The 144179-nt window shown below is 43.9% G+C and overlaps 1 protein-coding gene across 1 annotated transcript; it reads right to left on the bottom strand.

The window, feature by feature from the left end:
- Positions 1 to 65831: 65831 nt before the first annotated feature.
- Positions 65832 to 136109, bottom strand: TNFRSF21 (TNF receptor superfamily member 21). Its single transcript, XM_047102459.1, has 6 exons — positions 135686 to 136109; positions 116143 to 116791; positions 113941 to 114435; positions 89502 to 89767; positions 67512 to 67740; positions 65832 to 66184 (listed from the first exon to the last, which is right to left on the bottom strand). The coding sequence occupies exons 1-6, from the start codon at positions 135770 to 135772 to the stop codon at positions 65955 to 65957; spliced, it is 1956 nt and encodes a 651-aa protein (XP_046958415.1). The 5' UTR covers positions 135773 to 136109; the 3' UTR covers positions 65832 to 65954.
- Between the last annotated feature and the right edge of the window lie 8070 nt (positions 136110 to 144179).

The raw sequence follows: 144179 nt of genomic DNA, 5'->3' as shown, positions 1-144179 counted from the left end.
TCTGGGAAGCAAGTAGATGAGAAAGTCTTCTTTATTTTTTTTTTCTTTCAGTTGAGTATGTTCTTCCAAGATCTCATGATTCCAGGAATATGGAAGGCAGTTCTGCTAACTAAACAAACAAACAAACAAAAACATTAGTGCTAATTCGCTCCAGACCTAGAATGGAAACAAAGAAATCTATTACTCCCTGTGATGAAATTCAAACAGGCAGATAGGGACCAAGAAAAGTGTGCCGACTTTAGGATCACAGTGTTGTTTTGTGTCTCCCTTCACTGGTGACGCCGTTCTCCCCCAGTGTTCTTCCACGTGACAGATACCCAACAAATTAAAGTGAAATCCACTTGGCCACCATTAAAACTTTGCCACCAGATAAAATCTGTGCCCATCGGCTGGGTTAGGGGTCAGCTGATTGGCAAATACGCGTGTCCTAAGTTCTCAGAGCTGTGCCTGGTGCTGTAGAAAATAGAGAGGTTCAAAAACGTGTCCTTTTACTGAAAGAGGTGATAGGCTTTTATGGACCAAGATGATCACAAATGACAAGAGGGAGCAAAGTCAAATGATACTAAATTACTACACTTCATGGCATGTTTTGCAAGAACTGTAAGGTTTTGGAGGGGAGGGGAATGGATTTGAAGGCTGTTGGTAGGCAGAAGCAGGCTCATTAGATTCCTTAGCCTCAACTTATCCTTCCCCGAGACCAGCTCCGAGCCCAGAGCCTTCCCTGCCAGACCGGGTAGCATCTTATTAGCCTTAAAGTCTTCAGAAACTCATTCCTTACTAGCTTCCAGTTCAAATAAACAGAAATGCATGAATACACTACCACGTGCAAAGTAATTCCTGTGTTTTGAGGACACAGCAAGCACTGAGAAACCAGTATTCTTCACTGAACCACTGAAGACCACTACCCTTCAGTCTTTGGATGTGGGCTGCTGCAGAAAGGGGGCATGTGGCCTTGGGCAAGGCAACCCTCTTGAGCCAAGGCAAATATTACAAAGGGCTGACAGTTGAGGGTATCTGCACGCGGTAATTCTCAGCAGGTGGAGGAATAAAGCCCTACAGGGCTGAAAGGAGATCTAGGCAATGCGCCACAGCCTATGCTGGTCTTTCCCTCATCCCACTTGGATCCACTACTTAAAGTTCTGGAAGCAACTCCTCTAGGCTTCTGGGGTCAGTTTGTAGGGGGGAAGCTTCTCTCAAGGAAAACTTACACAGGAAGGTTAGCCCTGGGCACTGCAGCTGGCTTCAGGGTAACTGCTTATACCCATTATCTCTTTCCTCTTCAACCATTGTAGATGCTCCCCCCCTCTTGTCTAGTACTTGGAGTCCTGGTGACTTACCTTGTGGCTTTGCCCATATCATCATCCCCAAGGAATCTCACCCCTGGTTACCCCGCCTTTATGTGATTGCTGCACGCATTTCTTATCGGACAAGGGAGTATCAAGAGGAACCAGGAGGAACCCAAGTGAATTACTTGGGTTATAAACAGGGTTCTCTTTGCCGCCATTGTGTAACAGAAGCCATACTTCCTCCTGATTATCAAGGTTAATTATCCCTGCTAGAATTGTGGCTTAAACCTGCATATATAGCCACCCCATCCTAGAATCCAGCTCAGAGTTTTGCCTCATCCACCAGCTGGTTGTTAGGGATACTCTATATGGTCAGAGGTGTGAACTAAGAGAGAGAGATTCTGTTGGATGGATGACATGGGTGTCCGGGCCACTTGCTTAGGGAACTTGCTTGTGTCCTCTGCCCTGCTCCCACCCAATTCTTCATGTGCTGCTTTCATCTTGCAATAGATGCTTGCTGGATCTGTCCAACGACATGACTTGGTGGGTCGGATAGAACCCTGCTCATGATGGACAGCTGTGACTCCGTGGTCATTAGATTTCTCATGATCAATCATTCCACCTCTTCCATGACTCAATAGCATGCCAGGAGCTTTTTTTCAAAAGGTGTATAATTGTTTATTAAAGTTTGTGTGGTCTTATTCCAGAACCCTAGGGTCTGTGTTGTGATTTGTCTTTGGAGCTTAGCATACTCTTTACACGGAGTCTTTTCCCACCACTGAAGATACTTCTTCCCCCCCACCCCCCCGCCCCGAGTACTCCTTTATTTATTTATTTATTTATTTTTAATTTACATAATATCACTCGTCTATTAGGTCATTAGGCCAAAGGCCAGTGTCAAATAATGCACAGAAGCCTTAATCTGCTGCAGGCCCTAATCAATATTGGCAACTTTCTGTTTCCCTAGGTATTTGGGCTGCAGCAATATTCCTAGATGTGGAATGTGCAGCCTCCAGAATTTCAAGAGGTCCACCAGGTGTTGAGTGCCCTTCTTTCTATTTGGAGGTGCAAGATGAAATCATTTACCCTTTTCTGCAGAGATGATCTGAACACCTAAATTTTTTACTCATATGGAACCCCCTAAATTTTTCTAGTTTTTTACTACAGCCGGAAGCACATGGGGCTTCCATGAACCAGTCACTACTTTTTCATCTAGTCTGAATAGCACGATTCTATCCATATAATGAACCAATAGATGTTGTGTAGAATGTCCAAGTGTCCGAGAGTTAACATAGCCTTAGCGTAAGACTGTAAATGCATACAGGTTTCTGTCTGAAGTGAATCTGAAGCCTTCCAGATATCTTTTTCTCTGATAGAGATAACAAAAGAATGGATTGGCCAGATCAGTGGCCGCATACCATGAATCTGAGGCTATGCTAATCTGCTCTAAAAGGGATACCTCAGGGCCAGCAGGTGCAACGGACACCAGAACTTGCCTGAGCTTGAAATATCTATAGTCATCCTACAGGATCCATCTGGTTTTTTCAGGGCTCATGCTAATAAATTAAAAAGAGATAGGGGGCGCCTGGGTGGCGCAGTCGGTTAAACGTCCGACTTCAGCCAGGTCACGATCTCGCGGTCCGTGAGTTCGAGCCCCGCGTCAGGCTCTGGGCTGATGGCTCAGAGCCTGGAGCCTGTTTCCGATTCTGTGTCTCCCTCTCTCTCTGCCCCTCCCCCGTTCATGCTCTGTCTCTCTCTGTCCCAAAAATAAATAAACGTTGAAAGAAAAAAAAAAATTTAAAAAAAAAAAAAAAGAGATAGGATGGGAAAGAATTTCAGGAGTGGTACTAACTTCTTTCATTCCTCCAGGATTTTTTTTTTTTTTACTTGCTACCTTGGCAGGAGAGTAGAGGTGCAAGTCCAGAGGCTCCCACCCAGTTTTCTCTGCTACAGTAGCACATATCCCACCAGCTAAGAGGCCAATGTCAAGATTGTGCCTGTTACCAAATATGTCTCCTCCGACTGTCCATTCAAAGACTGGTTAGGGGACCACTGGATGAGTCCACAGACCCAGAGGACACACTGCAATCCAGACATAGACCTGAGCTCCATTTTTCACCAGGTGTCCTATGCCCTACTCTAATAAAGAGCCCAAGTTGAGGCTTCGAATCTCTGTACATCAGTGTTAATTGAGACCCAGCATCCAATACTCTCAAGTGTTCACTATTCCCTTTTCCCTAACATATGGTTCCCTGAGTAAATGTGTATAGATTCACTTGGGGGAGTACTGGAGGAATAATTCTCTGTTAACGTATTATGGTGTTACGGAATCCTTCCTCCTGGGTACACAACCTACCCTTCGGTCAGTGGGTTCTGGGTTTGAAAACGGGCTTATATGTGAAACTGGGTGAGAAGTCATGACTTTGTGTTGGGGCAGCTGCCCTCAGCATCCTAATCATACACCTTTGATAGCTTTTGATCCCATAGACCGCATAGGTTCCTTGTCGTCTGACCATCTATTTTGATCCTAGTGATGCGAAGTTGTGTTAACTAATTCCATCATTCTCTTTGGGTCTGATCCCCTGGCTGTTTCTCTGTCCTTGCCTTTCATTATGATAAATTCTATCCACCTGGCTTCCTAGGGTTAAGTAACACTACCTGCAGCTATTGTTCTGGGATCCTATTATCCCTATTGCTGTCAGGCAGTCCAGCTCTGTAGTGGCATCTCTTATAACAGCTCTGCAGTACAGATCATGGTCACTACTGAGCTTCTTAATAATGCTGGTGCCCCTCTCATCAGCACCTCTCTTAATGCTACCAAGAAAACCCTTTGACTTGCAAACTTACCTTTTATTTCTTTTTTTAAAAAAATTATTTGAGAGAGTGTGTGAGTGGGGGAGAGGGGCAGAGAGAGAGAGAGAGAGAGAGAATCTCAAGCAGGATCCGTGCTCAGTGTGGAGCCCAACACAGGACCCGATCCCATGACCCTGGGATCATAACCGAGCTGAAATCAAGAGTTGGATGCTTAACTGACTGAGACACCCAGGAATCCAGAACACTTAGCCTTTACTTGTCAATTAATCCCTCACAGCCTTTCATTACCTAGTTTCCAAACTGTCCATTGTGCTTAGCAAAAGCTACCCAGTTTTACTGTTCATAGAATAACTTTTCTTTCCCCTATGTCTCAAAACTGCTAGAACATTCTCTTCTGTAAGAATACCTTTCCAGTTTACATCTGGTGTAAGTATTAGCAGGTGCACTGCTATCTCATGCCAGATGCTATCCTGTGGTTGGTGGAGGTCCTCATTGCCAAATGAGCAGCAAATGATCCGGCTCCAAAACCTCATCTTAGCAACTGATTTCTCAAACCACTCTTGGCACCAACTGTCATGGACCAAGTTCCCAGGAAGCCGACGCTGAGCCAGAGAAACACACAGGAACTGTATTACAGATAGCTCTTGATATTAATACCTGTGGAAGAAAAGGGAAAGCTTATGAAGCAGTCTTGACAAAGCCCCAGTTGACTCCTTGGATGCTCTGAATCTTGGATGACCTATAGAGTTGTGCAGAGTTGGGCCAAGAGGCCAAGCACTTGTATCTCCATATTAACTAGTCATTAGATACAGGCTGACTCAGGAAAGTGGATGACCTTTTTTAAATAATTCTGCAGAGGACTGATAGCTGAAGGCTCTGTGGACCATGTACCAAGCAGCTGGGGAAAGAGTCCTTTGTTAATGAGGGATTTGGGTGACACAATCCAACATCCACCACAGCTGCTGACTTGCTGTGTAAGGAGATGGGTAACTAACACGGGCTAAGGAGCTTTACAGGACCAACCTCAGTTGGCTCACACTGGAAGGCTGTGTGCCTAGAAAAGGACTGTTAAGTTTAGAAAAATTATGTGGACTACATCACAGGTAAGTTGCTGAGTCAGGGAGACATCAAGGTAAACTGTGAGAGAGGTACAGCATGGAGATTCAGGACACAATGATTTTGACCTTTCTGTCCTGAGCTACTAAGCGACCAGAAAACTCATTTTACTTCTCTGCCTCTCAGTTTCCTCAACTGAAAATAAAAGAAGATATTAGAAGACTTAGAAGATAATATAGGAGGAAATCTAGAGGACCTTGGCTTTGAGGATGAATTTTTAGATATAACACCAAAGGCATGATCCATGAAAGAAATCATTGATGAGAGGGAATTCATTAAAATTAGAAGCTTCTGCTCTGTGAAAGACTACATCAAGAGAATGAGAAGACAAGTCACAGACTGGGAGGAAATGTTTGCAAAAAATACATCTGATAAAGTACTGCTTTCCAAAATATACAAAGCCTTCTTAAAACTCACCAGTAGGAAAACAAACAATCCAATTTAAAAGTAGGCCAAAGGATGCCTGGTTGGCTCAGTTGGTTAAGTGGCTGACTTCAGCTCAGGTCATGATCTCACGGTTCGTGGGTTCGAGCCCCGCATCCGGCTCTGTGCTGTCAGCTCGGAGCCTGGAGTTTGCTTCAGATTCTGTGTCTCCCTCTGTCTCCGTTCCTCCCCTGCTCATGCTCTGTCTCTCTTTCTCAAAAATAAATAAACATTAAAAAATGTATTTAAATAAATAAAAGTAGTTCAAAGTTCTTCTTCTTCTTATTATTGCTATTTAAATCAAGTTAGTTGACATACAGTGTGGTCTTGGCTTCAGGAGTAGAACCCAGTGATTCATCTCTTACATATGACACCCAGGGCTCATCCCTAAAAGTGCCTTCCTTAATGCCCATTATACATTTAACCCATCCCCCAACCCACCTCCCCTCCAGCAACCCTCAGTTTGTTCTCTGTATTTAAGAGTCTCTTATGGTTTGCCTCCCTCTCTGTTTTCATCTCATGTTTCCTCCTCTTTCTCTATGTTCATCTGCTGTGTTTCTTAATTTCCACGTATGAGTGAAATCATGTTATGTGTCTTTTCTCACTGACTTATTTTGCTTAGCAAAATGCATTCTAGTTCCATCCATGTTGTTGCAAATGTCAAGATTTCATTTTTTTTTTTTGATCGTCGAGTAGTATTCCATTTTATATATACACCATGTCTTTATTCATTCATCATTCAATGGACATTTGGGCTCTTTCCATAATTTGCCTATTGTGGATAGCACTGCTATGAACATGGGCGGCATGTGCCCCTTCAAATCATCATTTTTGTGTCCTTTGGATGTATTGGGTTTGTATTTCCCTGATGATGAGCGATGTTGAGCATCTTTGCATGTGTCTGTTAGCCATCTGGATGTCTTCTTTGGAAAAGTGTCTATTCATGTCTTCTGCCCATTTCTTCACCGGGTGATTTGTTCTCTGGGTGTTGAGTTTGGTAAGTTCTTCCTAGGTTTTAGATACTAATCCTTTATCTGATATGTCATTTGCAAATATCTTTTCCCATTCCATCAGCTAAAAATACGCCAACGATCTCAACAGCCACCTCACCAAGGAAGATATACAGATGCAAAAAAAAAAAAAAAAAAAGCTTTTGAAAGCGTGCTCCACATAATAGTTATCAGAGTAAAAGGCAAATTAAAAACGACAATGAAATACCATTGCACACCTACAACAATGGTATGAATTCAGAACACTGATAACACCAAATGGTGGTTTGGAGCAGTAGGAATTCTCATTCATTGCTGGTGGAAATGCACAACAGTACAGGCACTTTGGAAAACAGTTTGGCAGTTTCTTTCTAAATTTTTTTGTTTTAACGTTTATTTATTATTGAGAGACAGAGAGACAGAGCATGAGCAGGGGAGGGGCAGAGAGAGGAGGAGACACAGAATCGGAAGCAGGCTCCAGGCTCTGAGCTGTCAGCACAGAGCCCGACATGGGGCTGGAACCCACGAACCAAGAGATCATGACCTGAGCCGAAGTCGGACGTTCAACCGACTAAGCCACCAAGGCGCCCCTAATTTGGCAGTTTCTTCTAAAACTAAACATATTCCTACCATAAGAGCCAGCAATTGAGCTCCTTGGTAATTTACCAAGAAGAGACCGAATAAGGACAGGGATTACTTATGGGGTCGAGAAAGAGGTAACTGCAAGAGGAGGAAATATTCTAGAGCCTTGAGAATGAAGGGGACAAGCAGTGGTAGTGTGCAAGGGGCTGCAAGAGAGGCTGGACAGGGAGACAGAAGCTAAATCATGCAGGGCCCCCAAGGCCATATTAAAGACTTTAGACTTTAGCTCAAGAGCAATGGGAGGACATAGAAGGGTTCTAAGAAGAGTGAAGGGTGATTGCAGCTAAATGAGCAATCTAAGGTATTTTTTAAAACTTTGTGATTACAGGAATAATTCAGCACTGGAAAAGATTATCAACAGAGCTTGGGGGAGCATTCTCCATAGATTGAGTTGGCTATGAAGGAAGATAAATAACTTTGCATGGGAGGGTTGCAGACGAGTACTCCAGGGGGTTGCACATTAGGTCAGGGTGGGGGAGTTAGACAAAGCATAGGTATCAGGCTCTTGTCCCCGAGATAGGGAGCCTTGGAAGTGGGAAAGGAAAGGCAGACATTTTCAAAATAGGCATCTGAAAATCTATTTTGAAGTCATTTAGGAACATTTTCCTTTTGCATCTTAGACTCGCCAATGTGCAGGATGAAAAGACAATATTTCAAAAGAGAAGGAATTAGTATGACAGCCGGAAGAACCACTCCCTTAAACTTTGGCAGAGACTTTTTAAGAGACTTCTCCATCCACATCAGTGCATGACTGTTTTCCTGGGGCACCACCTGACCTTAGCAGGTGGGCGACTTGGGAGGAAGAGGAATTGGAAACAAATCCTCCAGGGACTTTTTCCTAGCCACTCTTCCCAATCTCAAGACCGAATGATGTGTGACTCTTTTTGTTTTAGTATGCAATTTCTGCTACTTAAGGAGAAAAGGTTACAATGCTGGAGTGGGGAAGTTTGCAAAATCCATTGTAACAGTGGTCAGTGGTGATATTTCTAAATACAATCCCAATTGTACTTAGTAATAACATTAACACCTATTTGAGCACCTACTAAGTGCCATGCTACTATAAATTGTTGTTTTATACCTGTACTTTCTAGAAAAGATGAGTGAAAATGTTTGTTGAATACGTGATTGAACAGTAATTGGCAGTCATCATTAGGTAACCAGAATCTGACAATCAGAAACATCGTGAATGGATCAATTAGGGAATGAGTGAAAGGGAGTCCTACTAAGTTTTTGTTGTTGCTGTTGTTTTGTTTTTAACCCTCGGAGTGCCTGAGTGGCTCAGTCGGTTAAGCATCCTACTCTTGATTTGGGCTCAGGTCACGATCTCATGGTTTGTGAGATCGAGCCCAGCATTGGGCTCTGCACTGACAGCATGGAATCTGCTTGGGATTCTTTCTCCCTCTCTCTCTGCCCCTCCCCTGCTTGCATGTGCTCTCTCTCTCTCTCTCAAAATACATAAATAAATAAAAATTTTAAAAAATGAAAAAGAAAACCTTAATTGTGCACATTTATCAGAGAATAAATCTGGCTGAGGAAAAACTGAGCAATACTCCTCCAATTACCTGTATCGAGAGATCTCTAAACTAACTTGAAATCCTAAAAACTCAAGTGCATCTGGCTTTAATGGGTTATTAATTGATTTGATGAACTGTCAAGGTTAGTGGGTTATTAATTGATTTGATGAACTGTCAAGAAACATTTGAACAAAATAGAATTACCTGAGAAAGCTCAAATTTCATGAATAAGAATTATGGATCATTTTGATTGCATTTAATGGGAACTCCCAGTTAAGAATCCTTTTAGTGAGCATGACCAGAGCTAGAAATTCTGAATGTACTATGGTAACTGAAGCCTCGATGCAAATGGGGATGATATATATCATATATCATATATATATAATATTGTTGGAAATGGAAAATTTCACATCTAGTAGCATTTCAACCTAAGTGTTGAACTCTAACATCTCATTTGGTATTGTGTTTGGTATTCCTCACAATTGGTCCTTCTCAACTTCTTTTTTTCCCTTCACTGAACTCAGGAATAGAAATCAAAGGAGAAAACGCTGAGAATCTATTGCATGGTAGAGAGATCAAAACGTATGATAAATACCAACACTCAGGGTGTTGCTTGTTCTCTCAACCTGGGTCCCTGAGCAAAGACCTTCTGCTGAGCTATAGTTGAGCAAGAAACAAACCTTTGTAGCTGAAACTCACCAACAGTTTGGACACACTTGTGATTGCAGAATAAATCTAGAGCATAATTTCAGTTCCCACTAGGAGCTCAGTAAATATTCTATTTCATTGTCTTGTCAGACCCACCAAATTAAATTGTCAGACCCACCAAATTAAAACATTTGTAATCTTTGGCTCGTGAAACCATGTCAGTAATCCTCTTTCATTTTATCTGTTCCCTTGAATTTGATTATTTGGAATGTTTTTATAATGAACTTCCATGAACATCCCATCCAGGCCAAGAATTAGAATATTGTCAATAACTTCATCTCTCTATGTTCTTTCCCTATCCCATCTTCCTACCTCCCTGCATTGAGATAACCTCCATCCTGAATTTTATGTTTCTCATTTTCTTGCTTTAAAAAAATCAGTTTTCAGGACACCTGGGTGGCTCAGTCGGTTGAGTGTCTGACTTCGGCTCAGGTCATGATCTCAGTTTGTGAGTTCAAGCCCTGCAATGGGCTCTGTGCTGACAGCTCGAAGCCTGGAACCTGCTTGGGATTCTGTATCTCCCTCCCTCTTTCTGCCCCTCCCCCACTCTTGCTCTCTCTCTCTCTCTCTCTCTCAAAATTAAATAAACATTAAAAAAATTTTAAATAAAATAAAATAAAATAACTTGGCATTATTGTTAAAGCTGAGCATTGGCATACCCTATAACAAATCCCAATAAATGTTGAATGAATACATTAATGAGCAAATAACCACTCAGAGAATTAGTTAAGATACTTCCTATTTCTCTTTATTTTTGACTTTTCCATATTTCCTCTCTGCCTCATGGTCTGCTGCCATTTAAGTTTGCTTTGACTCCCAAGTGGATGATTCACCTGACATGCTAGACTTCTCTTTACATAACATTGGTTGTGAAGGCTAAATAAGCTAACAAATCCAAGGTGCTTAGAACAATGTCTAGCACAAAATGATATATAAATGTTTATTATTATTGTATGTCCTTCAGGGCTCTTAAAGAAAAATATGGCTATGGTCTGATACATAGGTGTTCTTGGTTCTTTGGCCAAATACCATATTTGTGTACTCATTTCCATTTCATTTTGATTTGGGGCCCACATATTCGTTTTCTTAACACGCTTACCCAGATTTTCCCTTGGGAGTTCCCCACCATAGTAAAAGATGAAACTTAAGTGAATCTTGTGTCTGTCCAAAGCACCCATTAGTCAAATAAGTCTCGCCTTCCCTTCCCTTCCTTTGGAAGGATGGCTCCACTCTGATGTTGTCTGTTCACAATCATTACCACACCTAGTAAAGATCTTGACTGCACCCCTTGGAGCTGTGCCTATGTCTCCTTCAGTGAGCCTTATCTCTCATTAGAGTTATGACTTCAAAAATTGTCCAGTCATTTCTACTTCTTCCCCTTCAGTCACACTGCCCCCTTGAAACTTACTAACCAATGCTCAGCAGAACCCTTGCTGATTTCTTTCTTTACCTCCTCAAACTATTCAAAATTTCTTCACCCCTTATAGCTGTCCCAGTCATCAAAGGTAGGTTCCTATATTGAATTTATTATCAATTCCCTTTCTATAGCTTTCAGAGAACTGCTAGAAACTGTCCTCTTGCATCAGGATCAAATGTGCATTAGGCATTGCTATTTTGGGATTTTGTGCATGTGCAATTGGCCCTGGGGTTTATCAACTAGAATTCCCACTAATCCAGGAAGGACCTGGAAAGTATATCTGAGATTTAGATGAGGTTGTTGCCATACTAATCATGCAAGCCATCAAGCACAGTCTTTCATTTTTATCTCCACCAGGCAGAGGTTATCAAAAGAAGTCAACTTCCAGGCTCTGTGAGAGGACTGTGTCCTGGGCAGCTCAGATATATTGTTTACAGGCTTCTGGGGAAGGGCTTAGAATGAGAGATGGGTGTCTCATAACAGCTTCAGGAGACAGCTTGCTCACTCAGGAACCATAGCATGAACTAGTCTGGGTCAAGAAGAGAACAGAAAAGAGAGGTGGATGTATAGAAAGAGTGGGATACCAGAACCAGATAACGAGCCTGTCTAATTTAACTAGCTCATTTTACAGGTAGGACAATTTATATCATAGAGGTGAAGGGACTCGTCCAAAGTCATAGAGCTGTTGCTTGGGTGGAAAATCCTTTTTACACAAAGGTAGTTGTTGTGTTTTTTTTTTTTTCTTTTTTTCTACTTTATTATAAAGAGAGGCTATGGAAGAAAATGACTAAAAAATAGAAGGGAAGGGGAAAAAAAACTTTTTGTTTATATCAACTTGTTAAAAACAACTTTTGTTTATGATAACATGCAAAAATGCTTGTTATATGCAGGGTTAAAAATAATGGGAAATGTACTATAATAAAATTTTAATAAAATAAAATTAATCAAGAGTCACTGATCCCCTGCTCAAAATACCATCATTATTATATCTTGGCTTTTAATCGCTAATGGCAGCTTTCTCTGATGCAAGGAAGTATAAATATTTCTTCCTTCTACTCTTTTGTTTTTCCATTATAATGACACATATCTTTCATAATGATTAAAAAATGTTTTACCCATTTGCTTTAGAGCGATTTGGCCCAATTAAATTGTCCAGAAGGAAACAGTAAATTGGATAGTCTAACATTTCATTTTATGATATGAGGAACTATTCTTAGCAGAGTACCGTCTTAACATTCTGTTTCACAAATATTCTCAGATGCCTTCTTCACTTTCAAAGCACTAATACAAAGCACTAATACACGGTAATTTCAAAGCACTGATACACGGTAATTTAGGAGACATCACAAATATCCATGGGAAAAAAATCCCATGGATTTATATGTGGGTCATGTTAAAAAGACAAACCGAGGAGGATTCTGGGAAGATGGGACAAGGAAGCGCCAAGAATCTATCTCCCCACCTAGACCGCAATTGCACTGGCAGAATCTACCTGCGGTAACTATTTTGGAACTCTGGAATCTATTGAAGGCTTGCAGCATCCGGGAGAAGGCTTGGAAAGTTAATTGTGGTTAGTTTCAGTCAAGTTCAACTCTTAGTCCCGTAGGAGCCAACCATCCCACAACCCCAGCTGTGCATGCGTTCCTGGAGCAACTGGCACACACTTCCTGGGAGCCAGGGTAGTCAGAAAGGACTCTGTCCTCCAAATATCAGGGATCTGGGTCCTAATCACTGACTGCTGCTTCTTATCACAAACGAAGAGGCAACAATTGCTGCACTTTCTCCCGTTGTTGCAAAAGCGCCTACCCCTCAGCTGAAGCGATTTCCAGGGGACCGAAGAGGTGCCTTTTCTCCCCCTTCTTCATTAAAAAAAAAAAAAAAAAGTTTATTTATTTATTTATTTTGAGAGAAAGAGAGAGAGAGCACAATCAGGGGAGGGGCAGAGAGAGAAGGAGAGAGAAAATCTCAAGCAGGAGAAAGAGGGAGACTCTGATTTCCAGAATTGTCACATTCTTAGATTCAAAGGTCCAGTATGCAACATCAACAAAAAAATTATAAGACACACAAAGAAACAGGGAGGTATAGTTCATTCAAAGAAAAAAATAAGTCAACAGAATCTGTCTCTAAAAAAAAGACCTGATGACAAATCTACTGGAGAAAGTCTTTAAAACAACTGTCTAAAAGATGCTCAAAAAATTAAAGATATAGAGAAAGTCAATAACATGATAAGTGAACAAAATGGAAATATAAATAAAGAGATTAAAAGTATAACTGAAATGAAAAAAATTCCTAGAGGGATTCAAAGGCAGATTTGAAAAGACAGAAGATAGAATTAGTGAATTTGAAGCTAGGGCAATGGAAATTGAGTCTGGAGAACGGAAAGAAACAGGATTGAAGAAAAGTAAGCACGGGCTAAAGGACCTGGGGACACTATCAAACAGATCAACACATGTATTGTGGGAGTTCCAGAAGGAAAAGAGTGACAGAAAAGGGCAGAGAGATTATTTGAAGAAATAATGGCTGAAAATTTCCCAAATGTGATAAAAGACATGAATATAAACACACAAGAAACCCAAAACCCCCAAATAAGATGACTCAGAGACCCATACTGAGACACTTTATAATCCAACTACCAAAGGCCAAAGACAGAGAGAGAATCCTGAAAAAGTCTACTTACTGTTTTCTACATAATTTGAGACTAATATGTTTTCTAAAAGTAACAATTATTAGTATGAAAGCTAGTATTATTGTAACTTTAGTTTGTGACTCCACATTTTGTTCCCCACATAATTTGAGAGACTAATGCATTTAAAATAGCTATTGAGGCACCTGGGTGGCTCAGTTGGTTGAGGATCTGACTCTTGATTTCAGCTCAGGTCATGATCCCAGGGTTGTGGGATTAAGCCCTGCATAGGTCTTGAGATTCTCTTCCTCTGCCCCTCTCCCCCACTCATGCTGTCTCTATAAAATAAAATAAAATAAAATAAGATAAGATAAAATAAAATAAAATACCAAAAAAAGAAAAAAAGAAAGAATTATTAATTTATATTTTTGGTCACGCAATGTATAAAAATGTAATTTTGTGGCACCAACTACCAAAAATGGTGGGAACAAAGCTATAAAGGAGCGAAATTTTTGTGTTATTCAAGTTAAGGCAGTATAAGTTTAAACAAGAGTATATTCATATTATAAGTTTGGATCTCCATGGTAACCACAAAGAAAATAGCTATAGAATATACACAAAATGGAAATGAGAAAAAATTTAAACATTTAACTACAAAAAAAAATCAATGAAACACAAAAGAAGATAGAAATGCATGATATGAGGGATAAAAACTATAAGGCCTAGGGGCGCCTGGGTGGCTCAGTCGGTTAAGCGGCCGACTTCGGCTCAGGTCATGATCTCACGGTCCGTGGGTTCGAGCCCCGTGTCGGGCTCTGTGCTGAAAGCTCAGAGCCTGGAGCCTGTTTCAGATTCTGTGTCTCCCTCTCTCTGACCCTCCCCCGTTCATGCTCTGTCTCTCTCTGTCTAAAAAATAAATAAATGTCAAAAAAAAATTAAAAAAAAAAACTATAAGGCCTATAGAAAACAAATTGCAAAATGACAGAAGGATGGCATAGCTCAGGAGTAGAGCATTTGACTACAAAATGACAGAAGTAAGTCCCTCCTCATCAGTGATTACTTAAAATGCAAATGGTTAAACTCTTCAACTGGCAAAATGGATTTAAAAAACAAAAACATGATCCAACCATATGCTGTCTACAAGAGACTCACTTTAGATCTAAAAACACATATAGATTTGAAAGTGAAATGATGGAAGAAATGTCCCATGCAAACACTAACCGAAAAAGAGCGGGGGTGGCTACACTAATATCAGACAAAATACACTCTAAATCAAAAAAAGATTACTAGACACAAACGAGATGATGTATTCATAAAAGGTTAGATGTAGCAAGAAGATGGAAGTTATAAACATCTACGAACCTAATAACAGATCATCAAAATATATGAAGTAAGAGCTAAACAAATTTGAAAGGAGAAATAGACAATTCTACCAAAGTAGTTGGAGATTTCAATGCCCCACTCTCAGTAATAAACAAAACAACCAGACAGGAGATGAGTAAGGCAAGAGAGGGCTTAACCCAACAAAGCAACTACATCTAACAGACATATACCGAACTCTCCACCCAACAACTACAGCATATGCATTCTGCTTAAGTGCACGTGTCGTTTTCCAGGAGAGACCATAAGTTAGATGACAAATTGTCCGATTACATTTTAAAAGACAGACATACCAAGTATCTTCTCCAACTGTAACACATTGATGCTAGAAATCAACGACAGAAGTAAAACTAGAAAATTCACAAAAGGTGGAGAGGAAACAAAATACCCTTAAACAACCAAGAATCAAAGAAGAATTCACAAGGGAAGTTAGAAAACAGTTAACAATGAATGAAAAAGAAAACTTGGGAAAACAAGAAAACTTATGACACCAGAGAAAGCAGTGGAAAATTTTACAAGGGGAAATTTTATAGCCGTAAATGCATACGTGAAAAAAAAAAAAAAAAAACAAGAAAGATTTCAAATTACAACCTAACTTTACATCTTAAGACAATAGAAAAAGACGAACAAACCAAACCCACAGCTGGCAGAAGGAAGGAACTAATAAAGATTAAAGCAGAAATCAATGATAGACCATAGGGCCGAGCAGCAAACCCTTTCCACATATGGTCACTGAAGTGTTGCATACACATTGGAACCAGATACTTCCAAACGTCTTGTTCGGAGAGGTCACAAAATGTTTATGGTGAAAGCAACTGCTATTTGGGGTTTCTGTTACTCGTAGTACAAAGCATTCTTAACCAATGCCACTGGCCAGGCCCCTAGTAGTGACAGTACAGCTGGGCTTGAATGCAGGTCTATGTGGCTCCAAAGACCTACCATTTCAGTTATAATGGAACATCTTCCTTCATCCCTCAATAATGAATGATTAATGTCCCCGAAATGCTTTTCAGTTTTCGAAAGAAAGAAACTTTCTTTCAAAGGAATACCACCCTGTTTCTATGAGACCAGAAATGTTACTCCGGTCTTTCTAAATATTGATCACAGTATGTCATTTTTGCACACTATGTACAAGTTTAATTAATGCCGTTGTCATTGTTTCCTGCTTATTAATAATGATGGGGCATAAGATTGTCTCCAAGTCGGTGCCAAAGAAATACCATTTGTTTGTGGGCGTCCATCCTCCCCATCCGTCCCTCCCAGGATTGAGTCGCCAACAATCTTCCCTCGGAGCTGGTTGTGAACGTGGCTTACCGTAGTAGTGATTCCTACCACCACCCTGCCACACCCACAGCGACTCAAGGGCCTGGATGCTCTCTCTTTGCTTCACAAACTCCCAAAAGCTACTCAGGCTGCAAACTGGTCCATATATTCTACTGTATCAACCAGCCGTTTAAGTTAAGAAGTTTTGGTGCTTCTGTGACCTGAATTCCTAAAGAGAAGTGATTACTAACAGCATAGGCTTTTAATATCGTGCATCACGTATTTCCCTTCCTAAGGGAATTCCAACAGACTGTTGAAGAAAGTCATTATGACGTTGCCACTTTGAAGGAAGAGAAGGCCTCCACAATGATATTCCCTCCCCCACCACGTGTCTTTGATCCCAAAAGATTAATTGATTGAGCCTGAAAACCATAAGGAAAAAAGAAGTTCCGTGTTAGGTCCTGGAGAGCTCACGGGCTAAAAAAATAAATAAATAACTGTTGAACGCCTAGAAGGATGGGACAGAAAGCAGTTCTGGGGATCTTGGTAACCAGAGCTAATGGACGGGCCCTTTGGGGAACTACCAGCAGGATCACATTCTGCCGTAAGCGTCATTGATTCCAAGCAGAGCACCTGCAACGGGGAAGGGAAATTTTCCCAAAGAAAAGTGGAAATCTTTAAAAAAATGTTTCCTTTTTTTTAATGCTTTATTTATTGTTGAGAGAGAGACAAGAGTGTGAGCAGGGGAGGGGCAGAGAGAGAGGGAGACAGAATCCGGGAAGCAGGCTCCAGGCTCTGAGCTGTCAGCACAGAGCCCGACGCGGGGCTCGAACCCACAAACCGTGAGATCACGACCTGAGCCAAAGTCGGACGCTTAAATGACTGAGCCACCCAGGTACCCCAAAGTGGAAATCTTTTAAAAAGAAAGAATGAAGAATGCGGGGCATGTAGTGTGCCCGTGTTTGTGTACGGGTGTGTTGCAAGTGGGAAGGAGAAAAATCTGTTCTCTGAAACCATCTATCCCTCTATGCCGCGGGCCATAAGGAATTACAGGAGCGGTATTTACATCTGAATAAAGGCAGCCAAGAGACTGTTTAAAGGCATCCTTTCCTAGGCTTCACTAGCGCCTGGCTTTCACCAACCACCTAAAAGACTGAACTGTGGTTTGGGAACTTATGTCATTTGTGAGGTTGGATTTCCTGGAGAAAGGGAGATGGGGTTATATGAAGTTACATCAAATGCTGGGAATACTGGCTACAACATGCTTGAGATTGTCCCCCAAGAAAGTCTGTGAGCTGTTGTAAGCTTCTCTAGGTCTGGTACTGACCTGCACGGTTTGGCCACGCCCAGCCCTAGAGCCACGCAGGCAGCCTGAGAACCTGCTTCCCAGCGCAGCTCTGACGATCCTTCCAGCAAAATGTGCTTGACTCACCATCTTAGGCCTCGGGGAAGTCATTCAGTGTAGGCGCAGAGTCTCTCTGCACAAGGGCAAGGCCTTGCCACACTATTCACCTTCTTAACTTCTCAGCCCTGGAGAAAAGGGTTTAAGTTACAAAAGGTTATGAAACTTAGCCTGAGGGCCCAGAATGAGTCCATACTCTTTCCACTGAGGACCTTCTTTAGCTTTGTGTAATAAGCTTCTTCCCTTTATATAAGCTGCTTAAAGCAGAAACTTGAGTCCCTGGCTCCTAAGGTCAGTCATGGGTGGGGGAACAATGGGGGAATTCGGGGAACATTCTCCGGCTTTTTATGTAGCAATAGTTATCTCTGTCCCTCCCCACCTCTGTCACTGACATTTCTCGGGACACAACCACACCTGTCCATTCAGGACTAGTGACGCAATTTTGGCAACATGAAAATGTGGGGCCCCGTTCAGATCTTATTAAAAATTTCAAGACTGCACCAGTAAAGCACTAGGTGTAGACCCTCCTGAGTGCAGGGTCCATGGCAAAGGCTGCGTGCCCAGTCAGGTTTTAATGGATTGAGTGAGGCCTACTCACGCTGGGGAGGACAGTCTGCTTTACTTGGTATTTATCAATTCAAATATTCACCCCATCCGGAAACAGGCTCACAGAAACACCCAGAATAATGTTTAACCACCTATCTTGGCAACTCTGGCCCAATCCCACTGACACATAAAATTAACCATCACAAGGCTCTTTCTCTCCCTTCTCTCCATCCTTTGCTAGAATGTTCGTTGTAGGTCTGGCACCTCCAACAGAAGGTGAGAGCCAGGCCCAGCTTTCAAGAGAGCCATGAAGCCTGTGAATGAAGTCGGTCTCCACACGGGCCGCAGGCCTGCTCTGCTCACTCAGGAGCTATGTTGATCCACTCTCTGTATCCCCTTGAACTCTTCCTCCAACCATGTGGTGGCCATCAGTCCCTCCAGCATCAGGGTTAGGCTCTCTTGGCTTTTTCTGAGCCTAATTACTTAGTGCATCTCTCTCAGTAGAAAATCTCAGTAGCCCATCTGTACTCTCCACTTCCAACATGTGAGTATTGTCGCAGCAACTTCCTGATAACAGAAGCTTTTTTTTTCTCTCTTTTGGTCCTTTCCTCCATTTCTTACACTGGGGGTTGAGCTAACGTGTCTGACAAAAAGAGCCATGGTGGATCACTTGAGGCATTTGGGGGCAAACTACTCTGTTTAGCAGAGTAACCCTGGACGTCAGACAGCGGCATTTAGGGGAGTCAGGGTAGCAGGGCTTAATTTTCTGCCTTTCTTCCTGTTCTTGCCAGAGGACTAAGTTTACTCCCTTCGTGTGGCCTCTTGCCTATCCCTGCTCACTAGGGAAGAAAGAGTGGAGTTTTGGAGTGAGACCTTCCAATTGGAGCCAGACCTGAATTCATCGCTAACTTGCTTTGTGGCCCTGGACACACTTCTTAATGCTTCTCTCTGGGCCTCGGCTTCCTCATCTGCAAAATGGGAAGGCTAATATTGCCTCTGTGAGATTGATGTGTAGAGCACCTGTCAGATAATAAAGGCTCAGAAGACGGTTGCTCACGGCCAGGTTCCTTTTCTACGACTGCATCTTTGCTCACGCACTCTCACAAACCAGGGGAAGATGAGCATTTATGCTAAGGGAAGCTTGGACAGGCTGGGTGTGGTGTCCATCTTCAAAGGAGAGCCCTTGGGTGTGGTGAGCTTTTTGCTTTCCTTTCCCCAAATCACTTCCCTTGCTGGCTTCCTGCAGCTCAGACCACCCTGGGGTCATCTCAAGCTTCCTGCCAGCATCCTGCCCCTCCCTCCCTCTTCCCCGGGCCAAACATGTCAGCACTTGGTGTTTAGAAACAGAGTTTTGAGGCCCATCCCAGCATACCCAATGGCCATAAAAGAGCCACTTGGCCTTGATCCACATTTGGCAATGAGAGAGCACCTAAGGATATGCAGCTTGAGATGCATGACTCAGGCGAAGAAATCCCCTTCCTCCCTTTCCTTCTTAACATGCTCTATTTACAGAATGTCGTCCATAATTGCTTAATAGTTACATACATGGACCGGTATCTTTCTACCCCAGACTTGCCCACACACATGCATTCCACTTCTGAGGCTCCGGAACAACAAAGAGTTATTTCTCCCACCCCTTACATAAAAGTGCGTTCAAGGTATACATCCAGCTACTTTTAATGGATACACAAAACTGGCCTTCTTTCTGTTTTGAAACCTAAGACTGTGTCTCACTGAGACTTCTCTGGACTCTCGCATTCCACTGCTTCCTCCTCACCACCACCCCCCAACTCCCCCACAGCGGTCAGTCTTGTCTGTGTGGCTATTCCTTGTATTGTCAACCTTAGAATGCCCCCTCAGGCTGACTGAGGGGCTTCTATGCAGGTGCCTCCATGGCAGCGATTGGCACAGCTTTCTGTAAAGGGCCGGATTGCAATTATCTTAGGCTTTATGAGCCAATAGGCAAAATCAAAGGTAACATGTGGGTACTTATACAACCCTTTAAAATGTAATTTTACAGGGGCGCCCGGGTGGCTAAGTCAGTTGAGTGTCCGACTTCGGCTCAAGTCATGATCTCGTGGTTCACAAGTTCGAGCCCCACATCAGGCTCTGAGCTGTCAGCACCAGCTCAGATCCCGTGTCTGCTAAGGATTCTGTGTCTCCCTCTCTCTCTCTGACCCCTCCCCCACTTGTTCTCTCTCTCTCTCTCTCTCTCTCAAAAATAAACATTAAAAAATAAATAAAGTGTAATTTTAGATTAAATTTAAACTAAATGTAAATTTAATTTTCACTTCTGGAGATGCTATTTGGTTGTCAGGACTGGTAACTTCAATAGCCTCTTATTTTTCACTCATCTATTTGATAACATTTTTTCTTTGTTAACCATATTAAATAAACTCAAATTTATTCCATAATCAATAGCCAAATATCTGAAGTGTTTGTCAGCCTGATCTGCTGTCTGTGGTTTTTGCTGGTTCCCTCTAACCATGCCTTGCTTCCTCAAGTGTTCTGTGATTATTATTATTTTTTTTAATCATGAGCACCAGTTCAATGGGATGTCGTATCTGGGAATCTTTAAGGCCTCTGATAAAGGTGATGACTTCAGTGAGGATTTGATTTCTTTCTAGACCAAGAGTGCTGCCCACTCTGAGCCACATTAAGACAAAGTATCAACTAGGGGTTTTCAAACCACACTGAGAGCGTCAACTTGGCTAGGTTAGCTCGTGGTTACAGATTTTCCGATTTTTCCTCCTGCTCTCCAGACCCAGGGATAAGACAGGCCAATTTCCTTTCTATGTCCTTCAGTGCGGAAATGGAGTCCCAGAAATTCCTGGCTTAACTGTCACTGAGGAGACATCCTTTGGGGCCCAACGTAATTTATTAGAGAGCCGCTGATCTGACTTCTCATGTTCCCCTACACTTGGTCTCATGCTTGCCAGGCAGACATTAAAACCAACTCTCTGGGTCACTTGAGGGTAGACAGATACCCCCAAGGTTAACTTTCAGCGTAAACACTTGTGCATCTCTCTGGATTCATGCTTTCTCATTTGCCTGTTTTTCCTCTTCCTTTCCAGTCAGCGTAGCAGTGCATTCTTGAAGATTTTTAAAGTATTTTATTAAGAATATTTAGGGGGTGCCTGGGTGGCTCAGTCGGTTAAGCGTCCGACTTCAGCTCGGGTCACAATCTCACGGTCCACGAGTTCGAGCCCAGCATCGGGCTCTGGGCTGACGGCTCAGAGCCCGGAGCCTGCTTCCGATTCTGTGTCTCCCTCTCTCTCTGCCCCTCCCCCGTTCATACTCTGTCTCTCTCTGTCTCAAAAATAAATAAAATGTTAAAAAAAAATTTTTTTTTTAAATTCTTAAACAGTACATCCACATGTATTGATTTCTTTTTTTTAAAAAAATCAAACTTAAATACAAAACTGTTGCAAGGATTATTGCCACCAAGACTTTTCAATTATTGGACATGACTACTCCCACATGTGTCATTTGCAGGAAGGTGCTTGCAACCCCTCTTACCTCATCATTAGTAAACAAAACTCAGAAGAAAAGAGAGCAGTTGATTCGCTCTTAAGTGGAAAATGCAAAAATTCAAAACACCAATTTATAAGAGCATTTATCAATTTTTGGTGCCCTAACAGTTACATTTTTCTACAAAGTAAATATAATATGCCCTTTAAAATGTATTTGTTGGTAAGTAAATATTCCTTATAAAATTAAAGTGATCTTGGGGTGCCTGGGTGGCTTGGTCGGTTAGGCGTCTGACTTCGGCTCAGGTCGTGATCTCGCGGTCTGTGAGTTCGAGCCCCGAGTCAGGCTCTGGGCTGATGGCTCAGAGCCTGGAGCCTGTTTCCGATTCTGTGTCTCCCTCTCTCTCTGCCCCTCCCCCGTTCATGCTCTGTCTTTCTCTGTCTCAAAAATAAATAAACGTTAAAAAAAAAAAAAAAGAATATTTAGGTGTTTTATGGGCTTCTGAATGGCTCAGTCGGTTAAGCACCGGACTCGATTTTTTCGGCTCAGTTTATGATCTCACGGCTTGCGAGTTCAAGCTCTGTGTTGACAGCGTGGAGCCTGCTTTGGATTCTCGGTCTCCCTCGCTCTCTGCCCCTCCCCACTCATACTTGCTCTCTCTCTCTCTCTCTCTCTCTCTCTCTGTCTTTCGCTCTCTCTCTCAAAAAATAAATAAACAAATAAACATTAAAATGTTTTTTTGAAAAAGAATACTTAAGTGTTTTACAGAAGGAAATTTTAGGATATCCAGAGCACCATATTACCGCTGGTATATGTTTTAAAAGCTCTAGTGTCCCCCAAATATGATTTCAATGGCACTGGCATTTGAGATGGTCCCGAGTGGTCCCCAACTTTATGTGTCCCCTTATATAATTCCCTGGCACGCTGTGTCCCGGAGGGTCTGCACGACCAGTAAAATATAGCAGAAGTGATGCTTCGTCAGGGGCTAGGTCATAAAAGGCACTGAGCTTCCTGTTTGCTCTTTCTTTCTTTGATCCCTCATTCCAGGGCCAGCTGTGAGACGGCTCTCTTATGGAGATGCCCGTGAGACCGAGGCCCCCCTGCCAACAGGCAGATAGGTGAGCTTACAGCCCCATCCTTCAGTTCCAGTCAAGGCTTCGGATGACACAGCCCTGGCCAAGACGGTGATTGCAACTTCATGAGAGACCCCCAGACCTCGACCTACCCAGCGAAGTGGTTCCTGCATTCCTGATCCTGAGAAACTGTATGAGATAAATGTTTGTTGCTTCAGGCTGCTAAGTTTGGGGCAGAAGGTATTGTGTAGCAAATAGGTATCAAACATAAACGTCCTCAGCCCTGCCCGCATTCCCAAAAGTTTCAGAAATGTTTTAGGGCAAGATACCCAGAAATCCCTCCTTCAAATGTCTCTCTGTTATGTGGGTGGGTTAATATATCAGCCCTTAACCCCAGATTCTCTCACATAACTAGCTACCACCCTTCAGGAAGCAGACCTGAGAGTGCTGTGGTCTGGAGTGACAGTTGCACATGAGAATGGGGAACGAGAGCAGGTGCCATGATACCAAGGGGTGACCAGGGTCACCAACATGGGGCCTGTCTCCCCACCATCACGCGCGCTGCTTTCTCCCCCTGGCAATCCTGCCCGGTCTTCTCCGGTTTTCTGAGCCCTATCTGTCCTGCCTTCCACTCAAGTCCCGCCTTGTCAGTGCAACCTTCTCCGATTGCAGAGAAAAGAGGTTATTCTCTCTTGTGAGCTCCCCTAGCTCTCACCGTCTACAGCGCTCGAGCCTGCCCTTGGAGTTGGGTTTGAGACCCCCAGGCTTCTATGCAGCCCACACCCTAGAACCTGGCAGAGTACTCTGTGTGCAGCGTGTGCTCTATACAATGGCATTGACCAAGGCCCACGTTGGAAGTGGCTTTTCTCCCAAGAAAAGTCTATTACTATCTATGTTGTAGCCTTAAATGAGGTGTTTTAGTCTCCTGGGACTTAGCTTCTTCATTGGTGAAAGGGGATCCACGTGTCGTAGAGTAGTAAACTTTTCCAGGGTCACTATATACACTTACACATCACGAAAGGACCCAGCCGAGGGGTGGATGGAGGTTGAAATCCAGCCCCCACTCCCCTCCCCAAATCTTGTGCCAGCCCAGAGGGAAAGTCACATTTTGTAACTCATCCACCCATAGGGCACCTTTTGTAACCCACACCGGGGTGTTCACTGTGCTAGCAGGGCTCACTGCCAGGGCCTTGTCAATTGCAGCCTTCCCCAAAGGACAAACCCCTGGGCTCTAAAGAGTCCTGGGACTGGGGTGCCTGGGTGGCTCAGTTGGCTAAGTGTCTGACTTCGGCTCAGGTCACGATCTCACAGCTCGTGGGTTCAGGCCCCACATCGGGCTCTCTACTGTCAGTGCGGAGTCTGCTTTAGTTCCTGTCTCCCTCTCTCTCTCTGCCCCTCCCCAGCTCGTGCTTTCTCTCGGTCTCACAAAAAAAAAAAAAAAAAAAAAAAGAGTCCTGGGATCATCAAGGAGGCATCAAAGACAGGCAGGAAGTCGGTTCTGTTTCTTGAGCAAATGGTAGAGAAGTGAGTGTTATTTGCTCTCTTCCCAGTGTGACTGACGGTAACTGGCTATGACCTTGATTTGGATATTTTTGCCCTGCCTAAGATTCTTGCGGGTTGCCACATTGCTCTCTCCTGACTCTTGTTCATTCTCTCCTTTTTGTGTGTTTTAATGCTCATTGTTTCCTTGTTAAACCAGTTTTTAGTGTTGCTATTTAATACATCTGCTTTTAGTAAACCCTGCAGGGTGTTTCCATTTATGTAAACAGAAGAAAAAGTCAAATAAATGGGCCTCACAACTGCCACTTGAATGAGCTAATGATAAAACCATGGCCCTTTTGTTCAGATGTACAATAGCATGAGCACTCCTTCCCATCTGCTTTTAAGTCTTCCTGTGCTCCATCATATACTTCCTGTGGCCAAGAGAAGATACTTGTATTTCCTTCGGCTACCAGGGTGTGTTCCTGATTATTTACATGTATATAAACCTAAAGCTTATCTTTACCCATTCTCCAAAACATTCTAACTTGTAGGAAGTTGGCATATAGTCCCAAACTTATCACATCCTTTCTTATTATGTCTCTCCACAACAAGACAAAAACTACCTTTCCAAAAACCCAACATCTTAAATACCTTTCCAAAGAAATGGCCTACATGTACCTTTGTTCATGATTCTCTATGAAATGGCCAATTATTTCTAACATTTCTTACCTACGTGGTAAGTAGCAGGCACGATAAAAAGTCTAAGAGCCAGAGATCAGAGTCTCATCGTCTCTCAGCAACCCTGGATGTCTGAGAGTCTAATAATTTAGTTGTTCCCCAAAGGGCCACAGGATAGCCTACTCCTGTCTTCCATTCGTCGTGTGCTCTTTCAGTGCTATTTTTTTAAATTTTTTAATGTTTCATTTATTTTCGAGAGAGAGAGAAAGAGAGAATCTGAAGCAGGCCCCAGACTCCAAGCTGTCAGCATAGAGCCTGACACGGGGCTCAAACTCACAAACTGCGTGATCATGATCTGAGCTGAAGTCGGACGCTTAACCGACTGAGCCACCCAGACGCCCCTTCATTGCTGTTTTTTTCAACTCAGACCTTGTTTTCTTTCATGTGGGTTAGCACTATGCATAGCAGTGTTGGAAGTTTTTTATGGGCTGTGATTAATAGAGAAGCAGGAAAGTCTTCCTAAAATATAGATATTGACAAGTACCACACGCCTGAAATCCAGCACGATGAGCCTGCCTTGGATTTAGGATTGCGTTTCTTTCTTTTTCCTCCCAAAGTTTTATTTATGTATTCATTTATGAGAAAGAGAGAGAGATAAAGAGAGAGAGAGAGAGAGAGAGAGAATCTTAAGCAGGTTCCATGCCCAGTGTGGACCCCACCACCGGGCTCCACGTCACAACCCTGAGATCATGACATAAGCTGAAATCAAGAGTCAGAAGCTTAACTGACTGAGCCCCCCCAGGCGGCCCCCCCAACAATTTATTATGAAAAATGTCAGACATACAGAAATATTGATAAAAGTGCGCAGTGAACACAGCGAACCCTTAGATTCTATAATGAGCATCTTGCTGTACAGTTGACCCTAGAACAATACAGGTTTGAATTGCATGGGTCCACTCGCGTGTGTATTTTTTACAGGACAGTACTGTAAATGTATTTTCTCACCCCTATGAGTTTCTTAATAACATTTTCTTTTCCCTGGCTTACTGTGCCGTAAGGATACAGTATGTAACGCATGTAAAATACAAATTGTGTGTTAATTGTGTCATCAGCAAGACTGCTGGTCAAAAGTAGGCTATTAGTAGTTAAGTTTTAGGGGAGTCCAAAGTTATACATGGATCTTTGGCCATGTGGGGGGGTTGCTATCCCCTAACTCCTGTGTTGTTCAAGGTTCCAGTGTATTTGCTTTATCACATATTTAGGCACCTCTCCATTCATCAACGCATCATATTTTGTAATGCATTTCAAAGTAAGTTGCAGACATCATTATACTTTACCCCTAAATCCTGCAGCGTGTGTATCATTAACTAGAGTTCAACATTTGTATGCAGTTTCTTTTTCTCATGTTTATTTATTTATTTTGAGAGAGATGGAGAGAGACAAAGAGAGTGTGAGCAGTGTAGAGGCACAGAGAGAGGGAGAGAGAGAATCCCAAACAGGCTCTGCCCTCTCAGCACAGAGCCTGACACGGGGCTCGATCTCACAAACCATGAGATCATGACCTGAGCCAAAATCAAGAGTAGGACGCTTAACCGACTGAGCCACTCAGGCGCCCCCCCCTTTTTTTTTCCAAAGTATTATTTACATACAATGAAATGCACAGGTTTTAAATGTGGCAATGAGTCCTACTTTGGGTCCTCTTTTAAAATACAATTACACATATACACACCCCCACACACACCCAGAACTCCTGACGTAATTCATATCTGAGCATAAACGGAATTTACTTCTTTTTTTTTCCTCTTCAAAGGGCGTAACACATTGCAGGATGAAAATATATAGGAAAAAGCAAGTACTCAAATTCTACTTCATTAACTTCCCTCATTGGAACTTCACAGCTATTTTTTTTTAAGTATTTTTTTCTTAAATTTGGAATATATGTCTGGTTTCCAACAATGTTATGGTGGAAGTCAGTATTTCTAGAAAACATGGTCATCTTCATTAGCAGTATGTTTTCTTTTTTTTAGAGAGAGACAGAGAGTGTGTGTGTGCGAGCAGGGAAGGAGCAGAGGAAGTGAGAGAAAGAGAATCTTAAGCAGGCTTCATTCTAAGTGTGGAGCCCGACATGGGGCTCTATCCCTGGGATCAGGAACTGAGCCGAAACCAAGAATCATCCGTTCAACTGACTGAACCACCCAGGTGTCCCTTCATTAGCACTTAACAAGGGTATTTTATGTGCCATGCACTGAACTGATTGCTTTTTCTTTAAATTTTTTTAACATTTGGGGTGCCTGGTGGCTCAGTGGGTTGAGCGTCCGACTTCAGCTCAGGTCATGATCTCGCGGTCTGTGAGTTCAAGCCCCGTGTCGGGCTCTGTGCTGACAGCTCAGAGCTGGAGCCTGCTTTGGATTCTGTGTCTCCCTCTCTCTCTGTCCCTCCCCCGCTCATGTTCTGTCTGTCTGTCTCTCTCTCTCTCTGTCAAAAATAAACATTTTTTAAAAATTTAAAATTTTTTAACATTATTTTTGAGAGACAGAGAGAGACAGAGCATTAGTGGGGGGAAAGGGCAGAGAAAGAGGGAGGCACAGAATCCAAAGCAGGCTCCAGGCTCTGAGCTGTCAGCAGGGAGCCCAACACGAGGCTTGAACTCACGGATCATGAGATCATGACCTGAGCCAAAGTCAGATGCTCAACCCACTGAGCCACCCAGGCACCCTTGAACTGATTTCTTTATTGGCACATATCACTTAATCTTCACTACAACCATATTAGGCTTATTATTATTATTATTTTACAAATGTAGAAATGAAGGTTCAGAGAAGTTAAACAACTTGCACAGGGTCACACAGCTTGTAAGTGGTGCAGCAGAAACCCAGAATGCAGCATGCCTGACTCCCAAGTCCCCTCCACAGTCCACATGCCACCAGTATTTACTGAGCATCTACTAAACCCACCACAACTCAAGGCACCAGACATATAATGGCAATCAAAACAGACTTGGTTCCTAGAAGGTCTTATAGTAGAGGAGATGCATTAGACAAATAAACACATCAATTTTGTTTGGTAAATGAATTTTCATGGAAATCATGGAAGGTAGGTTTTTGAATTTTTTTTTTTTAGTTTTTTTTAATTTATTTTGAAAGAGAGAAAGAGCACGAGCAGGGGAAGGGGCAGAGAGAGGGGGGAGAGAGAGGGAATCCCAAGCAGGCTCCACACTGTCAGCACAGAGCCTGACGTGGGCTCGAACTCATGAACCATGAGATCATGACCTGAGCCGAAACCAAGAGTCAGACGCTTAACAGACTGAGCCACCCAGGCACCCCGTGAGTGGTAGGTTTTTATTAATCCATTTAGCGATGGATAAAACTGAGAATCCCCAAAATGAAACTGGTCCCAGATTACAGCCCTAGTAAGTAGGCCAATGGTATTGAAACAAAGGGCAACTTCAAATGTAGATCATAAATAGCACATGACAGCTTTCTTTGTGGGGGAGACTTTCTAAGGTACCCTGAAGGCAAAAGAAAAGGGAAAAATGAATACAATCAGAAAAATCCTTAGAGTGAAATAAAAAGAAGACAAATTCGACGGAGCACAGAAAACAAATCATACAGCCTTAGCCTGCTCCCATCCCGGCCTGAAGAAAGATGAGCTAGTCCATGGAGTACACTGTCCAAGAAGAAATGAGTCTCTGGAAATTGGGTAAATTGCAACAAAGTTCTCCCCCAAGAGCAATATAAAATGAACTTGGAAAAGATCACCAGAATACTTTTTTAAGGATTCTTTTCACATAATGGAAGAACAGCATGGGCTATTGCTTCTACTTTGGCACTTGCGTTATACTCACATTTCTCCAGTTATACAGAGCACATACATACCTGGGACCAATCTACAGCAATTGAGACAAATAATCTTTGAATACAAAGCATAGGGAAGTTTCAGGACCCAAGATCTATAAATGATGATCATGGAGAGTTGTACTAGATTGTGTTGGATCCTTTTAATTCATGTCCTCGCATATGGGATGATGGCAGACCAATATCCTTGCAATGATCCTCAAAAATGATTAAATCAGAATTTCTGGGGAGGTGGTCCAGACATCGGTACGTTGGAAAGGCTCCCTGGGTTAATTCTAATGAGCAGCCGGGGTGAAGAGCCAATGGCATTCGAAAGAGCTTGAGGGTTGGAGTCAGGGAGCTGGGTTTGATTGCAGCTAGAAGTTACCTGCATGGCGGCCTTAAAGCAAGTTACTAATCTTTTTTTTTTTTAATTTTGTTTTAATCTTTATTTTTGAGAGAGAGAGAGACAGAGTGAGAGCAGGGGAGGAACAGAGAAAGAGGGAGACGCAGAAGCCAAAGCAGGCTCCAGGCTCCAAGCTGTCAGCACAGAGCCCAACGCGGGGCTCAAACCCACGAACCGTGAGATCATGACCTGAGCCGAAGTCGGACGCCCAACCGACTGAGCCACCCAGGCGCCCTGCAAGTTACTAATCTTTTACATTTTGTTTCTGCATTCACAAAACTGAGGTGAGAACATCTACCTCACAGAGTTGTCCTGATTATTCAGTGGGACAATGTAAGCAAAGTATCTGACGTAGTGCCGGGTAGAGCATAGAGGCCCCATTAAAGTCACTGAAGGTGTTCCCTGCACATAGCCTGGTAGGAATAAATACATGTCAGATTTAAGTGATTTTGCTAATGGCCACCCACCCAACTGTGCCTGGATGATTAGGAGATACCAAAACGGCCGTTTACTTTCCCCATTATACACATATATATGCACACACACACACATACACACACATCCAACAATGCCATCCAAAGGAAGCGGCAAATCATTCTGCTTGGGGAACTATGCACCCAGGACCGGGGGGAAAGGGGAAGATGCATACTGGAGAAGACAGCCTTAGAACGAGCGATGAACGGACATCTCAAAAGGGCAGACAAGAGCCTCAGCCTGAGAAAAGAACATGCCCTTGGCCTAGGAAACTGAAGAGAAAAACCGGATGAGTTAAGAACTCTCTCTAGGGGCGCCTGGGTGGCTCAGTCGGTTAAGCGCCCGACTTCAGCTCAGATCACAATCTCTCGGTCCGTGAGTTCGAGCCCCGTGTCGGGCTCTGGGCTGATGGCTCAGAGCCTGGAGCCTGCTTCGGATTCTGTGTCTCCCTCTCTCTCTGCCCCTCCCCCGTTCATGCTCTGTCTCTCTCTGTCCCAAAAATAAATAAACGTTAAAAAAAAAAATTAAAAAAAAAAAAAAGAACTCTCTCTAAAGGAAGACCAAGGTCCATCTTGCATTTTATATTTCCAAACTACATAAAGTTCGTTCCTTTACGTAGTCTTGACTGCCGGCAGCAAAGTAGTTGCCGCTGAAGCCACACTGTCTGGTCTGAATGCGTTTCATCATTTCCCATAGTAATAGCTAACGATTACTAGGCATTTTCTATGGACCAGGCTTTGTGCTAAGCCCTTTAGATGTGTATTAAGAACTGAAGGTTGGTAATCCCTGCAGAATAGGTGCACTCTTCTTCCCACTGCACAGATGAGCATGTCTGAGAACGGGGTAACTTGTTAAGGCCACGTAGTTGGTCTAGTGGTGGGAACATGACACACTCTGGTCCATATGACTCCAAAGCTGAGCTTCTCAGAAACTGTGCTGAATGCTCATACCGGCTGGCGGGACAATCCCTGTACTCATCAATGAAGATTTACTAAGCAACTGCTTGGAGGAAGAAACCCTGGGTGTTGCAAAAGATGGATGAGACAAGATGGCCACTGTCACATAATGTGCAACCCAGCGAAGAAGCCAGAGAAGCACACAACTATCCGCTTCAAAGAGTCGGGTGTGACGGGCGGCCAGATGCAGTGCGTGTGCAATAAAGGGTGCGCAGTTAAATTTTACTTTCAGATAAATGACAGAAATCTTTTAATAGAAATATTTCCCATGCAATGCTGGGACCATACCTACACCAAACGAATTTACTCGTGGTTTATCCGAAATTCAGACTTCACCGGGTGTCTCTCTTTTATCTGCAACCCTACTGGACAACAGGTTTTATGACTTTGAGAGTCAAGGTAGAAATGCAGAAGAGAGAGAGCTCTAGTAACAATAAAAATCAAGCGCTGAAAAATGGCAAACAGATGGGGCTGAGATAACTCAGAAGAAGAGATCACACCTATTTGTTAGGAAGGGCTAAAGGTGGTATTTGCACTTGACCTTAGAAAGTGAATAGGGTTTGCCTCTATGTGAAGGAGCAGAGATTGCATCTCAGGCCAAGATAATGGTATAAGCAAGGGTGTGGGGATGGGGAAGCATAGTTATAGCTCAGTACAGCTAAGAATAATGAATAGAGGGGGGTGCGTGGGTGGCTCATTCGGTTAAGGTCTGACTTCAGCTCAGGTCACGATCTCATGGTTCATGGGTTTGAGCCTTGCATTGGGCACTCTGCCGACAGCTCAGAGCCTGGAACCTGCTTCAGATTCTATGTCTCCCTCTATCTTTGCCCCTCCCCCACTTGCCCTCTATCTCTCTCTGTCTCTGTCTCTGTCTCTCTCTCTCTCTCTTAAAAATAGACAAAACATTAAAAAAAATTTTTTTTTTTAAAAAAGAAGAATGAATAGAGGTGGATTAGAACCCAGGTTTTTCTCCAGAGTCCAGGCCTATCACATTCTACCAGTAAGAGAAAAATGCGGTCTGCTCGGGGTAGAATCCAGTGACAACAGTTGGTTGGGAACAGGCTGTCCAGGGACTAGAACACCAGGCTGAGTCCTGTGGGCTTAATTAAGAATAATTCAGTGTGAGGAAAGATACAACCTTCCAAGGACACTGCATGCCCAAACCATAGCTAACAAAGGGATTCCAGAAACTCTGGGGACTGCGGATGAGGAGAGCCACAGGGGTCACACAGCTGTTCAGTTGGCCCACCCCCAGACCCACAGCGTGTGTGGAAATCCCCAGCACGTATAACTTGGTGTGGCTGCGAACAAAACAGGCCCTTGGCGTTTTATTGGCCAAAGATGCATTTGGCTTCAGCTAGGTATCAGTGTTCCAGGCACGGCATCCATTTTGTACTGGCTTTTACCAAACAAAGCTACAAAAGAGTGCATCTCCATTGTAAGTCAGGGCAAAAGAGAAGTGCGGTGTGACAAGCTCACCCATGATTGTGCTGACTCCGAAAGTGCTTTCCTGATGAATAGCTGGGTCACAGCAACTGTCACTCTAGCCTTATCTTGGTTGCAAAAATGTGTCTTCCCACCCAGCTGTTCCACCTGCTGAGGGTGGAGTCCGGGGAGATGTCGGAGTAGCCGGGAGGGCCCGGGGCAGGGCGAGTGGACAAACCGCGCCTTCTGTCTCATCTGCTTGTTACCGATGACTCATCGAAGGCACCCGTTCTCTCAGGGCTGCGTGTTCACAGAGTTTGTCGTCCTGAAGAACCAACTTGCCTGCCACGCAGGCTTTGCCTGGTTAATCATCCATATGAGGCTGTGGAGGGAGTTAGGAAATTGTCCCATTAATAATCACGCCCCTGATCTCAATATTAAAGAGCTTTGTGCATGAGGTTCCCTGGAGGGGAGGAGAGTCCTTTAGGAAATTGACTCCTTGCAGGCAGGGTGTTGAATGAAACCTTTCCCGGTCAGAGAAAGGACAACATTGATTAGCAACGCAACTAAAGCAACTGCTGTTTGCCAATATCTGCCATGTGCCACGTACTGTGTATCTTTGAAAAGCGGGCAAATTTCTCCTTTAATTCTTGTTCACCTCCCTTAAAATGTTTTTACCCTGACCACTCCGAAAGTGGCTCAAAGACACCTGTTTGGCAAAACTAATTTATGGGGATACAGGTCAGAATGTTGGTATATCTGGGCAGAGGAAAGGTTGACTAGGGAGGGCACAAGGTGGTTTTCTGGGGTGATGAAAATAGGCAGGTCATGATTGGGGTATTGGTTTCACAAGGTACACAATTTGTTAAAACTGGACAAATGGCATATTTAAGATCTATGCAATTCAATGTATATAATTATACCTCGATTAAAAAAAATGGTCCATTAAGGACATGATTATACAGATATTTCTTAAATGAGAATCACAAGGTGATGGCTATTTCCATTTGCCTAGACTATCTCATCTTCTTTATTCATAGAACCCAAGTTTTGTTCAGGTAGCAATATTCCCAGTTTAAAAACAGCCATCTCGCCAGACTCTCTCTTGCAGCTGCAGGTAGTGTGTAACCAAGTTCTGGCCAATGAGATGCAAACAAAAGTCTACTGAATAAGAATTTAAGGGAAACTATCATTTTCCTGATAAAGAGGGTCAGACAGTTGACAGATGTCTTTTCTGTCCACTTCTCTTGGAGCCCCCATATCTCTGGCCTGGAAGGCAGGTGAAATGGCTGGACAAGGTATTGCTACATTGGACCAGGAAACTGCTAAGCATGGGAGAGAAGGAAGAGACAAAGAGGCTGTTTCACTGACCTCGTCTTCGACTTTCTAACTGTAGTCTCTTTACTACATGAAAAACAATCCCCTTTTTTGGTTAAGCCACTGTGGTTAGGTTTCTTTTATATCCAGCCAAATCCAATTCTGTACCTTATATTTAAATTTTTCAACTTGAAAATATGAGTGTAAGTATAGATGATCCATGATTAATGCAAAAAACGTAAGCATGAGATCCAAGTGATGACTTCTAACTGTGATGATGTCATAAATATGAGACCCAGGAGATGACATCTACGTGAGACCTGCATGATGATTATACTAGACTTGTGAGCTCCTTGAGGACAGGGACCATGTCTAATTATCGTTACACCTTTAACACAGCACAAGTCTAATTTATATTTGCTGGATGGAACCTCCCTACAACTCCAAGCAAGGAGTCACATTTCAAGAGTACCCATCGAGGTCCCCAAATTTGTTTTCTCTATAGGAACCTGACCTGGTAGGGTTCATAATACAAGACTTTTCCTTCAACTAAATTTTAATTCTTCCTGAGGCTGTGTAAAGATTCTATTCACTCTTTTCCCCCAGATTTTTTGAGATATAATTGACATATAACATTGTATTAGTCGAAGGTATGCAATATAACGATTTGATAAATGTATGTATTGCAAAAGGACCACCACCATAAGTTTAGTTAACATCCATCACCTCACGGAGTTACAATTTTTTTCTTATGATGAGAATTTTTAAGATCTACTCTCTTAGCAAGTTTCAGTAGACTGGACCACAGTATTGCCAACTGCAGTCACCTTGTTGTACGTGACATCCCCAGAACTTACTTATCTTATAACTAGCAGTTTCTGTCTTTTGATCACATTCCCTCTCCATCTTCCCTTATTCAAGGCAGAGATACTCCAATTGAGAAAATCACAAAGTGCAGATTCTCAAAGAAGGTTATTTCCCTGATGGTATCACTGAGCTCACTGTCATGTTATGGCCTTCCTGTGAGGATTACCTTGACCACCCACCAGAATGAGCATTTTCCATGCAATTTTTTTGTGGTGGGGGCAGAATTTGAGCTCTAATGCTGAGAATGACAGGGCCTTCTATAGACATCCCCACACTTTTCAAAAGTTTGCATGAGGCCACTTTGCTTTTACAGAAGACCTACATTATTACCTGGTGTTGCTAACTGAAAGAAATCCACAGAGGATTTTTGCATTGACCAAAAAAGAAGAAAAGCAAAAATAGCGCTCAGCATTTGTTTTTGCAGCAAAGCTGTTATGGAGACAGCATACCCCACGCAGGAAGAGGGGCCTTGCCAAGCCTCTTCTGCATCCAGCCAACGTAACTTTGAACTGTGTCTGGGAGCATCTGTGCTTTATCTCAATTTACACTGTCCATGCATTACAGATTGTCTTGGGGGTCTAGGAACCCTCAAACAAACCTTCAAAAAAAAAAAGTTTGCACATAAATTAATGATGATCGCTTCTTCCCTGTATGCCATTTTGCATTATGAAAGTTTTCATAGGAACGTTCCAGTTTTGGGTAACGGGGATAGCTATTTTTGGACGGTGGGTTACAGTATTTAAAGTGGCATCACATAAATGATTTCTTTTGGATGTCACGGCAATCCTATGAGGTAGATAAAGAAAGCATTATCTGTCCCTGTATTAGTTTCCTACTGCTACTATAAGAAATTATCACAGGGGTGCTTGGGTGGCTCCATCGGTTAAGCGTCCGACGTCAGCTCAGGTCATGATCTCGTGGTCCGTGGGTTCGAGCCCCGCGTCGGGCTCTGTGCTGACAGCTCAGAGCCCGGAGCCTGCTTCAGATTCTGTGTCTCCCTCTCTCTCTGCCCCTCCCCTGCTCACGCTCTGTCTCTGTCTCTCAAAACTAAAATACACATTAAAAAATTAAAAAAAAAAAAGAAATTATCACAGCCATAGTGGCTTAAAACAAAAGTATGTATTATCTTACAGTATCCGTAGGTCAGAAGTCTGAAATGGGTGCTGAGGAGCTAAAATCAAGGTGTCAGCAGGACTATGCTCCTTCTGCAGGCTTGAAGGGGAAAATCAGATTCTTCCCTCTTCCAGTTTGTATTCCCAGGCTGCCTACATTCCCAGGCTAGTGGTCCCCTTCCGTCGTCAAAGTCAGCACGCCTATCACTCCAACCTCAGCTTCTGTGGTCACATCTCTTGTAGCTCTGTTTCCTCTGCCTCTCACTTATAAGGACCCTTGTGATCATGCTGGGTTCACCTAGATAATATAGGACAATCTACCCATGTCAAGACCCTTAATCACATCTGAAGATCTCCCTTTGCTATTTACAGTAGCGTATTTACAGGTTCCAGGAATTATGACGTGGACATTGGAGGAAGTCATTTACTTTGTTTACTACACACCCTTTTACAGAAGAGGAAGCCAGCTCTGAAAGATAACCGTCCCGCTCAAGTTCACGAAGGTGTCTGCAGCAAGGAGGGACTTGGGCCGAGGCCGGTGCCCTGTCCACTGCAGTGTGCTGCCTCTCTTTGTAAATATTTGTCCAACAGCTGGCCCAGGAGAGGGCATGCTCGGGGACAATGGGTACAGCACAGCTGAGGGTAGAGCCTCTGAGGGACTGATTTTTGGATCTTATGAGTCCTCCCGGGCCCAATCTTCCACTAACCAAACACTCTTAATTTTCCTTCCCAGCATCCCTGGGAGACTTGGAGGTCGAGGTACGGTGACCTAAAGTCCCTAAGAGCTGGATTTTCTTAGTGTTGGTTGGGACATAACTGAGGACGTGCCCGGACACATGGAGACATTTCCTTCCACCCACTCTATCTATTTGCCAATCTGGTTAACCCCTTTCCTTTCTGGGGCTTTGTTTGCAGCTTCAGGACTTAACCATTGCCCCCCACTCTCTCTTCCAGGGTAAACGCCACCTCCCTCAGTCAGATGAAATAGTGGGTAAGTGGGGGAAAATGATTAGAATATCAGAACATCATAAGGCCGTCTATGCCAATTAGAAGGTGTCCACCTTGGGGATCCAAACTGGAAGAGAGCAAGTAGAGCCCTTGCTCGCTCCTAGGGTTCTATGTCAAAAGAAAGTAGCCTAAAAAGATGTTGGATTAGGACACTTGTGTCCTCATTCACACTCACGTTCCAATTCATTGCATGACTCTGGGCAAGTCACTTCTTGTGAGCCTTTATTTCCTCATGTGGACAGGTGCAAGGAGCAGTTCACTCTGTGAGGTCCTATGCCATAGAGTGACTGATAGTGCCAGACTTAGCATCTGACGGCCCAAGTTCAAAACCCTGCTCCCAACACTTGTTGGAAGGGTTACGTTGAGCAAAAGACTTAACTTCTCTGTGTTTCATTGTTCTTATAAATGCAATGGGGATCCTAATAACATCACCATCCTTAGACTTAACGGTGAGGATTAAATGACATGAGGAAAGTAATGCACTTAGCATAGTGCCTGGCACATAATAAGCCCTTGATATATGTTGTTGTTGTAGCAGATTAGTGATTCTCAAAGTGTGCCCCCCGAACCAGCAACATCAGCCCCATCTGGGAACTTGTTAGAAATGCACATTTTCATTGTTAAAATGTCAACACCACCCAAAGCAATCTACACAGTCAATGCAATCCCAATCAAAATTGCACCAGCATTCTTCTTGAAGCTAGAACAAGCAATCCTAAAATTGGTATGGGACCACAAAAGACCCCGAATAGCCAAAGTAATATTGAAGAAGAAGACCAAAGCGGGAGGCATCACAATCCCAAACTTTAGCCTCTACTACAAAGCTGTCATCATCAAGACAGCATGGTATTGGCACAAAAACAGACACATAGACCAATGGAATAGAATAGAGACTCCAGAATTGGACCCACAAAAGTATGGCCAAATAATCTTTGACAAAGCAGGAAAGAATAGCCAATGGAAAAAAGAGTTTCTCTAACAAATGGTGCTGGGAGAACTGGACAGCAACATGCAGAAGAATGAAACTAGACCACTTTGCTACACCATTCACAAAAATAAACTCAAAATGGATGAAGGACCTGAATGTGAGACAGGAAACCATCAAAACCCTAGAGAAGAAAGAAGAAAAAAACCTCTCTGACCTCAGCCGCAACAATTTCTAACTTGACACACCTCCAAAGGCAAGGGAATTAAAAGCAAAAATGAACTATTGGGACCTCATCAAGAGTGCAGTGTTTCTGCACTGCAAAGGAAACAATCAACAAAACTCAAAGGCAACTGACAGAACGGGAAAAGATATTTGCAAATGACATATCAGACAAAGGGCTAGTATCCAAAATCTATAAAGAACTCACCAAACTCCGCACCTGAAAAACAAATAATCCAGTGAAGAAATGGGCAGAAAACATGAATAGACACTTCTCTGAAGAAGACATCCGGATGGCCAACAGGCACATGAAAAGATGCTCAATGTCGCTCCTCATCAGGGAAATACAAATCAAAACCACACTCAGATATCACCTCACGCCAGTCAGAGTGGCTAAAATGAACAAATCAGGAGACTATAGATGCTGGAGAGGATGTGGAGAAACGGGAACCCTCTTGCACTGTTGGTGGGAATGCAAACTGGTGCAGCTGCTCTGGAAAACAGTGTGGAGGTTCCTCAAAACATTAAAAATAGATCTACCCTATGACCCAGCAATAGCACTGCTAGGAATTTATCCAAGGGATACAGGAGTACTGATGCATAGGGGCACTTTTATCCCAATGTTTACAGCAGCACTCTCAACAATAGCCAAATTATGGAAAGAGCCTAAATGTCCATCAACTGATGAATGGATGAAGAAATTGTGGTTTATATACACAATGGAGTACTACGTGGCAATGGGAAAGAATGAAATCTGGCCTTTTGTAGCAACGTGGATGGAACTGGAGAGTGTTATGTTAAGTGAAATAAGTCATACAGAGAAAGACAGATACCATATGTTTTCACTCTTATGTGGATCCTGAGAAACTTACAGAAGACCATGGGGGAGGGGAAGGGAGAAAAAAAAGTTAGAGAGGGAGGGAGGCAAACCATAAGAGACTCTTAAAAACTGAGAATGAACTGAGGGTTGATGGGGGGTGGGAAGGAGGGGAGGGTGGGTGATGGGCATTGAGAAGGGCACCTGTTGGGATGAGCACTGGGTGTTGTATGGAAACCAATTTGACAATAAATTTCATATTTAAAAAAATAAAGAAAAGAAAAGAAGTCTTGAAAAAAAAAAAAAGAAATGCACATTTTCAGTCCCATTCCAGACCTTGCGAACCAGAAATTCTGGAGGGGCTGGGGCACAGCAATCTGTGTTTGAACAAACCCTCCAGAGGATTCTAATGCTACATGTCAAAGCTTGAGAACCCCTGGTGCAGATGGTTCTAAGATCCCTTCTAATTCTGGAATTCCTTTTTTTTCCTGCAAATGTATGCATTTATCCAAGACCCCAAGAAATCATTAGTATTTACTCACATCATTCCACAGACACTTCTCAAACATCTCTTCACAGTGGAATCTAGAGACAAAAAACCAAACAAGAAACAGCCTGTGGGCTCAAGAAGTTGACCGTTCATCTCCCTAACCTTAATTTACCGCTACAAACATATAATTTGGTAAATGTTTCTGCATCCGTTCGGGATACCTGAGTTTCACTACATGAAAATGGTATCTTTAAAAAAAAGAAAGAGGGGCGCCTGGGTGGCGCAGTCGGTTAAGCGTCCGACTTCAGCCAGGTCACGATCTCGCGGTCCGGGAGTTCGAGCCCCGCGTCAGGCTCTGGGCTGATGGCTCAGAGCCTGGAGCCTGTTTCCGATTCTGTGTCTCCCTCTCTCTCTGCCCCTTGCCCGTTCACGTTCTGTCTCTCTCTGTCCCAAAAATAAATAAACGTTGAAAAAAAAAATTAAAAAAAAAATTAAAAAAAGAAAGAAAGAAAGAAAGAAAGAAAGAAAGAAAGAAAGAAAGAAAAAAGATTTTCTTCAGATCACAGTTAGAGCAAGATGTTAGCTAAGTGACCTTGAGTCTCAGCATCTTCATTTCCAGAGCAGGATTCATAATGCCTGTCTCACTATTTTGTGGTGAAGATTAACCTGATTAAATGTGATGACATATATGAAATAACAGTTTGTTCTAGATGTCCAGGAATGCTTGGTCAGGTCGCAGCTTAAAGCCAGCTCATAATTAAGTATTGTTGACTAGTATTGATTTGGCTTTATGGCATACAGTGCTGATATGCAAAATTAAAAAAAAAATCAATCCATGACATGCAGAAATCCTGAATGCTATAAGGTCTGTTCATCACTTTTGCATTCTCTTCTGCAGAATTCAGGCAACGAAGCCCCTCGACAGGCTCTTTGTACTTTGGGGATAAATCTGGTGTTTATTCAAAGACAACCCCGAGTGCCAGGAGTCAAAGCGAAAACCTTGATACCACCTCGGAAACTTCCATTTTAATTCTATCTCGGAAGATTCTATCTGATTAACCAGACAGTCTACAGATTCCAGAAGAGTTTTACCCCTCTTTGTGTAAAAGCCAGTAGCTGCCCCGAGCTTGTCCTGGAAATGGGGCTTCTTGTGGTTCCCCAAATTTAATTCAACAAATATTGAATTTCTGACAGACCACAGGGGGCTGTTCTCAACGTTTGTGGCTTCTTCAAGCAAAAGGGCTTGCTCGGGGCTCAAAAGTCTTTTACACATGGGGAGAAGGAGAGTAGCAGTCCAGTCTGGTGACGTGAAGCATTGTGTCTGCTTTTTCTTTATCCACTAGAGCTAAGGAGAGAGTGCTTTTCTTGAAACTCTTTGGGCTGAGATTTGAAATGGGAGCCAAGAGTTCAGGGGTCTGACAAGTCCCAACCAGAAAGGAAGGCCAACCTGTCACTGTGAGCCTTGTCTACAGGTAGAGACATTCCTTCTATTTAGTGAATCATCAATCCTCAGGCCCTAACGCTTCTCTACTTCTCCTCACCCCTCTCCAATCTCCCTTTGCCCAAGTCTAAGTGGCTTCTCACTTACCAATGAATTCACGTAAGCCTTGGAGGTCTAACACCACAATGACAATCCCAGGTCCTGCAAAGTGAGGTAAATCAAAGTGAGAAGGGTCATGAGTCTTCTATGTTGAAAGTATAGCTTTTGATAAGTGCAGTAAGCGACAGTCTAAGGATGCCTTTTGTTTATTTGGGGAGATGTTCTGTCCACAAAGATAAGCCTCAGGGGCCTGGGATTCAGCATCTTCAAACCCTAAACCACCAACAGCACGGGACTCCATTGAATGTCTGCCATGTGTGGGTGGGACACTAGGAGAGGCACATTTCTCACTTGACCTCATTTCAAGCCTCACGACTCTGCAAGGTTCATTTCATCAACCCCATTTTCTAGAAGGAGACATCAAACCTCAGTATGGCTGCATCACTTAGCCGAGGTTTCATGATCATTCAATAAAAGAGAGACTCCTGGGGCACCCAGGTGGCTCAGTCGGTTAAGCATCTGACTTTGGCCCAGATCATGATCTCACGGTTCGTGAGTTCCAGCACTGGGTCAGGCTCTGTATGGACAACTCAGAGCCTGGAGCCTGCTTTGGATTCTATCTCTGTCTCTCTCTCTACCTCTCCCCCACTTGCACTTGTCTCTATTTCTCTCAAAAATAAATAAACATTAAAAAAAAATTTTTGTTAAAGGAAGACTCCCCCAACCCTCCCAGGTTCACCTGACTCCAAAACCCAGGCTTCCCCCTATTTTGGTTAGTGGCATAAATAGAAATACAAGTGTTCATAACAGAACCCTGAGTATTAACTCCTCATTCTCCTTCACCCTCACACTTCCCATCTAATGGGCCATCAAATCTTTTAATGCTTCCTTCATTTATTTTATATCTGCTCCCTCCTTCATCTGATTCTTCACTGCTAAATTACTACAATTTCCTCCTTTTCTTTTCCTGACTCCAGTTTTCTACATTCCTCTTAGAGTCATCTTTTCTTTTTATTTATTTTTTGAAAAAATTGCAGTTCATTTATTTATTTTGAGAGAGGGAGAGCACAAGCTGGGGAGGAACAGAGAGGGAGAGAAAGAGAATCCCAAGCAGGCTCCACACTGTCAGCGCACAGTCCCATGTCGGGGGTCAAACTCACAAACCTTTGAGATCATGACCTGAACCAAAATCAAGAGTCAGATGCTTAACCAAATGGAGCCACCCAGGCGCCCCGCTCCTATTTTTAATGTTTATTTATTTATTTCGAGATAAAGAAGGGCAGAGAAAGAGGGAGAGAGAATCCCAAGCAGGCTCCACATTCAGTGCAGAGCCCAAAACAGGGCTCGATCCCACCACCGTGGGATCATGACCTGAGCCAAAATCAATGGCCAGGCGCTCAACCAACTGAGCCACCCAGGCATCCCTTAAAGTTGTCTTTCTAAGACTCAAACCTGACCATGTCTCCCCCCTCATTTGGGTTCTTTAGTGATCCTTTCATAACTAATAATAATCATTTTGTAGCAGTTACCATGTGTTAAACATTGTTTTAAGCACTTTACGTATAGTAAGTGGTATGGGATAAATGTATAATTACCGATATTATTCCCATTTTAACGGTAAAACTCAAATCTAGAAATTCTGTTCCTTACCCAATGATACCAGCTACTAAGTAGCTTAAGTAGGATTTCAACTCTGTAAATATGGTTCTAGAATCTGTGCTTTTAACTTCATCTTGTTTGTAAAGTCTGGGCATTTCATATAGTTTATAAAACTCTTCATGGTCTAACCCTGCTCTATGCTCTAGCCTTGATAACCACTTAGAAAAGTTTTCTGAATGCAGTGAGGCCACAAACCTTAGTGCCTTCCAGTCTCATAATCCGTTCCTTCTGCCTAAATCCTACCCTCTGTGCCTATGCAGTTGATTCCTGTTCATTCTCTGAGCCTGAATTCAAGCCTCACCACTCTGGTAGGACTTCCATGATCACAGTGATTCTCTGAGATTTATGCCAAAGGTCTTATCTATACTGTAGTGGTCAGTCTGCCAGCGTGTCTCTACCTTCTAAAGTAAGCTATGGGCTCCTTGAGAGAGGCCTGGGTCTTTATCATTTTGGACCCCCAGTGACTGGCACATAGTAAGTGCTCAGTAATTTTCTTTGAATGAAAAAGAGTGAAGGCAGTATATGACAAGGGTGTTAAAAATAAGACCACAGACCCAAAATGGTGTCCTTAGGCCAACTGACCAGATTAGGGCGCAATATTTAACCTAGTTGCACTTTCAACCTTCCCAGACATATAATCTTAACTGGGCAGTCAGGAATTTTCTGATCAGCACCAAGGGTCATCTGTCATATGGGCCCTCTCCATCTCCCAAAGAAAGAAAGATGAGGTAATCTGCCTAATTAGATCCCTTTCTTTTCCCCCTAAAAGGAGGTGACCTTGCCTGGAACATCCTTTCATTCTTTTTTTTTTTTTTTCCTGCTGATAATTTCTTTGCCCCAACTTTGTACCTATAAAAACCTTCCAGTTTGTACAACTCCTAGGAGCTTCCTCTACTTGCTGCCTGACTCATAAATCACCTAATAAAGCCAATTAGATCAAGTTTACTTTGTTGAATTTTTGTTCTTTAATAAGTGACAAATAAGTTGTGCAGAAAACAAGATAGAAAGAGCCACTAAAAAGTTTGAAAGAAGGAGGAGATCATAGTAGGCTGGAGCACCCAGCATTCTTACTTTGTGTGAGAGAAAACTGAGGCACAGAAAGGGTGAGTGAGGTACCCAAGGTAACACAGCTAGTCGATAAGATTTAGCTCAAGTTGTCAGGCGCCAGATCCTGTGCTCTACCTGTATAAACATTTTGTACTTTAAGTGAGATATTTAAGTTATGCACTTAAGTCATATATTACAGTGTATAAAAATGTACGTATGAACGAGCGATTTCGTGGATAGTATTTTTTAGAATAAGTATAAGAAAACAACGGGTCCTTTTAAAGAAAAATAACAGGAGGATGGTTCTCCGAAAGAACAAAAATCAGGAAGGCGGAATGCTAATGACCAAAGAATCATCTTTATGAAACACGTAATTAACTATGTTAAAAGTTAACAGACCCATTATTTACATAGCTGGGCAGATCGCTGATGAGATGAACTACCATGTCAGGTTGACTTGACTCAATGGAAATTTGACTGGTTAAACCTTGCTACTATAACCTTAAGAGCTCTCATTCCATTGTCAATAAATTCCTTTACACTTTGGACCTTTGCCCTGAACACTTTCATCATTTCCTCCTTCCACTTCCTACCCTTACTGAAAACCTCACTTTCTCTTTCACCTGGCTTTTTACCCTCTCGAGTGGAATTTACTTTCTTCCTCATTCCTCCTTTATCTCAAAGTCAAGAAGGGGCACATTCTCATTGCCCTCTACCCTCCTGTTGCCTCTGGATCATCTTTGCTGTTCACGTTCTAAACTTAACTCTCTCTCCTCTGTTGAAATCCACATCAGATTATCACCTCCTCTCCATCATTGTTCTGCTATCTGCCAACTTTCAAGTTATTTTTCTACGTTTTGAAGATTCTGATCGCAACAATATTTGAGTGTGACTACCTTCTCCTTTTTGAAAAACTCTTCCTTTGTTCTTTGCTGGTTTTGTGTCCCTCCACCAAAAGGGTGGATTTTCTTCAAGGTCCCACCCATAGCCCTTAACTCTTTTCCTTTTGTCCTCTCTCTCTGGTAAACTTCACAGCTTCAACCATGACCTCTTTTTAAATGTCTCTCCAATACAGATCTCTTGCTTAAAACTTCTCTGAACTACAGGCTGGAATTTCTAAATGTCTCTGCACTATCTCCATAATATACCGCCAGGTTCAACAAACTATCAACAAATGAACTCACTCTTCCTTCTCCTGGCTCTCCCTCTGCACGCCTTCTCTCAGTGAAAGGTGGTCATGTAGAAGAGAATGCTCAGAGTTACTTCTAATGGCTTTCTCTCTTTCATCATCCCAATATACCTTTGGTCACCATGCCTCATCAATAAGTCACTTTCTGTCTGTTCTTACAGTTGCTCAACCAGAATCTCCTGTATGCCTCACCTCATGGGTCACACTACACCAGCAAACAAAACAGACTACTAGGCTTATGCTAGAACATGTCACTTTCAGGCTCCAGAACCTTGCAAATGTCAATTTCGTCTATCGAATGGAGTTTAAACGTTTTAGTTTAAAGTCCAAGACTCTCTCCCAACCTATTTTTTCCCTCATCTTTTCCTATATACATCCTATTTTAACCAACCCAGATTTCTTGATGGCCCCTGAGTAAACCTATTATTCACTTGAGAAGTATTTATTAAGCACTTTGTATTAGCCCAACACTGTCCTGAGTGTTGGAAATATAATGGGGGACAGGACTTCTGTGTTTAGACTTAGATGATACAATCAATGGAAACACAACGTGGTAAGTACTAATCTAGGATCACAGCTCGGTACTATGAGCAATCATCTGGAGGTTCCTAACTGTATTGGGCAAGATCTAGGGAATGCAGAAATAGGAAAGGTTTTCTGCAGTAGGTAATAACTGAGCTGAGAACTGAAGCTAAATAAGAATTGTTCAGATATAATATGGGGAGAGGGCTGTTTTAATATAGAAGGAAATGTATGCATAAAGACTTGGGGCAGGAAAGGATGGCCAGACAAAAGAGAAATGAGAATAGAGATCAGAGGGAAAAGAAGGAAAACAAAGTGTTGCAGATGCCAAGGGATGAATGAGAAAGCCAGAGCGGACCACAGGGTCCATGCTGCCAAGAGGTCAAATAAGATGGAGACTAGAGTGTCCACCGGATTTAGAATAGAAAAATCACTAATGACCTGGCCAGGAGTCCTTCAAGCAATTGATGCAGGCAAAGCTAGATTACAATAGAGAGAGAGATATATGGAGGGTAAGACACTGACGACTAGAATTCTAAAAAATCGTTATGGAAATTCAAAACTCACTACATCTTTGTTCCATTTGCTCATTCTGTACCAGTTTCCTCCTGTCCCACTTCTTTCCCTATTTTACCTATTCTTTTCCCACTGAAATGGTGGCTATTTATCAAGACCCAAATCAATTACCATATCTTGAGCTTCCCTGCACTCCTGGCAGTTAGAATGGATTACTCAGAACTTGCCACATAAATCTTTGCTGAATTAGCAAAGTGTGTTAACTGATCACACGGAATTTCCCTTGTACATCTGTCATAGCACTTGCTTCTTCTTAACTTGTGGTTTGTTTAGTTGCACACACCTGTTTCCCTGACTACATAACTTGATGACAAGCTACCTGTGTGTTAGTCATCTTTGAACTTCTCAGAGTTCCCAACTAAGTGCATTGGGCATTGCTGTCACCTAAATTATCTCAACTGACTGCTCTCTCTCTTGCATTGATGTAAACACATGCTATATGTATGACATGCTCTTTGTCCTTGGAGACAGTGATTTTTTAATAGTACCTATAATGAGAATGGAAAACCTTAGGATTTGCTAGGGTTATCTTTGATCTCTCCAAATATTTCCACTATTACTCACATGTTTTTCATATTTCAAATGCTATAAATCATTATCAGATTGGCTCTCTCCATGAATGAATACAAACCAACTTTCTGATTCAAGTGAAATAAGTCTAGGCCTCTCCAACCTTTAAGCTCATGGTACTCATTAACGAGGTTGAGTTAATAGTCACACATATGTCTCTTTTCAAAGAACAACCTAGGAAATTGTTAAACGAAGCCAAAAGAGAGAAGTGACATTGAACTTTTGGGTTTCCAAGAACTGAAATCAAATGAATAAGTCATGTTCTTAAATTCCAAGTGCCTGATGATTATTCAGACATGCTAATTTGAGGAAGGCAAGGACAATAATTAGAATCATAGATGAATTTATTTATTATGCTGTAGACAGAAAGACTTTCAAAATCTTTCCAAAATTTTAGTGGTTAGGGAAATTAAGATCCACTTAAACCCTGTTTAATGAATACAATTGATAAACCACATTGAAAAATACTTTAGAATTTCCATTAAGTATATTTTATAATTCTTCTGCAACGGAATCTGGAACTTTAGTCCCCTCCCCTCTCTCAAAGCCCAACCTTTTGCTACATTTTTAAAACAGCACAGAGATAACCAACCCATTCCTAGGTCGCATCACAGAATTGGGATTAAGTACAAAGCTTCATTTCTTTGAAAACCAACGATGGCAAAATGTTAGTAACCTCACAGAACTGGATAGTGGCTATCCGGGTTACTGCAATGTTACTCTCCATTTTTCTCTGTTGGTGTGAAATATTCCATACCATTAAGATAAGAGAACAGAGATCTATGCAGTCCAAAATCACTGGCGAATTCAATCATGAAAGAATTTCTTGTACTGATTCATAAATATCCCATTTCTCTACTGCCCCATGGATACTTAGGTCAGAGATATTTCTTTGGTTTCCAGAGGAAGGAAAAAAAATTAATTAAAAGAAACCAAGTGATTCTGGAGCAAGGGCAGGTCCAAGCTCAAGCCAGAGTTAGAAGTTCTGAGGTGTCAAAGGCCAGGAGGCTGCCTCCAGATACTGACTGGCATAATAGACATTCAAGTAGTGCTTATTAGATTAATTGATTGCTTGTTTAATGGGAGCAAGAGCTCAGCTCCTTGGGAAAGATGGCATATGTCACCTACCATTCATCACGGATCACGGCCGTGCTGGCCCACCCTCAGGAGACGCTCGCGGGACTTCAGTAGCAGTGACAGTTTAATGCGGAGACAATCACAGTCTCAAGGGTCCCTGCAGGTATAAGGTGGTTGGCCCGGGGTTGTGGGTACTAGTAATAGCCTTGGTGTGAAGCAAAGTTAATAAATCCAAGACTGGGGAGAACTATAGAATCTAAGGGCAAGAAAGAGCAAAGCTATCTCCAAAGACATTGGCTTCCAAGATGCTCCCTCCTTTTGCCAGAGTTTCTGTTGCCATGGGCGTTGCCATGCCACGGCAGTTGCGTGGTGCTGACTTGGTAGGTGAAAGAGTCCAGCAAACAGGAAAGGGAATGTATGGTGGTCCCAGTACAGATCACTAATGGTGCTGTGTTCTGGAGCTCAACACAGTGGCATTTATTAAGCACTAACTTTTACTGAGCATCAACAGTAAGACACCACATTGTCTTTTCTCTCCTCCCTGCTCAACCTCAATGTGTTACCTCTCCATGTCTCTCTCTGTCTCTCATTCTTTCGCTCTCGCACACACACCCACGCATGCACACACGCCTGAGATTCCTAGCAATTTGTCCTGCCCGCATCAAACCCACGTTCAAAGTCTGTGAGGCAGCACTGTAAGCAACTATAGGGAGTGGAATGGACAGAGGATGGCCAATCTCACTGCAAGGAAAGAGACTGGCTGCAGAAACGAACGGACCTCTTGTCAATGTTCATTTCCTCAAAGCCGTCTTACGATTTCTTAGCAGTGCGAACTCATAGCCAAGTCTTTACGATAGACCTACTATCCCGTGAGAACCTTAGTAGCTGCACACTCTTCTGATTGCAGGCTGGCTGTTCGGCTCATCCCCAGTGTCCTTGACAGATGCCTCCTCTCTCCCCAACGTCATCTCCCACTACCCATGAAACTGCTTCAAATAGCAAGTCCAGGCTTGTCATGGAGCTCCTCTTTCTTTTCTTTTTTTTTTTTTAATTTTTTTTTAATGTTATTCATTTTCGAGAGGGAGAGACAGAGACAGAGCGATAATGGGGAGGAGCAGAGAGAGAAGGAGACCCAGATCAGAAGCAGGCTCCAGGCTCCGAGCTGCCAACACAGAGCCCGACGCAGGGCTCGAACCCACAAACCTGACATCATGACCAGAGCCAAAGCCAGATGCTTAACCGACTAAGCCTCCCAGGCGCCCCCAAGGCTCCTCTTTCTGACATGAGCACTGGCTCACGTTCTTCTGGGAAACCTCCTTGTGAATACCCCACTTACCAAATCTTCCCAATCCGTCCTATCTTCACCGCAGTTACATCCTCGGGAAACCTTCCTGGTGCCGATCAGTTCCTCAGCTGAAGGGAGGACTCCTGTGGCCCCTTTCCTTCCTGGGGATTTACCACATAAACCTCTGCAGGGTTGAGGGTTGGTACCGATCTCCCTTAACCAGACTGAAATCTTCCTTCCAGCCGAAACCCCGTCCTGCGCACATCCAAGGCAGCGCCGTGGGCATCCATCGCCTGTGGACTAATGTTGCTGTGGGGTCAGCGCAGCAGAGAAGTGAGTCTGGCAACTCAAGGGAATGGGGCAGAGCGGTGGGACCAGGCGGTGGTCTGACTTAGGGAGCACACAGGCATCTTCAACATAGAATTTTCCTCGGCTTTGTCTCAGCCGAGGACCTTAACGCATGAGGATGAGTGACAAGGGCCAGGAAGTTTGTTCACTAAAGCTTCTCTCGGGGAAAACGGAATTCAAATTCATCCCTCCTGGCGAGAGAGAGAGGTGTCAGAGTCACCGGAAGCAAAGCTGGTATGTGTGTCTGGGAGGGTAAGCCCTTACGTGACTGTTGCTTGTAGGAGTGGTTTCTACATGGTGGTCACTTGCACGTGCCCACACTGGGCAGCCACAGCCCCAGCGGCCAACACGCTGAGACTGGGAAGACGCTCAGTGACTCCTGAAGGCTGGGTATCCTGAGGCCTGCCATCGTACCAGTGGACAAGTGGGACCTGGAGATAGTGGCGGGCTTGGGCCAGGCTATGGCGGAGCAAGAGGTGTAACTCAGGCCCACCCTCGACCTCTCTAGGGGTGGGCCACCCATGCCTGCGGGGAGCCTTCTTTGTCACCCATAAAACACTGCCAGTAGGGAGAGTAGGAGAAATGAGGCTCACCTCTCATTAAGTCCCCATCCTTGGCTTGGCAGTGCATGGTGTCTTCCCAAAGCTTGCTGCTGGAGCTGGCAGCAGAATTTCCCCTCAGGACCTCCACTCCCAGAAGCCAGCGGAGTTAGAGAAGGGTTCAACAAGCGCAATGAGTGAAGAGGTGGGAGAAAGGGCCACCCGAGAGGAGACGGGGATACGAGGTAAGCCCAAGAGAATCCCAGGTCAGCTGTGAACACGTGATTGCCAAGGCCCTGGTCAAGTTGAGCAATGTGTTCTCTCCTCTCTGCAGGGGAGGAAAGCCAGACCAGGCAAGTTTGGGGAGTTGCCTCTGAAAACCCCAGCCTGCTGAGAGGATAACAGAGGTGAGAGGCTAACAGAGAAGCAAAGCTGGTGGTGGGATGGGTCCCAGAGACACACTGGGAGGTCCCCTAGATAATTGCAGCCTTCGTACAAAGACTGCCATTACCACAACTGGGAGACCGAAGCCGGGCCAAACCTCAGGATATGGCAGTTCCTTCGGGACTTCTTGTCAACCCTCGGTCTGAACCTGCCTAAGACCAAGTCATCTTGTGCCTTGGCCAACCTAATCCTCTCGAAAATGCTTTCATCTCACCCCTCCCTGGATCAGAACACTCCCCTGGCTCCATACTGCCTCCTGCTTCAAGTCTAAACTGCTCTGCCCCCAGCCCAGCCCAGCCTCCCTCCCCATGCTCAGCAACCCTCTCGCCCGCACTCCCACTCTAGTCAGAACCGCCCCTTATTCCTCCCTGTGCTCTCTGTGCTCACTTCTCTCTTGTCTTTTCCCCTCCTGTCTTACCTGGGAAATCTTGTCTTCACCCCTGTCTAAAACTGATCTGCCTATCCATCAAAGTATGTCTTAGGCTCACTTCATTCATGAATGCCTCTTCTCTACCAATCCACATTGACCTCCCCCTTTTCAAAGTGTCATCGTAAAGTCCATTGGACCCCATGGAATGTTGAATCTGTCCTCTGTAGGACGTTCAGACTTAGTCCCAGGGGAATCGAGACTCAAAGCTCCGAATCCCAAGTCGGCTAGGCCCGGGTTCACACAGGGCCCTCACTAATCTGCATGGCACCTATGTGCCCATCAGAAAGACCTGCACAAAGGTACCCAGCAGCCCTGGTATAAATCCCTCCCCTGGTGCCCACTAGCTGCTTGACCTGCAGGAAGCCCTTAACTTCTGTCAGCTTCAGTCCCTCATCTATAAAATGGAGCCCATTGTGCCTATCCTACTGGGTTGTTCTAAGAGCTGAGTAGGAAACTAATACAAAGTGCTGGGCATTAGAATCCATTGAGTGGCCACTAAATGTTTGCTGTTACTGTCATTAGCCTTCTCTACCTCTTCAATGAACTGTCTCTAGAAAGAGGAAGGAGCGTCAGTTATTTCTTAAGACAACAACTGACATCTCCTTCCTTCTGCTCTTTGTCTTTGGCCATCATAGCACATCTTAAAACTGAAAGTTTCAAAGACCCCAGTACCAAAAATAATTTAGCCAAGCGGGAAAATTATACCTGAGGGCTAGAGTAGACATATTTAGCCTAAGGCAATCCAGGCATCAGGTGAGGGGCAGGGGGGTGGGGGGTAGTTATCCTCTAAAATGAGGAAAAGGGAGTGAGAAAGTTTTCCTTAAAGCCAGTATTTGAGAGTGGGACGGTATGAGACCAAATGAAGTTGATATGGAAACCAGTGCATAGAAGCTGACTTGGGCATTTCTTAACGATTAAATGAATTGGCTTTGGGGTCTGACACCCTAAAGTTCAAATCTTCTATCTGTCCCTTACTTGCTGTGTGAAATTGGACAAGTTACTTAACCTCTCCCTGCCTTAGTTTCCTTATCTAAGGATAGTGGATGAATGAAACCACATAAGAGACATAGCATGGCTAGTGCTAAATGTCCCCATATTTTGTGGATATTTACCATGTAAGAGGCCCTCAGTGGCATCCAATGACAAGAGAAAGCTATTCCCATTACTCAGCCATGAGACGATTGATAACCCTTACCATCTCCCCCAAAATATATCATCCCTGAACTGAGGGTCCAGGAAAACCAGGATTCAGGTTGAGGAGGAAGCAGGAAACATAAGGATATTTGCATGTATCACAGTAAATATCTTATACCTCACAAATAACTGACACATTTCGTGTGTGCATTAAATTTTGTTGAAGGCATGTAAAAACATCCAATTAGTATTTCATTTAGCCTGGTAAATTATTCAACTAGGGCAGAACTCACAGTTCCTGAGGAGAATTTATTTTGTATTTTTTATTATGAATAATTTACAGGAAAGTAGAAAAGTTTAATAGGTCCCAGTGTACCCATCACCCAGCTTCAAGAATAGTCAACTCATAGCCAGGCATTTTCATATATCCCACTCTCTCCCTGCCCAAACCCAAATTATTTTGAAGGAAATCCCAAACACCGTATCATTTAATAAAATGAGGATATTTTAAAATTTTTTTTAAATGTTTATTTATTTTTGAGAGAGAGAGACAGAGCACGAGCAGGGGAGGGGCAGAGAGAGAGGGAGACACAGAATCCGAAGCAGGCTCCAGGCTCTGAGCTGTCAGCACAGAGCCCGACGCGGGGCCTGAACTCACAGACCATGAGATCGTGACCTGAGCCGAAGTCGGACGCTTAACCGACTGAGCCACCCAGGCGCCCCGAAATGAGGATATTTTTAAAAGAAAGGAAAGAGAGAAGGGACACATATGTTTTACATACCTTTTACTTTTCTGAGACATCCAGCTGCCAGGATGGGCAGCAAGTGACTAATTCTACACCATTTTAATTGCTTCTCCACTATGTATTTATTCCATCTATTCTTTCTCATCGTAGTTCTATATGTTTCCCTGTAATTTGTAATTTAATAGTCTTACGTGGCTTTGCCTCACCAGCTGCAATTGGATTGGAAACACCTGGGAAGCAAGAGCCACGTTTTCTTCTCCGTGAACTTAACATTCTATGTTCTAGTGCTCCACCTGACATCTGGCCTGCCTTCCTCCTCTTCTTCTTAATGTTCTCTCTTCCTCCCTAACCAACCTCCTAACCTTCTCATGACTCTAAAGCTTCCTTTTATTAATTCTGTCAACATTTACATGGCAGGGCTCCTGCCATACAGCTGACAAAAGTAAGCTGGGAGCACCTAGCAGACCACGGGAGGCCAAGAGGTAGTGGGAAGCTGGTGAGTTCAGCTGAGTCTTGCCGGGTAGGGATGCATTCGCCAACAGAGGAGGAGGTGGGAGGGCGCCTGAGTGGCTCCGTGGGTTGATTTCAGCTCAGGTCATGATCTCGCAGTAGCCCCTGTGGAGTCTCTCGCTGGGCGTGGAAACTGCCTAGGATTCTCCTCTCTCCCTGTCCTTATGTCCCCACCTCTTCACACTCTTTCTCTCTCAAAACAAGAAAAAGATTTAAAAAGTAAATTAAACAAAGGTAGAGGTGGGAGGCCGTTGAGGGTGCAGGAAGGGCATTCTAGGCAGAGGAAGCAGACCCTGACAAGGGTCTATGAAGGAAATTTGGGTCTTGTGGGAGGGGGACTGCAAAATACATCTTTTGGCTGGACCAATCAATCTGAGTGGATAAAGAGGGAAGAATAATGAGAGGTGAAAACATAAAGTTAAACAATGTCCAGTCGTTGGAGGACAGTGCCGATTGGATTGGCATGGGAGCTGGTTGGAGGAGGGCTGGTAGGAGAGAGGAGTCCTGAATGCTGAACACACAGCTATGAAGCATTTTATGCCCTTGGACTCACCAAGGCACTTTTCACCTTCTGCAGTATCTCCTGTGAGAACATGGCCTTATCAGGGGCGCCTGGGTGGTTCAGTTGGTTAAGCGTCTGACTATTGATTTCAGCTCAGGTCATGATCTCATGGTTCCTGGAATCTAGCCCCCCACCAAGCTCTGCACTGAGAGTGCAGAGCTTACTTGGGATTCTCTCTTTCCCTCTCTCTGTCTGCCCCTGCCCCGCTCTTGCCCAGGCGCACATCTGCACGTGCTCTCTCTCTCGCAAAATAAATAAACATTAAAAAAAAAAAAAACTTCAAAGAACATGCCCTCCTGGGACTAGCATATCTCTTGGATAGTTTACTAAAGACTGATGCCTCCCTCAAAGAGGTTTCCTTGATATAGAACCTACCTGCCGAACTAGGCATATTATTCAAGCACGCGCGTTCATTTAGTGTGCAAATATTTGTTTTTCTCTCAAAATGTTTTCAAAACAGAAAGCGGCCCAGACCTCATTATTTTTCTCAATTTGTTTCACTTGCCGCAACAAAACAAATGCTAATTGGAATGAAAGGATGATAATGTACATAAATTGTTTTTATTGGGCTTGGTATTAGGTTCACGGTATCTGCAATTGCACCTGTGCAAATATATTTGGAAATATTCACTTCATAGCGCAAGAGCCGTTTAATCACGTAGCTGAGACTTTGAGCTAGATTTGCAGAACTCAAAATGCAATCCAGAGTTGCCATTTGGCAGCTGAATTGGAGTGTGTAGACAATCATTGCCATGGAATTATCTACTCAGGCTATCGTCACTGCCCCAATTTGCTTGGCAGTTGAAAATCCCACACTTTGCACTTAAGCGGTTGCACTTGACTGGTTTCAGAGCTCAAAGACTGGAGGGATGTTTGTAGGTTCCAGGGGTCATGCATTTGAATTGCAATGAAGTATGCAAGAGAGAGTTTGGGAGTGAGAAGGGTGATTAAGTGACCTCTAATGTTCCTTGCATTTACATAACTCCCCCATCCTTGGAACACGGATATCTGGAGCTACTACATTGATAATCATTTTATTGTAAAATTAAGTTGACCAGACTTTGGAAAGATGACTCAGTGACCAGTTTGAATGGTGGAGGGGAGAGTTTGACCATGTTGAGATCTAGTTTCACGTTTTATGAGATTTAGAACCTTGTTCCACGTGATGCCAGGTCCCCTGCGTCCAGACGTGACTTCCCTACCACTCATTTCTTCACCATTTGAATCAGGGGCTCACTCGCCTATTTTCCTCATTTGTGGCCCATGATTTTCTATGCCCTGACTGGATTATCTTGCTTGCCTTCCACTCACCTGCCTCTCACCCTCCTCTATAAGCTCAATTGCACCCTCGACCTCCAGGAATACATCTAGTCTTGGAGGTGAAGGGCTATTTGGGGGGTACTTGGAGACTAAAATCCTCCTCAATCACCACCAGACCATCACTAGGTGTGGATTTTACCCTTATTTCCAATCTTTGGAGAGCTGCTGACCTGACACATGTTGCTAGCCTTCTAGAAACCTGCTCTCTGGGCCTTGGCTGATCTCCCACCCTACTCCCTCCCGCTCAAAGCCATCGGTGGATTTTAAACCGTGAGGGCTTTAAAATTGTCCCTGTGACCTACAAATTTTAGATCCCTGGGACACATCCTACCTAGAACCATGCCGCCTTACATCTCCCAGCTGGGCTCCCATGGGGACCTTCAGGCCTGACTTGACATTTCAGCTCAGGCTCATCACCCCACATAGTTCCCATGTCTGTCCCAGCCCCTGTCAGGCCAGAGGCCCCACTTATGATCCCAGACTCGGCTTCTGACCAAAAAGAAAGTAAAAGTAAAATCTCTGGTTCTACCAAAGCTTTGCCTCAGTTATCAGCACCACAGTATCACTTTCTAACTGGCTTCGCCTCATATGAATTTTCTCATTTATATGTCCTAACGCTGGTCTTGGACCCAGAGCTTGACCTGACCATGGTAACAGTGGCCGTTTTATGCCTCTTGCTTCCCTAGAAGTCTCAGGGCCTCTTTAGCCATGGGGTTATTACCTTATTCCAACAGCTGGCTCAGATGTGCTCAGATATTTCCAGCATTAACCAACAGCAGCAATGGGCACAGATCTTCTGTTCCTAAATCCGTGTCCTTTCCAGGTGCCACAATGTTCTGATCTATCTCAGCATTTCCTACACTCTGTTCCGCAGAAAATTTGTATTCTGTGAGACAATAAGCATTTGTAAGACAAGCAGACAAATTCACTATACGAGCATATCTATGTATATTTCATAATCATGTGAATTTGGAAAATGCTGTGTTAAACAATGCTAAGTGTGTTACTTCATTGCAAGACTTTCAGGCCCTTTAATATGCTACTAACGACCATTGTAATATTAATTCAGGGAGTGGGAGGGAGAAAAATGGAGTATGTAGCTTTGTCAAATTTATTGGCCTATAGTTTTTTTTCTGTGGAACACTCTAAACATGTCACCAGAAGTTCCTCAGAACATCATGTGGGAAATGCTAAGTGACTTAAGCTCCATTCTTTGACACTGACCTGAAGTCACCTGAACAAAATTCTCCCTGACAGAATGTAAAAGGAGCAAGGAAGTCAAGACTTGCCTAAAAATTAGACTAAAACTCGACCCTTATCATACACCATTCACAAAACCCAACTCAAAATGGAGTTAAGACTTAAATACATGACCTGAAACTATAAACTCCCAGAAGAAAACACAGGGGACAGCTTGACATTGGTCTTGGCAATGATTCCATGGGTATGACAACAAAATCACAGATAACAAAAAGATAGACAAGTGGAACTGTATCAAACTAAAAACCTTCTGCACAGCAAAGGAAACAGCCAATGGAGTGAAAAGACAATCAATGTGACGGGAGAAAATATTTGCAAACCATGTTTTGAAAATATATAAAGAATTCCTGCAACTCAATAGCAAAACAAAACAAAACAAAAACAATAAAAAACACCCTAAAATGGGCTAAAGACATGAATAGACATTTCTCCAAAGGAGACATACAAATGGCTAAGAGGTACATAAAAGGTGTTCAATGTCACCAATCATCAGGGAAATGCAAACCAAAATCACAGTGAGATAACACCTCATACCTGTTAGGATGGTTATTATCAAAAAGTCAAAAAAGATAAATGTTAACTAGATTTATTGTGGTGATCAGTTTGCAATATATACACAAATATCAAATCATTATGTTGTATATCCGAAACTAACATAATGTTGTATGTCAATTACACCTCAATAAAAAAAAAAACAGTCAAGAGATAACATGTTGTGCAGAAGAATGAAACTAGACCACTTTCTTACACCATTCACAAAAATAAACTCAAAATGGATGAAGGGCTTGAATGTGAGACAGGAAACCAACAAAACCTTAGAGGAGAAAGAAGGTAAAAACCTCTCTGACCTCAGCCGCAGCAATTTCTTACTTGACACACCTCCAAAGGCAAGGGAATTAAAAGCAAAAATGAACTATTGGACTTCATCAAGATAAAAAGCTTCTGCACTGCAAAGGAAACAATCAACAAAACTCAAAGGCAACCGACAGAAAGGGAAAAGATATTTGCAAATGACATATCAGACAAAGGGCTAGTATCCAAAATCTATAAAGAACTCACCAAACTCCACACCCAAAAAACAATCCAGTGAAGAAATGGGCAGAAGACATGAATAGACCTTTCTCTAAAGAAGACATCCAGATGGCCAACAGACACATGAAAAGATGCTCAATGTCACGGCTCATCAGGGAAATACAAATCAAACCACCCTGAGATATCACCTCACGCCAGTCAGAGTGGCTAAAATGAACAAATCAGGAGACTATAGATGTTGAAGACGATGTGGAGAAACGGGAACCCTCTTGTACTGTTGGTGGGAATGCAAACTGGTGCAGCTGCTCTGGAAAACAGTGTGGAAGTTCCTCAAAACATTAAAAATAGATCTACCCTATGACCCAGCAGTAGCACTGCTAGGAATTTACCCACGGGACACAGGAGTGCTGATGCATAGGGGCACTTGTACCCCAGTGTTTATAGCAACACTTTCAACAATAGCCAAATTATGGGAAGACCCTAAATGTTCATCAACTGATGAATGGATAAAGAAGTTGTGGTTTATATACACAATGGAATACTACGTGGCAATGAGAAAGAATGAAATCTGGCCTTTTGTGGCAACGTGGATGGAACTGGAGAGTGTTATGTTAAGTGAAATAAGTCATACAGAGAAAGACAGATACCATATGTTTTCACTCTTATGTGGATCCTGAGAAACTTACAGAAGACCACGGGGGAGGGGAAGGGGGAAAAAAAAAGTTAGAGAGGCAGGGAGGCAAACCATAAAAGACTCTTAAAAACTGAGAATGAACTGAGAGTTAATGGGGGGTAGGAGGGAAGGGAAAGTGGGTGATGGGCACTGAGGAGGGCACCTGTTGGGATGAGCACTGGGTGTTGTATGGAAACCAATTTGACAATAAATTTCATATTAAAAAAAAAATTCCTTGCTGGAAAAAAAAAAAGATAACATGTGGGTGAGGATGTGGAGAAAAGGGAATTCTGGTACAGTATTACTAAGAATGTAAATTGGTTACAGCCCTTATGGAAAACAGTATTGATATTTCTCAAAAAATAAAAAATAGAAAACTTTATGATCCAGCAATCCCACTTCTAGGAATCTATCCAAAATAATTGAAATCAGGATCTCAAAAAGATATTAGCACCTTCATGCTTACAACAGCCCTATTCACAATAGCCAAAATAGGGAAACAGACTAAATTTCCATTGAGATATGAATGGATAAGGAAAATCTGATATATACACACAACGGAATATTATTTAGACTTTAAAAAAGAAGGAAATTCTGCAATGCATGACAACATGGATGAACCTTGAAGACATGATGCTAAATTAAGTAAGCCGATCTCAGAAAGACAAACATTATATGATTTCACTTAGGTGAGGTATCTGAAATACTCGAATTCGTAGAATCAAAGAGTGGAATAGTGGTGGCCAGGGGTTGAGAGTAGAGAGAAAATTAGGAGTTACTAATCAAGGGGGCATAAATTTTAATTAAGCAAAATGAGTAAGTTCTAGAGGTCTACTGTATACATTGCACCTGTAAATTATACTGTACCGTATACTTAAAAATTTGTCATGAGGGTCAATCTCATATTAAATATCCTTACCCCAATAAATGAAATTTTAAAAAGAATGAAATACGGCAATTAAACAGAAACGAGCATCAGAGAGGTAGCACTTTTTAATTTTAAATTCTTACGCATTTGTATGTTTCCACGATTTTATAAATTCAGGTTTGTACTACCACATACACACTAGCATAACTAACATAAAAATACTGACAATATTGAGGACTAGCAAGGATGCAGAACAACTTGGTCTCTTATGCATAATGCTGGGAATATACAATGGTCCCACCACTATGAAAACGGTCAGTTTACTATAAAGTTGAAAAAGCACTTAGCATGTTATCTAACAATCCTATACCTGAGTATTTACCCTAAGGAAATGAAATTTATTTCCACATAAAAGTCTGTGCACAAATGGTCATAGAAGTTTTATCCGTAATAGTCAAACACTAGAAACAGCCCAAACGTATTCATGAATAGTTAACGAACTGTGGTACATCCCTACCGTGGAATACTACTCAGCAGTGAAAAAGAACGTGTTCGTATGTGCAACAATTTGGTTAGATCACAATGGAATTATGCTGAAGGAAAACAAGCCAATCTCAGGTTACATCCTGCATGGTGCCATTTATATAACACTTTCTAAATGACAAACTAGTGACAGAAAACAGTTGTCAGGGTTTAGGGTGGAGGGGAAGGTGTCACTATAAAGAGGACATGGGGGAGAGTTTCTTTGTGGTGATAAAGCAGTTATGTATTCTGATTATGGTAGTGCCTTCATGAATCTACATATGTGATAAAATTTCATAGTACTACACACACACAAACACACACACACACACACACACACACACACCAAAAAAACAGGCGCGCCTGGGTCTGGGTGGCTCAGTCAGTTCAGTGTCTGACTCTTGAGTTCGGCTCAGGTTATGATCTCCCGGTTCATGGGATCAAGCCCTGAGTCAGACTCTGTGCTGACAGCGCAGAGCCTGGTTGGGATTCTCTCTCCCTCTCTCTCCCCCCCCTCCCCTGCTCTCTCTCTCTCTCTCAAAATAAACAAACATTTTTTAAAGAAGTGCATGTAAACACTGATGTGAGCTGAGTAAGGTCTGGAGCCTTAGTTAGTAATATTATATGAATGTCAATTTCCTGGTTTTGGTAATATCATGGTTATGCAAGATGTTATCCTGGGGAAACTGGGCAAAGGGTGGATAGGAACTCTCTATACTACTTTTGAAACTTCTTGTGTATCTTAAATTATTTCAAAGTAAAAAAAAAAAAAAAATTAACAATGTGAAAGCCAAACAAAAAAGCAATTCAACTTCGGTCGATTCCAGATGAGATGCTCTAGAAGCGCAGCAATCCAGTCCACCTAATTTGTCATTTAGGACCATGCTTGGCTCACCCAGTTCTACAATGGTCTTCCTGGCTCCACCATTTACTAGCTGTGTGACTTGGGGAAGTCATTATCTGTGCACCAGTTTCCTCATCAGCAGAAGAGAAATTCTAACAGCTCCTGCATCATAAGATGCAGGTTAGGATTAGAGTGAATAATACCAAGTGCTTTGGATACTTTATAGGAGGAGGAGTTGTTCCATGAAGGGACATATACATTCTGGACTCCCAATATGTGATGTATGCAAAGCAGTCACATGACTGGGCCTCGTGTCTTATCATGATGGTTAGCCAATATTTAAACAATATCAACTCCTTGCTTGCATAATAATGTCTACAATACCTACGTTTTCCTTTTGGAAAACTTTCTCTTTACAAACTATCTCTCTCCCCAGAGATTTGGAATGTATGGAACTGTAACTGTCTGCCCTTTCTTTTAGCGCAATTTTCTTTAAAATTAGAAGGAAGAATTCCACTAAAGGATTTTGTGATATTTTTTCCTTGATTCATATTTCATTTCTAACTCTCCTAATACCCTCTTTGTATTTCTATCATTTTATTTAGATACATTTGATTATAATTTGATTTGATTATAATGTCCATGTCTGTTTCCTTTCTGAGATGTGAGCTTGAGGTCAGGGCTTGCATGCTTTCATTTACTCAACAGAGTAACTGAGCACCTACCACGTTCCAGGCATTGTTCTAGATGCTGAGGATACAGCGATGAACAGACAAATACCCTGGTGTCGACGGTTGTTACTGGCTTGTATAGAATTCTTTGTATTCTTGGCTCTTGGCTTAGTGCCTTACCCATAGTAGGTGCTCACGTGTTTCATGGATGGATGAATGGAGTGACAAAATGAATATTTCTGTTGATGGGTACCCTGTGTTTAAACAAAAGGGGCCAAAACCTCGCATGAAATTGTTCTAACTTCTAAAGAGAATGAGACACAATTGTCATAGGACTTTTGGAAACGAGCTACCTGTGTCCCTCTTCTGCCTCCTTCATGGGATTTCTAGTTTGGCATCTTGCTATGGACAAAGCACTAGGTGAGTGAAAACAAGACAATGCCAGAGCAGAACAGAAGCGCCTCCTTTGGAGAGATGAACAACTATCAAAAGGCTCTCAAGAAATCTTTGACCTTTTTCCTCCTGAAGATCTTAATTACGAGTGATTCCTGTATTGAGAAATATAAAAAAGATGGGCCAGAAAATAGCTGCTATGTTCCACCTCTCTGAATTTCTCGGTTTGAAGTCCCTCCCTCTAACTTTTGCATTAATTAAGTTTGTTGGGAGCCAAGTACAGGAAAAAAATCTAAAATCACAGAGGTTGGGGTTGGCGGTGGGCAGAATGAGACCCTGTCTCCCTTTTGCAGATTTTACAAAAACGCCCCTCACAGAACTATTAGTAACATTTTAAGCCTGGTTCATGGAACTCTTACCTTGCTCTTCACGGGTGTACATTCCCTGGATGCCTTAGAAATATTCTAAAAATAGTTTTTATTTATAATTTTTCAAATTCCACACACAATACACACACATGGTGCAAAACTCAAAAGTCTCCAAAGAACAAACCGTGGAAAGAACGTGTCCTTCCTTTCCTCTTCCTTTCCCCTGGATAGCTTGTTCCTTTCCCCAGACGTATCCATTGCCATATTTTTTATATCCTTGTGAGGTACTTTACGAAAAGCTGTTATTTTGGAAATAGTGAGGCTGTGGCATCCAACATGCTTCACATATTCGGCGACTTGAAGTCAAATAGCATAAAAACTGTTTTAGATTTCTAATGCAAGTAACTTTTGGTCAAATCGCTAACTTCATTTTCCACCTGCCTTCAAGAAAAGAGGCCAAAGAAGTATCTCGGAATAGTGGACGAGTACTGGCAGGGACTAAGGTAACTGGGGTCTGCCATGAAGTAGCAGAAATGAGCCTAGCTTCCCACCTGAAAACCGCAAGATTTCTAGACAATGTCCAAGTTTCCTTACAAAGGTAAGGGCCACAAGTCTGCTAAACAAGAGACTGATCACATCTCCTTTTCTCAAATCGAAGTGTAAGATAGGTACCCGATACATCTACAGGACCGTACATCGAAACTGACACTCCCATAGCCCAGGTGCGACCCACAGTCTGAGATTCTATGACATAGTCAGTGCAGTTATGACTCATCAGATCTTACTTTATTTTTTGAAAATTGGCAAACCTTCAATCAAATAGATATAGAAACATAAATCAGAACAACATCACATCCCAAATATTCTTGATTAATCATACCTTATACATTATGCTCAAAGTCATGAAGAACTGGTCAGTTGCATCAATTAATTGTTCAGCAGTGCAATTAAGCCTTAAGATGTTGCCCATCCTTGCTACGGAGCGTGTCAGTTCTTGACAGTTACATGTAGTTTTACAGGACGGTTATGGGTTAGGTTCTAAAGCAAGCCTGCAGAGTTGAGTGGGACGATTTATAGCAAACTCACAATTGCAGATTTCCGAGTTCGCTCCCTGTAAGATTTATCCATCAGATCTGGGGTGAGGATTGAGAAGCACTCTCCCTTCACAAACTCTTTTTTTTTTTTTTTTAATTTTTTTTTTCAACGTTTATTTTATTTTTGGGACAGAGAGAGACAGAGCATGAATGGGGGAGGGGCAGAGAGAGAGGGAGACACAGAATCGGAAACAGGCTCCAGGCTCTGAGTCATCAGCCCAGAGCCTGACGCGGGGCTCGAACTCACGGACCGCGAGATCGTGACCTAGCTAAAGTCGGACGCTTAACCGACTGCGCCACCCAGGCGCCCCCCTTCACAAACTCTTAAATCAGTGGCTGCCCAAGCTGACTGACTACACATTGGCATCTCTTGGGGAGCTTTAAAAATTTAAAAATTTAAAAATCATTTAAAAATGATTCCTGGGTTCCAGGCCCTTAGATTCTGACATCACCGGTATGCCTGGGCACTGGATTTCCCAGAGCCGCCCTGCTGATTTCGATGTGCCGCCAGGATCAAGAACCACCGCTGTAGATCTTGACCAGGACTGCCTGATTCTGGAAATCTCTTTGGATCATCGGAAATCGTTTACCTCTCTCATTTGGAAATGGTGTCATCTTCTCCCACATCAGCACTACTCTTTGCATGAAAACGAGGCCCAGTTGCAGGCTACCCAGTGTCGATCTAGAGACCAGCAGCATCCACATCACCTAGGTACCTATCCCCTCACCAACTGAAACAGAATCTGCATTTTAACAAGATCTCCAAGTGTTTCATGTGCTCATTAAAGTTTAAGGAGCACAACAAAGTGGCCTCCAAGGATGCATTCTAACAACCTCCTGGGTGCGGTGACAGCCCACAGTGGCAAGGATCTCAAGCACTGAGCCCAAGATTTTTCAGAAAAAAAAATATGGGAGACACTTGTTCTGTACTTCACGGCAAACCTTCTGAATTGCACTCTCTGGGAACCTGCCTTTAGAACAGACTGCTCATTCCCAGGTGATTATTTACATGAAAGGTTGATAACCCAGTGAAGCACATCCAACTTTTTCCCAGAGTAGGAGATGTTTTCTCCCTGGAAAAGCAGCCAGATCTAATTGTTTAAGAGCTCTTCTGCATTTCACCTAAATTGGCTTAGAGGAAACAGTATTACTCTCTAAAGAAAAATAAATTGTCTCTTCCTTAGCCCTGCAAATAGCTGAAGATAGTCTTTCCCCTACCCAGATGATCTTCGTAGTCAACTTTAGATTTCTCAACAAATGCTCCTGTTTCTGTTTCCTACTCTTCTGGTTATCCCTCCAACCCCGCACTGGAAACCTAGTTTAGCACAGCCCTCAAAGTAAGCTAGTTCACACCAGAGAAAACCTCCAAAGTGAGCCACATAATATATAAATCAGATTGTCATCAACTCTGACCAGAACATTATATATATATTTTTTAATAATGCAGCTTGGGGTTACTTTTGGGGGTAGGTGGAAAGCTATGTATTATATTAACTCAGTATTAAGCTTCTGTTTAACCCTAACTTCCATGTCCCTTCCCCTTGTATCATCAAAAGATGCTGCCCCCTTCTTACACTTCCACAATTATTCATTGAACTTAAGTATAAGGCTTTCTTTATAAGCCACATACATTTCACCACTGTGATCTGACAAAATATTTCTGGTTATCAGTCCTGAATAAACACTTTTGGATTCAGATTCAAGTCTGATCTCTACCACTCTGTTGTAGAGCCTTAAGCAAGTTCCTTAGCCTTTATAAGCCTATTCTTCATCTATAAAATGGGTACAATAATAGTACCTATCTTAAAAGGTGGTTATGAGGTTTCAATGAGATATTGTAAAAGTCACTTTGTAAAGTACAAAGCTGTAAAGGTTAAGAAAATAATGATCTCCAAGCTAGAAGTAACTTACAAACTTAATAACTGTAACACCGATTTGTTTTCAAGCCCCACAAAAAATAAGTCGCAGTCTCCAAATCCTCTGAAAAACCCATCTGTCTCCTTCCCTCCCATCACCGACCTATCCTAGTTTGTTTCCCTTTTGGAGAGTTTCTGTCTTCTGTTCACAAAAGAGGAAGGGAAACCTGGCCTGAGAACCATAAAACCAAATACCAGAATTGTTCTCTAGAAACCAGCCACATGGGAGTGGATGAAAGCAGAAGACTCCTTCAATGTCCCTGACATGGGTGTCAAAGTGTCCAGACAGGGCACCCACTTCCAGTTTCTCACCAAAAGAGGAACTCAAAATTGCTGATGTCCTGGCCACTGGAATTCTATAGAGCCAGGGTTCCCAAGCTAAGGAGATATGATAACACATAATAAAAAAATAATATATATAATATGATGTAATACATCCATCATCATGAGACTTTGCCCTATTGCTAAGAAAGCCCCTTGAAGTTACTCAGGGGCAATGACGTTTCACACAGAAGCCTGTGAACTTGTACAGACCCCCTCCACCACCCCCGCCCCCCACGAGTGATAAAATTCCTAGATGGAAATGAGTAAGAATACACTCCAGGACCTATGTCATCATTTATACCTCTCCACCTCCAAATCCTCTTTTCTTAAAATAGAGACAAAATAGGAGCCTAAGATTTACCCCCAAAAGACTAGGGAATTCTTGGTCATCTCTAACACTTGGTCATCCTTCTCTCTGAATTTCCAAATACTCTTCCAGACACAAAGCTTTGCGAATCTGCATGATTCACAGGTCAGAAATGCAGAGATTTTTAGAATACACACATTTTTTCCAAGAGGCTAACCAAAGAGTTGTAATTTGAGCACATGTACAAGGCAAGTAGTAAATACACTCAAACTACTCAAGTAACAAACACCTAATATTTATTAATAAATTAGTACACTTGAAGGCATTTTTTCTGCTATCAGTCCCTCCCCATGACCCACAAACCCCGCCCACACAAAGGGAGTCCACGCCACCTTTGCATTAGAGTCTGGCAACTGAGCGTTATTAGAGAGCATGTTTATAAACGGGAGCAGAGTTGCAAATATATCAGACAAGAGCTCTTACAGCTGCAGCCACTTTTAATTAAAGTGATTGAATGACAAAGGACACCCACCAAGACCAAGGCCTCGAGGGCAGACTGGACCTACCGACTACGTGTGTATAAAAAAAACAAGACATCTTTTAAAGCAAAACTGAGCAAATCCCCTATGGAAAAAGGTGCCACGGGCACTCAGTTGTGACTTTCCAAAGTGCAGCAATACGTTCCAGAATAGCTCAATTCCTAAAAGATGAAGTTCAAGTTCTTTGGTGGCCCAGGTGTCAAGCCACTTAAATAGCAAGGTCTGATGGCTTGAGGATTTCATGTCTCCAGCCCAGAGCATCATTAGCATAAGAGGGGCACAAATAATCAGGCATTCTACACAGTGCCCAAGTGAAAATCATACAATCAGCAACAGTGTGGTCAAGTTTCAGCCATGAATATGAACTATACAACAAGGCATATTAAAACGATAACTCAAAATCTATTGCATTACAGTAACGCAACGGGGTATTACACTTCTTTAACCCTTAAGAAAATTTGTAAATTACAAATAATAATAAAAAAAGTTACAATTAAAAAATAAAAAGCTGATGTGGATGTTGAGACATGAAGACTGCGTATAGAATTCACAAGATGCCATTACACTTTTAAGAAGTTCAGAGCCTCACAATCCAGTGTGCAGGAAAAGCCACACTGCATTTGTGGTACATTAAGTGAATTTAAAGTGCACAGAACAATTTTGAAAACACATAAGAAGTCGAAACAGAAAATATGGAACCTAGAAAACTTTAGTGGTGGGTATTTTTCAACAGTTACACCTTGAGTAAGGCTTATAAACTAACTTCCTAGAAGGGTTAAAAAAAGAAAGAAAGAACTCAAAACACTGGCCATATACTCTGTTACACACACACACACACACACACACACGCACGCACGTGCGCGTGCGCATGCACACACACGCAACTAGAAAAACAGAAACAAAACAAACAAAAAACCACCCTGCCACTAAATTGAGTAATTTCCAGAGTGCGGTATCCCTCATGGTCTACAATAGATCGGGAAGATGGCTATACACAGAGTCCAAGAGGGTCTGGCTGGCTTCCTGACTCTTGACTCCGATAATCTCAAATAGCCGGTCCAGCTTGTCCTCAGCCTGAGGAATCTCTTCAATCACCCGCAGCTCCTCAGGATTCAGAATGTGGAGCATGTCGTCAAAAATAGGCTGTAAGTCACAGGGGTCCAGGCGTACCTGCCGCAACACCGTGTCCTTCTTTTCTGCAGGGAGGACAGGGAAGGTAAGGGGCGGTCAAGGGACTGGACTGGGGAAACAGAACAGCGCTAGGAGGGGCAGTTCCCCTCTCCCAGGCCGTCCCCACCCCCACCCCAAGGTGTGTGAGTGAACCCCTGGCACATTTTAAACGATACAATAGTTTTTACTTGCAATGCGCTTAAGATAATAAGATCTGCCTAACAGAGAGCAGACAAGGAACCACTCGCGTGGGTTGTTGACTGTCCTTAGCGTGACTTTTGTCTAGACCTAAAAGACTTCGGGATTCTTCTATAACTCAGCAGAATGCTGAAATACTTTAGAGACACTTAAGGAGACAAAACAAAAAAACCACTTTTCCATCTGCAATGTGTTTACTAAACAAAGATCAGTCCGCCCTTTTCCCCTCAAAAATTCCAAGTCCATGTAATCTGCTTATCTGACTTTCAAATTACATTGCCACATTTCAAAACTAAACTACAAGGGCAAAAGCACACAAATAAGAAAATACTGCTTCTTGGATCACACCTTACAATGAGACAAGGGACTGTAACGTATTTATTCCTCCTCTAAAAAGCTTTCTCTAAAATATAATATGTAGCATAAAATACAAACTAAAATATAAATCTTTCCTATAAATATAAAATAGATAAATGTAAATAGGTAAGGTATATAAGAGAGAACATATTTTATAAACATAAACTACAACATAACATGAAATATAACCCTTTCTTTAAAATCTAACTGGAATTACCCAAACGGGGAAATTTCGAACAAAAACCCATTACAGATATAGTGTGCCTGCTAATTCCCTAGCCTGCCATGAAATATCCGAAAGTGGGAAATTATTTACCAAAAGTACCAATCCTCAATGTTTAACACCTTGTTCTCTGCAATGATTCTGAAGAGAGTGCATTTTAAGTTGAGTCACTGAAACTTACACTTCTGACCCCCAAGATAGGTTAGACTCTAAATCCTTGGATTCTGCAAACCCGGTCTGGTAAATAATTTTCAGAAAAACCTGCCAGACAACATTTTATCGGACCTTCCCCGAAACACCTTCGATAGCATCATGAGGATAAAGGGCGACCAATGCAGGCTCTCGGCCAGATCAAAAGAGCTGTAAAGACTTCCTGGGTGGGTCCCCGCTGTCTGATGCCTCAGTTCCTCTGGGGCCAGCCTCAGCTTGGGGTCTGTTATAGGTTTTCCTGGGCAGATCACTCCCATGAGGCAACTACCTGGCTGTGGGGCTGGCCAGGGAGAAACCCAGGGGGCTCCTCTGGGGGAGGCTTAAACAATGAATATGCCCTGCTGCCGTTCTGCCAACGTCTGTACCTTTGGTAATAAAGGAGCCCGTCCTGCTCAGAGCCGAGGAGCCGCTGGATGTGGAGTCACAGCGAAGAAGAGGCTCCGACTCATCCACGAAGAAGCCCTTGTTCTTGTCCAGCGGGGAAGGCTCCACCGTCAGCAGGGTGGAATTCTCAAGTTTCGTGTTGGGGCTGGGGATGGGGCTCGGGCTAAGTGGGCTGGGGCTCATCGGGAGGGCCAGTTTGTCAGTTTCCAGCTGTGAGGGGAAACAAACAAATAAAAATGTTTCTTATTATATACTTCAAAAATTGTAGAGGAAAACAATGAAATCAAAACACCTTCTCAGATGCTATTTGTGTTCCATTTACTATTTTACAGATGAATTCTGCCATTCTGACAGTCTGTAACTTACATTATTGCTAGACACACATACACACACGCTTTTTAAACCTTAGGCGCTGGCTAAGCGTTAAGCATTAACAATTAGGAAGCATGTGCACGAAGCTGTTACCTCACAGGAACGGAATTGGACAAGGGAGTGAACAGGAAGATCTCCAACTTAGAAAAACATTGATTGAGCTGGTGTAGGTCTTAGATAACATCTAGTACCTTCCCCTCTGTATGAGCTGAATTATGTCCCCCAAAATTCATGTTGAAGTTGTAACTTCCTGTACCTCAGAATATGACTGTATTTGAAGATGGGGCCAACTAAGTAAGTTTAAAAAGAGGTGATTAAGGTATAATTGGGTTCTAATCCAATATGACTGGTATCCTTAGAAGAAGCCTTTAGAAGAGGCACACAGCAGAAAGACCATGTAAGACACAGGGTGATGGTTACCATCTTCTCCAAGTCGAGAAGCCTGAGGACACCTCAAACTTCTAGCCTCCAGAACTGTGACAAGATAAGCGTCTGCTGTTGAAGCTTCCAGTCTGCGATACTTTACTACGGTAGCCCTAGCAAACGAACACATCCTCTTTTTACAAGTAAGGAAACTGAGGTCTAGAGAAATGACATGACTTTCTTAATTACGGGCTCCCAAAGAGTAAGGGGCAGAGCTAAGACTCATTCCCATTTCAAAGCAGCTCAGGAGAACACCAGAGGCCAAAGCAGCTGGAAGAGAGTGAGGACCACCCCACTGGAGCCAGTATAGAGCTCCTAAGGACTTAATGGAGACAGTGAAGCTTGCATTCTGGAGGGGAGGGTCAGAAGGACAAAAACAAGGAAGCAAACAAACAAGATGGTTTCACATGGAGATGGCGAGCTTCATGCCCATTGGCTGGTATGCAGAGAATGGATTTTGGGGGGCGCGGGGGAGGGCGGGCAGGAAACAAAAGAGAGAGCCCGGTTAGGATGCTGCTACAGTGGCCGGGTCAGGTAAAAGCATGGTTTGTACCTAGGTGTGCAGTGGGGAAATGATAGGCGATATCACCCCGTTTTACAGATGAAATGACCAAGGTCCAGACAGGGCACACAGCCCTTGGGAGAAGGCCGGTACTCAACTCAGGTCTGCTTAATACCTCTACTTAGCTTCTCATTTGACACTCTGCTTTAGAACTCTGGCAGGCATTTGTGGCATCTCTTAGTTCATGGACTTGAATCTTTTTATTGGCTCCTCTGGCGTGGATGAAAATCTGGGGGCCAGGTGGCCAGATCGCACAGGGCAGGGTTCGGGGAGTGCTAATCACCACTTATTAGAACCCTCATGACTTCACTCAGACACGACAAGCAAAACATTGTCAAGTTCCTCAATCAGGAAGACACTGACCCTCATTTCAAAGTATTGTGCTCAAGGGCTGTAAAACGCACAAGGCAAACACAGCTGCTTCTTCTACAACCTGTAAGGCCTGAGGAATTCTCGCAACTGACTGGAGATTCCAAAGACCACCGATTCCTGCACCTGCCCACTGTTCCAACAGCATTTTTCCTCCGCACAACCACCCACACCCTGCTTCTGCTTCCCAGTACAAGCTGGAGACTTGCATAACGCATTCCCAGCTGCCCCCTTCCTGATCCACAGACAAAATTTTATGTTTCTGCTTTTACACTTTTAACTCAATAGGCCTTGGCATGTGCCCCTCCTCTCCGAAATGCACATGGCCATTCATGCCAATACACATTTTTTATTCACTCAATTAGACAAAGAGCGCTTGTCTACACTCTGGTTCTCAGGGACCACATTACATTGGACGACATGGTCAGTCAATATAGTGCACTGTTCTTGCTTAAAAAAAGAAATTCCTGCCCACAAATCACATGCCAACAGACTAAGGAGTCCACCCACCTATTTCCTGAACTTAGCTCAAAACTTTAAATATTTTATTTTCCCCCCACTTTTGCCAAAGGATCCTATCAGTGGAAATTAGGTACGTGATTTCCAACACAATTCAGTGAGACAGAAAGCTGCAGTGATGCTCTCTTATAATCAACGATGAGTCCAGCGAATAAGAAAATGTCCCTAAGAGTGGTTTTAGCGTCATCACCGTAGGGCTAACAATCACAGCCAAAGCCGGAGCTCATGTGACAATCATCTTTCTAGAAAATCTATTCAGCTACTAAATATAGGTATCTCTCCCTTTATGCAGGATACACAGCAGCTGGTTGATTTCCAGATTTCTCTAAAATTATCTGCACTTTTCCTATAAGGAAAAAAAAAAAAACCCTGCTCATAGAAAGTTAACTTCTTTCCTCCCTTTCTTTACCTTACTATTTACAATATCCATCAACACTGGGTTACAACACAGCAACTCAAGCATTGTATTACCTACGATACCTATTAGATAGCTCCAAATGGAAATTAAGTCATTGGGGGTCACCTGGGTGGTTTAGTCAGTTAAGCATCTGACTTCAGCTCAGGTCATAATCTAGCGGTTCATGAGTTTGAGCCCCACATCAGGCTCTGTGCTGACAGCTCGGAGCCTGGAGCCTGCTTCAGATTCTGTGTCTCCCTCTCTCTCTTCCCCTCCCCTGCTTGTACTCACTCTCTCTCTCAAAAATAAATAAAACACTTAAAAATTTTTAAAAAAGAAAATTAAGTCATCGGGATATGTGGAATAAATTAATTCTTTATTAATTCAGAAAGTGCATGTTCATTGTTGAGTTGATAGCAAATAAAGAATAGTTATTAATAAGATTTAGATACTAAATGACAAACACTCTAAACAAGAAAGCCAGAAAAGGGTCCTCTTGTTAAATCTTTAAGCATACGCTTATCCAAATATTCACAAAATAGATTATGAGGGACTTAATTTTTTCCTTATGCATCTTTGGGCCTTCCAAATTCTCTACAGGGACATATCAACTTTTATAACTATAAAAACAATACAAGTTATTTTTAAAAGAAGTTACCACAATGGGGCGCCTGGGTGGCTCAGTTGGTTAAGCAACCGATTTTGGCTCAGGTCATGATCTCACGGTGTGTGGGTTCGAGCCCCACATTGCGCTCTGTGCTAACAGCTCAGAGACTGGAGTCTGCTTTGGATTCTGCGTCTCCCTCTCTCTCTGCCCCTCCCCCATTCTCTCTCTCTCTCTCTCTCTCTCTCAAAAATAAATAAAATACTGGGGTGCCTGGGTGGCTCAGTCGGTCGAGCGTCCAACTTAGGCTCAGGTCATGATCTCGCAGTTCATGAGTTCGAGCCCCGCATCAGGCTCTGTGCTGACAGCTCGGAGCCTGGAGCCTGCTTCGGATTCTGTGTCTCCCTCTCTCTCTGCCCCTTCCCCGCTCATGCTCTGTCTCTCTCTGTCTCTCGAAAATGAATAAACGTTAAAAATTTTTTTTTCAAATAAATAAAATATTTTTTAAAAATTTTAATAAATAAAATAAAAGCAGTCACCACTGATAAGTATATTTTCTCTTTGCTAACTTGGAAATATTATGGCTACAGTAGCTCTTATTTATTTATATTGGTAGCCGAGGAACAGGATCACCTTGGAAGATCACCTACTGGGCTGAGCACCTCGCTATACTTCCGTTAAGTGTCCACAGGCACAAAAGGGTAACATTACCCTCCAATTCACTGCAGTGAGGTAGACACTCGACTTAAAAGAAAGGCCTCTGGAGAAATCTGGCCAATGAAGGCAATACATCCACCAGATATTTGAAGTCCTTTTGCAGAAACTTTAAAAACACAATTCTTTTTGCCTTACAGCCAGGAGACAAATCATGCTAACTTAGAAGACTCACTTGAGAAATGAGGTAGAGACGGTAAGACACACGGAAGGGGGAGGCAGCAGGGATAATGAGGGGAGAGCTCCCCAAGCAGCCAAAACCAGAACGGTTCTATTGTGCCAACTTCAAGAGCGTGCAATTTACTTTCGCCAAATGAGCCCCAAATGTCCTCCTGATGAGTTTCTATGCAAGTACACTTAGTCCTGCCAGATACTGTATTTATTAGTCCCAAGTGATAGGGGAAGGGAGATAGATAAACGATTCACCTACTCAACAGCTGAGTCACACCTAAAGGTCCACTGCTGACCTGACTGCTTTCCTTTCTGATTAGCAGAGCCACCGAGTACAAGGTACCATCCAAATGGATGAGGGAACCAAGGTATTGATTGAAATTGGTGGGCTTGACCATCCCAGGGCTGTAGAGGTTTGTAGCAGTCCTTGTAAGAACAGTGATTTAACTTGTATTTGGGCTACACCGGGGTGAGCCATTCATTTCCAGCTGTGTCTTTGCGACCCTCCACTCCTACGGCATCCAAATGAGCACTCACTCTGGGTGCTCAGCTCAACTGCAACCTGAAACTGAAGCTCAGAAGTAATTCTTCTGTTTTAGCATCAAACCCCAAATCGCTTTCCTTGTTGACTAGCCTTGGGGATGGCGTGGCCAGGGATGGTAAAGGAAAATCCTTCCAAGCCCCAGTCATGGCAAGAGTGGTTTATAAATGAAATAAGGTTCCAAGACTACTCCCAAATATAGTCTGCAAACAGGAATCGGCCAGAGAACGCCAGCCTCAGAGGCTGTCTTTCCAGCATGCATTTCATGTGCCCCACAGTCCACTCCTCAACATCAAAATCATTAACATCCTGGAAATTCCACTGCAAGAGAGGAAAGGAAATCGTCTTCCAACTAGCTGTGTGGTCTTGGAGAAATCACTTCCCTCCTTAGACCTATTTCCTCATTTCTGAACAAAAAAGACTAGACTAGGTCATCTCTGTTGAAATTATGTCTTATTTATTGTTTGCCATACTATGGCTATTTCCTTCTCTCCCCTCAACCCACCCACCCCCAACTCCCTTTCTCCTTCCAAGTTACCCCTAACTGGTTCACTCAACGAAAGTTTACCACTGAGTTATTTTCAATTACTACCCAATTATAATCTCCCTGTGGTTGCACAATCTGTTTTCATAAAATGAATTCACAACTTTGATGCATCAATGACCCCCTGAAATGAAGCACTAATTACCCAGCCTAGATGCTCCTTGCCAATCTGCTAAAATGGTTCAACTTAACCCCTTGGCTCCTGGCACTAGCCAGTTGGGATTCCACAAGATTTCATATCCCACCGATATGCCCGACAGCCTCAAGAAGAGAACTCCTCACAATCAAAAGCTACCCTTTCAGCTGAACTTTCCCTCCAGGCCTCCTCCAACACTTAGAAAGATGAGAGAATCCTATGTCACATTTGCGACGTTTTCCATCACTTTAATAATGGTGTTTAAAAGCCCATTTGCTAAATTCAATGAAAACTAATTGCTATTCCATCTGAGTTGACCAGCTTGTCACTCAGATCCAGCAAACAACAGGGACTTTAAGAAATAAACCATTACCGGTACTGGGCTTAAATGATTCAGTGTGAAATACACATATTCCATTTGCTGTGAAGGTAGCTCTTAGGGGCTTCATTTTACAAATGAAAAAACTGAGGCTCTAAGAGGTTTGACGACCCTGCCCAAGGTCACGGAGCCAGGATTCAAGATCAAGTCTGTCCAGTTTCAAAGCAACCCTCTTTGCTGAGCCATGTCACTTCTCTGTCTGGACCCACTACGTTTACAGAAAAATGACAAACCCCGTAACCTCAGTATGAGCGACCACATGACCACAAGGAGGTGCCCTGGCTGCTGAGGCAGAAGGAAGAAGCAAAAGGCGGGGTCTGCAAGGATCTGTAACTCAGTGGCAGAGCTTACACTCCGGCTGGATGACGGCCCTGAGATAAAGATGAGAGAGAGATTCTGTAAATATCAGACACCTCAACGGTGGACCAATGACTTGCATTTGCATTTGAAAATATTTCCGATCCGACAGACCAGGGACTGTTTAAAAAACAAAACAAAACAAAAAAACACACGTAATTTCCACTAAAGTTTTATCTCAAAGGAATTACAGTCACAAATAAATACATAACTAAAATTATTTGAGGATTATGATATTATCTCAAGCTTGTTTCCCCTGCTCTCCCAGCTGCTCGTGTAATCAAAATCAAATTAGATTTCATGACGTCCTATAGGTCTGGTAGATATGTAAGCCGGGGCTCTGATAAAAGCAAGTGCTATCTTCCCTGCCCGTATAAGCATCTAGATATCTGAATCTTATGCAGTCCCTTTGTTTAGAGAACAGGAATCCAGATGATAAGGAAACCTTTGTCATCTAAATCTATGTGGTTCCAGGATTTCATATATAAATAAGGTTCAGACAATGATGGTTACCAGCTGTCTCTCAAAAAACTTATCTGAATCTATTCAATTCCTAAGTTCAGATACTGAAGAAAACCTGAGAAATACAACGATTTCTCTCTTTAATAAATGAAATACGGTGGTGATCCCAACAACGAAAAAGAGAAAAAACGGATGGGAGACAATGGCTTTATTCTGAGTGTGAGTTCTTATTAAATTCACTCAGAGTAAAAGGTGTTGGCAGGAATAATCCAAATTTACACCTAGTAAAATTATAAAATTTTTTTTCACAAACAAAAAGAAAAAAAAGGAAATGGGAAGATGCTGATTCCTCAGCCTTTAAAAGAAGTGTTATCAGTTGTTAAGAAATTTGGAGGGAAGTCTTAGAAATGGGAATATGACCCGGAAATATACATTCACGTATATAGATAAAGCAAAGACGTTAAAATGTGAGTTAATTGTTAAATCTAGGTGGTTAAGCTTATGGGTATTTGTTGTACTGTGTTTTCAACTTCTCTTTGTTTCATAAGCCTTATTTTCTTAATTGGGAAAATAAATTTTAAACAAGGGCTAAGAGCCAAGTAACTATAAGACAAAAATTCCCCAAACTTTTCCTAGGCTTCTGATTCTTTAGTCTGTTGTCATTCCATCTTTCTTCTCTTGCCCAGCCCCTGTCCCAGGAAAGGGAGACAAGAGGGGGCTTCCGTTGCATAAGCAGGGAACAGGGCTAACACTTAAATCTAAATCATCAGTTGGCAAGTGGGCATTGCTGGCCTCATGCTGTCTAGATCCCCCTAGGGCCACCGGAGGTCATGGGATGGAAGCAGGAACAAGAGTGCGATGCCAAAAAGCCCTGCTCGTCTTCCCTGGAAAGCCTGATGTCAGCCCACAGCAGTAGCAGAGCTCAATGGACACAGAGGTGTGCACTGTCCCCGAGAGCTGGGGACCAATAGCAGGACCTACAGTACTCATCCTCGGGAGGCTCATAGGATTAACTTGGCCCAAGAATGGCAAAGCCACCGGGAAATTATTTTAAAAGACACCTCACACCCACCCTAGATCTGTCCAAGCATAGCATCATGAAAGTATTTTGTATCGACTGCAACCTCAGTTAAGGCTATATTGAAGGTGCATCCCAGGTTAGCTGGCCATAGTGTGTTTCTCCCTTAACTACGCCAAGCCCAAGTCAAGGCAGTTGCTACAGTCTTGTGTGTATGTGTCGTTTCTAAGAGTTAATTTCAAAAGGGAATCCCAAAGGCTACAAATCCACCCACATTTAAGTGAAGGTGGCTAATCCCTGCCCTAAGCAAGAGAACTGTTCCTCTGCTGCATGCAGAGGGGAAAAGCCACAGGAAGCCACAAGCAGTGCTGTATGAAGCTGCCAGAGCTGGGAAGAACCAGCTGGCTCTGGAAGGAGAAGGAAGGGAGGGTGAGCCCCGCCCAGCTGCTGGCGCTGTGTCTGCAAGCTGTCCAGCCTGCTGACATCAACGGTAACATTGCAGCCCTGAGCTGACTCACTGACTAGCTTTCTCGAAAAAGGAAGCGACGGCAGAGAGAGTAAGTGGGTTCTCTTGGTTCCAAGCTGGAGCCCACTCACATCCAAACATACTGCTGAGCCTTACAAGAGCTCGGCCCCGTGGACACATGAGGAGGTCACGCTGCCGGGAATGACGTGGGTTTCCCTACATTTCACTCACTGAGAACCCATGAGGAAGCCTTTCCCACAAAAAAGTCTTTGACCAATTCTAACCATGAGAAGGAGGTGCATGAATCTGACAAAGCTTGCCTTAAGGCATTGTGGAAGACAGAAAGTAATTTCACAGGAAACTCATGATCTTGAGCTAAGAAGGTTCAAGCTCATCTCAGTGACTCAACTGTTTTGAACTTGCTAAGTTTGATTAAATTAGTATTATTTAATAAAATCATTAGTTGGATGCATGCCATTAGAATTGGAATATACCTGGTACATAATTCCAAAAGGAGCTAATGTGAAAAATACTTCTCCCTTATTAATCTCTGACTCACAGTTCTCATTTACTCGGTTCCCCTGCGGGTGGTGATTCTTACCCATTCCTCGAGTGTTCTTCCTCCCAGTCGATACTTACACCAATAAAGAGGTATTATATAGTCTCTACCCTTCCCCACCTCTTCTTTAGTTGTTACTATTTTTCTTATTTTACTTTTTTTTTTTTTTAACACAATACTCGCTCCTTTCGACAAATGCATGCTGTTCCACTGTCCGGGCGTTCCACAACTTCTACAACCAGTTCTCTGTTGAAGGTCATTTATGCTGCCTACACTCCTTTATTACAGATGACGTTACAAGGAATACTTTACTTGGGACATTCTACACACATGGCAGAGGCACGTGGGACTATTCGTAGGACATAGTCCTGGAGGTACCCGGTCAATCATCAACTGCCATATACTTTGGTAGATAATACCAGATGGCTTTCCATAAGGGTTGGGCTCACGTACACACACATCGGCAACAGACAGTATCCCTCTTTCTCTATACTCTCACAACACAAAAAATGGCGTCACACCTTCTCCTCCTTACCAATCTAAGAAGTTAAAATTGTATCTCTGTGCAGGTTTCCATTTTAATTTTTCTTGTTCCGAGCAAGGCTAAAAAACCTGTATACCTTTAGGAACCCTCACGATTTCCTTTTCTGTGAACTGTCTTGTTCACAGACTGCCCAATTTTCTTTTGGGTCCTTGGTCTCTTCATTAATTTGTAAAAGCTCTTGATTTTTTTTAAGGTTGCTAACCCTATGTTGCAAACAACTTCTCCCAGTTATTATTCTTTTGATTTACCTATCATGTTTTCTGGCTTATCCATTTATTGTTAAGTAGTTGAATCTTACTTGTGTGACTTCGGTGTTTTCTATCCTTCTCAAAAGAGACTGACCTACTGTTGGGATAATAAGAACAAAGAAAAACTTCCCCATGTTTTTTTCTAGTACTTTTTTGGTGACAAGTCATGTTCATGGTTGTTCACTGCAGACTGTCCCCTGACAAAGTCCAACTGTGGGTAAATCAAAAGTTTCTCTGTGAAAAAAAAAAAAAAAATCTAATGGGAAAGTCAGGAGTGAAAGCTACCTCTCCCAAAGAATATGAAGAATTAAGCATTGAAAGTGTTGAACTGAAATTAACTGGTATACAATAAAACTTACTGCTGGCCATGATGCAATTCCTCACCAGCACGTGTACCTGCGATTGGTACATGTGTTATAACAGAACAAGAGATAGTCTCATAAACATAAAATGGAGAAACTGGGCCCGAATTGGAAGCTACTAAGCTTTATCAAGATATGAGTTTTGGCTTTAAAAATAAATTAAAAATATGATATCCAGCACTGGTAATTGATGGAGAAAATAAGCTTCTTTTCACTATATTGATTCTGATTTCATTTCAGTGGATTCTTTGAGAAAGCCAGTGAAGGTGTGGATTAAGCAATGGAAAATGTCATCAACTAATAGACTGCCTTTTCTGAACATGGAGACACCGTGTCTCAGGAAACAAATAAAAGCCCACTTCAAGTCTACAGAATATCCTTTAACGTGGGGCTCAAATACCTACCCCTCCTGTAAAACTGTCAGCAACTTGAGGGAGGATTCCCAGGTTTTGTGTTTTATGTGTCTTATACGTAAATGTTTCCATCTAGTATCTCCAGTGTTGGACACAGGGCTCAAAACATAATGGGCATTCCATTAATGTTTACTAAATAAGTTGTTTAGGTTAATCCATCTATCCTCAAAAGCAATTTTAAAAAGGAAAAGAAAAAGCATGTGCAAATACATGTGTTGGGAGAGAAAATGTATCAATCTCAAGATCCCCAAGAAACTCCTTATAAACTATACACCTCAAGCTCAACTACCATACTGGATTAATCCTACGATATCTATTTTTTCACATTTTAACATCTCTCAAATAGGGATAAATCTTACAACTATAATTGGCAGTGTTTTAATTGCTACCTTGGTAGTATATACAATAATGGTGCATCATACAATGGACATGGCCTTGAACTAAATACAAAATGATGTCTTAATTCTCATACCTACCTATACCCTGCAGAACGATGAAGCTTGCTAGATAATCACAGATGTAAAGCACCCAGACAGCATTTGGGACACAACAGATACTCAGCAAATGCTGGCTCCCTTTCTCCTTAATGTGCATTTATTGAAAGTAGAGTGGTATCATTTGCTCGAGTTAAAAACGGAAGAAGGCAGAATTTAATTTCAACGTAGAGGATAGTAGCAAAACTGTATTGAGCCCCCACTCAATGGCAAGTGCAGGACTGGGTATTTACACTCCTGATCTCTAGTATACACACTCTGGTTCCAATCTTCCCCAGATCCTTAGAAGACAGCCATGAATTCACGAAGCTGAAAGTCAATTTGTTGGATCCACCAATTAGTTCTATTAATTCTTAAAGATGCAAATTTCAAACTTCAGCACTTCCATGAAGTGGGGCATTGGAAACTTATTTATGTACCTTTAATATTGTGCAACAGTGAAAGCTTTCTGAACAGCTTGCAACGGAGTAAAACAAAACAAGGTTCTCAGTAAAACAAGTGTCCTTTGCAGAGTCAAAAGCTTGAGAAGCCCTAAGTGTGATTAGGTAGGGCTTCCTCAGCAGAAACCAGACAGAAAATCTCGGGGAAGAGGACCAAAATCCAGTCTTGAAAGAAACTACAGTCTGTTTTTTTAAGAGTGCCTTTTTTGGGGGGCACCTGGGTGGCTCAGTCAGTTAAGCGTCCGACTCTTGATTTCAGCTCAGGTCATGATCTTGCAGTTGGTGGGTTTGAGCCCCATGTCAAGCTCTGTGCTGACTTCGCAGAGCCTGTTTGGGATTCTGTCTCCCTCTCTCTCTGCCCCTCCCCTGCTCATTCTGTCTCTCAAAATAAATAAACATTAAAAAAAAAAAAAGAGTACCTTTTTTTCCTTATTTATTTTGAGAGAGAAAGAGTGTGAGTGGGGGAGGGGCAGAAAGAGAAAGAAAGAGAATCCCAAGCAGGTTTCACACTGTCAGCGCAGGGCCCAACGTGGGGCTCAAACCCACAAACGATGAGATCATGACCTGAGCCAAAATCAAGAGTCAGATGCTTAACTGACGAAGCCACCCAGGTGCCCCTAAAAATGACTTTTTCAAATGGACAAATATACGTCTGCTATTGTTTTCTATATTTTGGGGTAGGTCAGTACCCCTGCCTTCTGCTACAACCTTATAATTTCCTGTGTACCCTTCTGTTATAACATTTGCTTATCACACTGAATTGCACATTATTTGCACAAGAGTCTCCCTCTCGGTGACCGAGCTGCTGAAAGGCCTAGAGACCACCTTTCTTCTTTACAGAGTACCAGACACACAGCTGGTGCTCCACAAAAGGTTGTTGACCAACTGAATGAAACCCTGGAATGTGATAATAAGTAGAATGGCCTGAAATGACATTAAAAACCTAAAAGCTTATTCACAGAGCTTGCTTCTTTATACACGATGGCCACCCTAAACACAAGCACCACGAAATGTACCTAAGCCTATCGTGTGGCAACAATCCCTTTATAAAGTCCCCTTGTCACCACACAGGGGAGTTCCCCAGAGCCCACAGTCACACCCTGCAAATTAAGTGACTTGACCTTAAATGACCCTCTATGCTGTGGTAACACGGCCGGCTGAGGGCAGGCGCGAGATACAGGCTGAGTTCAGCTAGCGTCTTAGGGCCTTGGGATAATAATCCCTATCTTCTCAGAGATGACCAACTGGTAAATTAAAGACGAAGACAAATCTGAATGGCCAAAAAGCCAACAGTTGAACATACAGCTGGTATTCGCCTTGACTCGCCCTCACTATGTTAAGTGTCTGAAAAGAGCTGGTCTCAGTCCGACCTTAGGTAAGGACAGCTGCATCCTGCAGCTGGTTAACAAAAAAAAAAAAATCAGCAACTGTAGTTCCCTCCGCCACAGAAACAGTGGCAAAATCAGAATGCCCAGTGCTGTCCCCAATGCAGAGACTGTTCCAGTTGACTATACAAAGCAAAGCCATCCAGTGTCCAAACAGCGTCGACTACAGTTGGGGGCCGGTGCGGGGGAGGACTCTGCCTCTGGGACGTAGGTCTCCTGCATGGTTTCTGGAAGGGATCGAGAATATCTCACAAAGAGTCATTCTATTACCCAGCAGTCCACAACAACGGCACTGGCTTCAAGTCCACTAGTTACATTACAGCATAGTTTTGATCGGTCTTATCTAATGGAAGGCGGGCAGGAGGGGTAAGGTACCCCACTCCCCTGCTGGATTAGCACCAGTTCTGTACATTTGAAGATCGCTGGTCAAAGCAGACAGCTGAAGTAACACTTTACATTATTTTCAATTGTTTCAGGTCTTCTTAATATTATCATTCTGGGGGCGCCTGGGTGGCGCAGTCGGTTAAGCGTCTGACTTCAGCCAGGTCACGATCTCGTGGTCCGTGAGTTCGAGCCCCGCGTCAGGCTCTGGGCTGATGGCTCGGAGCCTGGAACCTGTTTCAGATTCTGTGTCTCCCTCTTTCTCTGACCCTCCCCTGTTCATGCTCTCTCTCTCTCTCTGTCTCAAAAATAAATAAATGTTAAAAAAAATTTTAAAAATAAAAAAAAATAAACTCCAGGTGAGTTCAGTAAACAGAACTTTTAAAAACTCAAGGCAGGTTTGTCCTGCTTAGGGTTCAGTTTGCTTTCCAGGGAGAGAGGGCGGTGGCCCTTTAAGGGGCTGAGAGGACAATCCTGGAGGGGTGGGCATGGGAAGTGATAACTGTCCCCAGAGGGTCCTGGGAGATGCTGAGAGGAGAGGAGAGCCAGGTCAAGGTGTTAGATTTTCATGCTTCCTGGCAGCAGGAGTGGAAGCTGGGTGGAGGGGACCAGTCACAGACAGTCGGCATGGTTTCCCTGAGGTCCCCAGAAGATGGAATGGCATGGCTCTTAGGTACCAAAGGTGATTCTTTTCAACTTTTCATTCTGAAAAATTTGGAAGACTAGTAAAATGACTATCTGTACGCCTTTCTCCTGGCTTCACCCATTGTGAACAGGTTGCCACACTTCCGCGCATGAGCTCTGTGCTTTCTCTCCACACACACTTTTTTTTCCACTTTGCTGAAGGTGGAAACTTATGGAGATCGTGGCCCATCTCCCCCCACACACCAATACTTCAATATCCATTGCCTAAGAATAAGGACATTCTCCTAAATGACCACGATACAGTTATCACACTCGAGTATTAAAAATTTCCCAGTTATCGGGGCGCCTGGGTGGCGCAGTCGGTTAAGCGTCCGACTTCAGCCAGGTCACGATCTCGCGGTACGTGAGTTCGAGCCCCGCGTCGGGCTCTGGGCTGATGGCTCGGAGCCTGGAGCCTGTTTCCGATTCTGTGTCTCCCTCTCTCTCTGCCCCTCCCCCGTTCATGCTCTGTCTCTCTCTGTCCCAAAAATAAATAAAACGTTGAAAAAAAAATTTAAAAAATAAAAATAAAAAAAAATACCATCATTCTGTGAAAGGTGCATAAAATCCCTTTTTCTATCCTTTATCAAACTGAGACGATAAAGGAATACTGAAATTCCAATCACAATTACTGTCGAACCCAGCCAGTAAGCATTGCTTTACTATGCCACTTTCTTACATCCCGCAGTTTGAATAAACAGTACCTCATTCAATTTTGATAACCACTCGATCTTCCATTTTAAGTAGAAAAATCTGGGGCCGTGGGTGGCTCAGTCTATTAAGCGTCCGACTTTGGCTCAGGTCACGATCTCATGGTTCATGGGTTTGAGCCCCGTGTCGGGCTCTGTGCTAACAGCTCAGAGCCTGGAGCCTGCTTCGGATTCTGTGTGTGTGTGTGTGTTAGTGCGCGTGTGCACGCTCAAGTGCACGCACCCCTCCCCCACTCATGCTCTGTCTCTTAAAAGCAAATAAAAGTTAAAAAAGAAAAAAGAAAAATCTGAGAGGGGACGACAGAGAGAGAAGTTGAAGGGAGGGGAGGGGTGAGGAGGGATGAGAGTAAATCTAGAGATTCAGTTGCTCAATTTTGTTTCCCTTTTTCTGACAGCCACTGAGAAAGCAGACCGTTATCTTCACACATACCATCACCTTTGTTTCTTCGCTAGAGAAAACATCCCCAGCCTAGGAACATTCGCTCAGGCAGCAAGGAATAAATATTTACCATTAGTGGAATTTCCAGTTCTTGGGCACTGAACCCAGATGGCAACCTGATGCTCAACCGCCCACTTTAACCAGTGTTGGAATGGGAAGTACCTCCCCACCCGACACTAAGTGGATGGATTTAAAGGATCCATTATGTGTATGAGTTGGAGCTACTTAGGAACACTTTTTCCATCTCTCTTGCCTCTAGAGCCCGGGGAATAATGGCAGCCATGCACAGTAAACATTCACCAAGTGCTTACTGTGGGGACACACTCACCTAGCTCCCACAACACCTCATAGGACAGGCACTAATGGCGCTCCCGTTTCCTCAGGAACAAACTGAGGCAGAGAGGCCAGGGTTCCCTGCGACGTGCTGCCAGGGCAGGAACTTCACCTGGCACACATCTCCACACTGAGGCTCCGATCTGGAGCCTTACCGGCTGATTAGCTGTATATCCAGCAACCCCTCCTCCCACCCTTGTGGATTTATTCCCTCACACTCCCTAAGTATATGGAAGTTTCTCCCATTCAACCGTAAGCTTCCTTGACCGCACTGACTCTGTCTTAGACTGGTCTTTGCATTTGCCCCAAATGTCCGGTATAATACTGCACATCTAGTCTGTTAGGTAATAGAGATTTGAACACAAAATCACATCATCTCCTTTGCTCTTTAGCAGAGGAAACTTACATACAGATATGAGAGCACTGGAAAGAAACAACGGTCCCACTAAATTCTCTTTTCCAGCTATCCTTCAAAACCAGAGGGCAACTAATGCAATTTATTTATTGAGTTGGCATTTTCCAGACACAGAAAAACAGAATTTATTGCTGGAAACCTACCCCAAGTATTCTTGGGGTCAAAGAAAAATGATCTCAGGTAGAAGCAGAAGCTGCAGAAAGGAACAAGGAACAACAGAAAAGATCAAGATGCAGGTGTTATCCATGGGAATCCTGACGTGAAAAATCATAATAATTGTGCCTTTTGGGGGCTAAGAAATGTGTGGTGTTAAAATTCAAGACAATAAAAAAACATAATGCAAGAGAAGGATAAATAGAATTAAGGTCTCCTAAGGCCGTTATGCTGTTTAGAAATAGTAAGAAGTATGCACTTACGAAACATCTCTCATAATTTAAGTTGTGATCTCTACGGTAACCATTAAAAGTACAGTAAAACATGTGTAACTAACAAGCTAAAAAAGGAAGAGAAGTCGAATCATAAAAAATACTTGATTAATCCCAAAGAAGGCAAGAAAGAGGGGGAGAAAAAGAGACAAGACAAATACAAAACAAATAATCAGATGGCTAGATTTAAACCCAAATATATGAGTAATTACATTAGAAATGTAACCACACTAGAATTCTCTAATTAAATGACAAAAAGCTGTCGGACTAAATTTTTTGAAACCTTAAATATATGCTACTTACATAAGACTTTCTTTAAATAATGCCACAGGGGGGGAAAAATCAAAGTAAAAGGTTGGGAAAAAAGAGATAACATACAATTTGGAATGCTGTATTGGAGTTTTTAAATAGCTTTGGCAAAGTCCCAATAACTTCCAACTACGGCCCCACTGCTGTTTCTACCAAACGCTGATGCCCTGGAAGGGAAAAATAGATCCGATTCTAGAAGGCTTTAGATGTTGAACTCCAAGAAGAGAGTACTGAAAAACAACTCACACCTTAGATAAAGAAAGAGTCAGGTAGCTGAATGGATTAATAAACTGGTATAACTAAACACTGGAGTGTTATTCCGGGCTAAAAACAAATGAGCTATCGAGTCATGGAAAGACACGATGGAATCTTAACTGTATATTACTAAGTCAAAGAAGCCAATCTGAGAAGGCTACATACTGCATGATTCCAACTATATAACATTCTAGAAAAGGAAAAACCATGGAGACAGTAAAAAAAAAAAAAAAATAGTGTTGCCAGGGTGGGTAGGGTAGGAGAGAGAGATAAACGGACACAGCATAGAGGATTTTAGGGGCAGTCTAAATACTCCACATGATGGTATTGTATCATTATACACTTGTCCAAACCTGTAGAATAGACACTTAGTGAACCCTAAGGTAAGCTATGGACTTTGGCTGATTATTGTATGTCAATGTAGGTTCCTCCTTGGTAAAAAATGTGCCATTCTGGTGAGTGATATTGACAATGGGAGAGGCTATGTATATGTCGGAGGAGAAGGTATATGAGAAATCTCTGTACCTCCCTCTTGATTTTCTTTTAAACCTGCAACTGCTCTTAAACACTTAAGTCTTAAAAAAAAAAAAAAAAAAAAGAACACGCCAAAAAGTGAATTTTATTATGTAATTTTTTTAGTACATAAAAAAAATTTTTTTTAGGTCAGACTCTGGATGTGTTTAACTAAAACATGGCTAATAGGCCACCATGGTTAATAATGGCCCAGCTGTCCTTGCCAGAGGTAACTAAAAGGTACACCAGGCTAATCCTTTGAGTGGAAGCTAATGTGGGTGCTCTCAGGTTCATGAATAGGAAAAACTATTAACCGTTTTTCAACATACGCACGCATAGTCATTTTTACACATTAAGCTTCCATTAACTCCTAGGGCAAAGTCTCAAGTCCCCAGCAGTTACCACAATACAGCGAGAATACAAATCCATCATAAAGCGGGAAGAATAAGTCTCAATTATGCCCCCTGCACTCTGTGTCTTGTTTGACTCAACTAATCTCAGAGATAAGCTGCAGACAATTACATACTGTGTGATTAATAAAAGCTGGCAGCCAGAAATCCATGCTCATTGGCTCTTAAAATGAGAGTCAGAGCTGGGTCCACAGGGTTGCTAGACAATGATGGCCATTATGAAAACACGGAACAAGAAGCTTCATATTGGCTTCTCAGGCTCCATCATCACACACAGGCTACCCCAGAACTACAGAGAAAGCGAGGATGCGTGATGCCACTGTTCCTTAAAAAATAAATAACAAAATAGATATTAGAATCTTGTTGGATATAGAGGAGACAGAAGAAAAGCGCTCAAGGGTACAAGAGTCTGGCACTTTGGGACTCAGTATTTTGTTTTGTTTTCGGATTCACTGACTCAGTGATTTTTGTTACGAATCACTCTCCTTGGTACACAAACACGGTCGCCTCCACAGAAACTTTGGGGCCTACCTCTCCCAACACCTGTGACAGTGCCTGGAATAAAGTAGGTGCTCAAGAAACATTTATGGACCTCAACGGAATCATCAGAGAAACATCCAAAGGTCATTTTTTATAGTCAACACCCTACCACCATCACCACCACCCCCAAAAGAGAATTACCCTGAAGATTAGGACTGAGTTTTCTAAGTGATTGCTGAGTATGCACAGAGAAATGAGACAGATTTGCAGAAATCAAAAAGCGAAATAAGTCTCGGCAACTTTTTTGGCAAATCTGACCCAACATCACAAACCTCAAGTCAGTCCTTGTAAACATTTACAAGGAAGACTGTCACACAAATATGGTCACACTGTCTACTCTCCCTAAACTGAAACAGGATGGCGCTCCCTCTCTCAATTCAGCAGTCAAACAAAGCCCTACCTACCCTTTTGCTTGTGCCCTTTCAGCTCAGTCATTTAAAAAATATTTTAGGGGTGCCTGGGTGGCGCAGTCGGTTAAGCGTCCGACTTCAGCCAGGTCACGATCTCGCGCTCCGTGAGTTCGAGCCCCGCGTCAGGCTCTGGGCTGATGGCTCAGAGCCTAGAGGCTGTTTCCGATTCTGTGTCTCCCTCTCTCTCTGCCCCTCCCCCGTTCATGCTCTGTCTCTCTCTGTCCCAAAAATAAATAAACGTTGAAAAAAAATAAAAAAATAAAAAAATAAAAAAATAAAAAATATTTTAATGGGGAACCTGAGACCAGAGAGGTTTAGTAATTTGTCCCAGATCACACAGTGGGTAAATTGAGGATCCAGAATTTGGACTCTACACAGACTGATTCCAGAACGTACTTTCTTCAAATCTATACCAGCGACACATCTTTCAATTGTATGATTGGGGGTGAAGAGTGGGTATCACTTGATTTATGAAATCAGTATGTGAGGGTAACTTGAATATAAATAAGTCACATTTGGGGTGCCTGGGTGGCTCAGTAGGTTGAGCGTTCAACTTCAGCTCAGGTCATGATCTCACACTCGTGAGTTCAAGCCCCGCATCAGGTTCTGTACTGACAGCTCAGAGCCTGGAGCCTGCTTCAGACTCTGTGTCTCCCTCTCTCTCTGCCTCTCCCCCACTTGCACTGTCTCTCTCTCTCTCTCTCTCTCTCTCAAAATAAGTAAATATAATTTTAAAAACTTAAATAAGTCACATTCTATTTGCCATTTAAATAAATAAACTTTAAATCACAAAAGTAATGTGTTTTCATTACAGAAAAAAATAAACAAGAAAATTCACTTCTCACTGTACCACCTGGATTTAATGACATAACATTAATGCTTTCTCAATTCCCTATGTTTATATTTTCCTACGCTTGCATTTTTTTTTCTAATAAGACACCTTCTTTTCCCTTAAAAATTCATCATGATCATCTTTCTACTTTACCAAAGATTCCACTCCACCAAATGCTGACATTGCATCGATCACAATTTACATTTCTTGTAGGGATCATCGAAAAGACCTAGCGGTTTATTCTCCAACATCTAAATCCTCAAGTCTCCTGCTTGCCCTGCCAGCTCTTTCCCTGAGTCAATATTCCAAGGAAGCCCATTCATGTTTGCCTCTCAACTCCCTTACTCGAACGGCAGTCATTTCATCCAACTAGAGATTAAACATCTTCCTTTCCTTTCCCCCAGATCCAGCTAACTCGAAGCCAGCTTTAGTTGTGAGCCATACTTTTGGTATCATTCTCAGGAAGTCACAAGACACTACTGCGTGCCTTTGAATGTTTACCACTGCATCTGTTCATAATATTTTTTTCTGGGGGCACCTGGCTGGCTCAGTCAGTTAAGCATCTGACTTGACTTCAGCTCAGGTCATGATCTCATGGTTGGTTCATGGCTTCGAGTCCCGTACTGCCTCTGTGTGACAGCACAGAGCCTGCTTCGGATATTCCCTCTCTCTCCCTCTCTCTCCCCCTCCTCTGCTCACTCGCACTCTCTCTCTCAAAATAAACAAATAAATAACAATAAATAAATATATACTTTTCCTGAAATTCCACATTTCAAAGAAGGTAAAAATATACCAGGAGTTTAAAGACCACCTTCAGTACCAATTAGCACCTATAAATTTTATCCACTCGCTTAGATAAAAGAGCCACCTCTTGACTGTTTACTTCAATAGTGAAGAAAGACTACACTGTTAGTGCAAAAAAATAAAAGCACTTGGACCTCTTCGATATATAAAATTGAGTCCCTTGATACACAAAATTTGGTACAGAACAGTAGTGAGTTAGAGTTGATGGGGGGAAAAAACTCTCTCCAGCTCTTTAGGTAATGAGTTTGGAGCACTGGAAAATAACATCGACAGAATGGCCTTTTAAATTTTAAGTGGGTTTTGGGGCGCCTGGGTGGCGCAGTCGGTTAAGCGTCCGACTTCAGCCAGGTCACGATCTCACGGTCCGTGAGTTCGGGCCCCGCGTCGGGCTCTGGGCTGATGGCTCAGAGCCTGGAGCCTGTTTCCGATTCTGTGTCTCCCTCTCTCTCTGCCCCTCCCCCGTTCATGCTCTGTCTCTCTCTGTCCCAAAAATAAATAAACGTGGAAAAAAAAAAAAAATAAAATAAATTTTAAGTGGGTTTTATCAGGTCTCGGTGGCAACATTTTCTTTACTTTGGGAATACATTCAGAAACTTTAATCGAAGTTTGTGAGAAACAGAAGTCAATACTCAAGTTTGTACTTAATTCACGGCCTTTCAGGGAAGCATATTATGATTAAAGGAAAGGCTGAGTAAAATCAGGTATGTTATGATCATAACTACCATTTGTAGAACATCTTCAACATACCAGGACTTCCATATACTTTATTTCTAATCTCAATTAGCCCTATAAGGCTGGCTTACAAATGAGAAAATAGAAGTAGAGAAAGGTGAAGTAACTTGCCCTTGGTCACCCAGATAATAAGTGTCACAGCCAGGATTCAAATCCAGAGCTGCCTGGTTCCAAAGCCAGAACTCAGTGACCAGTGACTATAAATAAGTCACACTCCTGGGTCCCCTCTGTTCCCGTCTGATGTACAGATTGAACAAGCGCAAGAAGAAGGATTGATCAATCCTGTTACCTACTGCTGTCAGCACCACGTGCAACCTCAGAAGGTAAGATTGAGTCCTCCTAAACTACATCACAAAAAATATCCTGGGGGAGGGTTGGGAAAGGGGAGAATAGGGGGAAAAAAAAAAGTCCTCCTTCTTGGATTTGTTCAGGTGTGTTATGCAAAATGAGACCGTACATGGGATAATGAGATCTGGCTGCATAGTCTGAAGACAGAACATATCCCAAACACGATGATTCTCACCTCTGCGCCTCCAAATTAACACCATTTTGAGAGCTTTTTAAAATACTGATTTCTGGGGCGCCTGGGTGGCGCAGTCGGTTAAACGTCCGACTTCAGCCAGGTCACAATCTCGCGGTCCGTGAGTTCGAGCCCCGCGTCAGGCTCTGGGCTGATGGCTCAGAGCCTGGAGCCTGTTTCCGATTCTGTGTCTCCCTCTCTCTCTGCCCCTCCGCTGTTCATGCTTTGTCTCTCTCTGTCCCAAAAATAAATAAACGTTGAAAAAAAAATAAATAAATAAAATACTGATTTCTGGGACACCTGGGTAGCTCAGTCGGTTAAGCATCCAACTTCAGCTCAGGTCATGATCTCAAGGCTTGTGAGTTTAAGCCCTGCGTCAGCTCTGTGCTGATGGCTCAGAGCCCGGAGCCTGCTTCGGATTCTGTCTCCCTCTCTCTCTGCCTCTCCGCCGCTCACGCACTCTCTCCCTCTCTCTCTCAAAAAAAAAAAAAAATTAAAAAAAAATTAAAAAAAAAATTTTTTTTTAAGTACTGATCTGTGGTGCTCCACCTACAGATTCTGATCTGACTGGTCTACAGTGGAATCCAAGTACCAGAAATTTTTTAAAGTTCTCTAGATGATCATAACGGACAACCGCCAAGAACCACACTGTCCCAGAAGGGGAGTGTGTGTGATCCAAACACCCAATATCTGTATTTTTCCTTATTATATACACCTGGTAAAATCTGAACACAGGGACCCACAGGTTAGTTGGAAAGACCAACAACCCAGGGACATTACCTGGGCCGTATCTTCCATCAGTCCCCGAATCTTCTCCACGACATCGTTGCGCCGGTGCTGGCGCAGGGCACTGATGAGCTGGGCGAGGCTGGCCTCAGGCCCCCGGATGGTCCAGTGCTGCAGAGCTGCGTAGGCCCGCTCGTGGTCGGCCGTGTACCCGTTCGAGAAAGCGGCCACCTCCCGCTCACTGGCATTGCACAGAAACTGATAGATATCCTTCCACTGGCTTCCCACTTGGGCTGCTACGAGCTTCAGGATGTCAATCCCTAAACCAGAGAGAAAATAAAATGAAAAACAGAGACAGGCACACGAGGAAAGGTCTTTCTTTATATATGGCGACTGATTTAATGACCTAAAAGAAGCATGCTCTCCCCTTGTAATAACATCCAAGGGAGTGGACTGCCTTCTATAAGCACTTAACATACACAACCCCTCCTAGGGACTAGTCAGGTACCCTCCTATAAATTTCACTTCCTGAATATGGAACCAGAAGAAGGCACAATCCTGGAAGTACAATAAATAGCCCCCAAAACGATGTTTTGAAAACCAAATCCAAACAAAAGAACCAGGGACTCCTTTGTTACTGCTAAAAACAAGTGCATCCACAGCTCCTGAGTGGCTCAGCTGCTTACGCGTCTGACTCTTGATTTCGGCTCAGGTCATCACGATCTTGCATGGGTTTACGGGTTTGAGCCCCACATCAGGCTCCGTATTGAGAGTGCCAAGCCTGCCTGAGATTCTCTCTCTCTCCCCCTCCACCGCACACCTTTTTTCTCTCTCTCAAAATAAATAAATAAAACTTAAAAAAAAAAAAAAAAAGTGTAACCAGACGCCCCCAGACTAAAAAAGTGGTGAAATTAAGAAATTAAGAAATTCATGAGATTAAGAAAAAAGTAAGCCATGGATTAAAGCGCAGTGGACTTTATCCAGCACCATCTGGGTACAGTGTTCAGATTCTGGAAATAATGTCCTTTATGTCAACTGACGGTATGCCCAGCCATTCCAGCCCAATGGAGGCACTCCTTAAGAACCTCTGGCTCCTTGTGCTCTAATCCTATGCTCAGCAAGCAATTTTTTCATCTATTATTCAGTCTCCGAAGCTGACTTGCACAGTTAAAAGGGAGACAACAACCAAAGTGAGACTATAATAACAATAGCTATTATCTCCCCGGTTTTATGTCTCAGGCACTAGCTCTTGGAACATCTTCATAAAGCGTTAACATTCCAACCACACGGATAAGACCACAGCACCTAGAAAAGTTAGACAATCTGCCCAACAGCACAAAGGCAGCTGGGTCGGAACTGAACCTGACTCACTGGATCACGTATTATACGGTCACTCTGGCGGATCGGTCACTTGTAAACTCCGTCAGTGTGGGTCTACGGGACCCAGATCTGATGAACGCAGGGTGAAATGCTGAGTCAAATCCTGGCAGCTGCAAGCTCGAGGTGAGTGCCTGACATTGACCCTCTGTGAGGCGTGGCTCTCCCTTAGCAATACGCTTTGGTGTCTTCCTGTACACAGCACCTTCTCTCGGCATTTACACGTTGGCTTTGCCCAAATTGATACACGGCATTACAGAGAACCTCACAGTTGGGGACCTGGCAGGCAGTTTACCACAACAGGGGGTGAGCCCTCTCAGCCAGTACCATGTCTTCGAATGAGGCCGTGCTCCCATGCCCAGATACCGGAGGTATTATAGTTAACTGTTATGTCTTTAAAACACTAACTACTCAAAAAAAAAAAAAAAAAAAGGAGTCAAGCTCCCACGTGAAGCTTAGGAGAAAAAAAAGAAAAGAAGAAAAGAGAAGAGAGGGAAGATTCCTGGGATCAAGAACTGAATTTTTTAATTAACTAGAGGTTAACCAAGGGGAAAAAGTCTTTTTTTTTTTTTTTTTTTTTTTTGCTTCAGTCAGTTCTTGGGGAAAATAATTATAAAACTAGCTCTCAATGTTTGCTTAAGAAAAGAGCAACACTAATTCCAGAAGTTTCTTTGAAAATGGAGAGTTTTGTGTTTCCTCGATGTCAATCCTTACTCTGCCATGCAAACCTATAGAGGCAGATTTATCTGCAAGATTGCATACATATCCTGAACCAACCACCCGCAACTGGCTTTTAAAAATAAGTTCCTGGTAGAAGGCTGCTTTCTTGTCAACTCTAAGAGTAGAATGCCACAAATCAAGGCATTACTGTACTTTCCACACGATTTTCCCTGGGCAGTGTGAAATACACTTGAACTAGTTGCTTTTCAATTTTCATGGCAATGTTTAGCCAGGTACAGAGCTTTTGATTTCAAGCAACAGACACCTAAAAAAAAAAAAAAAAAAAAAGTCTATGTCCTATTTAAAACCCTGCAGGTGACTTTAAGGAGACAGCCAGCTCTTTGTGATTGATGCGGTAGGTTCTTCCAAATACCAAGAGGCTTGTTCATCCCTGAATCTTAATTTAGGTTAATTTGACTAAGGCCCACAGTGTCTTACACAAAAACATGACTGCATTTTCTTGTACATGGGACTTTTGCCTCAATCTTCATAATGCCCGTGACAGTGTGGCTTTGGGCAAACCACTAACTGTCATGTCCATTTCCTCATTTGTACAATGGAGATACTCACTAGAGTCCCTGGGGATGGGCTGATTAACATTTTCTATAGAGTTGATTTATTTTTGGAAGCGCCCCGTCGTTATAAATGCTCCATATACTAAACACTAAAACTTAAGACTAAATGCATTTCTGATGCAAATACACAGCCTTTATAGAGTAATTACAGAGTCTAAAAGGCTCAAACCTAACAACAGTTCCCTCTCCCCAAACCCAGTATTTATACTTTGTTTCAGTCACAAAATAAAGAAAAAGGAGGAAAAAAAGAAAAACACAAAGAATGGATACACTGAAACTTTCCTTCAACTAACTGACTGGAAGCTAAATTTAAGGCCCACGGATCAGGTCTCATTTTATTTCTTTCTTTATTATTTTTTTAATGTTTATTTACTTTTGAAAGAGAGAGAGAGAGAGAGCGTGAATAAGGGGAGAGAGAGAGGGAGACACAGAATCCGAAGCAGGCTCCAAGCTCCAAGATGTCAGCACAGAGCCCAACACAGGGCTCAAACTCACAAGCGGTGAGATCATGACCTGAGCCAAGTCGGACGCCTGGCGGACTGAGCCACGCAGGCGCCCCTCATTTTTTTTTTTTAATGGCAGAGAGAGCTACTGGAGAGAGCAGCCTTTCCACACCACAGGGGCTCACAACACAGCAGGAGACGGGCCAGTCTGAACTGGCCCAAGAGCCTACAGCCAAGAAAGACCTGTGGAGTATTTCAAGAATATTTCTGAGCGGCCACTGCGGCTTACTGTGTTTGTTGGACTGATGACCCCTACAGAATTTTAATGCAGAAAGAATGATATCGTCAAGAAAGTGAAGTAATGCCAATGAAATGGAAAGTGTGATGGGCTCTGGGAGTGCTCTTTACTTAGAAAGAAGTTTTAGGCAAAACTAAGCCATACAACTATAGAGAAAAGCAGTAGGATAACAAAACCACATTGAGATAGTTACGTGGGGGCTGGGGGAGCGAGGCGGAGGTTACCGGGTAACGAAACAGAAGGGACTTGAGAGGTAGTCACAAGGTTCTCTTTGTCAAACTGGATGCCGGGGAAATGGGTCCTCTTTTTATCTTGTTACTTTATTATTGGTTCGAGATCAGCTAGCCAGTTAGTAGTACCTCTACTGCAGTTAATAGGGAACGTGGTGTAGGACAGGAGCCTTATTATATGCTGAAATTATGAATGCACTTGGGGTCGGATACAGTGTATATGCTTCTTCCTGGCCTGTTATTACTGACCAAGCAGATGCTGGGAAAGTTTTCTGTGGGGCTAGTAAATTTATTTCTTTTCTTTAAAAATTATGGTGCCCTTGGGGCGCCTGGGTGGCTCAGTCGGTTGAGCGTCCGACTTCAGCTCAGGTCACCATCTCGCGGTCCGTGAGTTCGAGCCCCGCGTCAGGCTCTGGGCTGCCAGCTCGGAGCCTGGAGCCTGCTTCCGATTCTGTGTCTCCCTCTCTCTCTGCTCCTCCCCCGTTCATGCTCTGTCTCTCTCTGTCTCAAAAATAAATAAATGTTAAAAAAAAAAAAATTGGACAAAAAAAAATTATGGTGTCCTTAGGGGGGGAAGAAAAGGGAGGTCAGCACAGGTTCTCCGTAAAGGGAAACAGTAAATATATTAGGTTTTGAGTACCGCCATGATCTCTGGCCGAGGTCTCTTCCTTGACTCTGTTGTAACGTGAAAACAGCCATAGATGATACACATGAGTGTGCCTGTAAGAACCTTTATTTACAAAAACTGGGGGTGGCCTATGTACGGCCCACACACTGTACTTTGCCACCCCCTGAAGCAGATGCACTTAAAAGGGACCATAGCTTGGGGGCGCCTGGGTGGCTCAATCGGTTAAGCGTCCGACTTCAGCTCCAGTCATGATCTCACAGTTCATGAGTTTGAGCCCCGCATCGGGTTCTCTGCTGTCATGATTGAGCCTGCTTCGGATCTTCTGTAACCCCTCCCCGACTTTCTCTCTCTCTCTCCCTCTCGTTCTCAAAAATAAACAAACATTTAAAAAAAAAAATAAAGGGAACATAGCTAGATTATCAAATGGCATAAAGATTTAGAAAAACATCTTGTTAAAAGAAACACCCTGCCGACACACACACAAGACAATGAGAGTTCTCGCCCCAATCATTAATGTGAAATGGGGGTAACTGAAAGAGAGACCAACCCTGGTCCTGGTCACCTGTCCTATCCAAGTCCCAGGTTTTTATCTATCCCGGAGACAGAGGAGCTGAATAGATGGGACTCATTTAGCTGAAAGGGATGCCACATCTCATTCCTTAGGTTGAAAAATAACACATCCCTCCACCCACGGAAGTGCTGACAAGGGTGTGAAGCTTAACTTTGCTCTTCCTGTGATGTCAGGTCCCGGAGCTCTGAGAATGAAGCTTCTAAAGAAATCAGCATAGGAGTCAAACAAGCCCTTATCTGCCAGATAGTTGCTAGGGGCTGTGTGTGAGAAGATGGCTCTGGCCCCAGGACACGGCTTTTGAATTTTGAGGAGCAGGTAGCGGAAAGATCATGAACTTAGTCATCACAAGATACGGTTTCAAATGCCATGACTTGTTAGTTGTGTGACCTTGGGCAAATGACCACCCCTAAGATTTCAGGGTCCACATCAGTAAAATGACAATGCCACCTCTGATCTCATAGGGTAGGTAAGGAGATTTATGGGATCGGGTAGTAAAACCGTCAAGCCGAGAGCCTGAGTGCACATCGGTTTCGCTTCCTCTGTCCCCTCCACCTCTGCACAGACAGGTCGTCGGGACAAAGGACCTGAAAGATGGCAGGGGTTTTGCAGAGACCTAGGGATTATAGCTACTTGACAATGAAGGCGAGCACCAGCATCCTGGCTTCCTGTGCTTTTTGGAACCTCACTGGCACATACCAGAAGGGGCACCGCCACACAGAAGGGCACCATCCACAGAAAGGCAGATGTGAAAGAAAAATGTTTCTGCCCCTGCAACATGCAGGGCATCCTATCAGTACTCACTGCTGACCTTGCCCAGATTGGCCACCAGGGAACTCAAGAACAGAGGCATGAAGGAGGTCATTGACTGAGCTATTGTGGAAGCAATGGCATTTTTCTAGTGCATCCTAAAATCCTGAATTAGATATCATCTGGGTGACAACATTAATTTGAGGCTCATTTTGTTAAGCCCAATGTCAGCTCCAATATGCAAAAAAAAGGAAAAGAGTTCCACCTCTTTTCATAAAAACCTGAACTGACCTTTATAATCAGAGAAGATATTAAAGCTCTTTCCTTTTAGAGATAAATATCTGAAATGAGTGCCATCATTAAGAACCCACATTAAAGCCTCCCCGGACGAGGTATGAAGGACAGTGATGATGGAAACAAAGGCCATCTGTAACCCACAACACAGCACCTGGTTTCATGCCGTGCACCCGGCTTCAACAGAACGGGTGCGTGGAAAAGATGAGTAGGTTATAAGCCTTGTGATGGTACCAAATTCTCATCATTTAAAAGATTCAAGCATTCCCACTGCATCTCCCATACTTGTGAAATGTAATGTCTGTTCTCATTATTCTTCTTAGAAAGAGAGGTAGAGCGACGAATAATGAGAAAATTCCCATAGAGGCAATTAATACACAACTTCCTCCTCCCTGGACAGATAACTCCATAATTATCTCTATGCTGGTTTCTCTACACACAGCAGTCTCCTGCGATGTAGACACACGAAAGAAAGAAGGAAAGAAAGAAAGAAAGAAAGAAAGAAAGAAAGAAAGAAAGAAAGAAAGAAAAAGAACGAGCAGGAGAAATGAGCTCAAGATTATCTCCCTTCTACCATCATCCTAATTCCTACCCCCCCCACATTACTCTTTATCAACACGTGCTGTGTCCTCAATGTACAGCAAGTTGGACATCTCAATAAAAGCCTGGCTTTAGCATTCCTAGAATTGATGTTCTTCCCTATCCAATGGTCATGTCCTCATTGGTGCCTTTTCTGACCTCCTTCTTCTGCCTGAGCCCCACGTTGGCTGTGACTACCATTATCCCCAGCACCTGCCAGAGCCTAGCACATAACGGGAATTACAACGAACATCTTGAATGAATGAATGGGAGCCTTTTTTTCTGAGCTTTCCCCTCTTGCCTGAACACCCCCCCACCACCACCACCACCTTTTATCATCTCATTAATCTCTATAACTGCAGCCATCGAGAACCTGAGGGGCCACATGCTGACACACCCTCGTCATGTAACCGTGCCAGATCTCATGTGGTCAACAATGGGTGGAACCTGGGCTTCCTGGCACAGGGACCCAGTTCTTGTGCAAGAGCCTCTCCCTCTGGCAGTGCCCTCTTCCCGGTGAGGGTGGTCTGTCACAGCCATGTCAGGCACCAGAGGAAAAAGTCTCCCAGACTGTGTGCCCCTGCAGCCAAATCCTCCTGCGGAGAGAAGCTGTCTAGACCAAGGTCTGTCTGGCCCGATTACACAGTAAGTGCTTCTAAAAGCAACATACCCAGGGCGCCCGGGTCACTCAGTAGGTTAAGCGTCCGACTGCAGTTCAGGTCATGATCTCGTGGTTCGAGACCTCGAGCCCTGAGTCGGGCTCTGTGCTGACAGCTCGGAGCCCGGAGCCTGCTTCAGATTCTGTGTCTCCCTCTCTCTCTCTGTCCCTGCCCCACTCGTACTCTGTCTCTCTCTCTCTCTCTCAAAAATAAAACTAAAACAAAAAATAAAATAAAATAAAATATAATAAATAAATAAATAAATAAATAAATAAATAAATAAAATAAAAGCCACACACCAAAAACGTGCACCTGTGTTTGGTAGTAATTAGTATGGTTACGGGATAGTTTTAAAAATGGGATATCAACAGGAATCACTCTCAACGCATCACACAGGAAACTACTTTATCAGCACTTGGGAGCTTAGTACGCCCCAAGTTAAAAATACTCCTTTCCTCTAGTTGAAGTACAAAAGTTGAAAGAACTGCTTAAACTTCATTTTAACTCGAAAAGTGACTTCCAAAGCAGAATTAATCACTATCTTGTTGAAGGCTCAATGGACAATCACTATAAGCTCAGATGAATCTCAAAAGCTACTAAAAAAAAAAAACCACTGTGCAAAGGTCTCATAAAGCTAATGATGGGCTGTCTACCAAAGACAAGTTCTATCAAAACAGTAGACAATTTTCCAGATGAAAGAAATAGATACCACTGATGCTGTGGGGAAAACTAATAACCTTGTATTTCACTCCGTGGAGGAAAACAAAAAGCACAAGGCCCAAGATGCCTCCTTTCTCCTGGTCTTAGTCTGTGTTTGAAGCTGTTCATTTATTCATTCGACAAAAACATATCGAGCCCTTATTCTGCACCTGCCACTGTCGTAGGCACTGGGGACACTGTGGTGTACAGGGCATAACAAAAGCCTTTCCTGCATTCCACTGGGAGACATGGAAAGTAGTAAGATATTTAGCGTGATAGACAGCGAGGCATGCTGGGGAGAAAAATGTAACAAAAAGTCACTGGAGACGTTTGAACCAAGGAATGGCACCATCTGACTTCCATTTGAGCAGGGTCATTTTGGCTGCCGTCAAGAATACATGGAAGGGGTACAGGTAGAATAGAAGCCACCAGTCAGAGGTCACAGCGATCTCCCCAGGGAAGGGACAGTCATTTGGGCCTGAGGGGCAAAATGATAGGAAAGGGTCAACTTCTGAATATATTTTGAAGGGAAGGCTGATGAGATTTGCTACTGGGTTTGCTGAATATAGGGGGAGATAGAAGGAGTCACTCTAACATTTTGGCCTGAGCACCTGGAAGGCTGGAGGGGCCTCTTTCTGCAATGGGTAACTGATGTGGAGGTGTGGTTTGGGATTCAGTTTAAACGTCTTAGGTGTCGAACGTCTAGACATCTGGGTCTATCGGGCAAGGGAGAGGATATCTGTATATTACATTCAGGTTCAAGAACCAAGATGCTCTTGGGAATCACCAGCAGATAGACGGTATTTAAAGACCTTAGCCACCAAGGAAGGGAGAGTGTACAGGTAGGAAAGAGGTGCAAGTCCTGAGTTCTGGGGCTGTCCACTGTTTATAGGTCAAGTTAAAGAGGAGGAACTAGCCAAGGAGATGGAGAAGGAATAACCAGAGAGGTGCGAGAAGAACCAGGAGAGAACAGTGTCCCGGAGGCCAAGGTAAAGAAATGTTTCAAGGAGAAGGGGATCGAGAATGTTAAATGCTGCCAATAGGCCATGCAGATTCAGAGGAAACTGAACTGAACAGACAAAATCATGTTGTCAGACTCTACAGAAAAGATGCAAGATTGTAGCTAAAATACTGCCATATTTCACTGATTCTAAGACATCTGAATGCATATTTCAGTCAATGCCTTTTCATATCTTGGTTACAGTGGATTTTCTTCCTTAGTGGTATTATATTTTTAATGTTTATTTAATTTTGAGAGAGAGAGAGAGACAGACAGACAGACAGACAGACAGAATCTGAAGCAGGCTCCAGGCTCCAAGCTGTCAGCACAGAGCCTGACGTGGGGCTTGAACTCACAAACCACGAGATCATGACCTGGGCCAAAGTCGGCCGTTTAACCAACTGGGCCACCCAGGTGCCCCTCTTAGTGGTATTTTAAAAAATGTTATGTCGGGGCGCCTGGGTGGCGCAGTCGGTTAAGCGTCCGACTTCAGCCAGGTCACGATCTCGCGGTCCGGGAGTTCGAGCCCCGTGTCGGGCTCTGGGCTGATGGCTCAGAGCCTGGAGCCTGTTTCCGATTCTGTGTCTCCCTCTCTCTCTGCCCCTCCCCCGTTCATGCTCTGTCTCTCTCTGTCCCAAAAATAAATAAATGTTGAAAAAAAAAATTAAAAAAAAAAAATGTTATGTCACCATCAGTGGTGTCTTAGATTTGATAAAATATAGAGTCATTATCTTTTTAACTTATAAACTTGAACCCGCCTATTTTTTAAAATACGACACAGCATCCACACTTAATATGTCAAATTCTGTGCATACCCTGCAATGTTAAAAACCAATTACTCAAGAAGAACCACCAACAGAAATCTAGAAATTCCTCCTCCTCTGCAAAATCTGCTTACATAACACCTGACCAGGTTGATTCAAGGGCACTGATTTTTAAGGATTTTTTTTGTTTGTTTTTTTTTGTTTGTTTGTTTGTTTGGTTTCTATTTGGATTTTAGCCCTCTGTGGGGGAAAACACTAATTTGTTTTCCAAAGAGCTTAAATGCAAAAGCTGTTAGTTAGATAAATTACAAAATAAAACATACACTTAAAACTAAATACCATCCCCTTAAAGCCCAGAGGAAGCATCATCAGTGGGTGGGCCTGGGGAGGACTGCAGCCTGCGATTCCCAAGGGCAAAAGCCCATCCCTGGCCACTTTGTGCACGAGATAATGCTTTTTAGGCTCCAGCGATAAGAGGCTTTTCTCCTGCAACAGTTCTTTCTGCTGCATAATCCTCAGACATCCTCAGAGGTTAAACAGATAGGTGCTGTCGGCGGGAAATGGCATTAGTGGAGGCAGAGGTGGAAAAGGCAGCGGGGTAAGGGGGGAGGTGGAAAAAACGTCTCTTCCTGCCACTGTAAAATAACTGTGGTGGGGCAGCCCCCGGGGATGGAGCAAAGGACACAGCGGCCTCTTAAAATGGAACAATCTGCTCCCTTCAGCCCAGCTTCCCGGTGTTTACATTTCAAGTCTACTTCCCATAGGAAATTTGGGCTGACAGAGAGGTGACCGTCTGGAATTTTTAGTCAAGGAGGCTTGAGGCAAAGAAGGAAGGTTTCTTTGGTTGCAGCTGTCTGCTGTCTGGGGCTGAGAACACCACCAAGTTCAACAGATGTGACTTCAGATTAGCAGGACTCCATCACCGCTGACTTATCTGTAACGGCCTTTATTTATTTATTTTTTTACGAGAGCCCTCCAAGCCTAAGCTTAAGAGAAAAGTGAAAAGTAGGAAATCGGTGTAACTTCTATAGAGGAGAACTCATTATTGATGACAATTTTGTAGTTGTTTTATTTCAGACAAGTTGGGTTTTGCTAAGGGAAATAAAATTTTCTTAATAGAGCATGATAAAAAAAAAAATCAAGCATAGAAATTTAGAAGTTTCTAGCCTCAGGTGATTCATGGGAAATTTCAAAAAATCTCTCAAAAAATAAAAATCAAATACAAAATTCGTAGAACAGGATATGCCACTCAGTAAGCATGAGGTAAGTCTTTGTTGAAGCAAAGTAAACAATGGAAACTTAATGGTAACAGAAGCCTTTCTTATAAGGCTAGAAAAATATATTTACTAGTCACAGTTGTACTCCAGAATTACTTTCACGATCTTGCCTATGTCAGCACTAACAAACATCCCGTAACATCACTTTAGGGGAAAAAAAAAATGAGTCGAGTACTTATTATCAAATTCCTAACACACTTCACTTGTTCATCATTTCTGAATGCTGCATATGGTAGTTTCCATAATTCGATTGCAATGTTTTAAGTGCTCCCTGAAACCTGACTGAAGAAGTCTATTGATATTGTTCAAATATATCCAGGGCACGGCTTCCGGTTACTCAACCTCTGTCCCCTACCAACCACTGCAACCTGGGGGAAAGATTTATGCCAGAAACACAGTCCCAACTGGACTGCATCTGACTGCTTTCCCTGGAAAGAGCATGAAGGCTATGAGAGCTGGGAATCCAAGAGACAGGTTTCCTTCACAACCCCCGTAAAGACCCATTCTCCCATACCTGACCCATCCTGAAGGAGGAACCACAATTTGGGAAGAAAGGAAACACATTTCCTAAGCCTACTGTTGGGATTCATAAGGACCTAGAACCAAGAATGATGCTCGAAAGTAACACTTAAAGAAGAGATAGGTTTTGCTTATTTGCTGGGTAGTGCTTTGCTTGAGCAGCGGGGTAAGGATAGAGAACAGGATGGAAGAAACAAAACACATATTACCAGAAACTCAACCCCTAAAATATACCTTCGTTCAAGGACAGTGTCTGAACTTTTTAAATAAGTGCACTGGCAAATTACGTCCGGGTTCTCAGGCAGCACTGTTTTCCCAAAGAACAGTCTTTACAGACAGACTGGGATATCAATCTTAGACAAATAAAGTTATGCAATCAAGTTATGCAAATAAGAGGTTTAACGACCAAGCCAGCTGAGCTGTACTTGAACTTGAACTTCATCTTCAGGTTTCAAGCCTGAGACACAGAAGCAGTTTGGTGTTTGGTCGTGGGTCGTTCTTAACTTCACTGGTAAGTTTTTGCAGCGCCGAAGGACAGGATTTAGAATGGAAGATGTTAGAGATACTTGAAGCCAAGCCCTTCATCCTACCAGTGAGCAAAACCGGGCTCCACAAGGTCACAAGGTCCTTCCCTCTGCATAGCCTCCCTCCAAGCCAATGCTGTCCTACTGCACATGTCCCCTGAGCATGGTGGGTTCCTCCCCCCTCCCGCTTGCCCCAGGCTGCACTGTCGAGGCGACCACGGGAGCAGGCTGGGTGAGCAAAATTCCTTCCTCTCGCCCTCGAGAATGCTGAGAGTCACAGACTATGTGCCACACTGTCAGTTTCTTTCCAGCTCTTTTTGTTTTGGTCAATCGGGCTTTGAGGCACATTATGGCCACCGTTCTTAGTGTAGATTTTTTTTTTCCCCTGCAGTCATTTCTCCTGACCCACAGGACTCATTAAATCTCACCCTCGATGGAGTTCTACTTGTCTTGAACATCAGATACAACTGTCCCTCCACCCTGGCCTCAGCTCTCCACGAATGCTTAGTACAGCTCAACTTCCTGACCTTCCTGTGAGGAAAGAGAGAAAGAGAAGCAAGCCGAGCTGGCAGCTTTATCAATATTTACATATGATCTCATTTAGTCTTCATCAACAACCCCATGAGATAGGAGCCATGTCCACATTACAGATGAGAGAACTGAGGAGAGGTTCGGTAGCTTGGCATAGTTGCACAGTCAGGACGGAGAGTCAAAACCGCAGGTGAATCCACCCATCAGCCCACATCTCTCACTGCACCATGATGCCTCCCGGGACCAAGCAAAGTGTTACCCACCCTGTCCTTCTTGAGTCTTGGTTGCTTCCCTGGACATAAATCTTCTGAATATGTCTCCCGCCAACCCCGACTCCCCTTCATGGGGTCACAGGAAACGAGACAAGTGGAAATAAAGGAGAAATTGGTTACAATGATAGATTTACGATAGCCCAGGTTTCAACCTTCTGCCCACTCTTCCTCCTCCAAACAATGGAGAGACGTGGGAGAGGCAGCGGCACATGCTAGTGACCAGCTCGGAATCCAAGGCCAGCTGCGTGAGTGCCAGTCCTGGCTCACCACTGGCCTGACGTGTGGACCTTTGTCAAGTCATGTAATCCTCTGTGTCTCCGTTCTTAATATGCTGTAGAATGGGCACGGTCCTGCCATTATGAGGTTGTTCTGAGAATTAAATGAGAAAGTACATATAAATGCCACAGAACAGTACCTGGCACACAGTAAGCATCCGATAACCCTGGTGTATTCTTTCTCTCCCTTCCTCCAAACCAGTGTGTCAATGCCAAGGCCTTACATAGGCTCCCTTAGAGCAATTTGCTTATAGAATAATCCTAGACAAGGACATTTTTGAGTAAAACCGAGTTGAAGTGAGAGGATGTCAAGAGCAGCCAGAAAGGTGCTTGAGTGCCTGAGAAGCAGGCCATGAGGGTGTAAGGAAAGGATCAAAGAAAGGAGAATGCCTCTGCCTCTTCAAGGTCAAGGTGGGAAAGTTCCGTATATATTGCAAGAGCTTTAAGAACTTCTTTAGGGGCGCCTGGGTGGCGCAGTCGGTTGAGCGTCCGACTTCAGCCAGGTCACGATCTCGCGGTCCGTGAGTTCGAGCCCCGCGTCGGGCTCTGGGCTGATGGCTCGGAGCCTGGAGCCTGTTTCCGATTCTGTGTCTCCCTCTCTCTCTGCCCCTCCCCCGTTCATGCTCTGTCTCTCTCTGTCCCAAAAATAAATAAACGTTGAAAAAAAAAAATTAAAAAAAAAAAAAAGAACTTCTTTACTTTCACCTGCTGCCAAGATCTAATTCATCTCCAGCTCCCAGCTTCTTCACCTCCCGCAGTCGGAAATCATCCAATTAAGAGGCTCAGCAAAGGTAGCGGAACACCGCCACCACCTGCAGCCCCCCCCAAATGAATGACCACCTAGGGACCATCACCATCCCCATGAAGGCAATCCAGGGAGACATCCCCTTCTGAAACATGCCTTCGTCTCTCCCCCGCCCCCCCCCCCCACCGTCCACTTCTGAGTCCCTGTGGCCAAAGGGCTAAGTTCTTCTGCTCCCCCAGTCTCAGCCTTCGGTATCCTCACAGGCAAACAGCCTCTCCATGCTGTCATTTAAGAAACAGGAGTAATTGCTTTCAAACCCCGATAGCCTCTGAACTGAGCAGGACCCTGCAGTCCTTTGACCAGAGAAGCAACACGTGAAATATAAAGAGCACTGTCCCAGGAGCCAAGAGACTCAGCCTTAGTTTCTTCTCTAAGCCTACTGGCCACATGACGTTGGGCAAGTCACTGTTCTCGTCTGGCACTCAGTTTCAGCTCCTGTAAAATGGTAGATTAGACAAACACACACACACACACACACACACACACACTTCTCCACGATCTCCAACTTGAAGCTCTCCCCAAATAAAACTAAACCGAATACCTTCTACGTTACTAAAGCCTAATCCTTAGACTGTACCTTAACCTTGGTGTTCACACACACATAATTAAATGAAAAATAACAGAAGTCAAGCAGTTTAATAACGAGTCACGTTTGAAATTTCCTCTTTTTTTTTTTTTTTTTTGCCTTGGGATTCCTTAAAGGTGACCCTGGTTACAAACAGGAAGAGTTTACTTCAGACACTATAGTCCCCTACTTCAGCCAAAGTACAGCTAATTCAGAATCAGGCAGATTGACCATTGAGTTCCTTTTCAGGAAAACAAGTCAACATCTGGATGACAACTCTGAAATGGGAGATAATGCAGCAAAAGACTCAACAAAGAGGGAGAAATATGTAACTAAAATGGAGACTAGCTCCTCTCCAATCTAATGTCTCTCATAGCACTTTCCCCTGAAGAAATAAGAAATTCCTGGCTGTCGAGGCGAAAGGCAAAACCTGTGGACAAGAGCTCTGCCTGGGCCTCTGAAGTACCCGGCAGGGTGCCTCGCCTATTCCCTGCAGGTGAAACCAGACTTGGACATTGCCTTTCTGGAAGCGAGATAAATTCTTTCTATAACCCCAGCCTTCCACTGATCTATGAGTGACATTTTTTCCCTCATCCTCAAGGATTATTTTTGGATTATCCTGGAACATTTTAAGCATAGTCCCAACAAATTACAAAGCTGCACGGATCTGTGCTAAATGTGTAATTTAAGAACCCCTTGACAGGGAGAGTAATCCTCCCTGAGAACTAATAAGAACTCGTAAAAATATATATGAAAGTTACAGAGAGTTTCAGCAGAAGTCTGAACTTATTCATTGATCCTCAGCTAGACTGCCAGGGGGTACTGCCCCAACATGTGTATCCTGCAAGCTGCCTTATATGACAGGTGGATATGAGCTGCTGGCCGCCCTCCAGCCAGGACGAGAGTCGACTAACTTTTCCAAGGCAGGAAAGCACTTACCAGGTATGCTCTCTGTGTCACCAGGGTAAAGCTGTTCTCAGGAGTTCTGTTGGGAATGGAGTCCCTTGCCCATATGAGGAGACCAAGGCCTTCCTCAGCGTAATAATTCAGAAATGGATGAGAGCCTTGGACACAGCTTCACCTTAGGCAATCAAGGTGACACATCTGAAGGGACTGAAAGACTCAAAAGTAGCTCCCCCCCCGCCAGTCCCAACCACACTACAAAAATGTCTCACATTCTCGCCAAAAGCATGCACGGTTATCGCACGTTCCCCTGGTCCTCCCCAGCCACGTGTCCTGACTTAGGTGGAAATTTCCGCTGCCCTGACCTTACTCTAGGGTAAGCGCAAGGGAAAGCTTTACTGCGTGGCAGTGAGCACGCGGTCCTTCTTTGGCATCAGTTTGGGGTTAAGCCTGGCCTCTTATCTCGGCCCGGAAGCCCCTGTACTCCACTCTACAGCCTGCTGCAGGATCCACGAGGGCAGATCACACTGGGACAGACAACAGTGTGACGGCAGTGTCCTCGGTTACAGTAAAATGATCATGCAGACCAAAATCTGATGACCCTGCTGTGTTGGGTTCAAGTTTCCTCATTCTTCGAAGTTGAGATTCAAAGAGAGCAAGTCTTCCTCCCAGGATCAAGCAGCCTTTTAGTAGAAGACCCAGATCTGGACCTCAGGTGTCACAGTCCAGTGTCATTTCTGCTGCCGTGGCGCCTTCTGGGCACCGCGATCCAGCCTCTGAAGAACAAGCCCGTGGCTCCACTCAACCAGCTCATGCTTGTTGAAGGGACTGCATTTCAGATATTCTTACTCTGTGCAGCAATCCGGCATGCCTCCCTTCCAGCTCTCCTCAACACCACTATTCGGACACTGAACGAAGAAAATATTCAATGCAGCCGTGCACGCTCTCAGCTTCTGAGGAAAGAAGGGGCGCGCTGCAGCATATAGTTGGTTGTGCGTGTCCACTGCCTCGCTCGGTCCCTCTCTCCACGCAAAGCACATCGGTCCCCTGAGCGAACGACGAAAGGTAGGCGACCAGACTGCACCCCAAACCACTGCCTCCTCTCTCTATGGCTCTGGTTTGCCTAAGAGGCAAGATATAGCAGGTGTATGGCAGGTACCCCCCGTGAGGTGGACCCACGAGGTGAGACTAAGGTCTCTTGGCAAAAACTAGCATCTATCAGGAGAAGGTGGAGAAACCCTGGAGTAATTTTTCAGCAAAATACAGGGTAACTGCCACCTTTCCCTCCCCCCCCCCCATATCCAATGGTCCTGTTTTATAACTCAGCCCTTCAGCAGTCAGACTGGGAAATAGTTGCTGCTAAATATAAGGTAGAACACGGAGGCTAGAATTCAAGCAGCTGTCCAAGAAGAACCAGACTGCTTCTCCAAGCCGTACAAGGTACCGGGAGGCAAGATACAAAAAGAAGTGCTAAGAGGGGCGCCTGGGTGGCTCAGTCGGTTGAGCATCCGACTTCGGCTCAGGTCATGATCTCCCGGTCTGTGAGTTTGAGTCCCGAGTGGGGCTCTGTGCTGACAGCTCAGAGCCTGGAGTCTGCTTCAGATTCTGTGTCTCCCTCTCTCTCTGCTCCTCCCCTTCTCACGCTCTCTCTCAAAAATAAATGAACATTTGGGACTCCTGAGTGGCTCAGGGGTTAAGCGTCTGACTTCGGCTCAGGTCATGATCTCATGGTTTGTGAGTTCAAGCCCCGCGTCGGGCTCTGTGCTGTCAGCTCAGAGCCCGGAGCCTGCTTCGGATTCAGTGTCTCCTCTCTCTGCCCCTCCCCCACTTGTGCTCTGTCTCTCTCTGTCTCTCAAAAATAATAAATAAAAGTAAATAAATAAACAAACATTTAAAAAAATTTATTTTAAAAAAGCTGCTAAAAGACAACGCTATGGTATATATCAGGGGCTGGCCAACTAGAACGTGCAGGACAAGCCCCCTGTTTCTACAAATAAGGTTTTCCTGGAACACAGCCCCGTCCATCATTTACACGTTGCCTATAAGGCTGTTTTCATCCCATAAAAGCAGAGCCGAGTATAGCAACATAGACCGTATAACCTTTGAATGCTGAAATACGTCCTAGCTTGCCGACCCCGGTAGAGCGTAGAGAAAATATTACCATGGAAAGGATAAGTCCATATCTAAATATAAAGCCAATAAGGAGTCTTGTTTGACTGTCTATGAGGCTTTCTGCCATTTCAGAGAGCACTGCCTCCAGCAGCAGATTAAGTAAACCAAGAAGGAACCATACCCTGCATGGAGGGAAAACCACATTTCCAGCAAGCTCTTTTAAGGTAGCAGTTTTGACGCTATGTAAGCACAGCTGCACACACTATAAAGGAGACTCGTGGTCATCATTTCTGTGACTGAATCAGGAAACAAACCGAGAGACTACCAGAGAGGACAGAAGTGACGATGACGAGTCACTTCTCTACCATCTCTCCTTACAAACCACGGACCACATGGCCAGCCACGTACCGAGCGCTGGACACACACTCCCTTCACTCCCACAACAAACGATCCGTTAGTATGATTCCGATTCTATACACATGGAAAACGAGGCACCGCGGGGCTAAATAACTGGACCTTGATCTTGATCACATAGCCACTAAGTGGAACCAGACTCCAGAGACTTTGCTCTGAAGTGCATATGAGAACAACTTCTTTCTAACCTTCTAAACAGAGGCCCAGAGAAGTGAAAGGTCTTCACTGAAATGGACAGGGAATGGCAATTCTAGAATTTTAGAACCCAGCTTTATTGCTGTCATTTCCAGGGTGTAGTGTAGTGTTGCTCTCCTCCCCAAACCCCTGGCCTCCACTGCCTCTGCTGCTCTCACCTCCGACCCAACCAAGGGCCGCCTCCCACTGGCTTCCTTGCTTGAGGGCACCCGCAAGACTAAGCCATTTGCATTCTGCTTAAACGCAAGCACAGAAGCATTCACGAATTAATTCCCTCTCTTCACGTCACCCAGCTCTCCAGTGTCCAAGAGCCCAAGTGTTCCACATTGGAGAAGCATATCAGATGGAGGAATATCAGCAAATTTTGTAGCTGGTTTTTGCATATTTTAAAGCACTACTGTCACGAAAGCTTCCTTTAGCTCCGAATAATAACCCTTGGTATCTACGGCAATTTCGTGTAAAGAACCCACCTTAAGATCTTTATGTGAAATCCCTCACACCAAATATGATTATAAGCCAAAGGAAAAAAATCCAATATTTGAATGGAAAACAATGCAACCTGGAAAAGGATAAGTTAGATTAATTAGTTCATGGTTGCTCTAGACCAGTGTTATCCAATAGAACTTTCTATGATGGAAATGTTTCAGAGCTGTCCTGTCCAATCTGGCAATTACTAGCTACATGTGGCTACTGAGCCCCTGAACGGTGGCTGGCACAACCGAGGTACTGATTTTTTTTTTTAATTTTAGTTACTTTTACCTTTACGTGAAATAGCTCGGGTGGCTACCACATGGGCCAGCTGGACTCCGGACCACCCCTCTGAGGGCCCTGGGCTATTGCCCAGGCCTGGGGACACACAATAAAACCCAGTGTCTGCTCTCTAAGAACTTGGAAACAATGTGGGGAGACAAACCACATAGACACAAACAGTTAAACAGTGCCAGACAAGAAGAGCAAAAGGAGTTAAGAAATAGCATCTTAGAATCTAGTTCTACAGAATGAGTCCTTTCCCCTTTTGCTGCGAAAGAGTTGCTTGAGAAAGAGTGCACCAGCCGCCGCGTGTACTATTGTTTTTGCAGTCAATTTCTAGGAGATGCCGCTGTCCTTATATGTCATGTGCTTGAAGTAGCCACACCAGAAGGGCTCACCGTCCCTGGCCAATGCTTACTGTCTCCCCGAGACACAGAACTCAGAAGGTGCTAGTCAGGAGCCAAGTTCAGTTTAAACGAGATAAATCCACTTCCTTGGTCTCTCACTCTTTTATTCCTCATTTTTCTCCATATCCTGAAGTCTGAGAGAGAAAGGAAATACGATCGAGGAGAAATACTGTCCATTTTTTGTTCCCTTTATCACCTTGCAGAGCCTCCTGTCTGTATTCTCCTCTCTTATCCATAGAAGCATTTTTCGGGATGACTTCCACTCCTCGCCCTGCCTTTCAAACTTCCCCTTCCAAATCCCTCGGACAATAGGTTGCCCAGGATCGCAACTTCACACTTTTTGCAAATAGGTAAAGAGGAAGGAAGGAAGGAAGAGAGGAATACAGGAAGGAAGAGAGAGAAGTGGGAATGGAGAGAGAAGGGGAAGAAAGGAAGGAAAGGTAACTAGAAATGGCCCACAAAGGAACAGCCATGAGAGAGCGGCGACAGATTCCCGTCGTCAGCCATCCCCTCAGCTACAGTTCTCTCTCTTCCATGGTTACCAGGAAGGGAATAGAGAGACTATTTTGAGACCATTTGAGCCTCTCGCGTTGCAATGTATGGCCAGTTGTGCACAGGCTAAATTTCACTATCTTTGCGTTTGTGCTTTTTGTGACAAAGCAGATCAAACAAAAACTGCTGTTTCCCATGTGACCTCCCAATGAATGTGAACCCACACTTCTCTTCATTTTAAATTAAATGGAACATTTTGGTCCCACCATTGACCCATTATGTTGGGGTTATACTACAGAAAGAAGGAACGTTTTTAAAAGTGACAAAACGATGACAAATGGACCATTAACAACAGACATACATCTTGAGGACACTAATGATGCAGTAATAAAGAGTGACATAGATTTTTACGTATAAAACTTCTGGGGCATCCGGGTGGTTCAGTCCATTAAGCAGCCTACTCTTGATTTCAACTTGGGTCATGATCTCATGGCTCGTGAGACTGTGCCCCACATCAGGCTCTGCACTGATGGTGACCTGCTGTTTGGGATTCTCTCTCTCTCCCTTTCTCTCTGCCTCTCTCCCGCTCCCGCTCCCACGTGCGTGTTCTCTCTCTCTCTCTCAAAATAAATAAATAAATTTTTTAAAATTCTGAAGGGACTTCTAATTCTGTTGCTGCAATAGATGCATTACAGGAAACCACAGTCCAGACCCAATCAACCAGACATAAAATTGCTACGACTTCAAAAAGGAAGTATACAAGTACCACAGCACCTTCGGTCTTCGATCCTCTTGGCCATATAACGTCTCATCTGGTGTTTCCAACACTAGGATTCCATGAAAGCAGGATTGCAGTTTGCAGGAATTCAACTTTAAAACCCCTAACCTAAGTCCATAGTAGGTAAAGAGGGCTGAGTGGGGCCAAATAAAGGAGAGGCTCTTGTTGGGAAAACGGATGGGAACCAATGGCCCCGCGTCAGAGTGCTGAAGGTCTATGAGGCACTCAGGATCACAGCCAGGGTTGCTAAGGTAGGGAGAGATAAGTGAAGTCCTACATGTACATGATCTCTTATAGAGCACGCCCCAGGGCTAGGTGATTTTATCCCCTCTCATCCTCATGAACAACTCAGTGTGAAATGGGTGAGGATCACAAAAAGATCTTATTATACAGGATTATCTGCTGCCCAGAACTCACTGCAATCAGATCAACAAGGTATTGTTTCTAGAGGCCTCTCTGAGCCCCTGGGACGGTTATTAAACAGAACCTTGCTTTGTAATGGGATTTTACCTGGTTGGACCTTTGAGAATAGCAATTTGGAAAGAAGAGACCTTCCTTAGGTCTTCACACTTTTTGCAATATAAACATTGCAATGCAAAAACCTGGGGGGAAAGTTTAAATACGGGAAGAGATCATTGTACCCGAATGAGACTACTGTGATTTAGCTGGAAAAGCATAACCCCGAGGTACTGATTTGAACGCAGGAGTTATGGTTTTATTTGACTTGGCACTTCCATTCTTTTTTATGAGACAGGAGATTGTTTCAAGGACACAGGCATGGGACACAAGGGCACGGGACACAAGGTGGTCCTAAGAATGCCTAAAGGTCACTGAATTAAGCTGCTTTCTACCGCTGAACCAGTTTTACTTCTTTAACTCGCAGTGTTCTCAAGAATTCTGACAGCTATGACCGCGATCTAATCGGTAAGTGCGACTACTAAAGAATGGAGTCACTTTTTTAATAAAGTAGGAGGAGGGTTCCGGACATTTACAGAATCCAGCAAGATGTTCTTGGCTCGTGTTCTCCTAATTAGATATATCAGAACAAGTGTCCTGACTGGCCATTTAAAGGGCAATTCAATGAAATAGCTGATCCTAGACCGATCCTGGACCAGAGGAAAAAGGTACGCTATCCATCGAGGGCTTTACTGGGTCAACTGACAACACTGGAATATGGGCAGTGAATTAAAATACTGTATCCAAAAAAAAAAAAATAAACCCAGGAGCTCTTGATAATGTTAAAAATAAATAAATAAAATAAAATAAAATAAAATAAAATAAAATAAAATAAAAATACTGTATCCATGTTAAATTTATTAAGTTTGAAAATGACTACGTTTTTTAAAGAGAGTATCCCTGGGGCGCCTGGGTGGCTCAGTCAGTTAAGCGTCCAACTTCAGCTCAGGTCACGATCTCACCCTTTGTGGGTTCGAGCCCCACGTCGGGCTCTGTGCTGACAGCTCGGAGCCTGGAGACCGCTTCAGATTCTGCGTCTCCCTCTCTCTCTGCCCCTCCCCTGCTCGCACTCTGTCTCTCTCTGTCTCTCAAAAATAAACATTTAAAAACTTAATTTAAAAAATTTAAAAAAATATAGAGACTATCCTTACTGTTAAGAAATGTATACTAATGTACCTAGGCTTAAAGGGCCATGAAATGACTCAGAAAAATTATTGTATGCATGTACATATGTATATAGGTCTTCCTTAACTTGTGATGGGGTAACATCCTGATAAACCCATCGCAGGTTGAAAGTATCATTTAATACAGTAAGTTGAAAATGCATGTAATACACCTAACTCATTATTCTCAACTAAGAGAAAAATACACCTCACCTATCAAACATCACGGCTAAGCCTAGCCTGCCTTAGACCTACTCGGAACACTTACATTAGCATACAGTTGGGCAAAATCATCTCACACAAAGCCTAGTTTACAATAAAGTGTTGAGTACCTCGTGTAATTTACTGCATACTGTACTGAAAGTGAAAACCAGAATGGTTATTTGGGTACATCAGGGCTATAAGTGTATTGGTTGTTCACCCCCGTGACCGCGTGGCTGACTGAGAGATGCCTGTCACCCAGCATCATGACAGAGTATCATTCTGCACATCACTGGCCCAGAAAGACCAGAATTCACAATCTGAAGTACAATTTGGAGTGAATGTATGTATATATCACTTTGGCAACGTCGTAATGTCAAAACACCTGAAGTTGAACCATCATTAAGTCAGGGACAGTCTGCATATATACACTACGTATTATGTAACACTATTTTATATATATTATATAACATTATGCTATATGTAACAAACTCGTCTGTGTTATTACGCATGTCACAACACAAAGTCTGTATGTAATTTTATATAAAAAGAGCAAATAAGCAAAAGGACAAAAGTTAACCATTGGTCGATCTGGGCACAGGTATATCGGTATTCTTTGTACTATGGCCAATATTTCCATAAGTCTGAAATTATGTCCAAATAAAACTACGTTTTATGAAAAAGGAGGGGAGAATTAATTGAAGCTTTCCTTCCCCAGCTGGGTTGCCTGCAAAGAGACATCTTATTCAAATCTATGCAGGCTCTATCCCAAACAGGATGTTCCCCCCAGTCTGATTTTCACTCAGACTAGCAAAAGGAAGCAAAATGAGTTTTGGGTTTTTTTTTTTAACTTTCCCTAAATTTCTGATTATAAAAATTGCATGAGCTTATTATAGAAAATTTGGGGAAAAGAACAGAAAACTAATAAAGAAGGGGAAAACAGCACTCAAAAATTCCACTATACCCCACCAAACTGAAAGAAACATTATTTTTATTCTGGCATATTTCTTTTCAGTCTTTTCCCAACATTTTAAGAGAACCAGGATTTTATTGTGTAAAGTGCGTAGCCTGGGTTGGCTTTGTTGTTTTTCTTTTAAGCTAGTGTAAACATTTCCCTATGTCGCGGGTAAAAAGAACAAAACCTCATTAAATCGTCAATGTCAACACCGTATTCCACTACATGGATATGCCATAATTTACTTATTCATTTCCCTAAAACTAGGCCTTCGATTGATTATTTTTAATTTTTATTTATTACACAACATGCTGAGTTAAAAGTTTAAGGTCTTTGGGCTCATATCTTTTTTTTAGTATTTCCGCTTTATGCCTTTATGAGAGATTCACAAAAACTGAATTACTGGGGCAAAGGGCATAAACATTTTTAAGACTCAACACGGGGGTGCCCGGGTGGCTCAGTCGGTTGAGCGTCTGACTCTTGATTTCGGCTCAGGTTGTGACCCCACTGGATTGAGCCCCCGAGGATTCAAAGAAAGGGAAGTTACTACCACCAGTTTAAAACTGCACTCGTCACATCAAACTTGGCTGCTGGGACACGTCCTGTTGGCTGTTTTTAGCCTTCGAAAAAAGGAAAAACTGAAATATTCTAGCCTGTATCAGCACACACTGACCGCTCGGTAGAAGACACAGGGTCCAGCTTCGGACGATAACCAGTAGAGTAAGCTTTGGGTGTCTATAATCTAAAAGACTTTCCTAGCCTCCTGATAGAAATGGGATCCTCAAAACACAAGGAGGGGAAATGCACTTGTGAGAAAGTGACAGGAATCTAAAAGCAAGGTTCAGATTCAAAAAGGCAAACTTAATGAAGACAAGATGGGTTTTTCACCCTCTATTTTTCCAGCAGCCTCGTATTGTAGAAGCAAGGGACCTAACAGTCAGGAGATACGGAGTCAGCCCCATCTGGGCTGAACAAACAACCAGCCTGGGTCAAGGACACGGCCAAACTTCCCTGAACTCTATCTCCCCGCTTGTTAAATGACACGGTTGAACAAAGTCCCTAAGGGTCATTCTCAGGTCTCTGATTTGTCAACATTCTCCTTTAAATGTGCCGGGGAGAAAAGGGCAGAGTGGTTATTGTCTGTGAATGTATTACGTCAAATGCGGACCACCTCATTTTTCACAGCACAACTAGATCCAACGGCACATGGTATACAGCAGCTTCCAGAAACTTTGCATTTCCCACTCCTTCAGGCAGCAAGGACTAAGAAAGGACAGGCATGGGGATCTGTGAGCAAGGAGAAAAGAAGGCTCACCATGGCCATTGCAGTAGTAGATCCACTTCTCCCGGTTCTGGGTTGGGGTCATGGATTTCTTCAGCCCTGCCTTTTCCACAATGGCGCTCGGATCCTGCCGGGGCCCCTTTTTCAGAGTCCTTGAGCTTTTCCGGATACTGCATACCACTATCACCACAAGCACCAGCAGCAGGAAAAGCACAATCATCCAGGGCAAATGTTCATTGATGTCAAAATGCTTGTGTAAATTCTGTCTGGGGTGACCCCTCTTGAGGCCTTTGATGGGCGTGCTGGACTTCTCCCCCCCAGTGGCCTCCATGGATGGCAGCAGCTTCAGGATGTGTCTGTGGTGGGGGCCTTGCTGGTGGTTGACTACCTGGAGGTTTGGGAAGGTCTGGTTCACGCCTTCCTCACCCCTCGCTGAGCTTGTGTTGTTGGGGACTGTCCCTTCCTGGATGCCACTCGGTACCTTTGGTCTAACAGAGGCAGAAGAGCTGGATTCTGTTGAGTTCATGCCTAGAAAAAAGGAGGGGGGGAGAGCTTTTCTATATTTGGGGATCTGTACATTCCTCCTCTTCCTGTTCATCTTCAAACCAGGCCAGATAATGCAAGATGTGAACTGTTGGAGCTTAAGAGTAATTTATACTGCACGTTTTCGTAAGGACTCTAACGGCACTTTTACGTGGAAGGTAAAAACTAAACCTAACAGCTAAACTCACTTCCTCATGGCAAAACCAACAGCATCCTCAGGGACCCAACATCTGAGCTTCAGGGCAGCTTCTCCTACGCTTCACGTTCAGAGCAGAGCCATGAATGTTCAGGGTTCTAGTCAACTCTTAATTGTGCTGATTATTCACAAAACTAATCTAATTCCTTTACTCCTCCTCCTTTTGACCATTTCAGGATACAATGGTAAAATTGAGACTATAACTAAGGTAGGGAAAAAGAGCTCAAACTCAGTTCCAAATCCAACCAGGGAAAGCTTTGGTGAGAAAAGTCAGTGAATGAAACAAAGCAGGACTTAGCATCGGCTATTAATAGATTAGTAAATTTTGGGCAGCTTAGTGGACTTCTTTCAGAGAAGCTTGCACATACTCCTGGTGTGAGAGCCAGGGATTTCGAGTCCCAAGAGACAGGACCTAGACTGCATCCTTCACTGAGAAAACCTGGACAGTTCATTTGAGCTCTTTGAGCCCATTTCTTCATTTCAAAATGGCGGTTGTGAGAAGGCCCTCCTTACAGAGTTATCATGAAGGTCCAGTGTAATCACACACAAAGAGTATGCTAGAAAGCACAACTCAAGTTGGCTAACATCTCATGAAAATTAATCAAAAAGGACTTGGAAATAAATAATAAATTTTATATTCTGCCTGACGTCCAAATCCTAACAACTAAGATACTTGACAAAGGGCATAAAGTTAAAAATAATTGGAAAAATTAAACTTATAGGTGCACCTGGGTGGCTCAGTCGGTTGAGCGTCTGACTTTGGCTCAGGTCATGACCTCACAGTTTGTGGGCTGAAGCCCCATGTCGGGCTTTGTGCTGATGGTGTGGAGCCTGCTTCAGATTCTCTGTCTCCCTCTCTCTCTGCCCCTCCCCCAGTGGCTCTCTCTCAAAAATAAACATTAAAAAACTTTTTTTAAAGAAAAAAAATTAAACTTATTATTTTCCAAATGTGAATGCCAGTTATGTTCAACATGCTACAAATGTGCTTGTTTCCTGAAACTTCTTTCTTTCTCCTTTTATGCCCCAACTTGTTTCTAATATTCATCCTTCCCTTCCAGGCATCATGGTATTTTCTGCCCTTATCCCTCCTTCTTTCCTCCTGGCTGTGTCTATCCAGGATTGATTCCATATTGGAAAACTTTGAGTCTGGACGGAACCTTGAACATCATGTATTTAACAAGTTTGAAAACCAAGGCCTGAAGAAGTGACTTACATAAGGCCACACACTATCTTTATTTCTCTCGTTCTTATTTTTAAACTTGATGTGACCTAGTTTTTAGATATTTGATCCCCCCCCAACAGAAAACCTGAGTCTAAATGTTTCTAATACATGCAAAGAAGCCAGATTAAATTAGCCACGAAATGGAGGCCCCTTCCTCAAAGGGTGACTTTGGAATATACAAAATGGAGAAAACATCCTCTGTAGAAGCCCATTTTCGGTAGTTCCACTGGGCTCAAAGCCTTTTTCAAATAAGTAACTCATGAGGTTAAGTTACCTTTGGGAATATAGGTGGAGGAAGGGACTTCATGGGATTCCATGTGCTCCGGGTATGAAAAGATGGCTGTGCCAGGGGAAGGTGAGGTCGTGCTGGAGGACGAAAGTGTGCCACAGACGTTGTCTGCTTCCTTGGTCCCCGGCTTGATCACCACCAGGTTCTGACTCAGACAGTCTGTGTATGCTTTGCATTTCATCACACTAGAAGGCACATCAGAGAAGGTACCCCGAGCACACTGCTTACACCGCACGTCCTCGGTCTCTGTCCCTTTCTTCCGCACGCCCCAACCCACAGGACACACCGTATGGGGGGTGCAGGTACCATTAAACTGGAACATGCCAGGTGGGCAAGTGCATTCTCGGTCAGTCAAGGCAGCACAGGGTAATTTCTCAACCATCGGCCATGGGCATGGCTGACTACAGTCATGGCATTTCTCTATGCCATTCTCATGCCTGGTAAAGGTCCCCACAGGGCAGCTACTACAGACACGCAGGCTTGTGTTGGTACAGTGCTCGGACACATACGTTCCTGCCGGACATTTGTCACAGGTTAGCACCTGGCCAGTGGCACGGTCCACATGGTGGTATTTGCCAATGAGATTTGGGGCCTTCTGTTCTGGCTGAGCTGTGGTGGTGCTAAGGAATCCAAGCTGAAAGAAATAAAAAGGGAGGGAGAAGGGATAAAAACCAAGAAGGTGTTAGATGGGAACAGAGGAGAAGAAAGAAAAGAACACCACAACCACCATCGCTCCCATTAGAGGTCCAACCGGTCCCATAGCCTCTCAACACAGTAGGAAGAGACCAAGACTCTGATTCCATCCTGAGGCCTGATTTGGTTTTGTTGCGTGACCTGTGCCTCAACTTCCTTCTTTTTCTGTCTGTAGTGACATGAAGTTGATGATACCGCTCAAATCGATTACAAAAAATCAACTGAGAATATGAACATGAAAACACTTTGTAGTTCATATTCAAAATGCTATACAGGGGCGCTTGGCTGGCTCAGTTGGTGGAGCTTGCAACCCTTCACCTCAAGGTCGTGAGTTCAACCCCCATGGTGGGCATAGAGCTTACCTATTTTTTTTTTTTCAAATTAAAAAAAAAAACTGTTTTTAAATGCTGTGTAGAAGTGAAAAGTCCTAATGCAAGAAGAAACTAACTTCCTGAATAGCTGTCTTCCTTCTCGTGGCCCAAATGTTAAGTTGCCATTGCTTGGGACCAGGACAAAACAACTGAGAAGTATGACGACGTCTATTTAAGCTACTTCTCCTTATGGCACCAGATTGCTCACATGGGGTTAACTGACAATGCATGATTTTTTCAAAGCTTTTCTCTATGCAACGCCAAACATTTTTTGGTTTTGTTTTATTTGCAAAACAGAGGCAGGCCCTTGGCATTCTTAATTTGCTTTCAACAATAGAGTCGATGCTTTTAGATGTACATCCTGTTCTGCTCAGCCTCTGAAGACCGTGGTTGCAGGAGCATGGACCTACAGACACCTAGGGGGTCCAAACACAAAGCTGGGTCCAGCAGGGACTCAACAGATATAAATTTAATTCACAGGACGGAAACTTCACCCAGCTAGATTTTACACTAGCTTCCAAACTGAAAACTTCAGAGAAAGTAAATTATATTTGTGGTACTAAATCTTGAGGTCCTTCCGAGAGGGGAGAAAAATATTTAAGAATGAATATTAAGAGAGAGCTTTTCTGCATGAATGAAGGTTGAGAGGGTCCAACAAGAAAGTTCCCACTGCCCTCCTCAAAATGGAGAAAGGTCAAGCGTCAAGAAAATAATGGCTGCCTCAAACTACCAGATACCCATCAGGGCAATTTCCTTCTAAATTAGAACCAATAACTAGGAGAATAAAAGCAGAATTTTTTCAAAAATTGATCAGAGTTCCTGTCTCCTTAGCACCCTGCAACTTAACCCTAGATTCAATTCCCCTCCACCGCAAAATTTAACTAATTGAATCAAAAGTATCATCCCTTACTCTCTCCCAGGGCCGCCTCCAGTTAAACAACAATACTGAAAACAAATTTTTAGCTTGTGAGAATCTAGTCATCATTTCTTTAATCTGAGACACACACAAAAGAGCTAGTGGTTGATTTTTCTCGGTAAGAAACTTAACTGCAGGTTGGACTGTGAAGAAAAAGAATCTCCTGCTTAATAATGATAAATTCTCTATCATCCCCTTTTTGCTTCTGGCTTTCTTTCCTTTTCTTGGTCTTTCTGTTTGCAAAATCAGCCCAGCCATACTCTTCTGAGCATTGCAGACATATTAGATTGAGGGAAGAAAGCCCATCACCATCGTGTGGAGCCCAAGTTCCATTTGTCAAGCACATGAGGACAAATCTTGTCCCCATCTCCTTGACACTAAGGACCGACCCAAGAGGTCGCAAAAGTGGCCCTGCTCTGTGTTGCTCCAAGTTCCTTTATATGTAGCTTCTAAGTGCAAAAGTGCTTCTAGATGGACACAATGTTCTGGAAGTTTGAAAGATGTATAAACAACCCAAATGGCAGGTTATTACACTTTTGTAAAGGAGATAAATCAGAGAACATACAGGAGATCTGGCCAGAGAGTGGTGGTCAGGACAACCACCACCTTGCTGTGCAACGTATGGGCTCTGAGTCTGGCCCCTACCTGTGCAAGGCTAGACAGTCAGCCAGGCATCTACTCCAGGGTGGCTCTGCAGAACAAGCATAGTGGTGAATAGCAGTGTGTGTGTGTGTGTGTGTGTGTGTGTGTGTGTGTGTGTGTGTCCAGGCATGGGGTTGAAGCTTGTCTTCTATAGCTTCACTTCACTCCCCAGGGTGCACACTTCTCAGGGATGCATCAGCCCCTGACTACCGAGTTACCAGAGGTCCCCCCCCCGGCCCCGCGGCGGCACACAAAACCCACTTCCAGATCCCACTGCACCCCCGCTCTTCGCCACTCATTAAGTAGATGTTTCAGTTCTCTGTTCCTTTGGAATAATTTGTCAGATTTCCAACTGAAGCAAAGCTCGGGGCTCTTTAACTGCATCATACTAAGTAACCCACTTTATAGACAATGGGGCTCTAAAAATGGACCTTTCAATTACCTCATGTTACAGGAGGCAATTCTGGCTCCTACACACGGAGTTAACAATGATGCCTCAGCATCTCACCCGGACTGAACGCTAGAAATGAGGTTTGTGCAGAACTAGGCATCTTGAACGCACTGGACAAACGTGTAGTGAAGACCTACTACGTGTATACGAGGCACCATGCCACCGGCTGACAACAGAGCCCTGTGAACTCCATTCCAGCCCCATGCAGTGCACCTTCTAAAGCAAGGTGGACAGAAACAACGAATTACATCAGGTATTACTTAATTCCAATTGAGATTACTGCTAAGGAGAAACACAGAGTCCCGTGAGGGGGAGGTTAGCACATGCTTCCTAGCTCAGGGATGTTATGGACGTGTTTGGAGCCGTTCCGAAGGACAGGGAAGCAGAATTTAATTCTGCGCAGGGGGAAGGGAGGGCGGATTAGGCAGAGGGAGCCCCACAGCAAAATTCTGAAGCAGAGGGGCACCTGGGTGGCCCCGTCGGTTAAGCATCTGACTCTTGGTTTCGGCTCAGGTCATGATCTCACGGTTTGTGGGATCGAGCCCTACATCGGGCTCTGTGCTGACAGTGCAGAGCCTCCTTGGGATTCTCTCTCCCTCCCTCTCCGCCCTTCCCTGCTTGCATGCTTTCTCTCTCTCTCTCAAAATAAATAAATAAACTTAAAAAAAAAAAAAAAAAAAACCTGAAGCAGAATAAAGCTTAGCTCAAGAACGAAAAAAGTTTAGGTGGCTCTACCTCAAATGCAACACAGTGGCCATAGTTAAATTTGGAGAGGCTCTGAATTTTTATCGTAATCCAAAACGCAATGAGAAGTCACTCTGCATTTATATGGGGGGGGGACATATAATCACATTTGTGAATAAAAAAGTTAACTGGCAGCAGAGTAGAGGGGGAAAGTGGCTGGGGGGAGAATGGATGAAAAAAGGTGAAAGCCAAAGTGAAAGTCAGGGGTGGCTGGGATTCAGGGGGTGGCCATGGAAAGAGAAGAAGGCAATGGATTCGAGAGGTCAGAGCAGCTAGATTTGGTGAACAATTACCTATGGAAGGAGAGAGAAAAAAATCAATCATCTTCAGATCAGACTTGAGAGCACCGTTCTCGAGGCTGCCCCTGAAGCCAGGAGCGTGCACCTGTGGGCCATGGCAAGGTCAGGAGGTAGGGCTCCGAGCTCCCCATTTCTGCCCCAAACACAGCAGCTCTGATTTACCAATTTGCTAAGGGGGCTGGGGCTCCGAGTAAGAACTCATTTGAAGGAAGGATTACTCCTAAAACAAGTTTGCAAATCACTGCACTTGGGGGACCTCTAAGATCTCCTCCAATTCCAAAGTCAATGGCAAAAACCCACCTGAGCTACAAAGCTGGAGGACAGTCCGTTGAGCGTCTGACTCCTGATTTTGGCGGGGGTCATGATCTCAGGGTCGTGAGATCGAGCCCGGAGCCAGGCTCCGTGCAGGTGTGGAACCTGCTTGAGATTCTCTTTCCCTCTCTGTCTCTCCCTTCCCCTCCCCCCACTCACACTCCCTATTAAAATGAATCTACTATATAAGTATTGTCAGCCTGTGGGAAGACCAGACCTGAATAAGAAAGGATATGTGCACTAAGGTTTAGAAAACACAAGACGTGTTTTCGTCCAGGTTATGCCTTAAGATCAGTTGCACCTTGCCTCACGTGTTGTGTCAAATTAGGTACGTTGTACTAGATCCTATTCAACTCTAACCTTCAAGATCATATTCAACTCTGTCTGCGGCTATAGGTCAAGTTCCACCTCCTCCACGAAGGCTTTACAATTACTCCTATGTCTAGGATTCCAAGCAGATGAGCAAGCTCTTCATCACATTTCCTGTTTCTAGTCTTCATTTCGGTGACTAATTACATCTTGCTGGTAATGTTTGTTGATGGCCTCATAAGTGTATATATTTATCTTCCCATAATGATTATAAGCAGCTCAAGGCCAGGGACAACCACATGGATTGCATTTCCTTCCTTGCTGAACCACTTCAATAATGACGACCATGGAAATCATAAACAAAGCAACCTCTGAGCCAGGGGTCAGCGAACTAAATCGCACATGCTACTTATTCTTGTAAATAAGTTTTACTGCAATGCAGCCATTCATTTAGGTATTGCCTATAGCAGCTTTCAACTACAACGGCAGAGCCGGCTAATTCCAAAAGAGACCAGATGGCCCACAAACTTAAAAACATTTACTATCTGGCCTTTTACAGGAAAAAAAGCCAACTAATACCTGGTCTGAGAAGTCAGAGGAAATGTCAAAAAACGCAGGGACCAGGAGCCCACTCATAGGAACCCCCAGACCTTCTCTCAGTCTAACAATCAGTATTGAGTTCTTGCCTTCCTTTGTTGACACACACCAAATCTGATCCATTTATCCCCTGCTTAAAACAATAGTTTCGAGGGACGCCTGGTAGCTCAGTCAGTTAAGCAGCCAACTCTTGGTTTTGGCTCAGGTCACGATCTCACAGTTCGTGAGATCGAGCCCCGCATCAGGCTCTGCGATGACAGTGCAGAGCCTGCTTGGGATTCTCTGTCTCCCTCTCTCTCTCTCTGCCCCTCCCCTGCTCATGCTCTCTCTCTCTCTCTCTCTCTCTCTCTCTCAGATATATACAAACTTAAAAAAAAAAAAAAACCTCAGTGGCTTCACAAAAGACTTAGGATGAAATGCAAAATCTTTCACAGAGATCGGACTTCCTCTGCAATATCATCCCTGCCCTTCTCTTCCTAACTTAAATCAGGTTTCACGTTGTCCCCTCCCCTTTTTTCCTATGAAACCCATAATTTTGCAGTGGTACATCTGTCAAGTTTAGGTGTGCCTTCCCACCTTGGACAAGCTCCATGAGGACAAGGATAGAGTCTGTTTCACATACCGATGCTAACACAAGCCCTCAAGGCCTGTACCCGATTCATGACATACCTGACGAGTGTTTATTGACTCAGTGAGTGGATGTGCAGACCACAAACAATTAGAAGCAACAAATTACAGTGTGATGGTACAGAAGCGGCTGCTGGAGCACAGGTATGAGAGCCAACGTGAGAAAACCAAAAGGCCTCCACAATGTAGCCATCAGAATCCAAGTCTGGCAGCCTTCGGTGGGCGGGCACACAGTCTGTTTCACCTCCAAAGACACTAAGGACACATCACCGTTTTAACAGAACCATGCCTGATGTACAAGAATTACGTTGGGCGGGGCACTTGCGATGACAACCAGATGTCATGAAGAATTTAAAACATCCCTCTTCCTTTTATAAAAAAAAAAAAATGACACTAATGTGAGACTTGGACTTGTGAGAGGTATAATGAGATTATTCTTCAGAAACTATTTATGTTCCACCCTAGTCGAAACTTCAGTTCTTGGGAATTTTTCATTTATCCGGGATGCTGATTTCACCAGCCATAATGGATAAATAACCAAATGTCAGTGTACCAACCCTCACCGTACAGGATGTGGGAGTGCTATAAATGCTTAATGAGTAGCCAAAAGGCAAACCCCAGGATAAACCAAATTGCAAAAGAGGAAAGAGGCAGCTCCAAAATGACCAGCTGTAAAGGCCCCCAAGGCTGCCACACTCACCTTGGTGGCCCACATCACACCGGTCCTGTTGTCACTTCTCCACTAGGGCACTGGGATGAGACTGAGGACCAGAAGCACCCAGATGTGCAAACATAGGTCAGATTGCTGATGTTTATAAATCTTGAACAAGTCTTATCCCATGACCTCATCCTTCAAACAAACGGGAAAGAAAATCCCCTGCAGTTTACCTGTACAATGTATTTATGCCATTCTTGCTCTGGATCAAATTCCAGTAATTTTTCATGGAAAATGAGTAAGCTCGAGGCAGTGACAGACTTCTGCCTATTCACAATGGGCAAGCAGGAAGACTGCTTTTGAGTTTGCTAGAGAAAATGTTTAATGGCACGTCAAACTATTATTTTAAAAGGGATCTCGGTTACTGTGATATTCTAACAAAGACAAGGCAAGCAAGTTATTCCTGAGATGGTGACCATAAAGCCTGCCAACTGATGCTCAAAAGGCAAAAGCCAGGCAGAGCTAGGCACCCCCAGAATTTCTGACCATTTTATTATGAGAGTCACATCAAATTTATAAGAAGCAGACATTGCTGGGAATTCTCCAAATTTGAAGGGGAAAAAGAACGGTATGAAGAGGAAAGCTGCAAGGACAAAGCTTCCACAAAACACAGATCTGTTCCCAGGTATGTTATATAAATTTGGTCAGCTTCTTGCATTCCCTATTATCTACGCTGCCTTAAAAAGGTCTTCTGTTGCTAGGGCAAAAGCAGGGACTGCTGTTAACGTCGGCGAATATAAAGAAACACCGAGGCTAGAATGTGCTGACTCCAGGGCTGGAAGGAGGCGAGCTCAGGGCATACTGGGAAAAGGAAAAACACAGGCACAACTTAACCCAGATGCCGTCTGGCCTGGAACCTGCAATGCAGAGGAGGGCCCGCACCCAGCACTGAGTCCTTGGACCACAGATTTCAGCTCCTTCCATCTAGGCCAGTGGCTAATTCCGTGGGCCAGGACCCCCGCCTACATGGGGAAGCCACATTATAAACAAGACAGTGGTCAAGGTTTAGGGGAAACACTTTTCTGCGCTCCCTGAGCATTTATAGAATCCTCATATAAACCAAGGCAACACTAACAACACCAGCCAGGGCAACGGTCCCGGCAGGAGAGCATAAACAAGACCTATTTTAGCCTGGCGTGTGCCCTGCAGGCTGGCTCCACCAGGTCCCGGCTGTAGGATCTTGGCGAGTGACCCAACCTGTGTCTCCGTGTCCCCATCGGTATAATGGCGAGAACTACTCTCCCAAGACTGTTTTCAGGATTCATTGTTAATACAGATAAAGCGGGTGTAACACGCGAGACACAAGTCAGCCCCCCGGATATTGTAGTTATTTTAATCATCACTCCTTCTGCTTATCACATTACTATATGGTAGCTTCATTGCCTTGGGATTAGACAGTCTCCTAAAACACCCCAATTAAAATGCAAATGTCCAGTTCCTGAGAAGTGCATCAAAGACACCAGATTTTAGAGGCGCCTGGGTGGCTCAGTCGGTTAAGCATCCGACTCTTGATTTCGGCTCAAGTCAAGATCTCAAGGTTCGGGAGTTTGAATCCCACATTGGGCTCCACACTGACAGCATGGAGCCTCCTTGGGATTCTCTCTCTCCCTCTCTCTGCCCCTGCCCTGCTCATGCTCTCTCTCTCTCTCTCAAAATAAATAAATAAAACGTAACAAAAAAAATTTTTTTTAATTTTAAAAAGATACCAGATTTTAGAAAGCTGTAATCCTAAAACATTCCCTACTAGCCTTGGAGCATGCTACAAAAAACAAAAAACAGAAAACAAAATACAGAGTGCACGGTGAGGAGTTAAGAGACAAACAAGGGCCAACTGACACTTCAAAAAAGGTTTAACATGTAAACAATACATAGCAAACGAGAAAACACAAGAGAGGAGAAAGGATTTACTTTCAATAAAGTGTACTTCAGACAAACGGAGCAGCAGAATTTCAGCAAGCATGTTCCAGAATGAGTTTCCCTGACCTGGTCCAACAGGATGCTCATGCTCTCGGGTCTGAAACACGGGGAAGAAACTCCCGCCAGTCTCCTGCTTTTTTATAGCCCAGTCCCCTGCTTTTTTATAGCCCACGAGCTAAGAATGATTTTTACATTTTAAATAGTTGCGGGCGTAGGGGGGTGGCGGTGGGGGTGGGTGGCTGGGGTGAGAATCAAAAGACGAATAAAATTTTGTGACACATGAAAATTTGAAATTCAAATTTCAGTGTCCACAAATCCAGGTTTATTGGAACACAGCCACGCCCATTCTTTTAGGTATTGCCCAGAGCTGCTTCCAAAGCACAAAAGCAGAGTTGAGCGGTTTCCACAGAGACCACATGCCCCTCAAAGCCAAAAAAACACTATCTAGCTCTTTACAGATAAAGTGTACCAACCCCTGGCCTGAAAGTTTAGGAAATACTCCTGATGGCAGCCCTCCCAGAGGCACAATTCGTATTAGCCTGTTGTGGCTCCAGGAGGCTCCGCAGGAGGGCTGCAGAAAATAGTGACTTCGCTGAATCCGGCATTTCCCAAACTTTTTTGGGAACCGGCCATACAATCCTTTACTCACGCAAGATGGATGAACACCCCGCAGAACACACTGATGCAGTTTCCACCACCAACGTGCTGCTCGAGACCAGAAAAGTCAGCTAACCTGACGTTAAAAAGATCAAGCATAAAATTCAAAGCCGTCAGAATAGTCGGTTGAGCCCGACTGTAAAGAGATCCATTTCTGACTATTAAAACAAAACCAGTGACAACCAAAGACACTCTCGGACACAAAAAAGAGGGGGTTTAAGAATTTACTCACCTCAATTTTTGTTATTAAATATAATGTTGAAAGTAGAACATAAAAATGTGTGCCACACACAGCTAACAAAAGCTTATAACCAAAAATGTAACGAATGAATGCAAATGAGGTTAACATAAATTCCACCCAACAGCTGAGACAGAGGACAACATGAGTAATTAATTACAAAGGTAATTATCACATGGATAAACTTATGACACCTAGCAATCACCGAAATGTAAACGTGGGCAACCAAGGACCCTTACATATCTATATTAAAGCCGCATAAATAAATTAAAATGATAAACTCCAATGTTGGCAGCCTTGTGGGCTAGAAGGCACATTTATAGTTCCTGGTGGCACTTTAAATTAATTCAGTCTTTCTAAAGACAATCTGGCAGTATGCAGCTAGAGCCATAAAACGGTTCATTCATTTCCCGTGACCCAGCAATCCACTTTGGGGAATACACCCCAAATATACCTCACTTTTGGGAACAACCCAAAAGGAAGTCTGTACAGAGACAACTTCATCAGTGCTGCTCGCTTGCAGAGCAATGCCAATAACCCAAGCGTCCACCAACGGCAGGGTGGCTCAACACATGGCCCACCGGAGGAGAGATGGCTATTTAAAAATGGCAGGCGGGGGGCGCCTGGGTGGCGCAGTTGGTTGAGCGTCCGACTTCAGCCAGGTCACGATCTCGCGGTCCGGGAGTTCGGGCCCCGCATCGGGCTCTGGGCTGATGGCTCAGAGCCTGGAGCCTGTTTCCGATTCTGTGTCTCCCTCTCTCTCTGCCCCTCCCCCGTTCATGCTCTGTCTCTCTCTGTCCCAAAAATAAATAAACGTTAAAAAAAAAAAAAATGGCAGGCGGGAAGGCTTGAACTGCATGAACCACAGGCACCTCAAACTGACCAACACACATCCAAACTTTGGGTTCCTGAGCCCAGCCACCCCTCCCCCAGCTTTCCCCTTCAAAGTAGTCAGACCACCAAAGACTCCACTCAGGAACCAGGGAGTCCGGCTTGATGACCGAGTGAAAGCTGTCATGCTTTCCTTCAGTTCCTGCCCCCTCACATCTCATGGTCAGTAAACCCTCTCCAAAATCTTTCACATCTAGCTAGTAATCCCCATCTTCCCTGCCACGACCCCAGAACCAGTCTTTCCCCTGAACTAACTGCAAAAGAATCCAAATGGCCCTCCTGTATCTCCAGGTCCTCTTTCTTTCTTTTTCTTTCTTTCTTTCTTTTCTTTCTTTCTTTCTTTCTTTCTTTCTTTCTTTCTTTCTTTCTTTTTATGTTTATTTATTTTTGAGAGAGAGAGAGAGAGAGACACAGAGCATGAGCAGGGGAGGGGCAGAGAGAGAGGGAGACACAGAATCCGAAGCAGGCTCCAGGCTCCGAGCTGTCAGCACAAAACCCGACATGGGGCTTGAACCCACGAGCTGTGAGATCATGACCTGAGCCGAAGTCGGACACCGAACCAACTGAGCCACCCAGGCGCCCCTACAGGTCCCCTTTCTAAGCCTTACTCCACAGAACCGCCAGAGTGATCTTTAAAAGAAATCTCATTAAGGGGCGCCTGGGTGGCTCAGTCGGTTTAGCAATTGACTTCAGCTCAGGTCATGATCTCATGGCTCGTGAGTTCAAGCCTCTCATCGGGCTCTGCGCTGACAGCACAGAGCCTGGAGCCTGCTTCAGATTCTGTGTCTCCCTCTCTCTCTGCCCCTCCTCCACTTATTCTCTCTCTCTTTCTCTCTCTCTCTCTCTCTCTCTCTCTCTCTCAAAAATAAACATTAAAAATTTTTTTAAGAAATCTCATTAAAATCATATTACTAGGTTGCTTACAACTGTATGCCCAGGGACACCCTGACACGTTCACATCTTTAAAGGGCTTGTCCAACCTGACCCCTGCCTGCCTCTTCAACCTCAGCCCACACTCCCTTTGCCCCTACTCGCTGAGCACCAACTGCAATGGCGTTCTGCCTACACTCTGAACATGTAGACTCCTTCCTACCTCTGGACCCTTCTACATGCTGTTCCCTCTCACTGGCATCCTCTTCCTTGTGCTCTTTCAGGACATCGCCCTTCCTGTCTTCCCTAATAAACTATGAACTCCAAAAGGGAAGGAGTAAAAGGCCACGAAAGGCCTTTTACTATCACACCCAAAGTCTAGCAATGCCTGACATTTTGCAGTGCAATTTAGCAAGGCGCCATAAATATTTATTAAATGAAGGAAAATGTCTCTGTCAGATAAGATAGATGCATAAAGGAAAGCAGAATACAAGCAAGTATGTATACATCAGTTTTAACTATTCGTAAATGTGTGTATATCAAAGAATAAAAATGAATTGGGAAGAGAAATGCATACCCACTAGGTTCCTCAAGTCTGCCGATTCGCCTAAGTTTAAAATGTCCTTTGTTAATAACTCAGATACCCTTCAGTTGTAGCTCAAAGTGCTGAGATGCAGCTCAAGACCCAACTACCCTCCAGCCTGTCTAGAATGAATGGTTAGTTTAGAGCGAGATCCTGGACTCCTAGAAGTAAAGGAAGAGCAAAAAGTGAATGATAACCAGTTAAATTATTCTGGAAACCTGTTACCATTTGCCTTTGAATCTTTTCCTCCCTCCCCGGCCCATTTCTCTTAATCCTGGTGAAGCCAACTTGGCCATACCTAGGATGAAATCAAATAATGGTCTTGTCTCAAGAGTTCTTTGAGAAACCAGAATCCCAACCTCTTTCCCAGAACCAATGGTTAAACTTCTCCTCATCCTTGGCCTTTCTTTAGTCTACTCACCATCTACAATCTAGGAAGAGATATGTTTAAAAGCCCGCTTAAGAGAATGCTAAAAGTGAGTGTCAGAAACCACACACAAACACATGACTTACGGGACCGTGCAGATCATGGAGTTCAACCAGTTTCTAAGAGACCTGCAAAGTTACTGAAGTAAATACTACTAACAGATGAGGCAAACCCATGCACTAATCCTACACAAATAACCAGGCTGGCAGCGAAGAAAACCCTACCAGGTCCTCAAGTTCTCCGGAAAAGTGATTAAAACTACTTGCTAAGCAGAACCCCGTCACACCGTTACTCACTAAGCAAATATTTGTCAAAATGACCCAAGGCGTAGGAAAGCAAAGCATCCATTCCCTAGTTATAACATTTCAATTTGCAAGAATATCTTTCCATCCTAACCACGGCACCATCGACCGTCCACTTTCAGTCCACACACACACACACACACACACACACACACACAGGTTGCTCTTACTTTATAATCAGCTGTTCTGGCTAAACTTCCTAGTGCCATCACAGGGCAGAATGGCTTGCCAGGGAGAAAGGGAAATGTTCGACTCTCAGGTAAAATCATTCCCTTAACGAGAAACAAAATTCCAATAACTGAAGGTTACTTGTTCCCTACCCACAACTTGGCCGAGAAAGCATTGTGTACGAAGCCACAATGGCCTAGATGGGAATCCTCTCTCTGCCACTTGCCAATTGCTTGACCATAACTTCTCTCACACCTCAATCCCTTACTTATAATATGGGGCTAATGCTACTACATCACGGACTTGTAAGATATACTGAGATCATTTGTAGAAGGTATTCAACACGATGTCAATGGTAATGTCAATAAATAGGAGCTTAGTAATATCCACATCAATGATTAATATGAACAGCCATTAATATTCCTCCTCTCTGGGCTCTCGGTGCAGAAGCCTTCTTGAATCCACAGCTACTCTCATTTGATTCCGGGACTCACGGACGCAAGCCTCTCCTGCCTCCTAAATCCATTAAACTCAGGTTCCTTCTCCCAAAACAGATCTGCATACAGCTCCAAGCGGATGACCCACCAAGCAGTTCTGGTGGTGAAAAGGCAAATGGAAAATGATATAAGATCGGGGAAAGAGCCCCTGCTATGACGTAGCTTACAAAGCCCCCTTACTTCTCTGTTGTTTTCGTTTTGTTCTTTACTTTGCAACAAAGCCTTAGACAGAATTTCCAAATCTCCTAAATTTTGTTTAATGTTTATTTATTTTTGAGAGAGAAAGGGGATGAATGGGGGTGGGACAGAGGGAGAAGGAGATACAGAATCCAAAGAAGGCTTCAGGCTCTGAGCTGTCAGCACAGAGCCCGACGTGGGGCCCAAACTCACAAACCACGTGAGATCGTGAACTAAGCCGAAGCTGGATGCTTCACTGACTGAGCCACGGAGGCACCCCCATAATTTCCAAATCTTCTAAAGAGGAGATGGGGCTATAGAGGTCAGTGTCCTGACTACCCACCTATACCCGGCCCACTCTCACCCTGCTAGAGCTCCCTTGGAGCAAACTTTCCCTCCACTGCAAGCATAAGTTTCTACAAGGCCGGGATGCTGACCGGGGCGGCAGGAGGACTCTCCACCCCTCAGGAAGAGTGAGGTCAAAAGCGTAAATATCCGTGAAACCACGGCTTTGAATCAAAAGCCTGAATATCAGTGAGCCTCACCTGTCTGCAGCCCCAAGGTTAGGACACACTCACTGACACCTGCCAAGCTCCTCCTTGGTTATACCTCTGCCCGGGCTCCTCTCCCCTGGACTCAGGCCAGGAAACGGGAGGTGGTAGGAAAGCCAGGTGGCAGCAGAGAAGCCAATTTCAGACTCTTGTTTATTTTTTGGTACTTGACAAATACAAACACTGAGACAAAGACAGTATTTATTCGTGATCTAGCACCCCTCCCCAATTCCTAAAGAATCAAAGCTCAGCAGCTGCTACCCCGGCAGCAACAAAACCCAGTGTCCTGCTAATGCTAAACACGGATCCAATTTGGGGGAACAAGTGACTCCTATTAAGGCTTCTGTTTTCATTCCATCAAACACACATACCCGCGCCTGATGGCCCGGACTGAATCTGCTTCAAATGGTCATCGGGCACATGCCCAAAGGCGATGACATACCCTAGGCTCCTCCAGTCACAGAGCAGAAGCATCTGAGTTTTCCAGGAAGTTGCCAGTGACTTGGCCTCAGCAGAATTTGCCAGGCCTGTTTGGGCGGGAAGAGGGTCAACAGCGTTTAGTGCTTACTGGAAAATAGACGTTGCCATTTATGCAGTGATAAGTCACTCAATTCATACTGGCTCCTAAATAGTCTGGCGATCTGACTATTTCCTGGCATCAATCAATCAATCGATCGATCGATCAGGTTTACCCAAGCCAATTATGCGTTACAAAGAGCGGGTGGAGTACAAAACCAATTTGCAGCTTGTCAATGGAGTCACCAAAGACTCACTTTCACCCCTCACTTTCACAGATGGACTCAAAGGCAGAGTTGAAGTGGGATGTCTCCACATTCCGATCTACAGTGCAGAAAGTACACAGACCACCTGTTAGAGAGCCCCTTAAGCCACGCCTACTTGCCTCTATCCAATAAGGCATACCTGGAGAAAGTCACCTTCTTCAACCTGTCCTGGAAAAGAGGGCATTAACTGTTTGGACCACATCCAGCTCGGTAGCCTTTGTGTAAATTTAGCCACACTAAAACACGTATAATTTCGCCAGTTGGTGATCTGTGTCTATTTAGTCTCAGGTTTTTGCCTTTAACTTAAGGTAGTGTACTTTCCACAAGGAATTTTTTTCTTGCTGATCTGGTTTGCCCGTGTATTTTATTTTACAGTAGATTTTTGTCTGTTTGTTTTGGACTGAACCTGAGGCAGATTCAGCCATACGCCTTTGGAAACAGCGCAGACTGAGAAAGCTTGATCCTATTCTACACATTTTGACAAGGGGGATGGGAGATTCACGGGGTAAGTCAGAAATCCTGCGTTCCAGTACGAGTCGGCCCTCCCTATTCTTCTGATTATAAGTCACTTCCCCTATCAGTGCTAATGTAGGTTATTCTGAGACCTGGGAAGGTTTTTCTTCTGCTGGCTTTCAAACTAAACAAGCCAAAGTCACTTAAAGTAGTCTAAAGATTTTAACATCAACCACACGTTGTGTATTACTTTGAGTACATTCATCCACGGACTCCATATCAGCCCTACTGATAGCCATGTGCATTTTACATACCACAGAAACCGTGTCTGAGGAGTAAGATCCAAATCCTAACTCATCCCTGGGTTCCCACTGCCTAGTACAGCGCCTCTCTCAGAGCAGGTGCTCAGAGTAGGTTTGCTAACATGGAAAGGAAATCAATTCCCCTAATCTAGGCTCTTGTCTTCCCTCCAGCTTTCCCTTGCCACCTTCCCACTCTACGATTTGGAAGTTATATTAAAGAAAGGAGAAAATCTTTCGGATATAATACCAGCTCTGATTCGGAGTTCTACTTGAACCTGCCATCAAGTGCTTCAGGACTTCAGGCCCCACCAGACCACTCCAGGCATGCCTAGCCCAATAGCCAAAGTCAAGTGCCAAGAAGCTAGATGATTAACTTCAATAAGCGAAGGGCAGGAGGTGACACGAAGCTAGACATCCAGTCTCAATGACCCTGGCATTAATTAATACTTGCTACTTTCTAGGCCGGCACACGGCTGAACAGGCTCCTAGAACGAACGCCCCTCTATCTGGAATCCGTAATACATGCAGAATAGCAGTTTCCAAAACTTCAGACCTCATTTCCTTATCCATTACGGTTCCCTTCTCTTCTGACTGCCTCCCTGCCAACATTCTATCTGTCCGGTCAAAGCAAGCTCCCTGAGAGCAGGAGACCCCTGTGAGTGTGTCCTTCCTACTGGGCATGCCCTTGTAGGGCACTCCTTAACAATGGCACAAACTTCAAGGCCTCACTTCTCTCCAGACTTTCGGCCTGGAACACATAACATTTCATCTCTCAGTTTCTGGTTTACTTTCCAATATCATGCAGACTCCTCAACCCATCAGAAACAGAAGTGCAAGGAGCAGGAACACTTTCTTCCAAAGGCACTCGTGTAACTCTCATTAATACTCTGCAACAAACCAAACCACCAGTCTCAACTTTCCTCCAGTGAGCCTTCTGTTGCTACACTTCATCGTCTAGCAATTTGGAGTTGTGAAATGGGTAAAGTGGCACAGGAGTGAGCAAGAGTACGAGCCGAGGAGTCAGGCGCTGCTGGGTCCCGGCCCGAGTGCCATCACTAACGAGCTGTGTGGCCCAGCACAAACCAATGAAGTTTTTGCAGCCCTAGGTTCCCTCATCTGTAAAATGGGCATAACACCACCTGCTTTGCAGAGATGTTGGGAGTAAATGAGATACGGTATATAAAGCTCCTGACACAGTGATTTATATATATATATATGTGATATTGTATGTTATGTAGGTATTGTAAGTTTTTTTTAAAGCTTATTAAAGAGCTATGAGATTTTCATACAGTTAGCCTGTCATCCCGAAAAAACAGTGTCAAAAATGATGACAATAATGGGGTCCCTGGGTGGCTCAGTCATTTGGGCTGCTGACTTCAGCTCAGGTCATGATCTCACAGCTCGTGAGTTCGAGCCCCGCGTCGGGCTCTGTGCTGACAGCTCAGAGCCTGGAGCTTGCTTCGGATTCTGTGTCTCCCTCTCTCTCTGCCCCTCCCCCACTCATGCTCTATCTCTCTCTCAAAAATAAACATTAGAAAAAAAAATTTTTTTTAATTTTTTTTAATGTTTTATTTATTTTTGAGACAGAGAGAGACAGAGCATGAACGGGGGAGGGGCAGAGAGAGAGGGAGACACAGAATCCGAAACAGGCTTCAGGCTCTGAGCTGTCAGCACAGAGCCCGATGCGGGGCTCGAACTCACGGACTGTGAGATCATGACCTGAGCCGAAGTCGGACGCCCAACCGACCGAGCCACCCAGGCGCCCCGAGTTCACTCTTTTTTAATCTAACTGCATTCTGTGGGTAGAACACTAACTTCCCCACTTCCCCCACGAGTGTTCTGAGCACCTGCCATGGTTCGCTGGGCTCCAATGCCTGTTGTCTGCCATTTTCACATGGCTAAGAACTCCAAAGGGATAAATAATCCTATACCAGTATCATGAGATCATCATTTTACACATTAGCAATGCCTATCCTGAGGACTGGGCTTGCAGAGTGGGGATGGGAAAAAAATAAAAGACATCACCTCATTGGGTGTTAGAGCAAAATCCCTGGTGACCCCTGGTACACCCTCTCGGTCACCCTCAGGACAACTGGCTCAACCCCAAGCCATTTCATGGACTGAAATTAGTTGCCAGGAGAATAAGGACTCTCACTTGAGTTAACAGCCTGAGGTAGCCTCTAAGCCCCCCTATAAATCTCATTTTTAAAAAAGACAGCTACACTTGAATTCTCAGGTCTTTCGTTGCAAATCCAGGGCACGATTTTTAGATAAACTGAGTTTAACGATTTCAGAAAAGGAGCATGGTTCTTTCTCTGACGGTCAAAGCAGTGGAGACACTTTCATTATGTGGAGACCTTCCTTTAAACACCTATCTCATGCTCAAATGTAAAATGAATGAAATATCACACGGACTGAGGATTTAACCGAGGCAAGGACTGTGTGCGGCATGTAATAATCAGATATGTCAGAGGGACCAACAGGCATGTGGTGGGTAGAGGAGCATGGAGAAATTCAAGGGCTGATGTAACTCCACTGATGTTAGGGTCAGTGTTCCCATGGGCCGAGATGGGTTTCTCTCCACACCAACACTGTCAACCCAGGTCCACTGCTTGAAGAGACGCCTATCCCCACCCCCTTATGCTCAGCATCCCTCCCACTTATTTCAAGGATACAGATCTTGACTTTGCCATTACTATTAATGGGCAGAAAAGACGCTGAAAGGAGACTGGGACTTGCCTCATTATAAATGCTAACAGCACCAAACTTTTCTTTAGCCTCTCTTTTCCCCTTAAGACCTACACTCACACAGGGAACCAGAGCGTCTGTAGGATGAATTCCCAGGCCATAGCAACTGCAATGCCCTGGGATCTAAGAGATCTTGGCTAACCAGCCATTAAGCCCTTTTCGGGAAGGAGACAGCGAGCCTGCCTTTCCCTTACACAGCCCAGCCATGAAAATAGGCTCTTGTCTTTTGTTTTTGTTTGGGTTTCAGCTAAGAATCTCTGTCCTCCCTCCAGAGACAAAAAGACAGGCATGGGAAGCTTATGGTGGCTCAGGGGCTTGATCTCAATTTTTCTTCCACCTGACTCGCCCCCTCCCTTCCAACATTTGGAAAGGGGAAGGGATCTGGGGAAGTTGAGGATAAGTTTTAGGTCAAGGGGTGGTTTCAGGCTTTGACCAGGTAAGCGAAGGAGGACTAGGTCCAGGGCACGCCCTGGAGGCTGAATGCGGCTCGGGTGGAGAACGAACCTGCTCCCCTTTGCAGGGTCACCTGCCTGGCCGCAGGTAAGCGAGCGATAGGAGAGGCTGGAGCAATTCATCTTCCTTTATGTGGGTCTCTCCCCCTCCCCCCACTCAAGTGGCAGCGCGCTGGCTGGCTGGGAGCCGGCGCTTCGGAGGCGCCCGACAGCGGGTCTAAGGGTCCTTTTTTTGGCACGCAGAAACTGCGACCCACCCGAGGCGCGGAGGAGAGGTGGGGGAGGGGCGGCCGGCGCGCCGCTCGGGAAGGCACAGCGCGGACGCACCTAGGTCTCCCGCGGCCGGGGCGCACCGGAACCGCTCTCCCACTGCGGTAGCATCCCGACACGACACTGCAGCTGCAGCACAGCGGCGGCCGCCGCCCCCGGCGCCCCGCCCCGCAGCCCCCGCCCCACGCCACGCGGAGGGCGCAGCGGCCGGTGCCTGTGCCGGTGTGTGGAGGGGGTAGGGGGCACAGGGGGCCCGAGGTGCGGGAAAAGCCCCGAAATGCGCAGGAAGCCGGGGGGCCACCTCTAGCGCCTCCTCCAGCGCAGCCAGACCGCGAGGAAAACAGTTCGCCTTCATTCCAGAGTCCCGGCTGAGCCCGGTGGCTCCCCCAGACGACCCGGGTACCTTCCCCCTCGGCCTGCACGCTCCGCCACCCCCACCCCCACCCCCACCCAGCCGGGCGGACCCCGCGCCCCCCGCAGCCCCGGCCCGGGGACCCGCCCCGCTCCCGGAGCGCGGCGCCTTGGGCTCCCGCGCGCCCGCCGCCCCCGGTCTCCCCGCGCGCTCACCAGGAGAAAGGAGCCCGCGATCATCGTAGCTCTAGCGACGCGGCTGCAGGAGGCGAGGGCGGTGCTGCTGTTCGCGGAGGTCCCCATGGCTGAGCCCGGGGCTCGCAGAGGCGCCCGGGGCGCGTGGCCCCCTGGCAGCTGGAGTCGGCGGCTGCTTCTGCCCAGCGCCGCATCCACCGCCGCCTCCCGGGCCGGGAGCCCATCTACCTCCAACACCCCATGTGCACTGCGGCAGCCGGGCAGCCGGGCAGAGGAGGGAGGCGGCGAGGGAGGCTCCGGGGGCGCTCAGCACCTGCCCAGCCGCGCGGCCGCCCGGGCGGGGAGAGGCAGCGGCGGCTGCAGCCCGCGCCTCCCCGTGCTCTCCTCCGACAGCGGCTGCGGAGAACCAGGGAGGAGGGCTGGGCGCGAGAGAGCAAAGGAACAACTTCCCATAGCGAAGCCTCCAGCCACTGCCAACCACCCTCCACCGCTGCCCAGACCGGCCGGTGAGGGACTGAGTCGGGTGGCCGCCGGGCGCGGGGACACACGTGGTGGCGCCGAAGGGGCGGGGGATCGGCCCTTTGTGATGTCACCCGGGAGGAGGCCGGGCTCTTTGTGCGATCAGCACCGGGAAGGCGTTCCAGGTCGAGCGGGGAGGGAGAGGGTGCCCCTTGGCGTTGGCTGAAGGAACTGCAGCCGCTTTTTGACCCGGGGAAACCGCGGCGAAGGTATGCCCACCCCTGGCCCAAATTTACTTGTTTTTTCTAAGACGATTCTAAGTAAATTATTTCCGCGACAGGCGCCCATCTGTGGTTTTTGACGCAGTGATTAAAAACAGCCAAGCACCCTAGAACACGTAGATGATCTGCGTGTCAAAAATATACCAGTGAGTTGGTTCTCAAACCTGGCTGCGTTTTCGAATCACCTGAAGAGTTGAAAACACACGTATGCATGCCTGATCCCACCCGAGATTCTGATTTAATCGAAAATGGGGTGTGGCCCGAGCATTGGGATTTTTAAAGGTTCGCCAGGTCATTTTACTCTGGAGCAAACTCCGAAAACCTCTGGGCTGATGAGCACAGTTGAGGAAACCCAGACTAAGAGTTCCAGACTCAGAGTCTGTGGAGTTGGGTCCGTGGGTGGTCTTTGTGAGGCCTTGGAAATCCTTGAGATGTGTGGGCAGGTGCATCATTCTAATTAAAGGATCCAGTGTTTTGAATCAGATTATCACCGAGATGAAAAACATTTCTTCCCCCCCCCCAAAAAAAAAAAGTGTTAACATTTTGTAGTTGAGTTTCAAATGCCATTGTGGGCGGGTAGAAAGGAAGTTAGTTAGCACAGTGCTTCAGAAGTAGGAACAGCCAGAACGTTATCTTGGATAGTTAACATCTACATTTCTGAATGTGAGATACGACCCAGCATCCCTTTCTTTGGAGGGAGTCCGTCCCCTGACTGTGACCGCCTTGTCTGGTCCCATGGTGTCCATCGTCTAGATACTGACTGCTCATAGAATACTGTATTGAACCTGCCACTTTCACTCTGTCCTCCTCATTTGTGAGCCCTGTGGTGCTGGGCTTGTTCTAGCTTTCCTTGACCCCTTCTAGTTCAAGGTACACACTTTCTCAGTCACCTGCTTCAAGACTCACCCAGTACCCCTGAAGATAACCTATTAAAACAGAGGTGTGAACTATTCATTTTTTGATTGACATATTTGTGCTTTGCCTGTTGTTCTGTGCTTGCTTGGAAGATGATAAAAAGATAGATAGGTAGATAGATAGATAGATAGATAGATAGATAGATAGATAATAGATAGATAGATGATAGATAGATAGATTCATTCCAATCTCTTATTTCAGACAACTGTCGGTAAAGAAAAGGATTATCCATAAATATTAAAGGGGGGGACCATAATGTGTAACCTCTGGTGAAATTAAAAGAACGGGTAGAAAATATTACCACTCAATATGTAGTTTGGGGAGAGGGTAATGTTTGGATTTGAATGTCTCTAGCTATTTCCAGAAGTTCAAGAGAGTGAGGGTTATTTATTGTGTCTCCATATATAACGGTTTCAACTATTTATTTAAAAACTCAAAGGACTGGTCAACATCATCATGTTTTTTTTAAAAGTTACATGGGTGTAAAAAAATGGGGGTGGATGGGTGAGAGTGACAGCCCTTGTTTGTTAGCTAGTTCATTTAACTCCTCACAACTAAACCTACCTTGCTCAAAGCCGGAGCTGATTGATTTGCTTCATGAACTTGGGCAAATTTTGGGTTTAGGTTTTGGGTTACTATGCAGGTGTAAGGAGTCCTGTCTTAACTGTCTCTCTTCTTAAAAGAAGTTTGAATTGTGATTTCACCACTCACAAATTTTACCATTTCCCCGGTGTGGTATTGATCACATCAAGTTGAAATTAAATATCCATTTTGAGGGATGAAAACTTCACTCACTCCTGTTTTCTACTAACATTTAAGTAAATGTCCCTCTATAGGAGTCATAAGTGGATTATGGATAATTTGAATCTAAGTGGGGTGTGAAGCTGTTACTTTGAATTAAAATATATGAATGATCTTATTTCACTTCGTAAAAATTCTTCAACTATTGATTAACTCATTGCCACATTTTTCAGTATGGTCACTCAGATATGTTTATTTTCTGGGAAAGGATGGAAATCCAGTAACCCATAAGGATTAGCTTTGTCGTATTTCTGCCACATCACCCTCCAATTCCCATCTCTTTATACACCTCCCAGCTTTGGGCTTTTTTCACATTTCTGCCATTGCTACACATTTCTTCTAGGCTTCTAGTTTCAAAATCATTTTTGATTCTTTTCCCTCTGTTAGCACATTTCCAGTCAATCTGCTTCTTCTATCCTCCTATATATTTTTTTTCCATTTTCTTTGTCTTGCTAGCTAAACCCGGATTATATATTTGGACGCTGGAGAAATCACCAAAACTACCATCTTGCCTTGAGTTTTGCCTTAAACTGTTATTTATCCTGCACACTTGGGGCGGTTCTAATAAAATTCCAGTTTTCAAAAAAGTGAGCATGCCCAAAAAATGCGAGCACCCAGTTTTTATAATGAAAATAGAAGTGGGCCGCATCCTGAGTAGTGTATGGCCAATATCCTGAGCTGATCCTCGGTGAAGGAAAGGCAGGAATTGACAGGAATAGGTGTGAGCCCGTGGAAGGTACAAGAATCCAAGGAAGCCAGGCTCAGAGAAAGAGCAGGAAACTTGTCTAAGCAACAGCAAAATTGTTTCATTGCAACATGTATCAAGTATCTATTCTGTGTCAGGCACTGTTGGGTGCTGCAAAAAACAATACTAAGTGATCCTGTCTGAGGCATTCACAGTCTCCAGGAGAAATAATAGTATAGCAGGTGTGGGTGGTAAAGATTGCTTTGTACCCCCATTACAGATGCACACCTACTGCAGGGGTCACGTGGCTGCCCACAGTAAGAGTCGACCTTTCCCACCCTACAGCGCTCCTAAGCATGCAGGTGTCTCACATTTCAGCGAAGCAGAATTGTCCCGTGTGTCTTCTGAAAAACATTCCCATTGGCTAGAACTTATTCATCACCCCTCCCCTTCAAACTTCACTAAAACCTGCTAATCCTATCTCAGTCAAGTCCGATCTGGTTCCACATCGAAAATTTCCCCCTTGCTCCTCCTCTGTAAACCTTCTGCCTCTTGCCTAGGGGGTTATGCAAACCTCCTGATTGCCTCTCTGCCTCTAGTTTTGCCTGGACCCCCGCGGTTCTGCAATAAATCTCTTCTTCACACCCTAAGGAAAAGGAGCTTGGTAGAACCCAAATCTGATCATGCCCTTCCCTTGCCGAAAGCCCAACAAAGAACCCTCATTAGGCTCAATTTGAAGTTCAGAGTCCTAATAAAACCATTCATATTCTGAACTCTGCTTATGATTCAACTGTCACCACTGCTACAAGATTGAGTAAACAGGCACAAATATGGCACACAGAGCCTTTACGTCCTATATCCAGCTCAGATTTCCATCCCCAATGCTACCAGTCCCTACGAATCCCAAGGTCTACATACTAATCCCATTAGATCATTGTGTTTCTTGACTACCTTGTCCCTGTGATTCTTCCAGACCTTTGTTAGGTGGTGTTTTCATTTCCCCTCCTCCGCTTTTGAATTCCTGTGAATCCACTCTTTAAGACCAACCTCAAACGGTACTTCATCTAAGAAGCCTTCTGTAATGTCCTCTTTTCACCTTCTCTACCCTCATTTGAAAGATTTAGTTATTCCTTCCTTTCATTTTTTTTTTCCTAGGCAGCTTTGTTATAGCATGTATGACATTATATAGTTAGCTTACTGCTCTGTGTCCCCAGCCAGATATTGAGCTCTTTGGGGCCAAAGTTGATATCTTAGTCATCTTCATATCTCCATAGTCAAGGTTCAAGATATTTACCTGCCTCAGTAAATATGTGTTGAGAGAAACAAACTTGGAAAAATTTGACAAGCAGCAGAGGAGTTAACATACCAGATTGTACGTTTCCTTTTTCCAAGCCTTAATTTAAACATCTTGAGTTGCGTTATTCAACAACAGGTTTAATCTTGTATATTACTAAAGGGCCGTGTCCCACACTTGGGTTAAACATATTGTCCGCAGGCTCTGTTTCCTTCAAAAATTCATTTACGAACTTGCTGTGCTTTGGCCTAAGAAGGAATATCAGCCATTCAGCAACAGATTGCAAGATTAAGTGCATGAGCATGAGTTTGATCAAGTCTCCATGGTGACATTCTACAAAGAAGGCACTCTTGGATAAGATCAAATGGGAATAGAATTGCAAAGCAGGCACAGTTCCAGAAGCTTCCTTGTCTCTTGGAGGACAAGAGAGGGATGATTTGGAAAATAAAATAGACAGCCCTTTGAAGGGACGACACCTTTGTCTCACTCCGAAGAGCAGGGAGGTGACTAAATTAGTTCCCTTCCCCGAAGGAGAGAATCTGTAGAGCTGGGAATAGTGGGGCTCACCTTGAAATGCCCATCATCCATGCACTTTAGGGTTCCCCACCCGTAATGTTTTCATTTTGCCATAAGCTTTTTCACTCAGGGCCCTAAATAATTTTTCACTTCATGTGAGAGTTGATGAGAAAGCTTAATAATTTTATATATAATACTTATTTTTTTAATTTATGTATTTATAAATATATCATTGTGTAATTTTATATAATAATTTCATGTATGATATATTTATATTTTTATATTTAACATTTAATAGTTTAATTGAAAGACAGTGGGTTTGAGGAGTGACCAGATAATGGGATCAAATCTGTGTTACACCACTTACTAACTGGGTGGGTATGAGAAAGTCCCTTAACCTGTGTGAGCTTCTCCATGTGTAAGACGTGAGAACTATCTCACAGTGGTGATATGAGTAATAAATGCAATAAAATATGTAAAATTCCCAGCACAGTGCCTGTCCTTTCATTTGTACTCAATAAATCCACTCCTCTTCTCCAGTTCCCTTTTGAGAAGACAGTATTTTATAAACTACTCTAACTACAGAAGAGCTGGAAAGTGTAATATTTCTTCCTAGACACATTAGAATTTGGGGTTGGGACAAATAGAAAAATTGCTTACTCTGTTAGGATGCAAAGTGGTGTCAAGAAAGGTGCAACGGGGGGCACCTGGGTGGCTCAGTCAGTTAAGTGGCCGACTTCAGCTCAGGTCATGATCTCACAGTCTGTGAGTTCGAGCCCCGCGTCGGGCTCTGTGCTGACAGCTCAGAGCCTGGAGCCTGTTTTGGATTCTGTGTCTCCCTCTCTCTCTCACCCTCCCCTGTTCATGCTCTGTCTCTCTCTGTCCCAAAAATAAATAAAACGTTAAAAAAAAAATTAAAAAAAAAAAAAAAGAAAGGTGCAACGGGACATCTGATTTCTGGTCTTGGCTCTGGCAGTAGCCAGCTGTGCGAATTTGGACAATTCACTGCATTCCTCTGCATCTGTTTGGGTTTGTTTAAGCTTCCTGGTGTGCAAACTGGTAAATATGAACTAAGTAATCACTTATGATTCTTTCTACTACTAGGATTCTCATTGGCTCCCGTAGCATACTTTCTCCTGGCCGAGAGGGGTTCAAGTTCTTTAAAATCAGAAGGCAGAGAAGATTGACGAAGAGAGGATTGGGGGAGGAGGAAGTCGAAGCAGATGCAGGGAGGGGTGCGAGAAGCGTGGAGCCCAACTAGCTTCTGTTCAGGGTTCACGTTCAGCATGCTCGTCCAAGTTGGCAATTTTCAAGTCATTGGCTTCTCCCCTTTCCTCACTTGCTCCCTCTGATGGACCTTTCATCCGCTCAGTGACTCAGTAGTTACGGTGGACATACTCTGGCTTGGTCCTCACCACTCGGTGGCAATCAGCCTTTTTTCTTTTACTTCTGTTTCCCTCCAATCTTCTCTTTCCCACCTGGGCCCCTTGGCCCTCATCGGATCACCTTGATGTAATGTGAGCTTCCTCTGCTCCCTTCTTCCCAAGCCTGAATCATTCTCTACCCTCCCTTCCTTTTCTTTCTTTACTTCCATTTCAGTGCTTGAAGCACCTGTCCTTGGCTAGGCTGACGCTTCCTTTTAGGATCTTGACTTCACCGCTTCTGCCTCTAAAATCACAACTCCTTCTCGCCCTGCCTCTAGAAAATCTCTCTTTTCTGGTTTTCCCATCCCTATAATATCCAGAGACCTTCATCCTTAAATATGTAAACCAATAAGTAAATAAACACATAAACAAATAAAGAAAACCCGTACACTTCTCCATTTCTTTCCTAAATCAACCAACACCTCTTTTTTGCAAGGACTGGGGCGGGGAGGGGGGGGGGCTGTTTTTTGTTGGTTTGTTTTGTTTTGTTTTAGTGGCACCACATTTTTCTCATCCACAGCTCTGGATTCCCAAACCATCCCTGAGTCTTCCTTTTCTTTGCCTTCTCTCTCCCACCTCCCAACCCTTGCGTCTACTTTGCTGCTAAGACCTGTGCTTTAGCAAAGTCTCGCGTGTCTTTGTATGTCTTTCCATTTCTCTCTATAATCAATCTCATTGAAGTTGTTAACATCTCTGCTTAGCTGAATTCATTAGTTTGATGACTGGGCTCCTGGTCTTTAGCTCATCTCCCCTAACACTCTGACACACCAAGGCCAAATTTGCTTCCTAAATCACAGGTTTGATCATTCCTGCCGAAGAACACTCAATGGTTCCCCATTGATTGAAAAGTGAAGCATGAAAATTTCGTTTTGGACTTCAAAGTCTCTACAGTATGGCTTCATCCTCCCTTTTCTGCATCATCTTCTGCCACTCCCTTAGCTATAGAGAATAAAAACTTTTCATCATTCCTAGCACACACCGTGCATTTTCCTAAGTGATTTTGTGTCGTCCGTTTTCTCTGCATGCGGTCTCTACCAGTTGAAATCTCAGTCAAGACTCACCTTAATATTTCACCTCCCTCATTTAGTTCCATTCAATTCAGCAAACATTTACTGAGGACTGTGTTCAATGCGCTAGGCTAGGCAATGTAAGTCATACAATGGTGAATGAAGGTGACTTCTGCCTTTAGGGGCTGGCAGTATTATTGAGAGACATGATGTTGGAAACATACAAATGGCATTCAGATTTTCACACTCTGCCTTAAATGCCTAGCTGGGGCCTGGCACCCAGATGATGTGATGCATGTTTGCTGAATGACTAAACGATTAAGCGTTCTGTGAGATGCAAACATAGTGCAGTAGTAGAGTATAGGAAGCAAAGATTCATTTCAACTGGGAGCACATCTGAGAAGACCTCAAGAGTGAGATTTCCAGGAGAGGGAGGCCCTGCAGTGTAGTGGTTAAGATCATCGGCACCACACAAAGTTGGATTCGATGCTGTTGTTCTGAAGTCTGGTGGCTTGTCAAAGGGAGCCAAGGGAGTCAGAAGGAGGCCAGCAGCCTTCTCTGTCCTGAAGATTCCCACCTTGCTTCTGGGCCGGCCCTCTCTACAGAGTCCTTTCCAGCATCTTTTCTCAGCTTCCCTGCCCTTCCCCAAACCTTTCTAAGGTCTCTAGAACCCCACGTTATTTTGCATGGAAAAACCTACACATCGTAGGGAAGAAATATTTTGCTTTTCACATCCAGCCCTTTGGCTTCCTGTGTCTTGACACGGAGAACCTTGCCTTGCAATTACGCATTTTGCAAAGCAAACAGCAGCTTTCCCCTTTTGCCAACTTCAAATGAAGAAACCTGATTCCATTTATGATGAGAGCAAGGAGAGGGTTTGGGGCACTGTAATCAGAGTAACACTAACCGTCAGCAGCACGTATTGAACACTTACCATATACCAGGCACCATATAAGCCGTTCACGTATATTATTTTGTTTGATCCATACAACGGGGTACGTATTATTAGAACCATCATCTCCCTTGCACAGGTGGGCAAACGGAGTCTTCCCGAGGTTTTGTAATTTGCCTGCGGTCACACACCCAGTCATTGGCGGAGACAGGATTTGAACCCAAGTCTTGTGGCTTCCTAG

Source organism: Lynx rufus, unplaced genomic scaffold, assembly GCF_022079265.1.
Source record: "Lynx rufus isolate CCGP_SWC_20201006 ecotype Redwood Valley unplaced genomic scaffold, mLynRuf1.p SCAF_6, whole genome shotgun sequence".
Classification (NCBI taxonomy): Eukaryota; Metazoa; Chordata; class Mammalia; order Carnivora; family Felidae; genus Lynx; species Lynx rufus.
Note: the sequence above shows the minus strand (reverse complement) of the source record. Positions and strands in the feature narration are given on the sequence as shown.

Coding starts and splice junctions, on each gene's coding strand:
- TNFRSF21 (XM_047102459.1), bottom strand. CDS start 135,772: ATGGGGACCTCCGCGAACAGCAGCACCGCCCTCGCCTCCTGCAGCCGC. Junction 116,792..135,685: donor TCGCGGGCTCCTTTCTCCTG/GTGAGCGCGCGG, acceptor TATTTCTTTCAG/CTTGGATTCCTTAGCACCAC. Junction 89,768..113,940: donor CTACTACTGCAATGGCCATG/GTGAGCCTTCTT, acceptor TCTCTGGTTTAG/GGATTGACATCCTGAAGCTC.